This window comes from Pollicipes pollicipes, unplaced genomic scaffold (assembly GCF_011947565.3).
Source record: "Pollicipes pollicipes isolate AB1234 unplaced genomic scaffold, Ppol_2.1 Scaffold_4219;HRSCAF=4965_pilon_pilon_pilon, whole genome shotgun sequence".
In the NCBI taxonomy this organism is placed as follows: domain Eukaryota; kingdom Metazoa; phylum Arthropoda; class Thecostraca; order Pollicipedomorpha; family Pollicipedidae; genus Pollicipes; species Pollicipes pollicipes.
In genome coordinates this window covers 36,537,588-36,680,375 of record NW_023596448.1, presented here as the reverse complement: position 1 = coordinate 36,680,375, position 142,788 = coordinate 36,537,588, and the positions used below count along the sequence as shown (strand labels likewise).

Here is a 142,788-nt window from a genome sequence, read left to right as displayed (position 1 = left end):
GGTGAAGCCCATCTTAGATGGGCTAAGCCAAACGGTAGATTGACCGCGTGCGCACCCCCGCATGAAGAAGTCGGGTAACCTTCCAAAGCGCACCAGATCTGTTTTGAAAGTGAGAGTTTCAATAATAAACCAGCGACGTATCCAACTTTGATAAACTCAGGCAAGTGTGGCATGTCACTCTCTCCTAAGTGCCGATGCTCGTACTCCCTGATCTCACCACCCCTTGTTAGCACCCGTACCTCCGACCTCTCGCGTCTCTTACACGTCTCTTACACCTCTATGTCCACATCCTGGTGTCCGAGGCCAAAGCTTTCTGAAAGGGCGGGAAGTGCTGAAGTCTACTGGACGTGATAGCCTGGCACGGTTCACCTCGGTAGCGCGTCTGTCCCGCATTCCGTCCCTGCAGTCGGTCTGCCGTGCAGTCCGTCCCTGTAGTCGGCCTGTCGTGCAGTCCGTCCCTGCAGTCGGTCTGCCGTGCAGTCCGTCCCTGTATTCGGTCTGCCATGCAGTCCGTCCCTGCAGTCGGCCTGTCGCGCAGTCCGTCACTGCAGTCGGCCTGTCGTGCAGTCCGTCCTGCAGCGGGTCTGCCGTGCAGTCCGTCTGTGTAGTCGGTCCGTCGTGCAGTCCACTCCTGCAGTGGCGGCAAGCCATGCGGAGTCTGCACGGACTGCAGCTGCCGCTGCGGGGCACCGGTCCGATGTTGACGGATCGGGACAGGGCGAGACACGCCGTCGGCGGCTGGGAGGTCTCACGCCCGAGCTAACGCCGTTTGCACAGCGCAGTGGCGCGCCCAGGGCCACGAAATGAGGGGCCGACACCGTTGGCGTGGAAAAATGTGTTCAGCGGGTCCGTTTTGCTACGGTTTTTCTTTGCATGATATCGCTAAACTATGTTGAAAGGCGCAAAATGAACAAGTAAATTGCAATTCCGACAACATTTTGTTTAGCTTCGTAACTTACTGCATGATTTCAGGGCAGCTTATGCTGCCACTGACTAAAGCATGCATGCAACGGCCCAATACGCCGTTTGCCTTAATACGGCTTTATGGCCCTGCAGTCCTGAAAGGTTCATGGGTGGGATCACACTTGCCTGCGTGCGCCACTGTTCGATCCGGTGCGCTCCAAACAGAAGCGGGCCTTTGTTCCCACTGAGACATGGATGGGAAGAGCACGCGCCCTGCCACGTGCGCGTGGTCGCCATCTGGTCACGCGAACGTCACGCAGACCGTGTCAGACGGCGTCAGAGCCGGCACTGCCCCGACACGCATCGGGCAGCGACATCGCTGTTGCCGTTCGCTGACAGAGCTGGAGCTGGCGTCAGCTGACTGGCTCAGTATGATCGGGTGACGGGCGGCTTTTAGACAAACTGACTACATTTTGCTGGATCAGCTGGTTAGGATCTTCTTGAGCATCTGACTGCGCTCTGACCGATCAGCTGATCGCGTCCTGCTAAATGCATGACTGGTCTATTTCGCGCCAGCTGCATGGCTTCCTCAGACCAGGCGATCGGCCGGCTCTGGGCCCGCTGATTGACCTCCCGCAGACGAGCTCACCGACTGCGTCGCGTCATCCACTCTCCAGACCAGCCGATCCCAGACTCTGACGTCACGCTTGAGTCAGCTGACCGTCTCGATTCCCGTTGTCAGCTGACGAGCCGCGTTGTGAAGTGCTGGAGACCGGGCAGCACTGGCGAGCAACCTTGCGCTCGGAGCAGCCGCGACTCTGCCGCTCTCTCCGAGGTCGGCCATGTTTAAGGGGATCCGATCACGTGCCCGACGGCGCGCGATCGGCGTGAGTCACATGCCTCGCCGCGGCCAGTCGGCCTGTTTTGGGCCTTCCCGGCGTGTGCGCCTGCCGGTATTGATGTTCCGCCTGAGGAGGTGGCCTATAAGGTGATGTGGCCAGTGCGCCGGCGTGGAACGTTTTCCGCGTTTGGATTTCAAACTCGCTGCACGGACGATCCAGTAAAATGCGGTGCCGTTGGAATCAAACCAATGCGATTCATCGTATGCTGCGGGCGTTGTTTGGTCGCGCCCATGCGCTTTCAACAGCGGGCTGCCCGCTAATCTATTGTCTGCTCTCCCGGTCCTTTTCTTCGAGCTCGTTGTTCTGCGTCGTGGCTGATGACGCTGGTCTTGCAACTGGCGCAGGTGGTGGCGTTTGGCGCCTGTTTGGCTGGTGGCGTCTCTTCTATGCACAACCAGGGCTCTGTCTGGTACACACGCTTGCTACCTACATGCTTGATGGCGCTGTTCACACCGCCCTGAACCGCCACCGGTCGTGACGGACGTTCTTTGATCACGACCCGAGCACAGTGGTGCGTTGATCTCCCAGCGCTGTGGGCTGGTGATCTGTCGGTAACAGTGTGCTAGATGAGACACTGGCTACGGTCAGCTCGCCACATCTGTAGGTCTGACCCAGAATAGCGATGACAGTCATACGCCGTCCATGGCCACAGAGGCCCGTCACCCGACCGCACCATACCCACGGCCACAGAGGCCCGTCACCCGACCGCACCATACCCATGGCCGGAGAGCCCGCCACCCGACCGCACCATACCCATGGCCAGAGAGCCCGCCAGCCGACCGCACCATACCCATGGTCACAGAGGCCCGTCACCCGACCGCACCATACCCATGGCCAAAGAGCCCGCCACCCGACAGCACCATACCCATGGCCAGAGAGGCCCGCCACCCGACCGCACAATACCCATGGCCAGAGAGCCCGCCACCCAACCGTACCATACCCATGGCCAGAGAGGCCCGCCACCCGACCGCACCACACCCATGGCCAGAGAGCCCGCCACCCGACCGAACCATACCCATGGCCAGAGAGCCCGCCACCCGACCGCACCATACCCATGGCCACAGAGGTCCGCCAGCCGACCGCACCATACCCATGGCCAGAGAGCCCGCCAGCCGACCGCACCATACCCATGGCCACAGAGGTCCACCAGCCGACCGCACCATACCCATGGCCAGAGAGCCCGCCACCCGACCGCACCATACCCATGGTCACAGAGGCCCGCCAGCCGACCGCACCATACCCATGGCCAGAGAGCCCGCCACCCGACCGTACCGTACCCATGGCCGGAGAGCCTGCCACCCGACCGCACCATACCCATGACCACAGAGGTCCGCCAGCCGATCGCACCATACCCATGGCCACAGAGGCCCGCCAGCCGACCGCACCATACCCATGGCCACAGAGGCCCGCCAGCCGACCGCACCATACCCATGGCCACAGAGGCCCGCCAGCTGACCACACCATACCCTTGACTAAGAATAATGGACCGCCGGGAGCGACCACACCATTTTCGCGAATGCCGGGGCCCGTAGACTTCCCAAAATGCCTGCGAGAAGTAAATCTACCTTGCGAATGGTCGCCTTCCATACGTCTCCATTGGTTTAACGTTAATCTTGCGCGAGAAGCGCGGCATGACACCCTCGTCCCTCGTTCTGACGCCTGTAAGTGGACGTGTATCAACTGAATCATAAATAGTCTGCACTATTCGAGTCATTTCAGCATTCGTGTCCATGTCACCGAACATTACTACTAGCACATACTGTATGTTGAAGTTGATATAACTCCTGCCCTGCTTTGTCACCTAGATTATATCACCTTGGTGCCTTCGAGAAGATTAAACAAATAACGGCGTAGCCGCTGGATGTTAACACTGGCAGTTCTAGGAAAATCATTGTGTTGACTTTTCACGTCTGAGCTCACCGCAGTTTCTCAGACCAGCCGGCGTGGGGGGACCCTTTGTGACCTCAGCAGCAGGTGATTGTGCGTGGTTTCGATTGGCTGCACCGATCCGTGGCAGACACGCGGAGTATGGTCGCACTCGTAGACTCAATCAGCTTGCAAAATGCAACTCCCCGCCCTTTCACCTCCCCCCCCCCTCCCCCCCCCCCCCCGCCGCCCCTGTCTATCTGGGCGTCCGTCGACACTAACCTCGGCTGATCCCGGCTGATCTCGACTAACCTCTGACCTCCGTCGGCAGATCAGAGGCAGCTGGAGACAGCGCGGAAGGCGGGCAATCTGACCGAGACGTTTGTCCACCTGGGGCTGTATGATTGGTCCACACTGGTGCATCACCACCTGGGCTACGCCATCTTGGCTGGCGTCGGCATCGTGCTGGCGCTTCTCACTCCCTTCATCGGTGAGTGTGCCGGCACTGTCACTTCACCAGCCCCGTGTCGGTGTTGTGCTGGTACTGCTCACGTCCCTTCTTGTTGGATTGTAACGTCAGTGAACTTGAGCCTTGCACGGCTGAACTCTTCAAGGACCGCCGAATGCGTGCACGCCTGGCCTGGAACGCGTTTTGCGTTCATACTTGGACTTTGCTGACCACTGTGTGACCCCAGTTTGTGATACCATCGTCATCTCATCGTTGTTAGTTTAAACTTTTGATAACGATTTTAAGAAATGCGTAAACTGAGATGCAAGTTATGCTGCGGATCTCATCGCTAGCCTTTGCCGCTGCTCAGGTTACAATTTTGTGTGGATTACCGTGACCTTGTGTAACCTCCACTGCGGGTCTGGTCATCTGTTGTCGTCGCTGTTCACAATTGTGTCGGCTGCCGTGACCTTTCGTGACTTTTGTCGCAGGCCTCATTGTCTGCTGCTGCCGCTGCTCCGGGAAGTGTGGGGGCCGGGTGGAGCCTTATGATAAGAGAAAAGACACGTGCAGGCGCTGGTGCAACGGCATCTTCCTCAGTCTTTTAGTCCTGCTGATTTTGTGAGTCGTGAAAATGATCGTCGCCAGTCTACTTTGGCCTTTTACTTGCCCCTTTTAGGAGTTGCCTGTTGGACGAGTCGTTCTGTTTACGATAATTTTTTTTCTTCAAAAACGAGCACAACTGTATTGATGCTTCCAAACTAGGATAGTTTCATAGTGTTTCGATATTGCATGACAAGCGTGTCGACAAGCCGCACTCACATTATAAAGAATGGTTCTTTCCAGCCTGCTTGTAAGTCAAGGTGTGGGAACATGCCGTTATAAATCACGACGCCTTTTATTTTCTGACCCTGGAGCGTCCGGACTCCCGGGATTTGTTTACTCATCTCCAGCTTAGCCTCTTTCCATACATCTCATACATCACCTCATTGTCCGTCGTGCACCTTTTGGATCGCATGTCAAATGCAACAGTTACTTGATATTGTGTCGGTATCAGTGCCAAGGTGTAGCTTTCTATTCAGTTGCTAAAGGGATGCTCCAACCCCCCCCCCCCCCCCAACTGTGAAAAAATTGGTCAGATCCTGGGAAAACACGCTTTTCCGGCGTAGTCAGGGACAAGTCCAGCCATTTCTCCTGCTCAACTCCTCTTGCTCCCCGCCCCCTTCCACCCCCCCCCCCCCGCCCCCCCCACCCCCAGCTGGAATCGCATTGCTACGCCTCTTTTCAAGGCAATCTATGGCACGTTTGACGATGTTTCCGGTACGGCTAGCCGCGTGACGCTGATGTCCGGCGACAGGTTCGGCGTGGTCGGCTCGTTCGTGGTTAACGAGTACGTAGAGCGAGGCGTGACCGAGGTACCGCCGCGTCTGCACGTGGCCGTCAACGACTCCCAGCTCTACGTGCAGAACACCAAACTGGTGCGCGCAACCGCGGCCGGCTCGGTGCTGTGTCTGGGCCGTGGGAGTGGTGGCCAGGGGAGGCTGCACGCTTCCACCCGGCCGATGCTTACATTAGCCGTTTTATGGTGGTGGGTGGCGAGGAAAATTGTTACTGTCCACGCCCCAACACCTGGTCTTCGTGGAGCCTCTATATCGTGGGATCAAATAAGTATGCTGATACACATTATGTGCAAACCTTATGGTTATCTCTAGGCCTCTTCCATCACCTAATTATGCGAGTTCATATCATCTTGGGTATCGCAGGCCGAGCGAAGGACCATCTTGAAGTGGACGGATGCTTGCCTGGTCGGGTTCTCCCGTCCTTTATTGCTGAATGTGCCTGAGGGTGTGTGCCAATGTTCCATTTGAACCAGCAGCTGCCATGGGAATGTCTGTCCGTATGGCCACAGCAAACAAAGGTGGAGTTCAGTTAAAGAACCGGGACGCCTTGAGTAGTCAATGCTGCTTCCTTCAGTATCCTGAGTGTACTAAAAGGCCATTTGCATTTGCAAGGTCCTTGCACGCGAAGTACCACATTTGTCGCGAACATGTTGGTCGGTTTCACTAGCGTCAGGAGACGTTCCGAAAAGCGGCGCTGCGTAGTTTCTGGAAACAGCGACGGGAAGGTTCTTGATAAGTGCTTCGGCTCGTGCCACTTTTGCTCTTAACACGGAGGCAGGACGCCGTGGGATGGCGTTAGACTGCATAACGCTTTTGACGGCTGACCCTCAAAATAGAATGGCATCGGCGATGTACATCTTGCAGCAGCATAGACGCCACTGGGGATCATTTTCGAAAAAAAGTTTGATGCCAGGTCTCTACGATGTTTCTGTTAACATGCGCAACGTTTATGTGGGAGCCACGCCCTGTATCATCGACGATACACCATGAGGTCAGCTTATGTCGCTGCCAACTAAGCATACCTTCGTGTGTGCTCACCACTCCGTCTTTAGCGTCCCGTGAAATACCGCCATTTGTGCCAGCTCGCGAACGACGCCGTGCTCGGGTGTGAACTCCTTGGATCGGTCCAAGAACGGCGCTGGTACCGGTTATGGTGATGATGCGTAGTGCAGTGTTCGTGCCACAAACGGTGTCGGACATTGTTAAGAGCCTTCGCCTCTCTGTATGCCTTAAGTGTCGTAAAGGAAGACTGATGCTTGTAGGTGTCACATCGTACTTTACTGCATACGTAGTCAAGCGAATTCTTGATATGGCCTACTGGCCGGTCTCTGAGCTCAGTGGGAGTTCTCCGGCTCCATACGCTGTAACCGAATCAATTTTTGAGGCCCGTGAACGAGGACCTTGTGAGACTCTCTTGATGCCTGTTTTCGTTTGCTTGAGCGCGAGACCCAATGGAACTAATGTGCCCAATGCACGGCACGAGAGCGAGTCACGCAAGCCCTTCTTATAAGCCTTCGTGTCGAGTCAACTATCGGATCGTGAAAATAGTTGCAGGCTGGCAGCCCCGGTTTGACTGAACTTGGACGCGTTGATAGGCTCGATAGCGCCGAGCAGTTGTATATTGTTCCTGGTCGGTGGGCGGCGCCGGCGGCCGCGTTTGTTTAGCGGGTATACACGAGCTGCCTGGCGGGGTTTAATTGTTGTTCTTGCGCCTCTGACAGGAGGTCAACCACCTGCTGAAAAACAACTACATGGAGTTGACGGAGGTGCTGGACGAGTCTTTAGAGGGTGAGTGTCGACGGCGAGACAGCGGTCGTCCATCCCCTGGGATGCCCGGCACCGGGTGTGGATCGCACTGAGCTGTGGACAGAGATTGACAACTGCCAGACTCTATCGCGGCCGCGTCTGGTTCCATCATGATAATTGGTATGTTTATGGTGTTGCAATGGCTGTGACGCTTCTGCATGTTCATGTGTCGCTTGCTTGGGATATTTTATGATAAGCCTGTCTCACAAGAGGACGAAAGTCTTCGGATCATCTATTCAAGCCCATCCGTTATTGTCTTACGTTACTAGCATGTCGATTCTGGGTCATGACGAAACCAGCTTGACAGGCGTCTCAATGTATGTGTCCGGATATTAGGCTGCTGCGTGCAAACATATACTCCAAGAGAAATCAGAGCAAAGAAAAGGATGACCTTGACCTGATGGGATTTTACCTAACCAAATCCAAACTGAGCACTCGTCCAACTCATCAGTTCCTTACCATTCCATTCATCATTCTCACAATCTAACTCAACGGCGAATAGTCAAACCAGCGAAGACTGTCTCCATTATGCTGGCCCTTATCTACACAGCATAATCAAGGCGATCCTTATCTTTTTTGACGGCTGCCCGGCGTGGAAGTAGCCCGTTATCGACGCCCTTGAACCTGCTGATGCGTGTATTGTTGTGTTCGCGGCGCGCGGTGGGCGTTAAACGGCGCGCCTGCACGACAAGCACAAGTCATGACCGGTTGACGTGCGGCCCCACCGTCCGCTTCTCGGGACGGCTGATTCATGACGCGCCGGATGAACTTGGGCGAAGCGCTATCGGCCGCACGCGTACCTGAGGAGTGCTAAGGGGGGGGGGGGGGGAGGGAATGTTGCCACAGATGCCGTGTGTATGTGTGCCTGCTGGAGTGTTTGAGTTGTGTGTATAATCCCATTTCCTCTTATTCCCGAATGCTATCAAGTTGAAGCCGAGCCGGTGCTAAATGAAATATTGTTGCCATCAGCGTGACGGCCTGTGCATCTGTCCCTGTACCTGACACATGTTATGGTGATCCATGTGACAGCCTGTGCATCTGTCCCTGTACCTGACACATGTTATGGTGATCCATGTGACAGCCTGTGCATCTGTCCCTGTGCCTGACACATGTTATGGGATCCATGTGACAGCCTGTGCATCTGTCCCTGTACCTGACACATGTTATGGTGATCCATGTGACAGCCTGTGCATCTGTCCCTGTACCTGACACATGTTATGGGATCCATGTGATTGCCAAGATGTTTGAGGCATGCAAAGAGGCGTGCATATATCCATGCATGCTTTTCCTGCATGGCGACCAGTCCGCTACCTACGAAGACAGCGGTGTCAGCTCGACGTAACGTTGCTACGGTCCTTACCCCACTCACAAAGGTACCAATGATTAACGTCTTGAGCACGGTTTCCAGCGCCTCCTCCCTCCCCTTTATGTAACAAAACATCCCCAAGGTCGGAGCGCCTCGGCACCCAGCTTGACCTCCCCTTCCCCAATCGACAGGGTGTGGAGACCGGATCAAGACCCAGCTGGCCACCATCTCCCGCGCCGTGGCCGTAGAGAACTTGACAGCGATCGCCGAGGGGCTCGGTGACATTCGACGTGACCTGACGGTAAGACTGACTCCTGGAGGGGGAACTCCGTCCTGGAGGGAGGGGTCGCTGTCATGGAGGGCGCTGAGGGGCTCGGTGACATTCGACGTGACCTGACGGTAAGACTGACTCCTGGAGAGGGAACTCCGTCCTGGAGGGAGGGGACGCCGTCCTGGAGGGCGCTGAGGGGCTCGGTGACATTCGACGTGACCTGACGGCAGGACTGACTCCTGGAGAGGGAACTCCGTCCTGGAGGGAGGGGACGCCGTCCTGGAGGGAGGGACGCCGTCCTGGAGGGAGGGGACGCCGTCCTGGAGGGAGGGGACGCTGTCCTGGAGGGAGGGGACGCCGTCCTGGAGGAAATGGGTGCGGTCCTGGAGGGAGTGGATGCCGTCATGGAGGAAATGGGTGCGGTCCTGGAGGGAGTGAATGCCGTCATGGAGAGAGCAGGAGGAGAGAGCAGGAGCCCCCCCCCCGTCATGGGTGGGGGGGGGGGGCATCCTGGAGGGAGGGATGCTGTCTTGGAGGGAGTTGATGCCGTCGTGAAAGGATAGAGTGCCGACCTGGACGGTGGGGATGCCGTCGTCTGGAGGTTCGGCCTCGTGCTCGTATGTATGTGGAAGGGGCAGATCACGTCATTGGAAATGTTTGGGCGTTACAGAGCAGACAATTTGTGTGCTGAAAGTGTCGATCATTGTGAAAGCTTGTGTATTCCTGAGGGGATGTTTATGACTGTAAAGTCGTGCAGCCTGATGGACTTACATGACTGGGATGCGTTAACGTGAAAGGAAAAATACATGATTTATTGCATTTTGCAACCTAATAAATTGTGATAGCCCACGACCACGGGCCCAATTACATAGAACAAGACTCACTATCAGTGGCATTCATAATAGCCCAATATGATCACGACACCAATTGCAGTAGCAATGACGAGCACTGGCAAAATTTCAACGATTTACTGCCAATCACATTCCCCAACAGGGGATTTGCGAGCGTGCCCAGCCTTCGCCGCCTTCCACGAGCCGTCAGCTGAGTGCGCTCATGCGCCTGACCTGACCTGACCTGAACTCGCCCGGCCCGGCCTCAGGCGATCGCCGACCAGTCCCAGCTGCTGCAGAACAAGGCGGACCAGCTGGGGGTGGGCCTTCAGGACGCGCGTGCCGAGCTGACCGTGCTGCTGCGCTCCTGCGAGGCGCCGCGCTGCCGACAATTGGGAGCACGGTTTAACCTTTCGCAACTCAGCGTCGACAACTCGTTTAAACAGGTGATTCCCCCTCTTCCTCGCTGTTGCCACCTCCGCCGATTACGTCATTCCTCGATTCATCACAATGACGTGGTCAATAGGGCATAACCATATATATATATATATATATATATATATATATATATATATATATATATATATATATGTATAGCGTTCGATTGGATTTGGTTGCGAGAGGTGACATTGGGCATCCCTCGGTCGCGATGTGCGAATCATTGCGATGGATTGGGTGCTCTTGTCTCTGTCATAAACCTGGACGGGTTCTGCCTTTGTGCATGCTTGCATGCTTCTCATATCGTTCTTCGAGCATGTTATAAAAAAGTGATGTGACAAGATGACATTCATTGTACATGACATATCCCTAAAATTTCATGTTGTCATCGTCCGTTTTCTGTCAAAACCTCCACTGATAGCCTTTTGACCTGATTTGACACCCTCTCCAACTATCGCCACCCCGTCACCTGGTCGTGCAAGCCTTCAGAATCTGCTGTGGTCCGTCTCGCTGATCAGTATCGTGACCTCCAGCTGCCCGACGTGTCGAGGACGGCCCGCGAGATCTCCGCCCTCATCGAGAACGGCATCGAGAGCGAAGTTCGCTCCGGCAAACAGGCGCTCGACCAGCTGTCTGAGCGCATCCAGGCAGAGGTGGCGGCCATCGTGCCCGAGGTCCGGCAGAGTATCAGTCGGGAGGGTGAGTTATGTGTAGCTGGTGGTCATGAGCACAGGTGCGACCAAGAGGCATGCTCTCAGGTGAGTTATGAGAGGCTGGTGGACACGGGCGCGTGTGCGACCATGGTGGTTGGCCAGGTGAGTTATGAATAGCTAGTAACCACCAGGTGGGAATTTGTGGACGAGCGTCACCGAAACACCCTCCTCGAAAGTTCACTCACTCGGTGCAGCTTATGAGGAAATACAGAACTGCTATTCAATAAGTAAAAAATCAAACAGCCACAAGTTTTGCATGCCCCTGTGCATCAGTCTGGATTGCCCTTGATCCAAAAGTCTTAACTGAAAATCAATGTCTGTTCCGACCAATTACGAAATGAAAATACTAGTGGCAGCGACCGGTTGTTTGGCTAATAATGTTCTTGGAAGCTATTTAGACCCAGGCCGTGTCATCATGGGAATAGCCAGGCCGTTTTTATTCCATCATGCATAGTGGTCTTGTTTTAGGGGTCAGAGGCCAGGGGCCGCGCGCACCTACCGCCCTTGGGCCGCTGCTGCTGTGCATACCTAGCACCTCACTCATTGCACTCGAAACGCTTACGAACATCCCCTCCCCGATTTGAAACGCAAAACGGACTGTTGGTAACTGGTGTTCACCTCGTTGGCTTGGCAGCAGTGCTGTGGCAGTCGGTTGGAGTTTTTAATTTAGCGAACCAATAAGCTTTCATTTGACGAGCCTTACTGTGGCGTCACACCTTTGTCATACAGAACGTTTCAGCTAGCTGCCCATTTCTGCTGATTGCGTCCGACGGCGCTTCGATTGGCCACCCTGTTCACCGGACGCAGTCGCCACTGCCCTCTGCTAGCCGCATGAGTCACCACGACAGTCTATGGCTCGCATGGCGTGAGCAGGACCGGACGGCCTTGAGCCGGATGTGTTATGTGCAGCTGGTGGATTTAAGGGCAGTTCGGCGCTGACTGCTAACGTTCCGGGGTAAAACGGGCCGGCGCCGCTCTCGTCGGGCCCAGCACGCCCGCCCGTTCGTTGGCTTGCATACATAAGACGTGGCTGCAAATCGGCTGAGCTGTTTTGGGAAAAATGTGTAGATTGGATGCAAGAAGACTTAATTGAATTCGAAATGGAACAGCCGGATTGGTCAGGGATGTAGAGTAGTAGCATAAATAGTAGCATAAAAAATGGTTTGAGTTTATTTTGACTCTAACTTTTTACCCTGATTTAGATCGCTTCGTGCATCATGCACTGGTGGCATCGCCCAAAGGCAAAACCGGGTGTTTGGGCGGGAGAAAGCCAAATTGAATCTACGAAAAGGCCCAGGGCTGCCACTTCCTAAAATCGGTGCCAGGGTGGGGGCTAAACCGAGAAGGCTGACATTCTTAAAACCCCAAAACCTGATTCATTTCCGGGGTTCGGCCACTTGAATTTGTGGCCCCAATGTCAAGAATAGAAAATGTGAAGTATTTTATGAATGCAAATCGTTTTGTGAAGGAATGTTTCCCTATTTCGAGCCCATATGAAGCTGCAATGTTGTGAGGAACTTTGAAATAGGTGAAATTCACAGCAAGCATTTTTTGTCAACTCATTGGTGCTATCCAATCGGGCCTTTCTTGTTCACAGGAAATATCTAAGTAGCCGGCCAGATATGCTCACCGAAACAGGTCTCTCGTTTTTCATTCATGGAAGGTGACCCGGGGCGAAAAACACACCGTTCTGTGCAGAACGGTGCGTCATGACACGTACGGGCTACAGAAGAGTGTGCAAATGATACGTTTTCCGTCGACGCTATGGAAAATGCATCATGGACACTGCCAGGAAGTGTCTATACCTAGAAGTAAACTGAGCTTGCACAACCTAAACAGACATGTCGACAGCTGGATGAACTCAGCAGGTGTAGGCTGGTAATCGGGCGTGTTTCCACCTGGTTGCCAGCCTAGCCTACCACCAGTCAGAATGACCGGTTTAAACAACTTTGGAGATTCGATATGAGCAAGGAAGACCCTGCGCTCGTTATTGTAGTGGGGGGGGGGGGGACATCATGAGTTGCCAGTTCCCTGAAAGATGATTGGCCTTCAGTTTGCAAAGAGGTACTGATTGAACGGCAAGTAAGCATCGTAACTTTTGAGAAGCGACATTTCGAAGCGGTCCTCATGGTAAGATTGATTTATTTGCAATCCCCCCCACCCCCCAGTATTTCTGTCACCCTAGAATACACCGCGTAAAAAAGTTAATTCCGATCGTCGACGCCGTTTTGTGGTGCAATCAGGTGAAAGGTAAACCACCGAACTAGGTTTTACACCCAGGTCCCTCATCATACTGCATAACAATTCAGCACCATATGCGGATCCTGGGGTGGGGGGAGGGGAGCACTGGGCCCTGCCCCCCAAAAAACTCTGAGAGTATGTTTTGGCCCGTCCCCCAAACATTCCCAGAAATTCATAAAAGTTTCGTCTACCCACCTTAAAAGATGTACCTCAAAATAATAGCCTACATAATAGTAAATACGTAATAGCAAAAAATACCTCAAAATGAGGGTTACGAGCTTGGTAAACATGCATACTGGATAAAGAAGATTCAAAAGCATTCCTGTGCTAGAATGGTGTCCCTACTAGGTACTCGCGAGAGGCACCATGCATTGGACCTCGGATCCCATACCAGCGAGCTGGCGACGAACGGTTGCCCCCCCCCCCCAAAAAAAAACAACAACTCCAGTCTAGATCCACCCCTGTTCAGCACTCCCCCATGACTGTTAAGATGGCAGTCCTTAATTACAAATGCGGAGCGAGAAGCGTGGGTTTCTGATCACCCGTCCTGCGAGCATAGTTCTCATAAAATACCAATTATTTTACGCTACTACCGTCTTTGAGCATTATTTCATGGTCGTGTACCTTGTGCTGAAATATGTGACTACTGGCTAAATGCAGTAAAATAGAAGGTACAAGTCACCGTTTATTAAAGGTGAGAAACCGTCGTTTGGGGAGATTAAATTGACGTTAGGGAAGAATGTACCAGGTGGTGGGATGGACGGCTGGACGTGTCCTTAAACGAAGCTGTGTGCCTCTGCCCTTCTGCAAAACTCTTGGCGCAGCTTTTCCGCAACAGTCGTTGTCTCCCCCAGGCATTCAGCTGCAGGGGGTCGCCACTAACATCACCAGCGTGCTAGACGAGGTCCAGCTGCGGCCTGCTCACAGAGCCATTGACGAGGCAAACGACTACCTGCGTCAGTACGGCGCCTTCAGGTAGGCCCTGCCGCCGCCGCCGCCTCGCGCGCGCTGGGCGCGGCGCGACTACCTGCGCCAGAACGCCGCCGTCGCCTCGCACGCGCTGGGCGCGGCGTGGTTCGCTGTGTGCCTTGGAAACACCAGCAGACGCGTGTTCATGAGACTCACCGGGAACGTGTCCCCCCCCCCCTTGCATGTGTTGTGTGTACGCATCGCGTCCATGGGGCCATCCACAATGGGGCGTAGCTATCACAGACCGGTGTAAAAAAGTAGATAAGAACATGGAGGTACAAAACAAAACACGCGACACAGAGACGCCCATTCACCGGTTATCAATAAATAGCACTAGTACTCCAACAAGTGCGCTCTCACTGTGCGTACGAAACGCTCCCCCTTGGAGACACCAGCAAGGGTATATTCAAGAGGGACACCGGTGAACGTGCCCCTCCGCTGTTCCCAAGCTTTGATTTGCATTATTATGCAAGTGAATAAATGCCGGCAATTAAGACATCAGGATACCGCTTCGACAAGGATTGTCATGTACGGCATTGTTAAACGACATGCCAGAAAGGTGCTTGCCTGCGCTGTGCAAAAACTATTTATTTTCCTCAAATATTTGTAGCTAACATCCCCATTGTGTAATCCTGCATGCTTTCCTATGCACGAGTGCTGCCGAGGTCAAGTGATGCAAGCGCGCCGTACGGTGTAATGTACATTTCCGTGAGCCAGCTCTGCCCGCCGTGCAAGGTTACACATGTTCCTGATTGTCTTGTTACAATTTACCGTTCATAATTGCATCAACAGCTCGCCATCTTTCCACGCCAGATACTGCACTGCACATGCCTTGTTCATCATCTTAGCGCACAATTCCCCCACGTGACGTCACTAATCAGTGTTGCTCCTCCGCGCACCAGATACTACGTGTTCCTGATCATCTCGGGCCTGGTGCTGATCATCACGTTTTGTCTGACGGTCGGGATCTTCTGCGGCTTCTGCGGACGCCGGCCGGGCAATGTCTACGGGGACGGCACGTGCAACAAGGGCACCGGTGCCAACTTCCTCATCAGGTAACGGGGAAAGCGCGACAGAACTTTGGGAGAGGACTGTGCGAGAACCTGGCCACTTATCCACTGGTCTGGTGACGAATTCGTGCTACTGCAGGGTTTTTTTTTTAGGATCGCTAGGCATGCTTTTAGAGCGCCGTCAGTGTTGCCTGTTCGTGAAAATTAACTTGGATATATTTCACATTCTAGAGCGCTGGTCTGGGTGTGTTTGGATGATCAGTCACCAATTGATAGATCACATCGTCTACGTGTGACCATGTTTTGTCACCATTTTGACGTTTTGTTTTGAACCATATAGTCTTTGTCACATCATGCGCATTACAATGGACTATGTCACAACAACGCAGTCAAATGAGCGTGGCGTCACTATCACTCCCCCCCTCTCTCTCTTACGCGCTCGGCGTCATTTCCAGCGGCACGTTCTTCTACTTTCTGTTCGGCTGGCTGCTGCTGCTGCTCATCACGTGTATGTTCCTGCTGGGCGGTCTGGCCCAGTTCTACCTGTGCGACGGCCTGGCCAACCCCTCGGCGCCCGGCAGCGGCCTCGCTATCCTGCAGGCCGTCTATCCGCTGGAGAAGCTGCTCCCTCAGCTCGAGCCCACAGGCTTCGATGTAGCGGAGGTGGTCAGGTGTGTGAACTGCTAATCAATGGGTCAGGTGTGATCCATGTCATGTGAACTGCTAATGTGAACATGGTGTGTGAACTGCTAATTAATGGGTCAGTCCGGTGTGTGAACTGCCCAGTCAATTGTAGATGGTGGTATTGCTTAAGGTAGGTGGATGGCAGTGGCGGCGCTGGCAACCGGGAAATCGTATATGCGTTTTTTTATTATGTGCGGTTTGGTGGAAGCCTGATGAATAAAAACCTGCTTGCAAAAAAAAAAAATAGATGAGTATCGCGCATTCCGACTTCAAGCAACAAGACTGCTCGTGCGTGACTTAGCCAAGGTCTTGGGCGACGAGAATGCGGTCACATTCATCTTTATCAGGTGAAAGCATTCTACTGGGCAGCGGACTGTTTCGGGCCTCTTCGCGACAAAAGCAGAGCCATAATAGTACTTTATGTTTGCAGCCGATGCCATCGCAACCAGTCAATCTACAAGGTGCTCAACCTGGAACCCGTGTTCGATATTTCTCAGATCAGCACCTACAAACGGAACCTGGGTCTGGATGACCAGCTGGACAGGCTACGAGATGAGATCAGGGTAGGTAGATGCTCATAACCTAGACGGACTGCTTGTGATGGTTCGTCCGGGAGAAGGATATAACTGCCGGGTTATGTCTGTCTAATGCTCCACATAATCGGCAATAACATAATGCTTTCAGTGGAGAGCACCTCTTGGAATCAGTAGGTGGGCACAGTCGAGCAGTTGGCATGACATGGAAACACGGCCAAAGATTTGTTCTCAGCCGTTGAACAAACACCTGAGTTCTTGCAGTGGTGGGCGTAAGCCGACCTTTGTCAACATAAGAACAGAGATGATATTTGAAAGTCTCATATCTTCATTTGCGCACCATGTATGTGTGCTGATCAAAAAATTCAACGACTGCACTTCCGCCCATGTGCGCGCCACCACATGTCTTACGTTTGTCCTCACGATAACCGCGCCGCGCGCCTTTCAGGTGGACACGGACATAGAAATTCTGACGCCGCGAGCCCGGCAGCAGCTGATAGATTTAGCCGAGACGGACTTAGCGCAGGTCAACTACACGGCCTTTGCTGTCGCGGTACGTATCAAACTGTCTGTGCCCCAGCGTGCGCCGGCGTCGCTCTGGCTGCTGGAATTATTTCATTCGCAAATTGTAGCATTTCATTTTCACTTCAAAATGTGTAAGTCGAAGTTTTCGTTTGCATCACCGAGTATGTCCAGTTTTGAACCAAGCCTATCTGTGCTACAAATGAACGATTGGATTGTGAAATTAATCTAGTCTTGCCACCTGTTTGTCATGATAGATATTTTGACTCCATAGAGCAAGCATGTCGCCTCCAAATTAAAACCCCAAAACGGTTTGGGCATTTTCTATTCCTGTTACATTTGTTTTTTACAGCTTTTCCAGTACGTAGTACATCACGAAATGAATATATAGACGTTGCGTGTACGCAGGCAAATATAAGGTACAACTGGTTTCACACAGGTCGAGGTCTTGCTGCGTCAACAATCCAAAAACTTCTGCATAGTTGCTTAAAAGTTAGCTGCAAAACAGACATTACAGCTCAGTTGGTGCGAGATCGGACCTCCACTTGAAAGCCGGATTCGATAACTGGCCTCAGCTGTTGCTATTTGGCGCTCGTGTGACAAACGCGAACGCAGCGTTCCTCACAGTGAAAGCACTACTGTCAAAGCCATCAGCACATGCCGACTGTCCACCAGCTGAAGGAGCGCGTGCTCTCGATCGACCTGCGCAACATGGGGCGCGAGCTGGAGTCAGCCGCCCAGGAGCTACCCAACACACAGCGCAGCGTGGCCACCAAGCTGAGGAACCAGGCCATCATCCTGATGGCGCACCAGCGCGTGGCTGAGGGCATGGCCGAGATCGTCGACGGCGTCTTGGTGAGCTTCCTCACCAGCTGGCGGATGTGGTGGTTTAGTCGGACGCCTCTGGCCGGGCCCGGAATTGGCCGTTTCGGTGTGCGTTTGTTCGGCCTCAGGAAGGACTATAGTAGCTAATGAGCAGCATTATTAGATGCTCGCATTTATATTCACCGTCCGCGCATTGACTCATTAAGCGCATGCTATTTTTACGAGTACAACGGATCAGCCTGTCTTGTCCTCATCAGCTGCACTTTTTCACGGAATCTACGTGGTGGGTCATCATTACGGATGTGCTTAGGAGCATAAGCCTATATCGGCTTATCCATCGTCTGGCAGGAGACATGCTCAAGTCGTATGTCAAACATCCAGCTTCAGGACTGCCATTGCGTCCTCTGTATGCTTCCCATTATTCCCGAGCCGCAGCCACGGTGCGATCAGGCGGGCCATGTTGCCATCCCGCCCTGATGACGTACCATGCCTCCGCACCACCCGGACATCGGGCCATGCCACCATGCTGTCTCGGTCTCGTGCCATGTCGCCACCTGCCCTAACCCCTCACCATGTCACCATCCCGCCCTGACCCCCCCATCATGTCACCATCCCGCTCTGACTCCTTCACCATGTCATCATCCCGCCCTCACCCCCCACCATGTCACCATCCCGCTCTGACTCCTTCACCATGTCATCATCCCGCCCTCACCCCCCACCATGTCACCATCCCGCTCTGACTCCTTCACCATGTCACCATCCCGCCCTCACCCCCCACCATGTCACCATCCCGCTCTTACTCCTTCACCATGTCAATATCCCGCCCTCACCCCTCACCATGTCACCATCCTGCCCTGACCCCTCACCATGTCACCATCCCGCTCTGACCCTCATCATGCCACCATTCCGCCCTGATTCCGTACCATACTGCCGTCCCACCAGCACGTCGAATCATGCCACCATGCTGTCCTGGTCTCGTGTCATGTCGCCACTCGCCCTGACCCCTCACTACGCCAACGCCCCACCCTAACCCCTCACCATGCCACCATCCTGCTCTGACTCCCCCACCATGTCACCATCCCGCTCTGACCCCTCACCATGTGACCACCCCGTTTTGACCCCTCACCATGTCACCATCCCGCTCTGACCCCTCACCATGTCACCATCCCGCTCTGACCCCTCACCATGTTACCACCCCTCCCTGACCTCGCTACACGTTACCTGCGCAGAACTCCACGGCTGCCTTGCGGGAGCACGTCAAGTTCAACCACACGGACGTGACTGAGGCGGTGCAGGCGCTAACCTCCCAGGCGGAGGCGGCTCAGCAGTACCTTCGCACGCGAGGTCGCGCCGAGGTCATCCAGGTCAGAGACAGAGGTCGGACGAGTCGGCGCTAGAGGTCGCTTGGGTCAGCGTGATCCCTGTGGGAGAGGCAGAGGCATACGTGGAGGAAGTCGGGGGGGGGGGGGGAGTCGGTTTCAAGAACACTCCCGATGTTAATGAGCTGATCAAGAGATGATAATTGGGACTCGCACGACGATAGGAATATAATCATCTTCTCATGTTAGGTTGGTATGGGGCTGCGCCAGCCACTAGACGGGTGTTGAGTGGTGGCTGTCCATGGCTTAAGCCCCTGGGTTCTTACGTCCCTCGCGTTCGAATACCGAGCACATCATGGTCCCTGATACTTATAACCATCGCGGTCGTTGGTGTTACATCAGAGGGTCCGTAATGGCGTGCGGTGCACCTTCCCAAAAAGGCGAAGACGCCAAATCGTCCCCTGACCTTCTCACACCGGTGCCACCAGCTGGCGGAGGACTTCACGTCTGAATTCATCTCGCACGTGAACGGCTACTCGGAGCGCGTGGAGCGAGCCTTCGGGCGAACGGTGGGGCGGTGCGGCCCCCTTAGCACCGTGTACAACTCCACGGCCATCACGCTCTGCAGCAACGTCATCTACCCTTTCGTGAGTGTGGAGGCAGACTCTCTCATCCCTGTAATGGGATGTTGACGTGGGCAAGGAGGGTAGCTCATCTGTGCCTTCTCACCCAGATGGAGATGTGGTCATTGAAGGCTTTTGGAGGAGGATTCTGGCCTGGGTCTGTTGATTCGGAGGCACAAACGCTAGCCTGCCGTTCGCTTAATGAAGTGGTAGCTATAGTGAAATAATATTGCATTCTACCGTATTCAAATGGCGCGGGTAAAATGACTCTCTCTCTCTCTCTCTCTCTCTCTCTCTTCTCGCTCATTCCTCTCTCTCTCTCTCTCTCTCTCTCCTCCTCTCTCTCCTCTCGCTCTCTCTCTCCTCGTCTCTCCCGCTCCTCTCTCTCTCTCTCTCCTCCTCTCTCTCTCGTGCTCTCTCTCTCCTCTCTCTCTCTCTCCTCTCTCTCTCTCTCTCTCTCTCGCCCTCTCGTGCTGTGGCTCTCCGGCCTCTGGCTCTCTGGTCCTGGGTCTTGCTTTGCTTTGCTTTGCTTGCTTTTCTCTTGCTCTTGCTCTTGCTCTTGCTCTTGCTTTGCTCTTGCTCTTGTTTTCGCTCTCGCTCTCATGCATGCTATCCAAACCACTAAAAGCTATCGAACAGTCGTCAATACCCTCCATCATGCCTGACCGCCATATCCGCGTTGGCTCGCCGTCACCCCCCGCCTGACGGCGCCGGCTGGCCGACAGAACGCCTTCTGGGCGGCAGTCGGCTGGTGCCTGCTGCTCTTCATCCCGTGCGTCATCATCAGCCTGGCCTTGACGCCCCTCTACCCGCAAGTCGGAGCCCTTCTCCGAGGGCCTGATGGACACGTGAGTGGCGAGGCGACCCCTGGACTCCGCCTGATTGCTTGTGTTTGGTGGGCCGTGCACGAGGGAGCGAATACAGCGGCGTGTGTTGACGGTTTTTGCCTGTGGCCTGTGGGATCTAAGTGATCTGTGGTCTTTATGGTACACAGATACTCGGGACAGGCTTAGTCAAGCGTGCCGCGCGCCGCTGGTGATCCATGATGGTACCCTCCACTAAACGATTTCTGGTATGTCGCTGCCTGTCTTTATTGAGAATTCACTCAACCAGTTTTTGACTGATGTGATCAACATGTGTCGCTCCAGTACCATGACGTCAACCTCCGAGAATACTGTTATTCTGTCAGCTGATTTCCGTTGTGCTGACCTGGCATCAGCGCATGCCGTGGGTTGTCTTCGGTCTGACTTTGTTTGTCTGATATCCAAACTGTTCTTGCAGCGATCTGTACGACGCCTACGGTGATCATGACCACATTCCCCTGGCAAAGTAAGCACTGGATGTCGGGACTGAAAATGTATCCTTCATGGCCAATTGCCCACTAACCTCCTAAGATCCAAACAGTGAGCAACGAATATTTTCCGTAGACCGTTGTTTCAGAAAAAAGCTTGAAGACGGCATATGTTTAAGCTTCAGAGTACCGTTGCTTACCGCCAAACAGTTTTGGCTTGGTTTGGGCGCAAGGAATAGTTGTGTGGCAAGACAGATCGTTGACTAATGTGGTTGGCCATGCGGGCTACAACGGTAATGTTGCAGCGCTTTAAACGATCTGAGTATTCCGCGATGATAACCGCGCGTTGTCCAGCCTCCGCTAGGTGTCAGCCGCGTCTCTGACGGCCCCTCCGTCCGCAGCGTGCGAGATCAGCGCGGCGACCGGCGGCGCAGTCGCTCGCACGACAACAGCCGTTACCATGGTTACAGCCCCGAGTCGCCGTCGTACTCGGCCATTCCGCCGCGCGGCCAGCACTTCAGGCCACTGGGAGCTACGGCCGAGCTGGGGGACACCGAGCCTAAGGCACCGCCGCTGTGAGTCGTGTAGCGTGCGTGTGGGGAGGGGGAGCGGGGAGGGGCGTGTTTGAGAGTGATGTTCAGCTTTCTGGCGTGCCTGGTGAAGGTTTCCCAGCACTGATTGTTGTGTTTGCTTAACGACATTAATTTATTATCACAGCTGTTTGGTACGTTGAAGTCAAATTTTAGCTCCGTCAGCCATAGCGAACTTAACCGCGCGCTGCAAAGCAGTGACGAACACAGGACACAGGGCATACGCACAGTCTCCTCCAAGATACTCCATTTCGTCCATCAAATATCCATCCCTCTCGACAGACCACTAACTAACCCCGGAAACACTGCTACCCCAACCCAGCGGTGGCGGCGCCTCCGCAGCCGCCCGCCGCCCGCATCACTAACCGAGCCGTCCGTTGGCTAGGTGGGAGGAGATGCACGAGGGTCCGCCCGGCTACCCGGACAGCCCGCAGGCCACCCGCGAACGGCCGCCGCCGTACTTCCCGTCTGAAGCCGCGTGAGTGCCTCTCCTCGAGTCGGTGCGAGTGTCCCATCGAGGCCGCGTGAGTGCACGCCTTCGAGCCGGTACGAGTGGCCCATCAAGGCCGCGTGAGTGTCTGGCTTCGAGCCGGCGCGAACGTCCCATCGAGGCCGCGCGAACGGCTCTCGAACCCTGCGTTAAAGACTCTCCGAGCTAGCGTGAGTGTCCCACACCTTCAAGCTAGCGTGAGTGCCTGCTGCGAGTCGGCTTGAGTGCCTCCCGAGCCAACCCAAGCTTGCACGAGTGCTTCCCCGAGGCTGTGAGTGCCCACTCAAGTCCCCCTTGCCGCCGTTGTAAATCATCCTCAAAGTCGGTATGGGTCAATTTCATAGCCTGCGTAACCACCCTCCGAGCCTATTGTGTGCCTATCCCAAGACCTCATGTATGCTCCAGTGAACCTGGGTGAGTGACCCCAAAGTGCAGTGCGATCTTTCTGCCCCCTGTACGGCTTAATCAGTAAATATAAGTCGGTACTGTAAATGTTTGATATCCTGAGGGCAGATGGCTGACACCGACCCATCCCACGTTACTCCGGCAGGATCCGCCACGCGTAAGCCGAAGCCCTTCAGCACCAGCCCTGGAGGCTCCCACTGCCAGCCGCGCCCCCCCCCCCCCCCCGGAAACGGACCCCCAACCTGCACTCTGAAGCGGCCCGCGGCGGCGGTCGGTCGGTGATACGCTGGTGTCGTCATGGGGGTTCCGTTGGTCGGGCGGAGAGTGGGGCGCGCCCTTCTGCGCGACACGACACTCGGGTGTGGGGTTTCGTTACACAGCGATCTTGGCCGGATGTCTGGTGGGGACACGCGTGTCTGCGGGATGTCTCGCGAGACACTGATCTCGGTCGGCTCTCTGATGGGGCGTCTCTGTCGGATTTTGCTTTTTGCGAGCCGCCGACACCCGCCAGGCATCTCTTAAGGCACCGGGCTCCGTTGGAGGTCTCTTGAGACGCCCGTCTCCGCAGTGTCTCACTGAATGCCCGTCCCTGTCTGATGTCTTGTCTGACAATGGATGTGGAACGCCGTGTGAGACACCGCGTTCTGCTGGATGCCACACGTGAGACGGACTTTCTTCTCCATTTCCCCGCGTGTGTAAGCGGGCTGTGATATTTTGTGTGTTCGCCAGTCAGCGTGATGGTGCGTGGTGTGTGTTTCGTGTATAGGCGTCACGCATGCACGACTATACGGTCGGTGCGCGACCTCTCACGTGACACCGAGGATCACTGAACCGAGGTTCGGTCTTCCAAGCCGCCTGCCACTGTGGCGGCTTGCATGCATACCTTAATCAAAACGCGTGGTGATTGGCGGATGTGGACGCGGTGGTTCTCATTGAGCTGACTCCATATGCACATGCCTATGTACAGAGTTCCGTATCAAGTTCATGCCATGCTTATTGTGTGGAGTTCCGTGTGGAGTTCATGTCATGCCTATGTATGGAGTTCCGTATGGAGTTCATGCCATGCCTATGTATGGAGTTCCGTGATGGCGGGAGGCGTGGGGCGCTCTTCCCGCGTCTGTGAGTCAGCCGGAGTTTCAGTACTTGTGTGTTAGTGATGGTGCTTGATGCCTTATGGGAACACGTCGCGATTCCCTGGTGGCAAACTTACTGAGGCAGAGCGTGACGCCGGACCCTCGTTTGTCTGCTTCATAGTTATGCCATTGACAGTGTTTCTCTTGTTTCGACGAGTGTAACCGTCATTTGAACGATTGTAAATAGGTATGTGCCACCTGTGCGTGTAACATCGCTTTTGTACATACAGCTGGGAACGGTTAGATCGTATGTTACGCTGCAATCTTACGTCGTTCTGTAATTGGTGGAATTATTTCAGACGATGAGGCCAGCCGCCGCTCGTGATACAGGTCACGTGTGCTCACAAAGTGACTGCCAGGAACTGGGTCGGGACATCATCTTGTCCATGAGTTAGGCGCACGTGGGGTTGATATGCGGTAAGAATTATCGTCCTGTCGCAGCATGGATGGATGTTGGGTTGCAGTGCTGGAAGGCCACACCGTCCAGTCGGCTCGTTGTGAGACTCGGACCCTTCCCGCGCTGTATACAGGAGCTGACGTGACAGGTGAGCTGATGTCAAACTTATGTCAGCGTGGCTTCTACACATGCAAGTGATGTAATCTGGTGATATCCGACAAAGTGGGGAAATGTGTCATCGCGATGTAAATACACCATGCCCCTGGATTCGTTTTAAACCCCTGCGTGTCTCGCAGTTCAGATTCCAACCGCACTAGCCCTTGAGAGTGATACAACCCTGCGATGAAGCGCGGGAGTGCCCGTGGTGATCCAGGTCAAACTGTTAATCAAAGGTTTCCAAAACTAGTCTCGCAGGAGCAAGAAACCGGTAGACTGAACACATTAGGGCTGGCACTCACCCCGCCAAGTCTTCCTGAGATGGTCTGCCTTTTCTGCCCGCTATGGTTGGTTGGCAAGACCTACACGTTACTCAAGCAACAACCCAATGTGTGAGGTAGCTCAGGTGTCACGCGGCTGCCATGCGCGCGTACCCAACACTGCTAGCACGTCAGCTGGAGGACTCACGTGCCGGTCAAATTCGTGGGTCCTCGCATGGAAGCACCCACGAAGTTGCGAGTACTTCCATGTGAGCAACTCAACCCGGGTAGCGGGTTGGGTTGGGTAAAGATGCGAGTGAAAGTTACCGGTATAGTTACAGGTATGGATAAGGCATTTACAAAATGTCTGACAGGTAGTGCAAGTGGAACGCTCCACAAAATTACTGATGGTGCTTGTTTTTGCCACAATTAGCTCCACTCACGCTGCTTTTGCAATTATAAACCAAAGAAGTGTTAGATTGGGCGTAGACTTCCCCAACTCTTCCTTGACACGCGCTCGGGTGGGAGGAGGTCAATTTGCCCCGCCCCCCCCCCCCCGGCGGTTTTCCCCGGAAAAGTTTTTGAGCGGGGCGGCGTAGCCACGCTAAATTTCACATAGCTTTATAACAGTGAATAGCGTATCGTTTGATATAAAAATTTAGATGTAGCTCATAAGGTCGCTGACCTACGGCAGGACGAAGTCAGGCCATGGATTCAGCGAAGACAATTTCTATGGGATCGTTCAATCTGATGCAACAACGGAGTGTTGACTAAACTCTTACACATCTGCGGTAGCTTCTTAGGCAGCACAACAGCTGAATGAACAAATTCCATTGACCTAGCATCAGATATGAATGCCAGGACAAGGTTGAAGCCAACCTGTCTTATCGCTCTGGAGTTTTTCTGCATGGGTTTGATTCTGGTGCTCATTTTGCATCTATTGATAACAGGAAACGTAAGTTATCCAGTGCGTTAGCGAGGAACATTATTCACATAACTTCGGAAGTAGTATAAGCCTTATTCCTTGGAGAAAAACCAGGAGAATGGATCTATAGTTGGGTCGATTTTCGATAAGGGTATGTTGTCGAAATATCAAGTGACTATATCTTCATTCTCCTGGTTTTTCTCCGAGGAATAAGGCTATTACTACTTTCTTAAAACAGGAAACGCATTCAGCATCTTCCAATGACTTCTTAAAGGTCATAATAGATCACTGACTTACAATAACCAAGGTCAACATTTTGCTTTTTAGGAACATACTGCCTGGCGTCATCTTTGACTCTCACTCAAATGCAAAAATCAAAGCAGTCTTGTATGGCTTTGGTCACCATGACCTTAAAAGGTCACCGCCTTTAAGCAAAAAGTCAGTGGCAACGACGTCACTGACCAAAATGAGCACCAGTGACCTTTTGCTTAGAACAGATATCTAGGCTCACGGTGGTCCCTTAAAATGCTCTGAGGGCGCTTTGGACAGCAATCTGAGGATTGACCTTGTTTGACCTTATTTGATCCGGAGGTCATGACTCAGGAACCTCAAATTTTGACACAAGTGAATTCACGCATATGCCAACACATCCTGTGAATCTGGTGTCAGCTCTCTTAGTGTCTAAGATTCCAGGATGGGGGGTTAAATAGGCCCCCGCCCACCCCAGCGAAGGGTATCTTTAACCGGCCACCCGGGGCGTTTTGATTTAAACCAAACAGCTGAACAAATGTCGCTGGGTGAGTAACATGTGGGTGGAACCAGGGACGGCAACACCATGGGGAACGTGGGAGATGCGTCAACCACAACTTTTAGAACGTGGGAGACTCCTCTACAACCCATGAGACCCAAAATTGCCGAACACGCGCACACACGTTCCGGTAAAAAGAGTAAAGGAACAAAGAATCTCACGCAGAACGCCAAACGTGCAAACTTGACGTGATTTTTACAACGCAGTGGACAGCAAACGGAAGACCCGACGCGCGTAACCTTTCAACAGGGAGCTCATCGCACTATAAACCAGTTCTTGGCATGCGTGATACGGTAAAAACTGCCGACAGGAATGCTTCATTATTACTTTTTTTGTCAATTTGTACGATTAATCCTACGACGTTATTTCTGCTGTCTGTGTTCGTTTCATGCGGCATTAGTGATATGACATCTGATGTCATTGGAAGTGGTTCACTTCCAATGCAAGTGCTTATGCGGTGTTAGTACTACATGGCAGAACGTATGCCTTTGAAAGCTTATGCCCGTCAGAACTTCCTATAAAAACGTATCCATGGTTCACTTGCACACGCCATTCCTTCAATTGGAATATTTCGATGCTGCACGACAAAACTTTTAATATAAAAAGATATATCATCCTTACGTCTACCGCAAAACACTTGTAGTCCTTACCTGTACGCGACATGACTTTCACTGGCATTACATAGACGCAAAATTGTTGTTGCACCATAAACCCCATGCTTTAGAAACTTATACAGTTGTCGCTTCTACTGAAAAATGTGTCAAACACTAATGACGCATCATGGCAGGACATCACGGCACCCAATGTCATTCCACGGCCAAGTTTTATGTTAAAATAATCAGTCATTTCTTCTACCACAAAAATCTATGCTTTCCCTATTTATACGCGACGATGCTTGCACAACAGCATTTAGTGTACAACACGAGGCGGAACGGAAAAGACGGAACAAAACAGCACAAAACAGCACATAACGGAACGGAATGGAACGGGACGAGACAGGACGGGACTGGACGGGACGAGGTGGAGCAGGGAAGAGCGGGACAGGGCAGGCCAGGGCACGACCGGTCTCAAGATAAAACAAGACGAAGCTGGCCTTGTTTTGCTGGGTCCTTTGTCTTTTCCTCGGTGCTGCCTGCCTGTCCCCTGTACCAATACTCTTTCTGTGTCCTAAGTCATTATCTCTGCCTCCGAACTACCTTCTTCTCTGCTATACTATGCCCTCCATCCTACATCGTTGCTTTCGTACCCTGTTCCCTGTCCTGCGTTGCCCCTGGTTGTGATATATTCTCTACCCTACTCTGTTCTCGGACCCGTCCTGTCCGATGTTGGGCTCTGTGTCATGTGCTGCCCTGTCCTGCCCCGCCTTGATCTGTGCTGCCATCAGCCCTACAATATGGTGGAACAGTGGTCAGAGAGCTCTCTCTCATATCAAACTCTACTGCTTTTCAGCACTGCGTTGACCTCCGCTCCCTTTTTGTTCACAGTCATCTTTACTGTACTCGGCCTCAATGCTGTGCAATCCTCTGCATGGTCCTTTGGTCTGTCCCCTTTGTTGCTGTTTTTTTTTGGGGGGGGGGATCGCACCAATTATTGCAAGGGGGCCTGTCAGCCCATTCGTGACTGGTGCTTTTGACCTGCCCCAGACAAGCGGGCTTCACGAGGATTCAGATAAAAGCGAGAAAGATGATAGGGTCGTATGAGCCTCGGTACATCCTCGAGCATATCCCATTTCTTTCTTCACTTTATTTGGTTTGAGGCGTTTTGACCTGTTCGCACCATTTCACACCTTTGGGGGGGTTATTTCAAATCAAGCCTACATATGCGATTGAAGAAAGAAATGACAACAATAAACTGATAAGCCTTCACAGTGCTTGAAACATATCAGTACGTCTAAGCAAATTAAACAAAAGATGAAGAAGCTGTGGATAGTCGTTATTTAGCAGAACTTTTAATGACAGCGCAGCGTTGTGATGACGACAATCTGCCTCCGATGCTTTTCGCTGCCGTTGAAACTCACCACATTCAAACAAAATATGTTTAAATGAAAGGGGACAATGACGCGTTGGCGTAGGAAACGAGGATGCTTTGAATAGAAATAATTATGCATACGCTTTGTGTGTCCAATTCAAAGGACGTACTAATACCCTTGCTTTCAAACGGTCTGGGCGGTTTACTTATGGCCAAGGTGTAATTTCTGTTTTACGTCATGAAGCTGGGTCCTAGCAGCTTCCGTCCGCCGTTGTTACCAAACTTGCTTTGCCAAATTGTACATGACAATCGAAAGGGATTGGCATTACCAATCCCTTTCGTGTCATTTCGGGGGGAGGGGGCGTGACATGACGTCACGCCCCTCCCCAAATTGGTGTCAGGGGACGTCAATGCTTCTTTAGCCCATTGGTCAGCGCCTCCAATTCTAGCGATACTCCGATGGCCTGGCACCCACACAATTCAATGTTTATGCCTTGTGTACGTAAATAATGATAAAGGTCTATGGTATTGACAAGGAGGAGGAGAGTAAAGTCGGGGTTACAAAGTAACGACAGGGTTGCCATGGAATCCGAGAAGATCACCATGGTTTGATCCCGTGATTTCTTCGTTCGATATGCTGCAGAGGAAGAAATAAGGCGAACAGTTATGTAAGATGAAAAGGTGTTCCACCGGGTCATCTGAATTCTTATGAGTAATTGTGTTACAGAGTACCACACGTCCGGTGTGGTTTCCGGTGCGGGTGGATCAGGTCATGGAAATACTACCCGTGAAGGCCCGTGATGACCCTTCGCGAGCCTTCACGACATGAGCTCCGTCGTCACCACAACAAGGTCTAAAGGCTCGAACCTCTGCGAGCCAAACCAGACCAGTTCGACCAATGCGCCTTCGTCTGGCCCAAAATGAATCATTCAAACCACCGGTCTCGCTCGACGTTGGCATCACCAGCACGGCACTGACGCCGAGCTAGGGCTTGCGTAACGCTGCACGGACGCCACGCAAACATGTTGTGACGTCCGTCCGTCACGCCCCCCCCCCCCCTGCCACTCTCACCTGTCTCGTCGCCACGTCCCCCTCCCCTTGCACCGAATGGCTTCACCCCGTCCGTACGCTCAGTCTCGGACGGCGCCACCGCTAACGTAGACGCGTCCTGAGGCTTCCCTTCGCGCCCTTCCGCTCGATCTCGAAGGCATTCTGAAGGTTTTTTACTCGTCTGTTTGGCAGCAGCTGGTAGTGATGCGCGTCTCGTGCCAGCCGCTCCAGGCGGCTCTGGCTGTTCTCCTGCTCATCCTATTCATGCAGGAACTAGATGCGGCGCCGGTGCCAGGTGGGTCAGCTGAACTGGGGCAGCGTCCAGGTCGAGTTTATCCCGTTATACCGTTTCACGGTCTTTGTTCCGGTGATCGGTCAACCTTTTGAACATTCGCCTGCTCTACGCTGGTTTGCACTACCACTGCATCTTGGTCAGGTTGTTTTTTACTACAGCGTTATTTCCACCGGCGTAATGGATGTCAGGGCAGACACGACCGGGGTACAGTGCTAAAGATTTTTTACTCAAAATTCCTTAATTTTTTAGAGTTAACAATTTAAATTTACGTGATTTTAATGTACCGTAATAAAACAGCAGGTCAGGGTGTACTTTCCTACCTAACGTTAGAAAAAATCATTGTACACCATTCGTCGTGTTTAAGGCATGACATATCGTAAATAATCTCAAAACGGGTAGAATCATGCTCCTACCTTCGAATTTCAATAACTTCGATGGCGGGCCCCCGAGCGCCGCGCGCACCGCACCGCATGGACTCCCCAGCGCCGTTTCCGCGTTGCCGTTGCGTAAATACAATATTTCTGCGTACCAAGAACTGTACAAAATGTACGGGACCAAAGTAAACCATTCGTCATGTTTAAGGCAGGACAACCATAACCTAACTGCGAACCATAAAAATATTTACTAAACATAAACCATATTTACCATAACCATATTTACCATACAAACCATATTAACCGCGAACCATACTATAAACCGGAACTATAACTATAAACTATACTATATAAACCATACTATAACTATAAACCATATTTACTGCGAACCATAAAAATGTACCGGGACAAGGTAGCAAGAATCCATGAAATTTGATCCTCGACGCCAACGGGACCATGGGTTGCAGGGGGATTGGGTGGGGAATGTAAAGCAAAATGAGAACATGGCAGCTAAATAAAAGCTCACTATATGGCACCTATATATGGCATGGAACATGGACGCCAATGAGATGCTGGGTTGAAGGGGATATAGGGTGGGGAGGTTAGGTTAGGTTAGGTTAGGTTAGGTTGGGTTAGGTTAGGTTAGGTTAGGTTAGGTTAGGTTAGGTTAGGTTAGGTTAGGTTAGGTTAGGTTAGGTTAGGTTAGGTTAGGTTAGGTTAGGTTAGGTTAGGTTAGGTTAGGTTAGGTTAGGTTAGGTTAGGTTAGGTTAGGTTAGGTTAGGTTAGGTTAGGTTAGGATATGTTCTGGACTATTCTGGCCTGCGTGTTTCATAGATGTACCTAAACTCGATAAGAAACGATTTTGGTTGCTTTATTATTGTTACCTTGGTCCCGTACATGTTTTATGGTTCTTGATGAGCAGAAATATTGTGCTTTCGCAACAACGTAGAAACGGCGCTTGGAAGTCGAGGCAGTGCGGTGCGGGGCGTACGGCGCTCGGGAGCTCGCTATCGTATTTATTAAAATTCGAGGGTAGGAGCATGATTCTATCTGTTTGAAATTATTTACGATATGTTCCGCCTTAAACACGACGAATGGTTTACCTTGGTCCCGTACATTTTGTAGAGTTCTTGGTAAGCAGAAATATTGTATTTACGCAACGGCAACGCAGAAACGGCGCTGGGGAGTCCAGGCGGTGCGGTGCGCGCGGCGCTCGGGAGCTCGCCATCGAAGTTATTGAAATTCGAAGGTAGGAGCATGATTCTACCTGTTTTGAGATGATTTACGATATGTGCCGCCTTGAACACGACGGATGGTGTGCAATGATTTTTTCTAACGTTAGGTAGGAAAGTACACCTACACCGAACAGCACAATTATATCAAAGAAATTAGAAAATATACTAAAAACACAATGACGCTTGAGGTCATGGAGGTTTGGCTATTAGCGTCGGCTTTAAACCGGTCCCATACAAAAACTGTAGGTCGCCAGCCACGTGAATCTGGAACGACTACCAGAGTCAGCATTTCTTGCACCGCTACCTGGCGAAGATCCATCGTGTTTCCTCTCTTCCCTTCCGCCGTCGCCAGCCCGCCGACCTCGCCAGTGACCCCTGACCTCTGATTTCCAGCGGTGGCGAAGCCGTCCATCCCCGAGATCCGAACGGGCATGGAAATAAAGAGCGGGCCACCGCCCTTCCTCGGCTGAACCGCGCTGCAAGCCAGGCTTTTCATGGGCTGGGCGGCGGTTCAAAAGCACGCCTTTACGCCCAGTTTTGTCCTGGAGGCCCGCATGGAACAGCCTGGAGTTCTGCTGCGAGGATGCGATGCTGGGAAAGCCATTCATCGTATGGTGGTCGTTCAAAGTGCGCTCTTGTTGTCAGCAGGTCTGTGGTAAGATGCTGTAACGGTTTGTGACTGACGTCACTGGAGTACACTGAACCGTCGTCACTTTAGTACCGCCGGCTTAGGGGGCGAGGGGGGGATCTTGTAGCATATCTGGCTGCGCGTGAAACGATAACTGCAGTCGATGGCTTCCAGCAAACATGGTGTTTCACTTGAAATGTCAATTTTAAGTGCAGGTATGGATATTAAACATTTCCCAAGTACATGCTTTCAAGCAAGCCTTGTTCAAATTGCCAGACACTTAATGTGGAGCCTCACACACAATCATTAGGCCCCCGTCTCCGCGCTGAGCGGCGAAACACGCTATTTGCAAGACGTTCGCAGGCGCGGGTCATTCCGGACGTTGGAGTAGCGCGTTCGCGTTCAGAGGCTGTTGTGGAGACATCTTGCAAGGCGGATGGAGCACCGGCTATAAAAAAACAGGGATGTCCAAACGTTCAAACATTGGTAAGGTAAGGAGGTGTGCTAATAAATGTTTTTATACATGTCACAGCGTTTTTGAAACAGACGTTTGAAATAAAACACCTTGTAGCACGACTTAGTGCTTGTCTCTAGATCAATTTATGGGCGCGGGAGGCAGATCGGTACGGTGGACAAAATGACCACTGCGTGGAGCCCGGGCCGGATGATGCGATACGGCAGGCCCGGGAGCGACCGCATCAGCTCTTGTATGCAAACATCCGCAGCATGTTGTCATTCCGCCATTGAAATAAACCCCCTCTGACAGCCTTTCCACACCGTTCCTCCTCGCTTCACACGTGCTTCACGATTGGCGCTGCCTGTGTCCCAGCGCAACTTGTGACGTACTTGGGTCCCTATTCGGCACTAACGCGCTGCGCACTCACACCAGCTCATTCTGCTCGGACTTCCCCTGTTTGCACTTCCATGCAGTACTGCTCTTTTACGAGAAAAAATGTAACCCAAGTTGTCCGGTGCATTAGCGAGGAACATCATTTACATGGATAAGACAGTAGCATTAGCCTTAGCCCTTGGAAAAAAAAACAGGAGAATAGGAGATATAGTTGGGTTGATATTTTGACATGCGTTCATCGAAACGATACAAAGGCACAAGTGAATATTCACTTGTGCTATTGTTTCGATGAAGGCATGTTGCCGAAATAATGTAGCTATGTAATAACGTAATTTGTATAGAAACGACACAAAGGCGCAAGTGAATATTCACTTGTGCTATTGTTTCGATGAAGGGATGTTGCCAAAATATCAACCCAACTTTATCTCCATTCTCCTGTTTTTTTTCCACGGGCTAAGGCTAATACTACTGTCTTATCCATGAGAAGTCATGTAACCGCAACGACTGTAAATTGTTCTACGAACACAGCGAAGGTGAGCATGGAGAAGAAAACGGCCTGTAACCGCATCAACTGTACATTGTTCTACGAACACAGCGAAGGCGATAAGACAAATATGCAATGACTACAACAACCACAACTGGCGACCCCCCAACGAACATCCCTGAGGCATGACTAGTGCTGGGCGGTCGCAGCAGAGGGGACGAGGTCGCTGAGCGGCAGTAATGGATGTCTTACACGATCCGTTGTCTGTGGTGGCGGATCTCCCATTTCCGACACTGAAAACACGGTATCACATCAGCCGTCCAGCATCGCCGATATCACTACCAGCGTGATAATATTAAGATGACTACTCCGAGCCAGACGGATTCTACCCACTAAGGGCTTACTGCCACTTCATCGTCGACTGAAGACATGGTCCAGCATTCCGGTACCATGGTTTCTTAAGCATCTCATAATGAAGTATGAGGACTACATCGCCAGGGTGATAAAATTTAGGGCGCTACAAAGAGTAAAGCTGATTCGACCCACTACACGCTTAAATCCCACTACGTCGCCCACAGAAAATATTGTTCCCGGATAAAACCCTGCGGTTTCCTAAGTAACTCGCAAAAACGTTGAACCCAAGTCCAAAGATGATCAAGTGAGATCTTTAGCCCGATGAAAACTGTGAGCAAATCCCGTTCTATTCACAACGCCGTCCTGCAATGTCCATGATGCCAGTGCCAGTACCACACCAGCCATATTAGGAACACTGTGAAAGGGAGCACCCGACACTATTAATACATTAATAATCACAACGCGTAAACTACCACAGGGCGAGCGCGGGCAACTAGAACAACTCTAAGCTCAGGCTAAGCTCTAAGCTAAGCTGAGCTAGAACAAGAACTCTGAGCTCAGGCATTACGCTGACGGTTCGTTAAATCTAGGGCCCACTCGAGCCTTGGTGGATATGCTTGCTGCGATCAACTTGAAGGTATTTTGCCAAGTTATCGATATTTGCTAACAGGTATTGAGAGTGTTGGGATCGACGCTCAGGTGTTGCGAGTGTTGAGATCAACACTCATGTGTTGGGAGTGTTGGGACGTCCTGGCCAGAAGGGTTGACGCTACAGCAAATGGTCTAATATTTTTTGCGCTTGTGTTGCACATCCTTGCCAGCAAGTACATCAAGCTTTGATGCATAGATGTTAAGGGTGCACAACCCTCACATATACTTCTTACGGGGCACAGATACTGTGTGCGGAGCGTTCCGTATCGTAACCGCCCTGCCGTATCGTAACCGCCGTAAGTAATTAACAGCTTTACAACACGCGGGCCGGCAAAGCAAAGGTCCTGCTCGCCCAACGCAAAGCTATCCACAACAAACAAACGACAGCGGGTGGGCCGGTGCCGGAGGCACGCGGTCACCAATGCACACGACGGAAATGGTCAGGATACAATAGACGAGGGGCTGGAACACGCACAACTGGGGTGGAAAGGTCAGGCCCACACTGAAGCGGGGGACGGCGCCGTGCCAGTTCGCGGGTCGTGGCTACGTGCACCGCGGCTCGCGCTCTCTGGTGCAAACGGAGCTTATACAAGCGTCACGACAGCCAACAGCGAGGAGTCTGGAGACACTCCGGCAGTCTAGAAAAAACTACCGAGAAAGGCAGGCTTTCTAGAAAGGAAGTCTGAAGGCCAAGTCCGGGTCGAGAGCCGCCCACTCGGTCAAGTTTGGGATTGGCACATGCTGCTAATATCGGCATGACTTCAACTGACAGCCACTGAGTTAACAGGACCGACAGCACAGCTATAAGCAAAAGCAGCCACCAAACCCCTGTTGGGTTAGCGGTTAGTAGCGGTTATCTGCAAGCCTCAATTCCCGAGTCCGTTTGATAAAGAGTTTTTGCCGCCTTAAATGACGCAACGCCATCTTCGTTAGACCAACTACTGTTTACGCCTGCATTACACAACGACCAACTTATTGACTAACAATATGGCGTTGCACACAATGAACGCAAATCGCGACAATCAAACTGAAAACCGCTGCAAACGAGCAGATGGCAACCGTAACGAGCCCGCCTGCAAAGAAACACCGAAATGAATGCAGGATCGGGCTGAAGCGGAAGCGAAACTGAAGCTGCTTTAGACACACCATACGGCTGAAGCGTTACTCCCGCCAGCGAGCCCATTGGACATGCAGCAACCCAGTACTCGGAGCACACTCCTCCCCCCCCCCCCCCCCCACCACCAGCCGTGCACAACCGTGACACCTGCGCACAAAACTGCTCACACCATCTGGCAGACAGACGGGGAGCAACAGAAGAGGGGGTCTCACCCCCAGTCGCCCTTCAGCATGTCACAATACACAGACCACGCCAACTACGTTGTTTCGGGGGCGATCTTCGGCAGGTGCCGGTTCCAAACGAGGCGAGACGTGTCAAGGCTGGCAGTGTGGCGTCACGCACGCGCGGGCCGATCAAGACATCCCACAGCGGTGCCAGGTCGCAGCAGGTGATGAGCACGAGGCGCACGGGCGCGACGCAGCCTCCGAGTGAGCCCGTCCACGCACCGTTCGGCGTTGCGAGCACTAACCATGGTTTGCGAGCTAGACACTACGCCGCAGCCCCGGTGAATTGACGTGCTGATGTGAAGTGACGGACCGTCACAGATCACAGTAAGGTGACGCGTGACGTGACGTGTCGATGGCACATAGTAATGCGATCCCGTGAGGTATTCTAACACCATGCTGTGATGAGGTGTGTCACTTTGTGACGTGGCAAGGAGACGTGGAGACCTACACACGCCGTGCAGTCCTACAGTGATACGGAAGTCTAGCGCTGGGACTGGGAGTGATAACCGAGTCCCCCAACCAACAGCGAAGAGTGCAGCCTGCTATGGAGCCCTCGCGAGACAGATCACGTGACAAACACTCCCACCGAGTGCAGTTCACCCGGGGCATCCGGCTCTCGTTCCCGCTCCAGCCGACACAGCCGCGTACTGCCTGTCGCCAGGCACGGACAAGAATACCACCACCCTCACCGCTAGCCAACAACCACAGTCATTCCGCGCTCAACACAGCCAAGTACAGCCACAACACCACCAGAAGGCGCACCTAGGGGTACAAAACGGGAGAGGGTTTGTTATCGACTGAACACCATTCGCCGACGTCTCAGTGAATGCACCATTCTTACACCAGCGACGCACTCCACGCCCTCTGTGAATGCACCCCTCCCCCACAACAGTCAGGTTCTGTGACTTGTTCCCCGCCTTTCACCGACGTCCAGCCACATCGTTCAGCAATGCGAGCTAGTAACAACGCGCACGGCGAGCACAACACACGATTAGAACGGTCACATTAGCTTTAATGCTAGTCGAACAATGACTATGATATAACGGCGCTCTATTGCCACAGTGATAGAATGAAGTCACACAGCTATCGCCGATGTTCGAGAATCTAGACATATCAATATGGCCGGCAGATGGTGCAATGGTAAAGTATGGAAGATGTGACGGGACCAGGATGCGAGATCATAAAGATGTGCGAGCGGGCGAGGAAAGATGAGGTATGTCTAGTCCGGCAGGGGGACCGGCGCCACGCGCCGACCGCACTGACGCAACTCGACGACGGCGGTGAGGTAGAGTGAGGCGAGGTGAGGTAGCAGCAGCCTTCGCCGCGGAACACGGACCTCTTACGTACTCCGGCATTTGCATGAGGTTCCCTACCCCACCCAGCCACCTCGATAAAACGAGCAGCGACGCAACGAACACGCGAGAAAGTCTAGCTCTGACGTCCGTCGCGCGACGTCACGACACGTCACGGTACGACACTGAACGACATGGTACGACACGGAACGGCACGACACGCAGGAGCCTCTGACGCGTGAGTCCGCTACAGCGGGCCCGGAGTATTGCACGGCGGCAGTAAGCCCTCAGACGGCGGGCGGAGCCACCGGGAGGCGACGCTACAGCTCCGATGGCACCGGCTTCGGCGGGTGCGCCTCCAACAGGTACGTCATCACCTGACCTGTGGAGCACGGGGCGAGCTCTTCGATGGAGATCTGGCTGGGAAATTTGTGGTATTGGCCGTCTTCATGAAACATTACTGCGTAAAACGTTTATGGCCGCGTAGCACGCCCCAGTGATTTGTGTGGAACTTTGCGGAACTCAGCGAAGCTCAAAGCAAATACGGCCAGTTCAAAGTTTCTCTAGTTTGCGAGTTGTTTTGTTTCCACCAGGTTCACCTGCTGGACGTTGGCGCAAAAACACCATCACGTCCAGACAACTATAATCATGCGCGTTCAAGGAAGCTACCTCGAAAAACAAGCAATTCCTTTTAAAATGAGTTATCACAAACATTAGAGAAACACAACAACGAGAAACCCTTTCGCAGAGGCATTAGCTACTGGGCTACTGGCGACCCTGAACCAGTACAAATCCACCAAGACAGTAACGCCTTGCAAACGTGTGGATAGCTGGGCTGATAAACAGAAAGCCAGTAGGTACGCGTTTCTGGTTTCCCCAGACTACTTCCCTGTCACCCTCATGAAACAGACCATTTTACCCTCCCCAGTCACCAGGGCGTTCTCCTCCTGCCCCCACGAACTTTCCAGCGCCCCTCCCCTACCACTAGCAAACAGCCTGCCGGTGTTGCGCATCAGTGCCGCTCGGCGTCTATCCCTGGTCCCCACCGGCAGTTTCCGGCGCCCCTGAGCTACTCACTGGTAGTGTATGGTAGCCCCGACGACGACAAACAGGTGCCAGACGGCGTGCGCCAGCGGCAGCCGGCCGTCCAGCTTGAAAAACACCAGGCCGAGCACGTACACGGCGCCGCCGTACTTGAGCTCCGTCACACCGCTCACGTCCGTCTGGGGAGGTGGATGGGGGGGGGGGGGGGCAGTCAGGTGGGCAAGCAGGGACATGCCACTCACGTCCGTCTGGGGACGCACGGGGCGACGATCAGGTGGAGAGGCAGGGACACGCCGCTTACGTCCGTCTGGGGAGGCACGGGGCGACGATCAGGTGGAGAGGCAGGGACACGCCGCTCACGTCCGTCTGGGGAGGCACGGGGCGACGATCAGGCGGAGAGGCAGGGACACGCCGCTTACGTCCGTCTGGGGAGGCACGGGGCGACGATCAGGAGGAGAGGCAGGGACACGTCGCTTACGTCCGTCTGGGAAGGCACAGAGCGACGACCAGGCGGAGAGGCAGGGACACGCCGCTCACGTCCGTCTGGGAAGGCACGGGGTGACGACCATGGGGAGAGGCAGGGACACGCCGCTCACGTCCGTCTGGGAAGGCACAGGGCGACGATCAGGTGGAGAGGCAGGGGCACGCCGCTCACGTCCGTTTGGGGAGGCACGGGGTGACGACCATGGGGAGAGGCAGGGACACGCCGCTCACGTCCGTCAGGGGACGGACGAAGCGACGTCTGCAGAGGGACAGAAAAAGGGTGAGAGTGGGGAGGCCGTAAAACCGAGCCGGACCTTCACAGTGGCATACAACGAACAATTGCATCCAATAACAGTGCAAACGCCATTTGCAATAATATTGCGTGTAAAAAGCGGCATCTAAAATAAGCGCATACCGATTTGTGCTCACTGCTTTCATTTGAGCCAAATGGTCCCATTGCTAGAAGCATGGGCAGATATACATAACACATGGCTTAACCTTGAAGGGATCGCGCGCACCAAAAGTAAGCCCAACAGTCTCCTTCAGAACCGGCCAGAACAGATTCCACAAGGCCGCTGGCAATGCATCAGATGACTCTAGCTCTCAGGACTGTGAGCGCCACGCCCGCGTGACCCGCCGCGCGTGACCGCCGACGGTGCGGTCACGGACAGCCGACACTGACCATCTCGTAGATGCAGACAGACGGGCCGATCCCGATGGCCAGATAGATGAGCGTGCCCAGAAGTTTGTAGCGCTCGTGGAACAGCTGCTGGTACAGGATGCCCAGGCCGGCCAGGATCCACACGGCCCACCTGCGGCGAGGGCCGGGTCAGCAAGTCGCTGCGGGCTGGCTGCGCACTAGAGAAGACTGCGTTTACTAGCTGCGCGTGTGGAATTATGTGCATATGTACACACACACACACACACACACACACACACACACACACACACACACACACACACACACACACACACACACACACACGCACGCACGCACGCACGCACGCACGCACGCACGCACGCACGCACACATGCACGCACGCACGCACGCACGCACACACACACACACACACACACACACACACACACACACACACACACACACACACACACACACACACACACACACACACACACACACACACACATATATATATATATATATATATATATATATATATATATATATATATACATATACACACAGATAGATATGTATATATGGCATAACTGTGTACAGGGGACATTAGCAATGATGCCGAGTGGTCTTCCGATCTACTGCGCCTGAAACCCTACAAGACACTGCATTCAACCAATGACGTACCTACAGCATGGACGAAACATGCATCCAAATTTCTAACCCAGCTGTTTGTTATGACATGGAATGGAGTCGCAGGCAACAAAATATCCCACAAGTGTTTTTTTGGCCTCCTATATCGCGCCCTACAGCAGTGCCTGTTTGAAACCGGCACTGCTGTTGAAAGCAGCGCTCTGTGCGAGCTTGCCACTGGTGATCTTGCCGCTTATTGCGAGGCACGAAAACATTCTCTATCAGTACGTTTTCGGTAGAGTAGATGTTTAAAGTTTTTTCCACGCCCACTTTGGTGGGCGCTGGAAATGTTAAGGTTTAAGCACGCGTTTAGAAGGTTTAGGTGTGAGCACGCGTGCACCCACCCAGCCGACTCCGTTTCGTATACCCGCTCAACTACATTTGTAATGAAAGCCGCATTGTTGTTTAAGAGGACGCCTCGTGACGTCACAAGTACACAGGAGAGTAAAGACCGCCGCCGTACACACAATAACATCAGACCATGGCTGTACCGAGGGAGCATAACGAACGAGTCTTCCTCCGAGTCCAGCGCGGTGCCAGAAGACGCAACGCGTGCTGACCTGAGGTGGATGACCCAGCCAGAGTCCGGCACCTCCTTCAGCACCAGCCAGGGCGTGTAGGAGGAGGCGATGAAGATGTAGATGACGCCGCGGTCCATCCGGTGCAGCACTTCCCGCCAGACGCTGATGACGTCATGTCGCACATCACACAACGCAGATCGAAAAACGCAAACGAATACAAAAGACGGAGAAGAACACAGGTAGGCGAAAGCACGGTCGCCGCAACTCTGAGACTCAACTTCTGTAAGTGGGCTGAGCCTTGGCCGTTGTCGTAATCCTTCCTGGCGGCAACACGTTCTGTTGTTGTTCTGGGGCGACACGTTCACGTTCGACAAGTTGGATTGGTCGAGTTGGATGAGTCGCGATGCAATGGATGTGCTCACAGTTTGCACGCCGCAAGACAGGTTAAGGGCTGCACCGCGCTGTACTATGCGGCGCATATGGAAGCGCACGCCGTTCCAATGCCCGCAAAACATGACGTAGTTCCAGGAGGGACCTCGGCTGAGAGGGGCGTCCGGTGCGGCGGGCTCCGTGTGGTGTACAATATATTAAGTCCTGCTCTGGACCCAGTATTACATCAATACGGATCCCTCAATATTCTTTCACAATCCACGGGAGCGAGAGGAGGGTCATAAACTAGTGGAAGCTAATGGAAGACTGGTCAAAAGCAGTGGGCGCCCTTGACAAGATGTTCAAGATCTATGAGGGACCTGATTTAACTTCCGATGTAGCACTAATCCAAATAGAGGAGCAAGCTTGAAAGACGATGTCAAGCCAAGCTCTGCCTGGCTTTGCATCTGATGTAAACCTGCCCACATTTAATAACCGAAATAGACTCGGTCTCTGATGTATTCCCGTCCCCCTGAAAACCAGCCTCTGATATAATCCTGTCAACACCAAAAGCGGTAACAAGTACAAAGCGGTAGCTATCATGCAGACACGAAAAACTGCTGATTCCACACGCTCAAAGGCAACACAGAATAAGACAGTTCGATGATGAGACACAATCCGACTCACTAGGGCGTGTCGAAGACAGAAAACGACGCGGTGTGCACAGGCATTTTGGATATCGGGTAGAATGACATCCATTCGGACATTGTCGTCCGTTTTTAAAGTGGACGGGATGTGGGCAGGGTAGTCTAGATAGCCAAATACCCTTTGTCATCACAGTAGCGTTTGGCTGGTTAAGACAAAGTCCCCAAGTTATATGCCAAATGTTTCATTTAATAAATTGATTGCTTCAAAATCACGAAACATCTGTACAATGCTGTTTCACATAAGGGCATTGGCAGAAAACCCGAAAAGATGCTTAGGTGTCATGTAGCGCATAGAAAATGAGCGAAATGAGCTCCCACAAAAAAATACCGCACAGAATATATAGGCAAACTTGAGTGTCATGCATTGAAGTCTGCCTACGTGCAGCTTAGCATCTCGAAGCGATGTGAGAAGATCAGTGAGTAACCCACAAATATACCTAGCCAGCAAACGCAACTTACGGCCCTTTTATATTTCTACAAGAAATTAATTTTTATATAAGAATCAAGGAACCCACAGCACATGTCATCACACCAAACAGATTTAAACAGCAGAAGGAGCCCCGATCAGCACTGCTGTCAGTTGTCACGCGGTATAAAACGGCCAGATCAATAATGCTAGCAAAAACCTTCTCACAAGCCACCAGCCGGTGTTGCAATGAGGAGTTCGTGCAAAGCCATGCGGTGAGCGTTCAGAGAAGATAGTTACCAACAAGACAGGATCACAGTACACTGAAATATCACGCACAATCAGGCATCATTGCTGACGATACTTCACAACAAGCACTACGAAACAGAGCTGAATTACCAATACTTCGTTTTAAATGACTTTCGATTCCCGGGAGTCATTTTAGTCTTACCTTAAAATTGGCCATGAACAACTGCAGCAACCAATGCTAAAACATCAATTTCAACACCATGCCTATAATGGTTCTGACATTTGCCATAAAATATCATAGATATTACAAGCACAAACACATAAAACACACATGGAATCGATACCAATGACAACACACAATATCTGACCAAATTTACCTGTCTTTGTAGGCAAACGAGACCAGGTGAAACACGGTTGATACAGAAAATAGAAGTACCAAGGCGGTTCCATAGATGACGCTAGCATAAGCCTCGTAGTAGACATCCGATTCTCGGTATAGACTTGTCGCGCAAAACACGCTCGGCAAAATCCAGACCTGCAAATGGAGAAAGCTTCAAATAATTTGTCATTTCGAAACGAAACTGTTCTCACTACATCAGTAAACAACTCAGAACACAATTCTAAGTTTTAACACAAACTAAAGACCAGTCCCGAATATGCATCACATTTTCCCAGCCCCCGGGGTAGGATCATGTGTTTCACCACTGCTGGAGAGGGTGGCAGGCGGGGGAGAGATATTATAACGCAAAGATTGTGTGACAAAAGATCGCATTGAAAATGACGTAAGCCATGAATTGTGCGACAAATGCTGTATAGCAAAATGTGCGTGACAAAGGTCGGGCAAAATGATCGCTGAAAAAGATCGCCGCCCAAAAGATCACATAAGATAGCAATCGTTACAAGTCAGTCTTACTCTTCCTTTGAAAAGTACGCAATGCCTACGGCATTGTAGAAGCCTGTGTGGTACTCATTTAATTCCGTCCAACTGGTGAGGAGAATGGGCTACAGACGACGTCGTTTGTCGGGCCGGCGCCAGCTAAACACAACGAGCATGTTACGTCTACGTTGCGTAAATCTACAAGGTCGTGCACAAGAAAGGAGGACGCTCGCGCGACCTTTGTCACATTCGACCATTATTCCGTATGAACTAGCCATTCTGATCTTTACCTCCCGCGCCTGTGCAGTGTCGTGTCCCGTTTGCCCCGCGTCTGACGCGGCGGCTCGCGGTAGGCCGTGGCGATCGGCCCGGCCGGGATCACAAAGTTATAGCCTGCGGCGCCACACGAATGGCCGCTGGACGGGCGCGGTGCGAGCGGCGGTGTGTTTGGACTGGAGACACGTGTTGAGAACGCACGATTCACTTGAGTTCTGTTCGTAAAAGCAATATAAGTTTATTGCCAACGGACTATGTGGAGTAGCGACAACGGAGCGAGATGAAATGCTAGCCTCCTACTCCATGCAATTTTAGACATGCGATCTTCAGCCCATGTTTCCATTACGACTGATCATGTAACGTTATTGAGCTGGTACTTCCATTTATGCGATTTATATTTCGTATTATCCTTCGCATCGCGCCGCATATTAAGAAATCATGCTCGCTATTTTTGGCACACAATCTCTCGCTTGCGATTTTTCATAACACGATATCTTAGCCACTTACCCTGTCCCTCGGCGGGAAGGGCGGGGGGGGGGGGGGGGGCGAGAGACCCGGGAAATCATTCTCGTCCATTTTTCACCAATACCTTTACGATACCTCACGTCAACACGTCAATGGCGTTAAATGAAAAGAAACTCACACAACAACCTTTATTCTGAAGACGCATGCCCCGTCGCCCAGCGACCAACCCGTGTCCACCCGCTTAAACGCTCGCCCCATCAAACACCTCAGAAAATTGATCAAAGTCGTATTACCCCGTGGGTGAGGATGTTCGCCACGTGCTCGACATCCGTCGGTACGTATGCCTCGTTTCCGCGCACACGGTCATTCTTCCACTTGATTCTGTTGGGGATGAAGAACAGCGTCACGAAAAATATGACGATGCTCGAGCACTGAAACGAACTGCATTGTGAGTGACTCTTGTCCAATCATGGTTCTGTTGGGGATGAAGAACAGCGTCACCAAAATATGACGATGCTCGAGCATGAAACGAACTGCGTTGTGAGCGACTCTTGTCCAATCATGGTTATCACATTAGGAACACTCACAGTTCAAAAGATTCAGGATGTGTGCTTTATAGGCAGCCAGCTGTGCTAACGCACATCGCCAACATACGTTGCTTGCAGATTCATAATATTTCTGTAATTCTACGTCATGGATGCGGATCCCAGAAATTTGGCGACGTTAAAATGGCAGCATCACACTTCTAATTCTGGCCAAAACACGAATCTGGTCACAAATGAGACAAAGAAGCAACCACATTTCACCACTGTACTTTCACTTTATCAATCTACACTGGACTACTCACTGTTTAAAGATGCGGGTGTATTCCAACACCCAGTATAAAAGGCTGCGGCTCTGGGGCTTGTCCATTGACTGCAGTTATGGCCTGCAACATAACATCCAGGGAAATCAAATCTGCTTTTACATAGCTGGCACACCCAAATATGTGTTTCTGGTTGTGACAACAATGCATTCTGAGCCCAAAGGAGTCTTCAAACACAAAATCAAGTATGCAGGATGCTTGAGCACCATTTTATAGCATTTAAGTCTGGGTCTCACAAGATTTATTGTTTTGCAGCAAACTGAGCTCTGAAATAAAATCAAACACTTATTACACAAATTGTTCAATCAATGCAGGCAATGGAATGCACTTCAGGGATTGTACAATGCAATTACAGTCAATACACACTTATTCAATCTTACTAAAATGTGATTAATGAAGAACAAGAACATTTTCAACCATTACACAATGAAAGGCCGCTGTGATGTTAAAGCATCTGCGATCTGTCTGCAGACTATCTGAAGCAACAACAACAGACTGTATGCATCCTGAAGGAACAAAAAGCTACCCTCCCAAACTCTTCACAATGCAAAGCTGTTCAGGCTCTGCAGACTGTCATGATGCATAGACTGATGGCATACTACCTTATCTCATTGGGCCTGATTGTCTGGGTTGTTGAAATTCATGGGCCCTTGATAGAGCATCAAGGAAAGCATCTGAACAGTTACTAGTACTCAGGGCTATTGCCAGGGCTTTGGAGACATTGATACTTTGCACACAGACAATACATAACTGCAGTTGTCGTAGTCAATGATGGTCCCAATTTTAAGTGGCTGCTGTGTTCTCTGGAGCAGACTGGTGGCTTAAATATAGTATAAACACAATGCTTTGCATATAAATAACAAACCTGCTGTGTGGCACATGATAATACTGACAAGAGTCAATGCTGCCCAACATGAGGCTAGTCCAATTTTTGCACATGCATCATCTTATACCAGCAACTCCAGTACCCATGGTGACACACATACAACAATGTGTGGGCATTACCATACCACCACATTGGACCTAATCTCTCCCGCGAGTTGAATCACAGGTTGTTCTTGTGCTGTGCTTTGCATCACCACAATGCACCACAGATCTCTTGGGGCCAGCAGTGCAGAGTGACCAACTCCCAGGTTCATTGGTGCAGTCACCAGCTCCTAAGTTCAGTTTTATCAGGTTCAAGGGTGCAGAGTTACCAGCTCCAATCAACTGTACATGGCTGAGAAGATCCTGAGCCCAGGGAACACATGCCTTACACTTTATAGCTTATTCTTCCACATCCTTGACTGCCAATTATCACAGAAGTGGCTGCATTAATGTCCATGAAGGCTAACTCACCTTTCCAGTAATAGCAGCCATCTCACAGAGAACCTTTTTTCTATGTCATACTCTTATCATACTTTTGTATGAAATTCATAGGCAGTCACTCCAAACCATAGCTTGACATGTCTGTTGCTCCCAAAGCTTTGTGGGTATGTTGTTGCATGCTTAAAATATATCACCTATCAATTGTGTTAACACTGAAATCCATACCTGGTCCTGGTATCTTCCAAAGAAAGCTGCAAGTGGTAGGTGCTGGCAAAGATGACAGGTCATTGCCAAAGGCCATGTTTGGTATTCTGAGCTCACCATCAATGAGTTGTGATGTCACAGCAATTGATGACCTGATTAGTAGCCCACAGAGGTGGTTAATACTGATAGTTGGTAAAATGCTTGCATCTAACATCCTAATGGCTCATCAGTGATATCTTGACTCCCTTGCAGGTTGAATGTGTGACTGTACTTCAGTGGCACAAAGTTGTTAAATATCTTATTTTCAGAAACATTGATCATGTTTGAGGCAGACATGCCAAAATATGCCTCTAGTTAATATAAATTATAAGAACATTGAGCTCTTGTGCTAGTCATTATTGCACTTGCCCAAGGTAAGGAAATCTTGTCAACATGTACAGTTGGTCCATGTACAGATGTCAGTAGCATGGAAGCATCATCACAGTTTAATGCTAAAGAAAACAAGGACACTGACACAATACATCATTAAGTACCACCACAAATACAGTGAAGATGGGCTGCAACATAACTAACTCACCAGAAGACTTCAAACACATACACTTTACACTTCACATATTCAAAGTAGCAGGCATATCATGAAAACAATCTCAGCATTTCAGCACATGTACATTATAGATACCAGTGCTTAGAGCTCAAAATTTGGGACAGGACTGGCACCAAATTCAGGGCACAAAGTGATTATGCTTTACTGACTTGTGACACTGCAAAAATAATTTCAGGCAAAAATAATCACAGCACATTTTTGTCGAGAACATTCCGTCAATGGTCAGAGCAACTTGACCAGACCAGAGTTTGGCACAAGCATGCCTGAGGTTTGGTACACTGATATTGCATACGGCATCCAGCACAGTGAATGGATTTCTGCAGATTGAGCTGACAACACATGTTATCACTGCAGTTACCTTTGGAAGTGCACCTCAATAGAAAGATTGGCGGGGATGTTGAAATGTCTCAAAATGCCATGTTTCAGCATGCAAATGGCAGATCTTCACGAAAATGTGAACTCTAGTAGCCCCTAAATCCTGCTTCTCTGCCCATCAGTACAACTCTGGGTTTCCAGAAAAACCCGTTAGATAATGTAATGTAATCCACACAGCTACAACGCCGCAGCCCCTCCCGCAGCTACGGGCGGACGGCCCATAAAGCAACCAGAACCATGATCAGGAAAGTAAAGCCATACGATATTACGAAACCTCATGTTTGTCAACAGTGCGCCATACTTCACTAGCAGATATTTTTCACGCATCAAAAATATGCCAGCAATTTAAGCTACCAAATTGCATGTTCATGACGCACCAAATACAAAAGTGGGGGGTTGGGTCCAATGCTAAAGTTGTTACTTACGCTTGGGGTTTCCTCGGGCTTCAAGTCCGTGGGCTGGAGGTGTCTGTCCGTGTGGTAACTGCATCCACAAAGTTGGAACGTTACCTGTCCAAAGTCCCAAACAGGACAGGTATGAACGTTCAGGGACAGTGTAGTTCAGCCAGGATATTGTCGGCTTTGAGTCTGTCAGCATTCCGTCAATCTGCAGGCTGGATTCAGTCGTAACTCTGTATCCCAGGTGACCAGGCCAAAGGCCAGTTCAGGAACGGGTGACTGCCTTCTCATTCATGCCGATAAACCTAAAACATGGTTAGCAGGAGTTAAAACTGAAAATCACGGTCTTTCATGCATTTCCATTGAAAGCTTGGTAATCATCACTAGAACAATTGGTGAGACCAGCATTGGGAAACTGCTGGCAGAGCATAAAGCCTGGTCTGAGTGATGGCACACTGAAGACAGGAACTGTAGCCAGGTTTGTGTTAATGAGATAGCCTGTAATCAAAATAATTCAAGTCTTTGCTTACTTTTAAATTATGTATCCTCTAATTTAGTACCTTCTGTTAGGTTAAACAACACAGATTTTGACACATGCCACACAGTCAGCATACCATAGCGAACATGCTGACAAGATGTTTGAGGCAGGCATAATTATTTCCCAACAAGAATGATAAACTGTCCCATCTGGGGAAAATTGGACTAACCTTCTTGCTCCCCAAAACCTGATGTACTCATGTGTGCTGTCAATTTTTATGATCTAGCTACTTTTCACAGTGCAAGTTATCTGTATCACAGTGCAAGTTATGCTGCTCTCATTAGTCCAATTCAACAGTCTTTGTCACAGTTTTAATAAGACATCCCAAATTAGACATTACACCCCACCTCTCCCCAACAAGGTCTTGTGAAAGCCTACCATGGTTTGCTTGCAGACAGGCATGTAAATACTGTGTAGGCTTTTACATATGCTGTTCACATATCCTTAAATGATGCCTAAGACTAATTTCATGAAATGGGTTAGGAGGAGAAAACCTTCAAAGCCAATTGGCATGGTTGTGGGAAAAGTCATGTAATGTTCGCCACTCTTGCCAGGACTAATGCTATGTTACAGTATAGCTTAGTATTAGTCTTAGTATTTAGTATTATTTTATGTCTTCTATTATTAGTATTAGTCCTTGTTGCTTTAAAATATAGGCTTATGCTTTCCAGGACTTCTGAGCTTATAGCAGTTATGATGTAGTCTGAGGACAACACTTTCATGCTCCAACTCAATTCATTCATTCATTCATTTACCATTCAGGGCTCCAACTCCATTCAGGTCTCCAGGGCAGATTCAGGGCTCCGATAGTACTTTGAGGTTTGCCATGGTTCTCTCCATTTAGTGCCTCAAACCTAATGTAGAAGTCTAAAAAAAAATTGGGAAGGTTTTTTGTTTTTTTCAAAAAAATTGGGAACATTTTTTTTGTTTGCAACACTGCCATTGACTACTGCACCACAATGACCTAACCAACAGCTTGTTCACTACCTGAGATAGACACGCATGCCACTCAAGTGATCAGGCTGAGAGGATTTGTCATGCCTGTTTCTTTCTTACAGTATTTCTTTTGCTGTTAATATTTTGACCAAATCACCACACAGGTATTTGTTTATAGGTCATATGATCTGGTGTGATGTATTCAGTGGTGACATACCTCCCCTGCAAGCATCTATCTTACAGGGAAATGGATATAGCAGAAAATATCATTGTTACTTAGAGTTGCAAAGTTATGTCTGTTTTGCAACATGTCATCATGTTTGGGATGCATCTGCCACCAGCCAGCAGGATATGATAGAGATGTTTCTGATGCTACAGTAGCAGTATGCTTACTCAAATTGGCTTTCCAAGCTTGGATTTAGGTAAAAAAAAAACATCATGCATGCATTTAGTAACTCCAGTTTGATATGTGGTGTAGGCCCTAAATTAACTTCAGTTACTGCTTGGCATTTCCCAATGATGAACAGGTCTCTGACAGAAACAGCAAAGCCCTGCCAATTTCCTCCTTCCATCTGCTACACGTCGGTGTAGTCCTGACATAGTACTTCCCGCTTTGCCCGCCAGATGTCAGCAGCGAAGCAGCGACCTGGTCGCGTGTGCGTGGTCGTGCTGGGCGACGTGGGCCGCAGCCCGCGTATGTGCTACCACGCCCAGTCGCTGGCGCAGCGTGGTCACCACGTGGACGTGGTCGGCTACCTGCGCGACGAGGGCAGTGAGCTCAGTGTGGCACGCGTAGCTTCCGTCTACCCCCTGCGTCCCGTGCCGAGCTGGGTCAGCGGTGAGACTCGGGTTGGGGTTCGGGCTCGTTGTTCGGGCTCGGGTTCGGATTCGGGTTCGGGTTAGGGTTCGGGTTCAGGCTCAGTCTCAGGTTCAGGCTCGGCTTGGGTTCGGGTTCGGGTTAGGGCTGGCGTTCAGGCTCGAGCTCGGGTTCGGACTCGGATTCGGGCTTGGATTCGGGTTCAGGTTTGGGCTTGGGTTCGGGTACGGACTCGGGCTCAGGCTCAGGTTTGGGCTCGGCTCGGGTTCAGGTTCGGGTTGGGGTTCAGGTTCGGGTTCACCCGCGCCAGGTGGAGGTTCATGTCGAACGGTTTGCGGCTCGCGGCGCTTCGTTTGACGGGATTGCGTGGTACAGACGCAGGGAGGAGGCAGTAAAGAAAGAAAAGGGCGTAAAAGGGGTAAAGAAATGCCGCGGTCGGTGCCGCCGGAAAGGTCCAGCTGTCGCTCCAGGACAGTGCGAGACGGCGCTTCCAACCGCCCTTATAGCCCGCACCCAGCTGGGAGAAGGGGTGGGGAGGGGTAGGCAAGGTCTGCCACGCGTCACGCTCCGGCGACTGCGGAGTTACCGTCCACCGTATGTTCACCACTGACCTGATGTGCGGGCTCCTCTGTCATTGTGCAAGCGATCGTGCGAGGTCGCCTCCCGGTCCCAGCGGGTCCGGCGTGTCATCCCTCCTCCCATGTGTCGCGTCAGGCTGTCTTCGCCTGCCTCTTCCCCTGCGGCGATCGCTGAGGCTGCGCTCCTGTGCGCCGGCAGGCTGTCCGCGGCTGCTGGCCTACCTGCTGAAGGCCCTGTGGCAGGCGGCGGTGCTGTTCGCGTTTCTGATGACGTTGCCTCGCTTCAACAGCCTGCTGCTGCAGAATCCGCCGGGCGTGCCCACGCTGCCGGTCAGCTGGGGCGGGAGACCCTGATGTTAAGGGCAGGCCCTGATTTTTAGTGGAAGTCCCTGGTGTTTGTGGGGAGGGGGGGGCGACCCCGATGTAAATAGGGAGACCCCGGTATTTGGGAGAGATCTGATATGAAGGGTGACACCCTAATACCAAGGGTCACTTTATGTAGGGAGAGATCATGATGTTTAGCAGGAACCATGTTTTGGGAAGACCGGTATTTCAGGGGAGACCATGATATTAAGGGCGATACCGTGATGTTAAGGAGGCTACGATATTTAGGGGGAGAGACCATAATGTTTAGTGGGAAACCGTGACGTTCAGGGGAGACCACGGCGTTTAGGGAGATGTCATAATGTTTACGGAAGCATGATATGTAGGAGACAATTATGTTTAGGGAGAGAGACCGTGATGTTTGAGGGGAGGCCTTGATGTGTAAGGGAGACCTGGATGTTTAGGCGAGACCATGATGTTTTGGGGAAACCATGATGTTTTCAGTGGGAGACCGTGGCGTGTAGTGGGAGACCATGATGTTTTCAGTGGGAGGTCGTGGCGTTTAGTGGGAGACCATGCTATTCAGGGGAAGACCGTGATGATCAGGGGAGACTGTGGTGTTTAAGGCGAGACCGTACTGACCCGTTGCGCCGGGTCGGCGCGCTATCCTAACGTTGCCGTGTCTGCTAGGTGAGCTGGCTAGCCTGCCGGCTGCGGCGCGCCAGGCTCATCATCGACTGGCACAACTACTCCTACACCATCATGGCGCTGAGCGTGGGCCGACAGAACCTCCTCGTCAAGCTGACCAAGTGCGTGCCGCCGACGCCGTTGTGGGCTCTTCGAAGCATGCGCTTATTTCTTAAACAACAAAAAACTGAAACGGATGGAATGTGGTGCGTGTTTTACGATGCACTGTGATGTGGTTGGGTATGATATGACGCATATGATGTGTAATGTTTGCAACAGTGGATGTGGTACACGCCTACAGAGAACGATTGGTGTCCATAACGATCTTCTGCAGAGAAAGAGTCTGTGCGTACTGCAACAGACTGCAGTATACAGCTGTTGATAACCTCTCATAGAACCGTGACGTAGCTTCAGGCGGACTGCCGCCCGTGGCAGCGATTGCGGTCACCGGCGGGCCAGACCCCGTTCCCAGCCGCGCCTCGTGACGTTCCCTGTCCCCCAGATGGCTGGAGTCGGCGTTCGGCCGCAGGGCGGACGCGAACCTCTGCGTTACGGCCGCCATGCAGGAGGACCTGGCCAAACACTGGGGCATCGTGTGAGTACCCATATGCAGATGCAGATGTGCTGCAGGTACCTTGTATGAAGGCTGATGCTTAGTTCGCATTTAACGCATGCTGTGGAGATTTAGTTTTGCGCTGCTACCCCTGCCCCTGCCCCTGCTCCGGCCCCGGCCCCGGCCCCGGCCCCGGCCCCGGCCCCGGCCCCGGCCCCGGCCCCGGCCCCGACTATCATCGCTGCTGGCGCCACTGTCGGCAGGGCGTCGCCGCTGCACGACCGTCCGGCAGCCCGGTTCCGGCCAGTGCCACCCGAGGAGACGCACGAGCTGTTCGTGCGTCTCGGCAAGCTGTACCAGGCGTTCAGCACGACGGTGCCCGACCGGACCGCCTTCACTGAACGGTCAGTGGTGCCGCGACGGCCGACCGACGGCGTGTGATGACGTCATGGTCAGCGTGTGTCCCGTGCAGTGTCCAGGTCAGGGCGTCTCGTGGCAAGTGTTCATATACCTTGGATTGCATGTGAAAGTTTCATTACGACGAACATCGAGAAAGGAACTGTTGTGCGGAGGCCTTTTTTGATCTGTAAATCAGAAATGTCATGACAAATTTCCAAAACGGATATCGGTGTAAGTTTTCGGGTATGAGCCATTCGGAAAGAAATCAACCAAAACACTGCCCAGAATGTTTTGTATCCAATACCATACTTGTTTTTTTATATAATAACATGTTTTTGGTTAAAGGACCTTTGGCTACAGTGTAGTGCCTATCTAATCTGTTCTGCAGCCTAGCATCGATGGCATAACCTAGCGGGCTTCATCTGACTCGTCGCCGTGTGGCTTCGCTGTGCGATGGCAGGCGGTCATGCCTCACGCCTATGTCAGAGCGCTGCTTGTTCGAATTGGACCGGCCGCGGTGTGTAGTGTTTGTGTCGTTGTTATGTTGCCCCTGTCTCTCCATAGTCCTACGGGCGGTCAGTCCTCACCCGTGTCTGTCCCCGCCTCTCCACAGTCCCACGGATGGTCAGTCGTCACCCGTGTCTGTCCCCGCCTCTCCACAGTCCCACGGATGGTCAGTCCTCACCCGTGTCTGTCCCCGCCTCTCCACAGTCCCACGGATGGTCAGTCCTCACCCGTGTCTGTCCCCGCCTCTCCACAGTCCCACGGATGGTCAGTCGTCACCCGTGTCTGTCCCCGCCTCTCCGCAGTCCCACGGATGGTCAGTCCTCACCCGTGTCTGTCCCCGCCTCTCCGCAGTCCCACGGATGGTCAGTCCTCACCCGTGTCTGTCCCCGCCTCTCCACAGTCCCACGGACGGTCAGTCCTCATCTGTGTCTGTCCCCGCCTCTCCACAGTCCCACGGATGGTCAGTCCTCACCCGTGTCTGTCCCCGCCTCTCCACAGTCCCACGGATGGTCAGTCCTCACCCGTGTCTGTCCCCGCCTCTCCACAGTCCCACGGATGGTCAGTCCTCACCCGTGTCTGTCCCGCCTCTCCTGCAGTCCCACGGATGGTCAGTCCTCATCTGCGTCTGTCCTCGCCTCTCCACAGTCCCACGGACTGGTCAGTCCTCACCCGTGTCTGTCCCGCCTCTCCATAGTCCCACGGATAGTCAGTCCTCACCCGTGTCTGTCCCCGCCTCTCCACAGTCCCACAGATGGTCAGTCCTCACCCGTGTCTGTCCCCGCCTCTCCACAGTCACGCGGACGGTAGCGTACGCCTGTTTGATGATCGGCCCGGCTTGCTGGTCTCGGGGACCAGCTGGACGGAGGACGAGGACTTCTCCGTCCTCCTGCACGCTCTGCAAGGTAGGTCACGTGGCAGGTGGAGTTGCTGTGTGTATGAAAAAAACGCCGTCCTACACGGCCAGTCGATGATGTTGTTATTGGTGGTGGAGGAACTTGCCTTGTCGACTTCGGTTTTGACGGTGGGAGGCATTCCTGTGCCACCCAGGTCGCGCTCTTCTGTGTCAGTTGATATTTGTAAGTGGTTGATGGCAACATAATTTCCATTGTGAACACGTAAATGTTGTGGACGTGGACTCAGACGTAAACGTGGACGTGCCCGTGGTCGTAGACGGAAACGGGGACGGGTAGGCCGGTAAGCTGGGGACCCGTTGCGCTGCGCCAGGCAATGCACTAGTGTTACTGCAAGCCGGCCATGGACCATGTTCGGGTTTCACCCAGGAAGATACCCTGCAGGGCATCTTGATACCCAGCAGGGCATCTTGATACCCAGCAGGGCATCAAGATACCCTGCTGCTCACGCAGCCCGCTGTCCTTAATCGGTGTGTCACGATGAAAGCACCTGGTTGGCTTGCGGCAAACTAGACGAGCATTGTTAGTCCGCACGCATGGTGGACATCTTCTGTGTCTAGTCTTGCCAGGCGGAGTAGCTGGGGAGAACGAATTGCTGCGTTTGTGAGTGCTGAGTCGGTTCACTATCAAGAGTGGAGGTTCCTTTACAGCGGTGTCCTGAAAGGCTGCCGCTTCTTCCACATTCCCCTCACGTTCTTTCCTCCTGTGTGCCTGCCTTTGCATGCTTCGCTATACACATCCGGGTTTCCGTACTGTCTCATCTCCCGCCTCCGCCCTGCCCCCGTCCCCGTCCCCGTCCCCGTCCCCGTCCCCGTCCCCGTCCCCGTCCCCGTCCCCGTCCCCGTCCCCGTCCCCGTCCCTGTCCCCGTCCCGTCCCCGTCCCCGTCCCCGTCCCCATCCCCGTCCCCGTCCCCGGATGGGCATCCTTCCGCTCTGTTTCCTCGGCCGACCAGCTGTGTCCGTTGCCTGACCGGTGTTCTTACCTTCCAGAGTACGAGACGACGCGGGAGGAGCGGCCGCACGAGCTCCCCCGCCTGCTCTGCGTCATCACCGGTCGGGGACCGCTGAAGCAGTTCTACTGCCAGCTCATGGAGCGCAAGAACTGGAACCACGTGGAGGTGCTGACCCCCTGGCTGGCCGAGGACGATTACCCGCGGCTGCTCGGTAAGGCTAACCTGCCCGCGTTGACGACTGCCGTAGTGGTAAACCGTCTTCAGCCTGCAGGAAGACGTTGTGCGTAGTTCCGTGAACTGCCACGGTGGGATCAAGCTTCCGCTTTAGATGTTGAGGGTGGGAGCGCCTGCTGCTGCTGTGCGTTCTGTAGTTTCGGGTCCTAAGCTCAGAGCCCAAGGAGCGAATGCGCCATTGCGCATGAGTTGTACCTTTGATCTGCGGGGTTATTGTGGCAGCCTGCTTAGCACAAACTCACCATTTTCTGAAGCATGCTCAAGAGCGATTTTAACTCAAAGCCGCACTCTGACTTAATTTTAAAATGGCACCAGTAGAGAGGGCCGTGCACATTTACTATGCTGCTTACTTGGCAGCTGTAGAGACTTGCGTCAGGGACCAGCATTTGATAGATATGCACTACGGAACGTGTCAACGCCCACCTTCTATGGTGATGTGTGCAGACTCGGTGACTGGTTATGGAGTGAGCTGCACTCCCACTTCTTTTTCGGTGCACGTATCATCCGATGATTTGGCTGTGAGTGCTTGGCAGTGCTGCAAATTATCTGCTCGCGTAGGGTTTGCGAATTGCCTTTGTTCAGAGACCGTTCCTTTACAAACAGCACGTCTTTCGTCCCGTTACGTCGTCAAGCTTTGAGGCTGTGCTGCCAGCTGACGTTTTATACCGTCACCTGCACAAGTTACCCTCCCGGTGGATGTGCTGTGTGTGGTGACGACCAGTACAGTGACGCTAGTGTAGTGGCGCCGCGTACGGTAACACGGGTACTTTAACAACGTCTTGGCTGTACTCAGCAAGTGCTGTCTTGTACAATACACGCTGTTCTGATCCGCTTTCACCGTAGCCGTCACACTCGCTGGACAAACCAGAGGGCTCAACGAACTTGCGGTTAGCCCAAAATACATTCAGGCGATCATCCGTCCCAGTACGGGCTTCGTAGTACAGGATCAGTGTAAAGCAAAACTGAGGTGAGCGAAACGAAAATGACATCACGTGCAAAGAGGACGCGGGCCACGTGCTCGGCGTGAGCGGCCGTGGCGACCGACCGTGCGCGACGCCGTGGCCCTCCGACGGCCGCCGTTGGTGGCCTGCGTCGCCGCTCGCGGCTGCCCCACCGGCGTCCGAGTAACCCTGCTGTGGTCCGAGTGACCCCGCTGTGGTCCGAGTGACCCCGCTGTGGTCCGAGTGACCCCGCTGTGGTCCGACTGACCCCGCTGTGGTCCGACTGACCCCGCTGTGGTCCGACTGACCCCGCTGTGGTCCGAGTGACCCCGCCGTAGTCCGAGTGACCCCGCTGTGGTCCGAGTGACCCCGCTGTGGTCCGACTGACCCCGCTGTGGTCCGACTGACACCGCTGTGGTCCGACTGACCCCGCCGTGGTCCGAGTGACCCCGCCGTGGTCCGAGTGACCCCGCTGTGGTCCGACTGACCCCGCTGTGGTCCGACTGACCCAGCGTGTCAGGCCCAGACGGGAGCGGTCACAAGAGCCGGGGAGGGAACGGGACGTGGGTTAAATGTGACGGGAGAATTAAACCCCTAGGTGGTACACTGTTTGACTGTTGGGAGCGGGCTGGTACATGCGAGTAGGTTAACTGAATTTGGTCCTGATGGCGCATGCACGCTCGCGGCCAATCCCGTCATGTGTGAGGTTTCTCTGACGTCATAGTTTGGTTCCTGATGGCGTATGTCCGTCCGCAGCCCGCAGCCAACGCCGTCGTGTGTGAGGCTTCTCTGACGTCATACGTTGGTCCCTGGTGACGTATGTCTGTCCACAGCCAGTGCTGACCTGGGAGTGAGCCTGCACACCTCCTCCAGCGGGCTGGACCTGCCGATGAAGGTGGTGGACATGTTCGGCGCTGGCCTGCCCGTCTGCGCCTACAACTTCAAGTGGTAAAGCAGCAGCGGGTCGGTGCTGTGGGTCTGAAGGATGATCGCGTTCCGGAGGCGCAAGGGTCAGAATTGTTCGGTTGTTTTTCGACGGCCGACAGGGTCTTTAGCGACGACACCCTGGGTGGAAACGGGGCACGTGAGTTGTTGCGGTGCCCACTGCGGTTACTGCGGACACTGCGGTTTAGATCTAAACCTATACCTAAACGGTCTAAACCTTCTTTCCATCACAAGTCGACCGCATTTGGCCACTTGACCACGTGGTCTTTATAGTTTGAGACGTGCAAGGGGATGTTTCACTTTTGGCTTCGTCGGCGTTGAGCACTGACTTGGGGAATTGAGCTGACCTGACCTTATCGGGGGCATGGAAACTGGTCAGTAGAAGTGCAGCTATTTGCTCGGCGTTTAGAAATGGCTACATGCCGCCTAGAGCCATATTCAGCCTACAATCAGGCAGTTCTTTTCAACATGATGCTGTTTCGTAAAGTGATGTTTCGGCTTGCAGCTTATGGGGCATCAATTCAGCTAGGAAGAATTGGGGCCAGTCAAGTCGAAAGCCCATTTGGTTTTGTTATGGATCGTTGTGTCTCTTCGGAAGTCGGCAGCTACATGGTTTGATTCACAACTGCAACCTTTGTAGCCCTATCTCCCAATAGCGAGCGAAAGGACATAACACAAAGACCAAATGGATGGTTTCCCGCTCGGTACGATGAGTGCAGCTGATTTCGAGGAGGGGGCGGGAGTCTTCGATCGCAACTAGGACGTGGCCCGCGATCGGTGGAGCGCGCCGCCGTCTCCGTGAAAGTAAAGCGCTCGGCGCCGCCCCGAACCGTGGCCGGTCACGCGGCCGTCCGTCCAGCCGCGCTCGCCGCCGTCCGTCGGCGGCCATCGCTGCCGGCGCCGGGCTCGGATGATCATCAGATCTCGGGGGGGGGGGGGGGGGGGGCAGCGCCGGGGGCCACCGGCGGAGCCAGGGTGACAGTGGGCGGCGGGTTCTGCCCCGACGTGGCGCCGACGCCCGGGGTCTGTTTCGCCGGGGCGCCGACGCGCCGGAGTCACTGGTCTCGACGTTACAATGGCCGCGCGACGCCAGCCGGGCCGTGACGGTCGCGCCGCGTGACGCGTGACGGCCGAGCGCGTGACAGGGTGCGGGGCGCGACCGTGGCACACTGACCGCCCCGTGACGCTTCAGGTGCGGAGAGACGTGGCTTTAAAATTGTGTTGACTCGAAGTTAATTGGGTGCGGTGGTGGTGGCAATACTCCGCAGTGGGCCAGTTGTGCGACGTGTTGGGCTGCCCGCTGTCCCCAGCCGTCTTGCTGCCGTGAGTGCAGTGCGCACCACAATATTTTTCGCACACTAATACGAAGTCATTCTTGTAGGTGTAGCAATGCACTTTCAGTCATATATTTCTCGTGTGTAGTGTCAAGTTATGCAAGTAAAACCGGTCATGCGAGTTCGTTATGCGACCCGTGTGCTAGTTGATTGTATCACGTGAAGCCTATTTAATGTGTCGTCAATGTCGTAAAGCCTATTTAATCGTGTTGCATGAAGCACCGTCTGAAGCGGCGGACAGGCAGCTTTGTCAGACGCGTTGATGGCGCCGCGTGCAGATAGCGTCTGTATTTGACGTCGCCGGCCCACGAGGTTCGTCGTTTGACGTCATTAGTCCGCCGCCGTGACGTCACCTCCGCCGGATTCAGCCCGACGTAGTGTACTAGCCGTGCTCTTATGATGTCATCGTGACGTCATCCCGCGTTCCAGCCTTTCGGAGCTGGTGCGGCACGGCGAAAACGGCTTCGTCTTCAGCTCGTCCAGCCAGCTGGCGGAGCAGCTGATCGCGTGGTTCCGAGGTTTCCCGCACAGCCAAGCAGATGGCGGGTCTGCGCCGCCGCTTCCGAGAGCAGATCGCCGCCTTCCGCCGTCAGGGCTGGGACGAGAACTGGGGCCAGCGCGCTGGTCACCTATTCGAAGTGTGACCTCTCTTAGGGCGGGGCTGGGGGCGTGGCATTCTGTAGGGGTCATCGGGCCAGGCACTGAGGGGGGGGGGGAACGTGACCTCATCGACAGGGGCTGAGCTGTGGGGCGTAACATGCGGGGGGGGGGGAGGACCTCCGATAACTGACAGATTTGAGCAGAGCTAGCTGACACAGCTCGGGAACAGGCCGAAGGACTTCCGTGTGAGGCATCAGAGCTGGGGCCAATGGCAACGGCGGAGGGATGTGGTTATAAACAGCATGAGGAGCTTCGCGCCAGGCCACTACGTAACGTCATTGTGATGTATTTGGACGTGGCGTTGTCGTGACGCTATTGGACGTGACGTTATCGTGACGCTATTGGACGTGACGTTACGCACGGCTGTATCGACAGCGGAGTTGTTGAGTCCATGTCCGGAGACGGTCGTACGTTCCGCTGTGCGGAGGCGCGGCTGGCCCACGGACAGGCCTGCTGTACCTTGTGAGGAGGAGGGGGTGGATGGGTCACCCGGGGCACCGATCTGAGGCGTGACGTCGGACCGCTCGAGGAGTCCGGCGGCCACGGGAAAGGTGCAGACGTCCGGCGGTGGTCCGCGTCTCGAGGGGACCACTGGTCCAGCGTTGGAAACGCGGGTTAGCCCCGGGGGGAGGGGGGGGGGGGGGCACTGATCCAGCAATGGAACCACTGCTCCAGCGCCGGTACCACTGGCGCACGCTGAGGGTCGCGGTGGTGCTGACGGTGCCCTGAGGAGGAGGGAGTGGAGCGAGGCTTGCGGGTCACAGGCGCGGGTTGCATGCCTCCGCTTGCTAACGGTTTGAGGTGGGGTGGGGTTGTGCGAGTCGTTGGGACGTCAGAGCTCTGTGGCGGACTGACGGCGTGTGGTTCGTTTAGCAAGTGACGTGGTTGTCTAGGGCGTACTTAAACCCGCAGCGGCGTTGGCTGAGATAACAGCGGCTGCGTCAAAATGAAGCTGGAGATGCTCCCTCGCTCATGTGCCTTCCCCAGATGCTTTGTTATAACCAAGAGAATACACATTGTTATTGGTGAGGTTTCAAATTGTCGTGACGATTTTCACCAGGTGTGAGAGGTACTGTGACTGAGTGGACCATGTATATTCCAGGAAATGTAGTGTGCCGTGTGGTTTGCATTCAATGCACGAATTGTGCCGACATCTGTTTGTCGCTTTCATGACCCTTGCCGAAATGGGAGTATCGCACTTCTTGTGGCGTATTCTTGCAGTGTACAGTTTATTGGATTTTTTTCCACAAATGTGATTGGAGCGTTACATTTTGTTTTTCGTTTCCGTGTAGTATGCTTTTTGGTGATATAGTTGAGAGCAAGCTTATCTTTCACCATCGGTGAAGTAACCGCACGCACTATTCTTAACCAGCCACTAGACACAAGCCAGCCTCACGCTTTTCCTAATCAGCCTTTAAGTACAGGCAAGTCACGGAGATTTACTTGTCTGGGCTCGTGAGTTGATCAGAATTACGTTTGTACTTACGTCAGCCACGATTGTCCACATACTGCGTGTTTTTCGTATATCTGGATGTCCTCGCCCAATGCCGTTATAATCTGTTGCTAGTCGCGCGGGGGCACTTCAAAATGTCTCCCACGTTGTAACGTCCTTTCGCTAGGCGTTTCCGTGTGATGCATGGTTGACCCGATTTTTTCACATCCGGAATAACCCAGGATTCCCTTTTTTGACGGATGCGCACAACATCCTGTTATGCCTTTTCCGGGTCTGCAGGCTTTGTTTTCGCTGGGCACTTGGCACGTGGGTTTAATTGCAGCCCGGATCCCTTGGTGACTGTTCGATGCAGGTTTGGGGCAGTCTCACCGACTACTGGTCTTATATTGTTACCGTGACATCGTGATCCTACTGCCCTGTGATAAATACAAACCACTGTACAAGCCGGAACAGATGTGTGTATATCATCAGAATAAAGTCATCCATTCCGCGCGGCATATTCAGCCATGGGGACAGCGTCTACAGATGCAAACATCCCGCTTTGCAACGCGGTGCAACACGTCGCCTTCGATGATGGTGATGATTCGGGGCTTTGGGGTGCATCGACTGCTGTAGGTCATGCAGCGCCCAAATATGTCGCCTTCAGAGTCTGGCCAGGCCGCCGATGTGAATGCAGTGATGTTGGGCGCACGGGCGCGACGCGGGGAAGCGGTAGATAATCTAGTGACTGGACCCGTTGAACTACAGGAGGGATGCGTGCTACGTGTAGAGTGCAGTCTGCTAACACTGCTGCGCCGGACGGCAGAGGACCGTTTATAAAGTGTTCTCTCGCTGCTGTCAGTTTTGGTTATCCGCTGCGTCATACGGCAGCTGATGATCCCCCAGTATATCTGATCAGTGTGCCACTGGGGCGAATAATGGATGATGCGAATGCGTAAGGGTTTTGTGCATTCCCCAAAATGTGTGCTGTTGTTTTTACCCTTTTTTGTTCCAGAAGGCAGTTGTTCAACCAAGCCAAATTCTTGCTGCCTTAGGCAGCAGCTGTTCCTCCTGAAACCGTTGTCGCAGTGAAAATAACAATACTGCGTGCTCATATGCCCTGGTCAGTTCCAAGGATGCGCCTCCATAGGGTTATAAGTACGGCGGAAAGGGCAAACTCTTGGCAAACCAAAACATGCTAAATAAAATAGCGCATCGTGTGACAGTTTTATGTGCGTTTTATTTCAGTAAAATGTTTCGGTAGACTAATGCAATTAACATGCCAGAGTTGCGCCACCAGCCAACAACGGCTGCTGCGTGCTTGCTGAGCGCGGTGATCTCAAGTGCTGGTCACGTGCTTGACGCCAATGCGCTCCCGCCTAATTGTCATCCCGTGGCGCTGCGTGATACCCGTGATCACCTCGTCTTCCGCGGAGGCTTTGGAGCGGGCTGTTTGAAGGCTTAAATTACTTCAAAGGCTGCGCTGCTGTTTGAAATGCCGTGGTAGCGAACTGCTGTTTCAGACATGCCACGCTGACTTCGCTGTGTCGTCTTGAATGTCCTGCTGTGCTTTAAACGTGCAATGCTACTTTGCAGCGTGTCTGTTCAGGGCACGATTTCTCCAAACGTGTCGCGAGGCCTTCACTGCTGTGCTTAACGTAAAGGGGCTCAGCTCATGCTGGTCGTTACTGCAGCCAGCCTGCCAATAGCACCCACTTCCAGCTACCCCTGTTTCCCTCCGCTGTCTTCCCTTCCCTGGCCAGTCCATTCCCCGCATCGTGCTCTCTGCCTGCGCTCAGCATGGCTTGCACGCCGCCATGCCGTCGTTCACCCCCCCCCCCCCCGAAAAAGAAACAGTCGTCAGCACCTGAATATAGCTTGTATTGCAGCACTCACACTCACGTAACAACTCCGCGCGGCTCCTAACACTGCAGGCGGCTACTGCCCGGTACATTGAGCGAGACCTGCCACCTGTCGGCACGATCCAGAACGAGCAGACGCAGCGGCGGGGGCAACTTCACCGCCAAATGCGCACAACTGCCCTAATGTCCCACGTCGGGACCCGCCCACGACAACAAGGATATACTTATATCTGTATAGATCCACACGATGCGCTCGGCGACAAGGCAGAAGCACACGCGCGCGCGCACGTTCACATGGGCGATGCAGGGTGATCCAGCACGGGTGGCGCGATTTGGATAGGGTGATCTGTGGTAGCGAGTGTTGCGGTGACATGGATTTGAAGTGACGCCGAGGTACGTACGGATCTGGTTAGAGTGATGTGTAAGTAATGTCAACAGTCTGAGACTGGGGACAGGAGAGGGGTTGGCTGGCACGGATGGTATATACTTCTGCGGACGTCTGGGCGCAGCACCGTCTTCCTCTGGAAATCCGCTATCGCCTCGGGGATTTAGCTGCGACTCCGGCAGTATTCAACAGGTAGTACCGCCCGCAAGAAGCAAGCTTGCGCACATAAACGCGCACGTTCGTGGAGGCAATACAGCCACCAGCAGCTTAAGGCAACAACACAGCAAGACAAGCATTTTCTCGCACGGCGCGGCGCTGTTTGGCTTGGTCAGGCGAGAGCAGCGCTACCAAGAGCTCATCCGCTACCGACCCGCGTCATTGCGGCAGCAGTTTCCAGTCCTCGACCGTTTGCCGGGGGTGCGGTGACGCTGCCAGCGACCGAGGCTCTGCTGGCGGGGCAGAGGCGAACGTGGAGAGACGGGACCTGACATGCCGACTCCCACCCTGCGTTCGGAGTCAAGGAGCTTGGCTTTTTGGGCGACGACGGCCGTCGCTGTATCGCTCACGGAGCCTGAACACTTCCGCTCACCTGGGGTCGTCGCGCTCCGGCTAGACGCTGTCCTGGCCGGCTCGGCCGTGCTCTTCCCTCGGATCATATTTGTTCGGATCGGATCAGCGCCTCGCGGCCCGCCTCGGCCAGGCTCGACTCGTTCAGACTCGACGCGTCCGGCTCGGCCCTGCTCTTCCCGACTCGGCCCTGCTCTTCCCGGCTCGGCCCTGCTCTTCCCGGCCCTGCTCTTCCCGGCAGGCCTCGCTCCAGCCGGCGCCAGCCTCGCCAGCCCATCCCGCCGCCTAGCCGAGCCGGACTTCCGACGCATTGGGCGCGAGGCCGTTTTCTGGAGCGGAACGCCGCGGTGCGCGGCGTCGGCCGGTGTCCTGACCCCGGGCCGGTAGCCTCAGCGGGACTGCTGGTCCGGCTGTCCGGGACTGGCCTGTGCCGGTCGCGGCTCCGTCCACCCCCGGCCCGCTGAGGTGGGTCACGCCCGCGCCGGCGGGCACGGCCGAGTCGGCCGGCCGCGCGGCGGCACCAGAAGAGAGCCTAGAGGCAGAGTTGTGCCGTGATTCGGACTGGTAAACGGTCGGCGTGGCCTACGCTAGCGTCGCGGCGGAGGCTTTCAGTCGTTGGGCTCAGTGCGTGGTCGCATCTGTCCAAGTCGATAGGAAGCCGCACCCAAGCATCTGGTTACGCCCGGCACACTTGGAGCAAAGCCGTGACGACCTCGGCCACAGGCCAACCGGACATCGGAGTCTCCTGACCGCCATCGCGGGGCGAGGTGAGCCCGCAGTTGTCATGTCAGTGGTGAGACAACGACGGCTGTCCGAGCAGAGAGCGGATATCTGCCCGTGATCGCTCACGTCAGGTCCGGGGCAGAACGGTTCTCCGTCCGCCGTCGTCCGGTCGGAAAAAGGGCGCCGCCCGCCCACGCTCGCGGTCGGCCGGGTCAGGGCAGGGCGCGTCCGGAGCGGTCACGTGACGATCACGTGACGGCCGCGTTGCCGCCGGCCGATCGCGTGAGCGCCGCTGCCGGATGCGCTAACCCAGATCGGCGCGCGCCGCCGCCGTCGGTCCGAGCCGCGGCCGCCGGCCGCAGGCGCGCCCGCCGGCGGCGGCGCGCCACGCCTCTGATCGGGCCCGCGCGCGTCGGAGATGGCCTCGGCGTGACGGGCCCGAGGCTTTCGGCCGGGCGGAATGTCGGGCGGGTGTGTCGGGGCGTGTCGGGAGGTCTGGGCACCGCCGGAGGGCAGTGCCAGAGGCGGGCGTGGGTTGGAGCTGCTGGTCAGAGGCGAGGGAGGAGAGAGCGTGCAATCTGCGTGAATAACGGTGCAATGCGTCGGAAAGCAGACCAGTCGGCGTTTGCGGTCGCAAGGTGCGTGACGTCATAGGATGACGACGTAACGCATGTCCGGCGCGTGGTACCTCCGGCCGGAGAACCGGCAGGTACTTCCGAGTGCGAAGGGCACACGAGTATGGCGCTTGCATTTGGACCGTTGCAAGCACACGCACACACACGCGTACACACAGACTCATGCAAATACACAGTTCAAATGTTCTGCTTGCCCACACCCGATAGCGAATCTCGCCGGCCACAGTGCAAGACAGTGGCGCCGCCCTGGCGGCGCCGTTCACAACTAGCTAGTAGTCCCGTCTGCCCGATCCGGCACCTTAGCCTCTGAGCAGCAGCGTCTGCGCCTCTGACCCTGTCTCGTCAGCAGTCTGTCCACCGTCCAGTGGTCACCAGTCTGTCCGTCTGGTATGCTGCGCGGCGCAGACTCTCGCCTCGCGCTGCGCCGCGGTCGATCCCGCGGTCGCGTTGTCCACGGTCTGTGAGTTCGCGGTGCCGGGACGAGCTCACCGGAGCGCGACACTGTTCGTGGTGAGCACGGCACTGTTCGTGGTGAGCACGACACTGTTCGCGGTGAGCACGACACCGTTCGGGGTGAGCACGACTGGGACCACTGTCGGTACGGCGCTGCTTACTGTGGGCGCGATCCCGCTCGAGTGAGCTCAGCGCCGCTCACCGTGGGCGCCCGGTGAGCTCACTGCGACGTGAGTTCGCGACGCGCCCGGTGAGCTCGACTCCGCTCACCGCCCAGCCGTCTGTCCGTCCACCCAGTCCCGCAGGAAGGCCAGGTTCTCCTGGCCGATGTTCTCGCGCGCCCACTCGATCTCCTCGGCGAAGATCAGCTCGAATGCCGCCGGGTCAAAGGCCGGAGCCTGGCGGCCCATCTCACGAGCGCGCACCACCGTCGTGCCGAAGTTGATGAGGTAGGTGGCGAGCTTGAGGCCGGAGCCGATCACCTTGCCGACGTAGTAGGGCCGGTTGAAGCCGTCGTCGTTTTTCTCGGAGTAGCTGAAGCCCTGCGGCCGCGGCGGCTGCGGCCGGCCGCTGAGCATGCTGGTGAAGGTAGTGACGAGGCCGCCAAGGCCGCCGCCGCCGTCCGCCAGCTGGCCGCTGAAGAGGTCCGACTTCTCCAGCGCTGGTGCCACGGCGTTGATGACGTTCATGATGACGGGCGTGGCCTGTCCGAGCACCGGCATCACCGACTGGATGAAGCCCATGTAGTTGCCCTGCTGCACGTGCGACATCGCGTCGCCCAGGTGACTCATCATGGACGGACCGTCGCTCTTTACCAGCTGCACCACGCTGCCAAACAGCTGGTTGATGTTGATCTTTGGCGGCGGCGGCGCCGTCGACACGTCCGTGTTGTAGTAGTAGGGCACCGGTGGGCGGCCGGGCCGCTGGGGCCCGTCCACCTTGTCCACCGCGTACGGCCGGTTGTAGAAGGGGTACGGCCGTGAGGTGGTGTGGTAGCGAGTGCTGTAGCGGTACGGCGAGGTGGCGTGGTACGCCTCCGTTGTGTGGTATGGTGAGCTTGCGTACGATGGCGGCGGTGACGGCAGCGGCCGCCGCGGCGGGTAGTACGGTCGTGGCGGCGGCGGCGGAGTAGGCGGTGACGGCGGCGGCGGCGGCGGCTTCGTCTGCGCCTGCGGCCGAGACGCGCTCGGCGCCTGATCGGCGCCGGCGCTGGAGCCAGCGCCGGCGCCGATGCCGTTCCCGCTCCCGCTGAACATCTGACTGAAGATGTGGAAGCCGGTGTCGAACTTCTCCACCTCCTCGTCGGCCGGCGTCGTGGGACGCTGCGTCGTCGTAGTTGTGGTCGTCGTAGTCGTGGTCGTCTTGGTCGTCGTCGGCTTCTTCTGACCGGGCGATGGGCGCGGCCGCGGCCTCGCCAAGATGCCCAGCAGGTGCGAGAGGAAGTTGGTGGGCCTGCGCGTGGTCGTCGTCGCGCCTGCCGCCGCTGCTGCCTTCGTCGTCGTCGTCGTCGCGGGCGTCGTCGTCTTCCGCTTGGTCGTCGGCGCCGTAGTGGCCTCGGTGGTGACGGCGGGGCGGCGGGTGGTGCGTCGCCGCAGCAGCGCGGCAAACGGACTGGCGGCCGGCGCGCCGCCCGAGCCCTCCGCCGCGCCGAACAGCGACGCCGGCAGCGACAGGTTGTCGGGGCTGTCGTCGACGGTGGGTGGCGCCATCAGGGCGCCGAGCAGCGCTGAGAAGTCCGGCCGCCGCTGCCCGCCGCCGGACGACGGCCCGCGCAGGATCTGCTGCAGCAGGCTCTTGCTCGGCGACTGCGAGTAAGAGGAGGGGCGTGGCGCGGCGGCAGCCTCTTCACCCTTCGTCGATCCCGTTGTCGTGGTCGTCGACTTCCTCGTCGTCGGTGCTTTCGTCGTCGTGGTCGTCGTGGTCGTCGTTGTCGTCGTCGTAGTGCGCTTGCGTGCGATCTCGTGATAAAAGCTCTCACCGAGCAGCAGCGGCTGCCCGGTCGACGGGCCCGTGGTCGTCACGCGTTCGGTTGTCACCACGCCCGGCGCCCAGAACGGGTACGGCCTGGGCGAGGCCGCTGCGTCGTAGTCGTAGTCGTACTCACTGTAGCCGGCCGGCGCGGCGTAGCCGGCCGCCGGCACGTAGACGCGGCGTGTGGCTGCCGTGGCCACAACGCCGGGCGACCACTTGGCGGCGTCGCGGTGCGCCGCCACCGGCCGCCAGTTGTTGCTCGTGTCGACGTGCTGGTTCCAGGGGAAGACGCTCGCTTCGCGCGCCTGACACCTAGCGGCGGGCAGGAGAACCAGCGCCGCGGCCAGCACCAGCCACTGGCCGCCTGACCTGGAAGCGGGGCAGGCGTGTCAGCACGGCACTACGACTCGCGCCCCCACGCCGGTCGACGAAAGAGAAACTGGTGCCGCGCCGCCTGGGAGTGTCTGGCGACGCGGGAGGAAAGCGGGGGCCGGCAGGCCGCGTCCGCCGCGGGAGCCAAGCATCCGGCGGCTCCCTGACAGTGGACGCCGTTGTGCGGCAGCTGGACGCCGGCTGGGACAGGATCGTGCTGAGCTGTCATGAAAGCTAGCCTGTGTGGTACAGCTACTCGTCGGCGACTTTGACGGCACTATGCGACTCCAGTGACACTTCAACGACAGTGTGGACGGAGAGGCGCTGGGTGGTCTGGCGGTGCGTGCCGCGCTGTCGTACTGTCGCAATGTCGTACTGTCGTGGGACGTCAGCTTGACATGTCGCACACGGTGTGGTGAAGGCATGTGATATTTGTGTAATGCCGTGACACAATAAAAGTATGACAGGTTTGTAGTGCCAAAAATGGCGCATGATACACATGCACATCAAGCGACCTTCAGCATAAAAAACAGCCTGGCATATAAAAGGTCATGCAGTGTCATCGCATATCCATGTGATGAACGCCAAAACACAAGCGGCTCATTGCTTGTTTTGGCAAAATGCTGCAGTCGGGCTGAAAGAAAAGCCTCGTTTTATCGTGCGTTTGCCAAGGAAGCTCCACTTGACACGCTAATTATTCAATTTGTCTTTTGTTTCTCCTGAGCTCATGACTCAATGACGGGCGCTTAACATACAACTACGCGCAAACTCTCTTAATTGTCATGAATACACCACACTGCATAGAGTCGGAACGCATTCGTTGAGTAGCTGTCATCACACATGGAAATTGAGAAGGGCTGTTCCATTCAGAAGCAGGCAGCCTAACCAAACATTGGTTGAACTGTCAACAATGGTTTGTCATCCGATAGCGGTAATGTGCGACGAGACGGACATATCCCTTCCAGAAGTTGCATGTGCTGTTCGTCGAAACCCAGCGTGAAAAGCTTCTAGTAGCGCGTGCGTAAATTTGGGCTGTCTCGTATGATGTGAAGGTGTGGGTGTGTAATGCGTAATACATTAGTTGGCATGTATGCTGTATACTGCAGTTGGCTGTACGCTGCTGAAGAACGAGATGCGAGTGACCACTGTACAAACCATCTGTTTTTTGATTAAATGATCTATTAAATAATAAAACTGCCAAACAGAAAACTTTAAATAAGACAGCTAAAAACTGAGCTAAATTATTACAGCGTGTCATGATCTCAACCCTAGACACGGAAATTTTATTCCGGTTACCACCATTTCATCTAGGGTCTTTCTCACCGTGCACAGCGTGGCTTCCCGCCCTTCTTGCAAACCTATCAAACGGGCATCTCCGGGCGCAAAAGTTGCCAGGTTTTTGCAAACTGGCACGTGCTTTTCCTGAACTATTCGACCTCGCAAAGATACCCATCGTCTTGGCGAGTGTCTAAGTGCTTAACTGTTGACATAAGACGATGTTCACCGGCCCGAAATTCACAGGAGTTTCTTCAGGCTGTCTCCAAGCTCCCACGAAACAAAGCCGCTGTGTTTCATGTGAATATCAGTTGGGCATTAAAAGGCAAATCGGCGTGGGAAAATCGCTCGTAAACATCCACTCACCCTGACGAGGGCTCAGACGACGAAATCACGGCAGCGCACCAGGTGATTGTGATCACCTTTTGAAGCACATCTGGTTTTACGCTCCTCATGGGAGCTACTCAAGGGACTATCAGGGTGGAATTAGCCAAATGATAGATGTGCGTGTGACTCCCATTCACACAAACATCCCACACTTCACCTGCCGGACCTGAGCGCACTCGCTGAGCGCTTCCCTCAAAGGCAGCGGCATGCCAACATAGGAAAGCAAGAAACACGAGCAATCATTAGTGTTACAGATTGTGTGTTTTCTGCATAGGACTTCGTTACATCGTCATTTGAAGCCGGTGACATAATGTAACGACGCTATTATCGCTCGTGACTCCGGCATTAGCTGCACTGCCGGCATTAGCAGCTGCATTAGCTGCGCGCACACGCCTGCCGCGGTGTTCATTGTTAGTCGGCGGCCGGGCCTCGACCGGGAGTGGCGGGCGCTGGGGCGCGTAATGGCCGCGTTATCGCGCACTGCCTCTGACACGCACCCGAGCCGTGAAATGGACGTGCTCACCACGGGAGGACCTCCTCGAGGGGCCGCCGGCCGCGCCGGCCGCGTCGCTCCGACGCGCCGGCCGCGATCCGCCGGGTCTGCTACCTGACTTGTCAAGTGTGGCAGCAGAATGGCCGGCCAAAGCGGCCGCTCGCGGGGAAGCCGATTGTTCTGGAGTTCGCCGCGACGTGGAACGAAGCCATCTCGACGGTGATTGGTGCGGCTCTTCGCGTAAAGAAGCGGTGTTTACAAACTTGGACGTGGAGATCGGCGACTGCCGGAGATTTGGAGTCCGTTTTCACTGTGAGTGGGCCGCTTTTGACTGTGCTGTTTTAGCTGGATGCAAGGCTTTGGAGAACGCTCAGTCATCCGTGACGACTACATTCTAGGGCAGAGTCGTGTCCCAGAACGGTCATCACGGTTACAGTGGTCACTTCACTGGTATTCCCGATGGCAGAGCAGACACTGATAACTACGATTGATAGCACATTAGTGGATGGGAACGCGATCACCGGCATGCACAACTTCTGCCGTCTATAGAATGTTTTATTCAGCTGTGCTGTGGCCTGTTACGCAGCCAATGTAGGCGAAGCACACAGCACGGCTTTATCACAGTGGTTGGAGAGACAGGTGCGGGAAATGCCCGCGCTTCTTCTTAGAAATCATCGTCGGCAAATAACATCATCCGCCCTCCGCCGGCCTAATGAACTGCAGCTTGCAAGGCCCGCATGACTGACTGTCAGCCACGCCGTCTGACATATGACACAGGTCAGGAATGACGACATTCTTGCGTTAGCCTCGCGGCGACACACAGCGGCCAGCGTAGCCATACCCGCGGCCACAGCAGGGTAACGGCGCAGAAAAGGTCATACGCCACGACGACACAGAGGGCGTTCTCATATTAAGCCGCAGCAACCTGGAACCGCCTGCCATCGTGTGTCCGCCATGTCACAACACTGAGCGCGTCTAAGACCGCCACACGCGATGTGGCTTTAACCACTGACAACTGGTTTCATCCGGCCCGTAGTGCGTTGATATGCCTGTTTTGGATATTTGATTATTGTTCCTATCATCATCGTATACGTTTTGTGTGTGCCTTTTCGTACTGCACCTGTGTGGCCTGAAACCGTAACAGCCACGATGTGGATGGTTTCTAATATAGTGATACTGATACTGATACTGATACTGACTGGGGCGGCAGGTGGGACGGCTAGGGGCGCAACTGGGGCCTCACTCTGGGCAGCTGGGGCGGCCTCAACTAGGGAGTAACCGACGCGGCATTCGTGCGCCGATCAGCACGCAGGCACGCCCCTCCCCAGACCGATGTGCCCGGCCGGGACCAGAGCGCCGTCCTGACCGAGGGAAAAGCGGCGAACTGCGTCCAGGCGCGCCGTCGCTTCAGCTGCGAACCACCGGCCGGCCGGCGAAAGTGTTGGCGAGCCGCGGGCCCGCCGGCTGCGGCACGCGCGGCATCCGCCGACGGCGGGGCCTCTCCCGGCAGGGCCTCTCCTGGCCGCGCCTCGCCGTGGTCGGACGGTCCCCGGCGCTGGCGGAGGCCCGGTCGGGGGCTGCACGCGGCGGAAGACCAGGTAGTTCTGGGATCAGAGCGGTGCTCCCAGCCTAAGAGGTGCGAGGGAACGACCCGCGAGCGGTGTGGTGGTGGAGGAAGCAGGGAAGGAGATGGGCGACGGGTCTGAGACGACGGGGAGGGGAGAAATGTCGTAGGCTTGCAAAATAAGTTGCGCGGTGATGAGCAGGTGAAAAATGACGAAACCTGCACTCAAAATGCGACAACAAACGAATTTCTCTCCGGATCTGGCCCACTTTCTTCTCGAAGTTTCGGAGGGGAGGGGGAGGGCTGGAGCCCCCACCTGAATGGAAGCTGCACCCCCGCGGAGGAGACAACAGAAACTTAAGATTTAGCGGCAGCAGATGGCTCGGGAGATGATGGGGACAGGAGGAACAACGGAGACGGGCAAGGCAGCGGAAGCGGCCGCAAATCAAAGGCAGTGGGCGGGGGGACGGGTGTGACGGTCAGCGCAGAGGGCCCTTGCCCCCAGACCCTTGCCTTCACCGCCCCGCCAGTAACGCTCGTCACTGCGCCGAACTGCGCGGCCGTCTGCGTCACGCACCCAGATTTGGCCACTTCCCGGTGGGCAGGAGAGCTCGACTCTGACAGCCTGGCTCGTTAGCGGTGCCGTCCGCGTCGCCTGGGTGCGGGGGAGAGGTGCGCCGCGGCGACCAGCGACCGGCACGGCTAGCTTCTGTTAGCTTGGGTCGGGTCAGGTGCAGTGCAGTGCGTGGAGCAGCCCTGGCGACCCGGCGCGCCATCGCTTGTCCGATGTCGACGATGTGACGACGATGCCCCCCCCCCCGCAACTTAATATAGGGTTTTGTTCAGCGATGAGTGGTATGCCAACTGAGCAAAGTAACTACAGCGCAGCGTGCATTGTTAGACCCGGAGGCTCAGCCAAAAGATTTGCACCTGTGTTTCTCAAGGGTCGTCTACGATAACCCACTGCAATGCAAAACGTCACCGATCAAGTCGTGTGGGCCATTGCTCGTTACACCGTCCCAGGTCATCGACGTTCCTTTCTCACCGTTGATAAGCTGACCCCGGCGTGCAGCTGAGACCGGCCACTCCCAGGCGTCCAGGCCCTCCCACCGCGCGCCTGTCATGTCCGTCCCAGGAACCGCGCTGTCTGGATCCCAGCGCCCCACCGCACGGGTTCGTGCAGTTAATTAAAACCCGCGGAAACATTAGAAGACGCGATGGGCTATCTGGCGCGCGTAACTGGTGGTTACGGGCGATAAAACCCCGGCTCGGCGGGGGCGGCTGATCGTGTCCACATGACAGCTGTCGTCGACGGACTGCCCAGACACGAGCGGTCCGTGGCGCAACGGTAGCTCGTGTGCAGGGCGGTCCCGCCTCCTCTCGCGGCAGCGAGTGCACGCGTGTACATTATAAGACTCTGGAGCGGGTTTCTCCACGAAGGTCTAGAGATGCGTTGTCGTTTATAAGGCGGTGCTGCTGGCTTGTGCTTGAAGTTGGTTGAGGCCTCTTGCATGTTGTCACTCCTGAATTTTGTACCTGCTTCTTGATTGTGAAATGACCAGTACCTATACCTTTGACCTCAATATCCAATTGTCAAACCATTTATAGGGTGGCAACTGAAAGCAGATTAATATTTTTTCGAAAACTTTGAAACCAGTGGAACTTCCACAGGCCAGTGGTCTATAGAGGCCAAAGGCGATTAAAAGTACATCCATCCCTTTTTCTGCAGCGACCAACGCATCATCTCGAATAGTTTCAACAACTTTTCGGGGCCTGCCAAATTACTGATTTGACACATTTCGCATTAATCGTTCTGCTGGGCTGGTTGCAAAGTTATGACCTTATAGTTGAAAACTCGTACAGCCGTCATCACTTCTTTGGGAAGCACTTCGTGGTTTCCGCTCTTCGTCTTAATTGTTTTCATCGCATCCATTGACTAGCTCAACTGACTTGACTGCGTTCCAAGCCACTTATCAAGTCACTAACGCATCAAGCTAGAAGACGTTTCCGCCGCCTATCTGTGACAAATGTAGGATCATATGCCAGCATTACAAGCAACCTGTTTTCTAAGCTACACACTATGTACACGTCATGTGAAACACAAAAAGATACATCCCACAGAAAAATAAACCGACCTTATCTTGGCGCGATTTGAGCTGAAACTAGTCTGACTTCGAACTTTGATCCTTTCTTGAGCCTTGACCTTCGCAACATGATGGCATAATTCTCACTAGGAAGGAGATGTTATTTTGTCTCATGTCAGTCCAGAAGTTTTATGATCTTCATAAAAAACCGAAAGGTACTTTGAACAAAAGAGCTTAAAGGCTAAAAGAAAAAGAGTTCCGAAGTCTTCATATTCATGCTGGGTTGTGATGGCTTTGTGTTGCCTGTAACGTCATCAGTCACGTCTTAAAACTAACGTCGTAAGTTTGAAATTGGCGCAGCATATCAATCGAACTCTTGCAATTTTCAATCCAACTTTTAGTTCCGGAGATAGCAAGACATCGCACTTTCCATAGCCCAGACAGTCGTGTCTGGCAAATACCTCGGAGGACTTCTGGGTAGGTAGTGGGTGCTGTCATCAGCCTTGTAAATTTTTGTATCACGACTCCATTCTTAACATGACATTACGTGTTTTCAAAGGTTGGTTGCAACTAACTTCTGTTACAACAAGCCATGTAGAGATGTAATGCTAAATAATGCCTAAGTCGGTGCAGGTTAAACAGCCTGGATGAAAGTACGTTAAATGTTTAAAATGCCGCACCTGAACTCAACCCTCAGCTTATGCAAATTTCCTTAGCGTCATTTTCGCGGCGAGCACTTACATTTGGACATGAAAGTTGGGCCATTTCGCGCCATGCTATTGGCAATGCTCGCCCGATGAAAACGGCCATAAAAGTTATGTCGAGGACAGATGCCCGTTCCCAATGTCAGTATCGATCAGTTTTGTCGCTCACTGAGAGCCAAATCTGGCGTTTTCATCAAACCTGAACAGGAAACCATCGAAACGCTCTCCCCCACAAAGACCCGGACCACCTCATATCGGTTTCCAATGCGCTGTAACCGAGCCAATTCGCTTCGCTTGCGTTGCCCGGTTGCGTTTCTCCCCGGAGCTGGCCGGAAAAGCCGGGGCTCCTACCGCCCGACGTGTCCAGTCTGAGCCGCGGTCTTCCTCCGGAGTTGGAGTGTCATTCTGCCGCCCATATCTACGCTGAGAGTGCGTAATGGTGACGCTCCATTAATAATGGGATGTATAGAGCCAGTATCGTGGATGGTTTGCATACTTGGCCGATAAGTACTGCTTCTTTCAAGCAAATGTCAACGCCAGAACTCCCACAAACAAGATGTAGGGCAGATGCGGATACTTCTGGTTTTAATCTAATGGTGTGGAATTCGTGTGAAACCGTTCCATATCACTGGCATCTTACAGGTGCTATCTTACAAGCAGCACGTTTCAAAATCTCACTATTCGCTTAGCTGACGAAGTAAAATATATTGTCTTAAACATTTAGGAATGATGACATTTCTCCCAGTTTAAATTTGCGGCCCGCACACCTGCACATATTTTTTGTACGCATAAACGACAGAGTTTACATTAGCGTTTGCCTAGCCATGCGCCTCATTACGCGCCATGTCCCGCAATGCGTGCGTACATGAATGGTTCCTCAAAACAAGATTTATTGATAGCCAGGTAGTCGCTTCTCACGAAACCAGGGGGCGAACTGGGCTACGTTTCCCATTTAGACCACGGACAACCATTAGCTGACACATTTCTGGACTTTAAATAAGGTTTGTCCAACTTATTCCCGAGCCTGGGATGTAGTTTCGCAAATTCTGGGGGGCAGGGGAAGAGATCGATGCGGAGGCTCAAGACACGCAAAAAACCGGCTTCTTTCCTCATATGACTCACTTCTCAAAGCTACGGGGCTGAAGCTCAAGTTAGGGAAGCTAACCTCCCATCCCCAACTAAAAGAAAACTGCGCCCCATAAGCGAAAGCGATGATCGCTTTGGAAGTAAACCTGCCTTCGAACTTTGTCGCTCAAGCCGGCGCTGGCATCTTCCTTCAAGCCAGCGCAGCGTCCCCGATGTGACCTTGGTTATACTGCGTTAAGCTGCACTAGATATTTGTCTCATACGCACCGTTATGCAAGTTGCTTGTTTATCACATCCTGGCCCCGCATGCGTGGTTAAAACATTTCAGATGATCGCTAGTCACTCTTGTGCACATGTGATCACTTTGTAACTAGCGGTATGTCACCAGGCAAATCAAGTTCGCCGTGGCCTTTGTTTTTATCCACAATGAGATCGTTGTTATAATGAAGATAAGGCGCAGTAACACCATTCTTATCACCGACAACCGCACCCGCGTTGCAGCAAATGACCGCATTAATTCACAAGCTCCTCTTGAACCACGCCGCCCTCGCCGTGCCGCTGCATACATCGGGCCTGTTCGTAAACAGGTACCTCCGGTTCCGGAGACAGCGACCTTGTTAACCATGCGCCAGGAGCGTGCCAATGTGTGCCGTTTCGCCGGGGCGTACCGTTACGGGCCGCGGGCGCGGCGGCGGCCGGCGCCGGGGTAGCACCGGCGTCGGCTCGTCTTCTAAGAGTACGCGGTGATCGGGCCGCCGACAGGGTAGTCAGCGAGTCAGCGTGTCGGGGAGTCAACGAGCCAGGGAGTCAGCGGCCGCTGTCAGAGTCTGTCGGTGGTCACTTGTGCGGTCGACAGTGCCGGACTTGCGAGGGAAGCTTTCTGAGTAGCGAGGCAACTGCAAGCGTGGCTAATATCAAGTTCGCGAGAGACCGTGAAACTGGTCGTTGCTGGCCGGCTGCTACTTCGGTCCTATGCAGAAGTGGCCCGGGACAAGGCACTGCGAACAGTTTTGCATGGGTTTCCTCGCCCCTTTGTCATCTAGCTGACATACTAAGCTACATTTGCCTGGCAAGCTGCACCACTATAAATACATTTGGGCATGTGTAAACCGTTGTTTTCATTGCTTTAGGCCCGTCTACAGCGGGCGTTAAAAGCATGAAACGCCCACACCACGTCCAGCGGTAGAGACCGCACGTCCGGTTCCATCACCTCCTAAAATTCCACCTCTCCTAATTGAGGTTACACGAGCGCCACATCCTTCCATCTCGGATCCCGGCGGTTGGGCCAGCTCCGAACAAGAACGACCCCGGAGCGGGCACCGTGACTCCTCCACCCCGGTGATTCCTCCACCCCGGCGATTCCCCCGCTCCGGTGACCCCTCCGCCCCGGTGACTCCTCCACCCCAGTGACTCCTCCACCCCGGTGATTCCTCCGCCCCGGCGATTCCCCCGCTCCGGTGACCCCTCCGCCCCGGTGACTCCTCCACCCCAGTGACTCTTCCGCCCGGTGACTCCTCCGCCCCGGTGACTCCTCCACCCCGGTGACTCCTCCACCCCAGTGACTCTTCCGCCCGGTTACTCCTCCGCCCCGGCGATTCCCCCGCTCCGGTGACCCCTCCGCCCCGGTGACTCCTCCACCCCAGTGACTCTTTCCGCCCGGTGACTCCTCTGCCCCGGTGACTCCTCCACCCCAGCGACTCTTCCGCCCGGTGACACCTCCGCCCCGGTGACTCCTCCGCCCCGGTGACTCCTCCACCCCAGTGACTCCCTCCCGCCATCGCGGCGGCCGTCGACGCGCACGAAAGTCGGGTGCTGCACGGGAGCCGGACATGAGCTGGGCAGGAGCCGCGCGGGAGCCGCGCGGGAGCCGGGCGGGAGCACGGTGCGCTTCGGCAGTCGTCTCACGTCGCGCGCGAGGCGACGGCCGGGGCGGGAGTCCGCCGCGCCGCGTCATTAGCGCACCTGTGTGACACGTGTGTCCCCGTTTGTTCGACCACCGACACGGAGGAGGCCATTGTGCCGGCGCACCGGTCCACTGACGGGTCGTTCCCATCGCGGGCCCCGGCGATCTCTGGACAGATAGCGATCGCGTCGGCAGCCTTCGCGGGTCACGACAAGCCTGGGCGGCCTTCTCCGGGCACCCGGCGGCGTGCCAGCCCTTCTGAGACGGCCGCCGCCGCTTTCCCTTTCTGGCGCAGCCGGGGAGCGGCGCCGAGTCTGGCGCGCCAGCGCCGGCCATCAGCGCGCCATCGCTCGCAAACACCTGTTGGCTTGGCTCGACGCTCCGCCGGCCGGCAGGGGGTGGGCGGCGTGATCTGTCGCCTCTCGCTCCCCCGGAGTCGTGCGGGCTGAGCTTGGCCGTGTGGGCCACCGTCTTGGTGAATCCGGTGGCTCGGGCGGAAGGCTCGGTGCGAGAGGGAATCAGATTGGTGGGAGTAACACGAGGTCCGTGTCACAGTCAGGTATGGTCGCGGTGCAAGTCTGTGTCAGTCCCACTGTGCTATTGTCACCGCGACATTATCTGCCAGTGGGACTGTGCCAGCCTGCGTCGGTGTCCCTGTGTCAATCTGTGTCGGTGTCCCTGTATCAGCCTGTGTCGGGGCCAGTTATGTTCGTGCGCATTTTTAACGTGTGGGATGTAAAGGAGACATCGCCGGCTGCGCTTGCCAGTGTCTCCACCCCGCGCACACTACCCATCCAGCCTTCTTCGCACTTCTGCAGATCTCACCCCAGCCACCTTATGACAGAGTATCGCCTAAGAGGCGACCGGGGTCGCCCATAGTGTGCACGGGCGTGTACATTGGACGTTTAACTGGGCCAGCTGAATCATCTACCATTGAATTATTATGTTTATCATTCACCATCATCTAGTTACTACACGTGCAGCCGGTGCAGACGACTGAAGACAGAAGCACAGCCCGTAGGCCACGCCAATTCACAGAAACTAGCCCACTCGGCCGAGTGCACCGCTCTGTTGACCCAGCACACAGACAGACAAACGACCGAGTGGAAGACGGGCGGTCAGTGGTGCGGACTCAAGCAAACATCAGAGCCGCTTCCGGGCCAGCTTGCACCAACAGAGTGCCAACGGCCTCACGTGCATATCATCCAAGGACGCCGGGACGAGGCGGTGAGAGTGGACCGTGGGCTTGCCTCTATCAGGCCGGAGCATCATCCAACTCAATAGAAAGCGGCCGGGCCGCCGGCCGTCGGGTATCTCGTCCATCCCTTGGGTTACGCTGCGCCGGCCTGGATCACAGCCAGGGGAGCACACTGTGTCGGCTTGGAGCACGGCCGGAGCACTGGTGCTCGACGCGGTGCGCACACTAGACGGCGGAGTGGTGTGATGTGTGAACTATAGCGCGGCGGTGGTGTGATGTGTGAACTATAGCGCGGCGAGGCGTGCCTTATGGATAACGGGCTCGCTTCCGAGGCGCGATCCACTAAGGTCGGGTCAGGAGGCGTCGGAGTCTTGACCTCGTTGGCAACACGGTCAGCTTTTGACCTCGGCGGACGAGGAAATGCTGGCCTGAGCTTGCCTTAACACCAACTTAATTAGCATTTCTTTAGGGGCATGAAAGCACTCATCCCTCCGGGTTTCAGGTGCGAGCACATTGGGTCATAGAACTGCGCGATAAACGCAGCGCAGCGTGCCTTTAGCACGCACAACCCGAATCAGACGCAGCTGCGACATGTTCTCATTGGTTGTTTAACTGGCATGACGTAGGTTACGAAAAAAAGCATGCGCCTCCCTCAGTCTTTCCTGCGAGGATATACGCATTGGTGCGAGCCCTGCGCTACCCATGATATAACAGGATCGGTTATCTAATCGTGGACTGGTAACAAGCAACTTACAGGCTATGGCAAACTGGTTTGGTAACGAGGGTAAACTCCGTCGTGTTTGGCGGACGTCCAACCTCTTAACAAATGCGCTGAATTAGTCCCGATGGCTTTTCCCGAAAAACCTTGTACGTGACATCCCCACATCACGCGCCTCATGGCTGCACCATGTGGTTTCCAGCGACCATCCGACGGCGGGCAGCACCATTAGGTACAGCGCCTGAAAACCGCATGTGCATACACGAAGAAAGCCGTTTCTCAAACTTGTTGGACAGCGCTGCGTCGAGGCGTCCGCGTGATCAGTACGATCCATCACACAACCCTCCTCGCCGCGCTTTCACTCGTGCCGGCCGGGGCGCATGACAGTCGCGTCGCACCCAAGTTATGCCCAAGTTATGCCCAAGTTATGCACGAGTGCAGCCGTGCAGGCAGCTGAGATAGGCTGTGACCCGGCCTCTGAGGCGGAGACGGATCGCAGCCGCCCCGGACAGCGGTCACCGTCACCGGGCTGACCCCATTCGCTCGAGCCGCGCCGCCAGTGGGACACGGATACGTCTCATCCGGGCCGGACGGAGGCCCGGCGGCGGCGGCGGCGGTGGCGGTGGCGGAGCTCGACAGAGGCCCGGCGGCGGCGGGGGCGGAGCTCGACAAAGCCCCCCCCCCCCCCCCCGATTGGGCGGGCCCAACTGGCTCCAGCAGGATGGCAGCACCGCCGGACGCGTGCTAGGTCTGGAGTGAGTGGTGTTTGGGCGAGTGTGACATGTAAATGCGCTGACCGTTGTTGGTTCACTTCGCGGTCCGCTGTTTCTGAAACACGGGCTGCCGGAACATGTTCAGAAACAGCCTGCATGTGTACGTGTCTGTTCGGTACAGCAAAAAATCTCTTCGTGAGACGCTTTGATGCAAACGATTCTGTAGCTTGGAATGCGCAGCCTCTGCTTGTTGTGTTCTAGGCGGCTGTCATGGCAAGTCGCTCTCCTTCCCATTATTCTTGCCACACATCATTGCATCGGGTTGCATTGTGTCTACTCCATAAGTAAAATACCTACCACCCACAAAGGCTAGTCTAAGCCGCCTATCTGATCGACCGTCCTGAGCTTTGCCGACTCCCGGGCCTCCGCCAGCCCGCAGCCCTCGGCTTCTTACACACCAGGCATTCCTCTGCAACTAGGGCATCACACCGCACATGCCGGCCCGCCCTCGCCGCGCTTCATGCCGCCTTCTCACACACCTGCCCACCGCCTGAGGGTTCGCCATTAGCGCCGTCGGCGCGGCGGCGGCGGCGTTCGCACGCGTCGCCCGCGCGCGAGCCGCCGTCATTAACAGTTCCTGGCGGCGCGTGCGGACCGCCTGACCCCGGACGCCGCCGGAGGGAGAGGGGGCTGCCGCCCTGATGCGGCGGCTCGTGGCCCGCTGGGCGCGAGCAGGCGGCGCGGCCGACCGGGCGACTGAGCAGGAGGCAGCGGTACCGGCGGCGTCCTCGCCGCTGTGCGGGCAGGCCTACTTTCAAAAGGGGACACGCACCGACGCTGGACGGCCGGGGTCGGCGGCGGAGCAGCGTGCATCGGCGCCGATATCGCCGGCTCGGAGGACAGGGGCGTGCCACAGCGACAGCGGCGGCGGCGGCGGCTGGGGCGGTGGCCGTGGGAGCCGGCCCTTCCCAGGCCATTACCACCAGCCGAGCCGGCTTCCCACGCGGCGCCGCGGCCGGTATTAGCCTGAATTCGGTTGCTTGCCGTGGATCTGTATTGCCGGGTCCCTAACGGTCGCAGCTGACGGGAGCCACGCGCCGCGCTCGGGCCGGGCTCGTGGCAGACGGTCCACTTTGCCGCACGCGGCCCACGCGCGGCCCACGCCCGGCAGATGGCCCGCCACGCCGGTAATGGGGTAATGGCTGTCATGCGGCCGTCGCTGGCACACGCCGGCACACGGCCATGCGGCGCGTGCTGCGTGCGCCGCATGCGGCGCGACAGCGCAAAAACGTAGCGACTTGCCAGCGAGGGTCGGGTGCGAGATGACGGAGATTTGTTTTTCCGTCCGTGGTCAATGCATGTCTAGGGACTGACAGCCGCCTGGCCTCGCATCCGTCGTCGCCGTAGATTGGTCCATCGGTTCAGACCGCCGAAAGCGTCGGCCAATCCGACGACAGCGCAGAGTCGGCTTGCCGGTGCTGACCTCTCTTGGCGTGGTTTGGCGCCACGCGCTTGTCCGTCGGCCATCATGCCCAGGTACTGAACTGTCCGAGCCCATCGGTAGGGGGGGGGGGGGGGGGGAGAGTGGGAGATTGCAGACACATGACTGCTAGCCTGGCTGCGCGCAGCAGTGCCTCTGAAGCTGCAGGGTTTGCCTGCATCACCGTACCACCTTCGACGCCAAACTGGGACGACCGCTGCTCCGGGCAGAACAGTCAGCACAAACTGCGCAAAAGTGGCTGGCGCATGCCGCCGACAGCTAATTGCAAGTTCTCGCTATGTGCCCATTTGGTCGGAAAGTTGAAGAGAGACAGGCGAGCTGACGGCCAGAGACTGAGATCCCATGGGATCTCAGTGCACCCGTTCTTGAGGTGTTCCCACCCACTAGCTATTTCTGAAAGGAAAACTGCGACTTCACCCTTTGCAAATGGTACCGTGTAAGCATTCGGTGGGAGCCAAGTGCAGGTGACAAATTACTCCATTCATCAATTATCTTAAAATTACAATCTCCAACGAAGCCGTCGAGCTGTTGGCAGTCCTTATGGCTACCGGTGAGAGAAAAAAGCAGGTGAATTATCGCTTCCCTTTACGAATCTGGCTACACCTCGCAGCCGGCATGCCTCAGCTGACCATCAGGTCGGGTCGTCAGGTCAAGCCGTTGAGCAGCCGCTTAGCGGGGTCCAGCGAGACCTCCGGTGACAGGCAGCACCGCAGGCGTCATCACGACAATCTGAGATGAAGCTCAAGATGTTGGTTAAGTTCATGCCGTCTCCATGGTTATTGCGCTGACCACTTGCGGTCAGGTTCTCAGCCGTTTGGTCTTTCGTAGAACATATAATGGAAAGAGTAGTGTCACAGTTCCGAGACGAAGTCCGACGTAAAGGGCCAGGGGCGGAAGAAAACGAAACCTAAAGCTGTCAGTTTGAAATATGTATTTCAGTGGCCCGAAATAGTTTTACTGATAGTCAAGCAACCGTGTGAGGCCCTGTATTCCGGGGGTTTAGGCGTCGCAATCAGCAAATCAGAAATCTGCTTCAGAAACGTGGCGTTCTGGACGCGTGCAGGCAGAGCTCAGGGCTGCTGACTGATTGAGGGACGGAGTTTCTCGTCTATCTGCTTGACTGGGACACCGCACTCCCAGGAGACGAATTCCTCATAGGGTGCACCTTTGGGGGTGGATGCGATAGGTATACAATCTTAAGTAAGTTTGTCGTTGAATGATGCGATTTGAAAACGTGATCAGGGGATGGTTTCTGCAAAGCATTTAGCACCCAGCAACGGGGTCCAAGCACTCAGCTCAAACAGTTTTGTCACTTTGTTGTTTTGAGGGCTTCCATCTCTGAACTGGTATTGTAGGGCTTCTGTTCTAATATCAATGGTCGGCGTGCTGTCCTAGGCTGTTCCTTTTCCGAGGGGAACGCGCTAGGACTTTTAATTATTATTGTTGTATCATTGGACTAAAATTCTTCGAAATGACGCTGGGAACGGATGGGAGAGTTTCGTTTCCGTCGTGCAGTCAAAACTGCTCTTTCTGAGGTGACCATCGTCAAAAGACTCATATATTCAGAGCACAGCAGATCCATCAGTGTCTTTGATGCTCGACAAACCAGCATCTGAGGGCTAGGACTTGAGCGCTTTTTCAGCAGAAAAGCTCCTCAGACAAGCGCCTGGATCCGAACAACTCGTATCCCGGATCCACGGCACCCTAAATGCACGATTCTGACGCCGGATCATTAGCTCCGTTTTTGTGTTACCTAACCGCTCGTCCGGGCCGACGTCCGGGGACTGGTCCCTGCTGCTCTGCGCCGCACTCCAGTCGCCCGTCGGGGGAGGGCCGGCGCCACCCGGTATGTAAAACGCCGGCGCAGTTTCGGTTTGACCCAGTTGGTGGTCGCCTCGGGCGGCAGGCGCACATTCCTGCCAGACGCAGCCGCGTCACCGCACGCCCGACGTGCGAGCGCTGACGTGTCGGCACGCGCTGACGTGCAGCGCGTGCAGAGTAGGGGGCGCACCTGTCAACGGAACGACGTCCCACAGGCTCGCGCTAATGCAAGAGATTTTGGAATCGTCCCGGTCATAGCGCCTGCGGTCCTCGTTCTGTATCCCGCGAAACATGGACAGAAAAACACAAACATGGATCCGTCAAGTCTTCGACATCACGGAAGCTCCCTCCAGCCGGACGCGCTGCAGAGCCCGGACGCGGCAGCCCAGCACCGGTGCGCGGCCGGCATTAGCCCAGATCGCTTCGCGGATGGCGCGTTCCGCGGCCCCAGCGGCAGTTTGTGAACCGCTGGTGGCAGTGGGTGGCCGCTTGTGTTCATTCTGTAGGAGATTTGGAGCCGCGGGGCCGCGAAACAAGCGTACACGGCCATTGAGATTTCATTCACAAAGTGCTAGCGCGGCACGCATAAAGATGAGGCGCTGTTTGCATAAAGTCATGCTGAAGTGTGTCTGCAGAAAGAACCGCAGTGCTGCAGGCACCATGCGCGCAGCTTCTTGCACGCAGTGTTCTTTGGCTCGTAGCGTGCGGGAGGGCATTAGCGCTGATGATAGCTTCTCTGCAGGCGCTGCAGGATGAAGGAGAAGATAACTGAAAGGACAGAGGTAGGAGAAGAGATGAGGCGTAAGGGGAGGAAGATCGGGAGAGGAGGAAGAATATGAAGAGCAGGGAAAGAGGGAGAAGATAGAAGAAGAAAAACATGGCGCAGGAGGTAGGTGGCAGAGAAGCTGACACAAGTGGCAATTGTATATCGCAGGAAAAATACGTGAGGGCAAAATAGAGGAATGTGCAGAGCAAAAGAGGAGAGGGAGCAGCTCAAATGGAGATCAGCCAACATGCGAGGGCAGGCGAACAGATAATGACTGGGAAGCGAGGCCACTACGAGTGGAAGACTAAGTCCAAGGGGGAGACCTCATCGCGGCGCGGATGTACTCGTGAGATCCGATGCATTTCGCCGATAACCACGTTACCCACTGCCTTCGCCTGTGGCACGGCCGACGCCAGAACGCTAATTGGCTCTGTTCTGGGCCAGCGTATCCAGGCAATTCCCGATATTGGGTCATGCGTTCGATAGCGTCGTGCTCAGCATCTATGGCAGGAACGGTGCCCGCCGAAGTAGGCCGAAGTCGCCAACCGGAGGCGGCTGGAGTGTTCGCCACCGGGAGTGTGTGCTCGGGTTGAGTCGCCAACTAGCCGTTGGCGGTGTGTGGTTGGTGTCGCGTTTCAAATCGAGCTCCGCGGCTGTGTTGCTGGTAGAGCGCTGTCGTCGTTGTGTTCTCGGCGAGGCGCTTGTGATCGTGTTCAGGTTTGTGTTGCAGATCTGCCGCTGCCGGCGTGTGTTCAGAGCTGTGCAACGTAACAACAGACAAGTCAGCGGTAATTTGCGACGTAACTCCTTGCAAATGCATGATACCATCAGCGGGATGAAGTGATTAAAGGCGATGACATATTCAATGAGCCCGGTTTACATTGATCTGCTAGCACGTTGCGATGTCCCTGAATAATTGCCTTAGACCATGTACTGTGTAGGACCCAAATCAATTCCTTGTCATTCTGCTCTGATGCACTCGTGTATCTGATGTATCTGCAATGCCCATTAGAGCGAAGGTGACGAAGTGTATGATGAAGGCTTCTACCGTTGCACTGCATGTGGCTTTTATACAGACCTTTCGGCCTCGCAAGTCATCTGATTTTTTGCAATTTGTAGATAGTCTACCATCGGATTATTGCCGGCTGGTTTTGATAGGAATGCCTGTGGGATGACTGTCTTTGCAGTACGACGCATGAGACCTTGATGCCTCTTGTCAAAGCACATGCTGGCCCGAAACTTATGATACTGTACAGACTGCCTGCATTTCATATTTCATGGATGAAGCACATCGCATACAGGTTTCACTATCCATTGCATTACCATGTTAACAGTTGGCGCGTGTGCGAATTACACCAACTTGTGTCGGCACCTTTTGTTTTACTACATGTCAACATACCTCAAACGTATCCTGATTACATATGTGTTCAGCTTTATGCACAAAAGAAGGATGCGAGGGAATCTTTACGATTACGGCGAAAGAAACAGAAATTAACAGAGCACTTGGGCATTGTACTACCTCGGGGTACGTAATAAGAGCATGCCTTGAAACCCTTTGACTGGCGAAACGTGCACGAGCAACTCATGAAACCAATATAAAATCTGGCCCGAAGCCAGCGCTTGCCGTTAATTGGAAGCATAATTACGTTGAAGTTTGCCGCATGGGCCCTGGCCGGTGTCTTCCAATATCAGCCACGAAAGACCAGGGGAGGTACCTACGCTGTGAACGCTTGAAGAATCTCATACGGCGGCACACAATCTGCATGTTCGTAGTAGGTGAGAGCCATACAGAGCTCCACTACCGCCCGGCGTATTAGGATGCAGACCTCTACTGTCGCTGCTAGGGAACGTGTCTGCAACCCTTTTACATCATTAACACACGTCGATGAAGGGCTCTATGAGAAGGCATCTGAGACAAGCTTGACAAGAAATTCTAATGGTTCTGCTACAGGCAACTGTGCTCGTTTATGTCTGGTGCAACCATTACATACCTCGCCATGCATGATTCATGAAGGGGAAGTGGGTTATGCTATGGTAGAACGAGGAGTAAACGGTCTTCTCGCCAGCTCCACGCGTCGCAAGTCAGTCCTAGCGGGCTTGGCAGGTCACACAACGAGCCCCGGCACGCCTGGGTCACAGTCCTCCCCCCCCCCCCTCCCCATCCCCATCTCCATCCGCTCCGTCGTTGCGTAGTAGCCGACGCCACGCCGCAGTCGCAGCCGCAGCCTGAGCCGGAGCCAAAGCAGGGCAGAAGCAGGGCCAGAGCCGGAGCCGGAGCCGGAGCTGGAGCCGGAACCGGAGCCGGAGCGGCAGCCGGGGTCGGGGCCGGGGGCGAGCTCGTTTCCAGACAGTTCCGGTGGCGCCGCCCCGAGTCAGGGGTCACCGGAGGGCGGGGCCGGCTCCACACCTCCGGCAGGAAACGGCTGGAATGTGTCGGCCGTGACGGCGCCGAGTCCGCGACCGCCCACCGAGACGGAGAGGCCGCACCGCTCAGTGCTGCGCCATAGCTCAGCGGCCGGGACCGCATGTGGGCAATTGGAGGCTGGGCCGCGTCCAGGGCTGGGCCGGCCAGTAATGCTCTACTCGAGATGGTTGCTAAAGGAGACATGCAACCATAAGTCATTCAACTCAGACCATTCAGGCTTGTTCTGCCCTACCGAATGCAGTCATCCATGCGGCGGACGAAGGCGGATAGGCCTTAAGCCATTGACTGGCTAAAGGTAAGCGCATGACTGGTTTGTCGTTGCGATTATCGGCACAGGAGTCATCAAGACTCTCGACTCAAGTCATCAAGACTCAAGACTCTCCTGACGGAAAGCATTGGTTTACAAGACGACAGGGGATGGGTCGGAGATAAATACTCAGCTGAGAGAGCCAAGGACAGAAAGGCGACCTTTTCAGCGCTGAACAGCTTTTCTGGCAATAGCGAGCGCGAAGGCGGAACAGGATAGAATACAATCAACCGCATTTAAGCATACCTGTATAGACAGTCATTGACAGGCAACTGTCTGAAAAGCAATGACGACGATAGGCAAGTCTGATACCATTGTAGCGGTTGGTATGAGCTGTGCTTATCGGACATTAGCTCTACATGATTAGGTCCGAGATTGCCCAATGGTTGTTATCTAGACTGGTGACCCAGCATCGGCATACCGAGGCATGGACTGAAGGGCAGAGGGCACTGGCGGCGTCCGACTGAGTTTGCATACCACGGGCGATTACAGCGCGGTGGGTAATCACCCATGGGTCATTCCAGATCAAATTTAGTGGGTCCGTTAGCGTTGAAAGACGCCGACGCCCTCTTCCTCATACCATTGCTCACATTTGCACCCAACATAGTTGCTTCAGCTGAGGCATTATGCAATGTTGCTTTCTCGCATGTGCCATCGGTGGTGACCGTTGCCGGCCGGTGACCTGACGTGTACAGTTAGGTCATCTCGTTGACCTCTCGGACCGCAAGATGTCCAGCAGATGGCGCCAGGAAGGTCATCAGTTGGAGTCCGGACAGAGTGACGCCGAAGACGCGTTTGCAGCAGGCGACTGCGAGCAGCCCCAGTCACATGACCCACAACGCCTCCATTTAAGCACTTTGCCAATGTGGGGTGAAAACCGCGTGAAGTTTTATCCCAAACAAATGATATTGCTATTTTCATATAACACAACTTGGTGCCACATTTTTACACCTAAATATACCTATCAGCAATTGACCCTCACAGAGCCAATAACCTTATTGAGTAGAGTGTTCGCCCGCCCTCCAAGGACCTAGAGCAAAACACCGGCCGATTTAGTAGTGTCAGTAGTGTGCAGTAGACCAGCCAATGCCTGGTTGCAAATTTACCGTTCAAAGGCACATAAATGTACACAGTTTAAGGTAAGGACGGGAACAAACCCTAAAGATCCAGCGAGGCACAACGTCAAACGTTTTATATAATTGCGTGACGTACAAATGTTTTATATAATGACATGATGCAATGGAAATCTCCAAGCGCAGATGTATTCTGCAAAGCCCTCGGGTTTCATTCTCCCTAGCATTCTCAGTGCCGAATGCCATGCCGAAAACATCGCATTCCCCTCCCGCGGCCACACGGCCAATCACCATTCATTACCTGCACGCGCGGCCGTGTCCATCCATCAAAGTTCAGACTCCCATGCACGAGCGCACTCGACGACGGGGCGCGCCGTTAGGCAATCGCCGCTGCATCTCCAGGCGACCCATCAGCGCCTCGACCAGCCGTCCAGCCTCGGCAGACCCCGCTGGACACAGACTCGCCGTCAGCTCACGTCCACGCCGAAGCGTCTCCCGCGGGCCGTCGGACACTCCCGCTGCCACGCTGCCATTCATGGGACGGAGCGCCGGTTTGAGAGCCGTAATGGAGGCCATTACGGGCGGCGGTGGTGCCGGTAAACGGCGGCCGAGTCCAAAGGCTACGACCCGTTAATGGGTCAGTGCATTCTGCGCGCTTTATGCGGGCGGGTCCGGTTCGCACGGAGCTCATTTCCTGCCGGCCGCCGGTGCGGATGCGGGCGGGAGGACGGGAGGCGGGTGGGAGGACGGGAGGCGGGTGGAAGGAAGGGAGGCGGGTGGGAGGACGGGAGGCGGGCGAGGATGGCGGGAGGCGGGCGGGCACGGAAGAGCGCGGGCCTGCGGTCCACTGCTGGTGCTGGAGGGAAGGCAGTATTCTGCCGGATGACGTCTGGACAAGCTGTCGAACTGTGATGCCCATTGGTGGTCGTGGTGGTGAGCTGGGGCTATCCGCTGGGAGAGAGGGTGGGTTCTTGCTGGGGCCTCTCAGTCTCTTTTGTGTGAGGTCTTGGCGAGCTGCAGTGCTCAGATGGTGGTGTTGACAAACTGCGGTTGTCTACTGGAATAACTTTAACGGACAGTGATTGTCTGGTGTTATAGGCTAAAGTGAGCACACTGGTGGAGATATTAGGGCGGAACACCGTGGTGAGCCCTGATGGCTGCTTGCTGTCACTGGTCGTCACCGACGTCATCGCCTGCACGTCCTGTCTCACAGCGACAGTCCTATACACCATCACCATCCCCTAGCTTGATCAAACTCGTACCGTGTTCCATTCACAGACAGGAATTCACGAGAGGCCTCGGGGAAATAAATGCAAAATTGGCACGCGGCACGCGCGTTACCAAACACCCAATATCACCATTATCATCGGGACAATGAGTGCTGCGTGTGACGTTCAGCAGTGTAATAAGAAATGCCTTGATCGCCCTGTCTGGGAGACCGGATGTGCCGGGCTCAATTCCCCGCAGTGCCCGTCCCTCCTGCCAGGGTGGGAGGCAGCCGACAGCGCACAGCATCAGCAGCTGAGTGCGTCTTAAAGATCTTATGACGACGACTAAAATGGTATATTTGAATTGTGGAAGGGCAACATTCCACAAAACTATCCGTGAAGTTGGTAACACAAGCACATGAGAATGACACCTCGCATAGGTCCCTGAGGAGAAATGAAAGAACAAAGCCTGGAAGACTAAAACTAGGCGTACAGAGTGCAATAAATGTACAAACAAACACCGTGGAGCACTGGCGCAGGCAGATGCGGCAATGATAGCCACAGATATCCCGGTGCGCGTCAGTCCGGCGCGAGAACGGACCGAGACAGTGGAGCCGGTCAGCCTCGGCAGCCGGACCTACGCAGAGCCGACCGATTTCTCCGTTGTAAAGTGCCGCTGGCGCGGCGGTCGGAACAGTCCGGCGGGTGAGGCGCCTGTGACACCGATATCGGCGCCCGCACGCGTCCCCCGCCCGTCACGCCCCGCGCCGTCTGCTGGCCCCCGTGACGGAGGCGTCACGCCGCTGGAGCCGCGCACTGGGCCGTGACGGCGGCAACGCGCCGAAGCCGGTCAAGACGCCATCACCTTACCCATGGTCACGTCCGAGGACTGGACGCCTGATCGGACGCCGAACTGGACGCCTAACTGGACGCCGGACCGGACACCGAACAGGACGCCGGACCGGACACCGAACTGGACGCCTGACCGGACACCGGACTGGACACCGAACTGGACGCTTGACCGGACACCGGATCGGACACCGAACAGGACGCCGGACTGGACACCGAACTGGAGGCCGGATTAGACACCGAATTGGAGGCCGGATTAGACACCGAACTGGACGCCGGACCGGACGCCGGACTGGACGCCGAGATGGACGCGGACGAGTTGTTGGTCACTCGGGCTGTGGTGTGGAGCAGGAAGGAAATTTGGTAAAACTGTGGCTAGTGGTTTGAACCCTGGACGAGTCTTCATAGTGCGCAATTTTACTTGGCTTTCCAATGGTAGGGTTTTGTGTCCGCGAAGCGTCTCGTCAGTTCCATGCTATACTCGGGTATGCGTCATTTAATAAACATGAATTGTCCGCCTGTGAAACTGCCATGCGAGGTCCACGAAGCCGACGGCCGCTATTATTACAAAAGTGAGCCATCAACATTGCACTCTCTGTTCACCGCCCACGTTGCTTGTTAGCATGGTTATCAAATGTGCGGAACGGAAAACTGACGACATCGTGCACTAGCAGAATATGCCCGTTCTCATGCTGTGGCATGTTCCGCGTTGCAAATACAATCGTGTCACGGAATTCAGAAGAGAGAAAACCGAGTGGCGCACGACATCTGCGTTTCGCAATTGCGTAACAGGTGATATCCTAGTAAGATATTCGACCGAAGCGGACTAATGTCTTGTCGAGCAAGGCGAAGGGAGAGAAAAGGATGCAAAAATGAGGAGACAACTGGACGACACATTCCTGATCAAAGGTAATCGATAAATTTACCGATCTAAATGAAGCCAAGCGTGTAACTTTACTACCACAGGTTTGGACATGGGAACTAATGAGCTGCACGGTGATGATGCTTCAGCATGAGTGACTCACCAGAAGAGAGGCTGATGAAAAGGTACAAATAGCTTTTTTGACCGTGCTAGCTACTTAGCTCCTAACCCGTTGGCAAAAACAGATCGCCGAACCAGTCCATCCAGTTGGCAGCTCGTGGACAGATTCACGGACCACTTCCATCAAAACACAACAGAGAGCAGCGAGCCTGCGTGTCGCACCGTGGCGGCAAAAGGCGAGCGTCTCCGCCCATCCCTGGCGAGAGTCGGCGGCGCGGCGAGAGTCGGCGGAGCGTCTCCGACCCATCCCTGGCGAAGTCGCGCGGCGCGTCTCCGCCCATCCCTGGCGAGAGTCGGCGGCGAGTCTCCGCCCATCCCTGGCGAGAGGCGGCGGAGCGTCTCCGCCCATCCCTGGCGAGAGGCGGCGGAGCGTCTCCGCCCATCCCTGGCGAGAGTCGGCGGAGCGTCTCCGCCCATCCCTGGCGAGAGTCGGCGGAGCGTCTCCGCCCATCCCTGGCAGAGTCGGCGGAGAGTCTCCCGCCCATCCCTGGCGAGAGTCGGCGGAGCGTTCCGCCCTATCCCGGGCGAGAGTCGGCGGAGCGTCTCCGCCCATCCCTGGCGAGAGTCGGCGGAGAGTCTCCGCCCATCCTGGAGAGAGTCGGGGAGAGGTCTCCGCCCATCCCTGGCGAGAGTCGGCGGAGCGTCTCCGCCCATCCCTGGCGAGAGTCGGCGGAGCGTCTCGCCCATCCCTGGCGAAGAGTCGGCGGAGAGTCTCCGCCCATCCCTGGCGAGGAGGAGTCGGCGGAGAGTCTCCGCCCATCCCTGGCGAGAGTCGGCGGAGAGTCTCCGCCCATCCCTGGCGAGTCGGCGGAGAGTCTCCGCCCATCCCTGGCGAGAGTCGGCGGAGAGTCTCCGCCCATCCTGGGCGAGAGTCGGCGGCGAGTCTCCGCCCATCCCTGGCGAGAGTCGGCGGAGTCTCCGCCCATCCCTGGCGAGAGTCGGGAGAGTCTCCGCCCATCCTGGCGAGAGTCGGCGAGAGTCTCCGCCCATCCCATGGCGAGAGTCGGCGGCGAGTGCGGCGCCTCTTGCGCCGCACCTGTCGACAGCTGCTGTCACCGGAGACGCTCCACCGCGCGGCGGCGCCGAACTCGGCGCACGCCTCTGACGCAAGCGGCCGAGAAATCGGCAGCGGTCGGAGGCGCGCCAGTTCTGCCGCCGCAGCGCGCGCGGTGCCGCCGCGACCGCCGCCAGTTCCGGTGACAGCGCGGCGGATGCCGACGCGCGGCGGCGGCGGCGCGGCAGGTTTCACTGCGCTGGACCCCTCGTAACGCCACCGCCAGCTGCTGTGCCGGTGGCGAGCGCCGCCTCGACCACCGGCTAACGACGAGGTAGACGGGTTGTGTGTTTACGTGCGCGGCGTGAGGCGGCTGGCTCCGCCGTTAGCGGTGGCTGCACGGTCTTGGTCTGGCGGCTGAGGTTTCCAGCGTGCCTCCTCTGGTAGACTGCGTGGCAACCGACGGCAGCTTCGTAGTAATCACGGCTGTATCGGCTGAGTAACCGATGCTCAAACTGTACACCCCCGGGCACGTTGATGCCGGCCACGGGGTGGCATTGCAACCGGATGGGTCACCCCATTAACGCTTTGGTCGCCGAAAGCCATTAGTTTCCGGCTGCAGTTCGGTTAGATACCAGGTAAGAGCCAAACGACGAAGGTATGCAATTTGGCTACGTTGTAGCAGCTGCCATACAGAATACTGGGCGCCGCCTACTGAGCGCATTTGTCAGCTAGCGGGGCAAGCTGCACTCCACCAACTACATACCCACTGTGCTTGCTCGGACAGGCCGCGCCGGTTTCAGCGCCGGTTACGTGACTCGGTAAAAACCAGCCGGGGAGAGAGTGGCTAGCTTGTAAACCGCCGCCGGTCGGGAATGACCCGCGTCCGCGGGCGCCCTGTGTATCCACAGCTGGCCCCGTCTCCCAGAACCACCGTCGCGCCGCTCGGCAGGGAGCGTCCTGGCGGGGCGAGCGGTTCCGCCTGGCGACAGCGCAGTCCGGTTCGCGTCTGCCGCCCGTGAGGATTCGTGACATGCTCATCAGATGCAGGGCGGCTCACTTTCGCTTCAATCAAGCCCATGCCGCCGTCACGATGCTAAGGCGATCGGTTTCGCTTGGAGGCTCTCGCTTTTATGGAATGCAAATTTTTAGCGGATGTTTCCGGGTATCACGACCGGAGAAATACGACTTCCTACATTTTCCAGTGGAGAAATTATAAAAAAGAATGCGTGGGTGACGTCGGTGGAAGAAACACGCGCTTGCACGTCTAAGAACGAATAAAATTACCAAAAAACCGACACATCTGGTACAAAAGGCCAGCAGAAAGCCGTCGAGCTTAAACCCAGGTATGATGACGCCACCGTTAGCCATCGCCTCAGCGAGGCCTTCAGATCAGCACGAGGGCGATTCCAGTGATGTGCTTTGGTAAGCAATCCAAGCTCCCTGCAGCCAGCCGTCAGCAAAGCTCTCCTCCCCAGCCTCAGATTACGCAAGACGCCAACAGAGGTGGTCGGTTCCTGGTGTACTTCGACCGAGGCCTCCGCGCTTGAGGATAGGCGGGCTGACAAGCGGAGCTGATCGTAGGGGGTGGGGGGGGGGGGGGTGGGCGAGGTCGGCATATATGCATGGAGAGGATTGCACATGAGAAGATGAAGCATTTTATTTTCACTCCTTGTTCATCTAGCATGTGCATTTTCATGTGATCTTTAACACGGAGGGTGAAAGTATTGACAGCATTTGAAGCAAACAACGGATAAGCTGCGCAAATGGCCGCAATCTTTTCAAGTGTAAGAAAACTTTAGCACTTAAAAAACTTTAGCACTTAAAAAACTTAAGCACTTAAAAAACTTTAGCACTTAAAAAACTTTAGCACTTAAAAAACTTTAGCACTTAAAAAACTTTACCACTTGATTAGACAGCCGCGGTTACACAAACGTAAATGGCTGTGACTATATCGGAGACGCAATCCCCAATGTTTCTGCTGTTAGAACATGTGAGCTAGTGTAACATAATTGATTTATCACAGTTATCAATATGTTCCTAATTGTACTGAAAACTTCCTTTTTTAAGTACTAAAATTGTACAAAATTACAGCAGTACGCTTATATATTATATATATATATTATATATATATTTATATATATATATATATATAGATCTCTCTCTCCTCTCTCTCTCTCTCTCTCTCTCTCTCTCTCTCTCTCTCTCTCTCTCTCTCTCTCCTCTCGCTCTCTCTCTCTCTCTCTCTCTCTCTCTCTCTCTCTCTCTCTCTCTCTCTCTGTAATACGTACTGTTTGGCTACTGCTTGGCATGATCATATATCAGCGAGCATCACTGTTGACTCTACCGGCACAGATGCTACTTTCTTGTGATACATGACCTCCCCAGCGGACCCGTCCACGATGTGGTGCTACGTTCCGATGCGTATCACAGTCTCCTCTGCTATCTTGCTTCCCGTATCGAGGTCTTGAACGTTATACACTGGTGCCTTCATCCTCGCGATGTGCCCCAATGAGCCAGGAACAACGGGATCAAAACGGGACTGAGTGGAATAAAGATATGTGGAACGATGCAAGTTCTAAGTCTAAAAGACTATGCACTAATGGACGTCACGCTTTTTGTCGTGTCTAGAGGCTGTCTTTCGTGAATGGGAGGTTGGCGTAACCGATAAAGAACCTCCGTGCCACATCGACGCATGATGCTTCCAAACGGGGAGCTTTTACTTCCAAATGAGAAGCCTGCGTCTCCAAATGAAGGGGTTGTGCTTCCATATGGGAAGCTTACGCTTCCCCAACAGTTGGCCTTTCGGAACAGACATGCTAATCTTTATCGGCGTCTAAACGCGGCGTCTAAACGGCGTTTCAAAGGCAGCTATCGATACAAGAATATCCCACAGACGCTGCACGCCTCTACCATCGGTACGTCAGAAATTGCGCAAAATCTTCGTTGCCTTGACTGCACTTTTAATGAAGACCGCACAGCCACTGCTCGGGTTCAATGACTGCGTCCCTTCCATTTTGCCGCCCCGGAGGATTCGCTGAACGTGACGGTCAAGAAACCTGCCCTGCTAAGCTTTGCTTTTACTCAAACGATTTCGCTGTAATATCTAACTGGGGAGCTATATGAGCAGTAAGTGCTCATAGACATTACGAAGCGTTCTACTGTAGTTTTACCAGCTGTGGCCACAGATGTAATTGTGATGGTGACTATAATACCTATTCTAGAAACCGTAACCACTTACGCTCAATTACCTTCATTACAGAACTAGACCATTTTGTGAGCTAATGTATCTTCATAAGTGTGCTCAATTCCGTTTACCCCAGAGGCCATTTCAGTATTTATCTTGCCAGACCATTACACCGGCTGCTCTTCCATCAAGCCTCGGAGGCGTGCACGAGCCATTCCACCACAGTTTGAATGCTAAAGACGCTGAAATATTTCGCTCACGAGCGCAGGATCACAAGCTTTTTTCGTCGCCAACGGCACCTTTCTGAGGAACACGTCGCGCGAATAAAAATGACCTATGACATTAGCGCAAAACAAGCCTACGCGAGGATATACATAAAAAACGAGAGAGTTAATTTACCGGGTCAATGCCAATCAGTCCAGACATTACGTGGAAGTGAGTGAGCCTTTCCACTGGGACATATCTTACAGATCAGATGGATTGGAAGTACCTTATCAAAGGCAGGGTGACCTGCTGATAAAAGGCAATTGTATCCCTCGGTCATAAGTGCTGAGGCGATAGCTGATGGCCGTGAGTGAAGACGAGGGGGTCGTTGAAACAAGCCGTGCGAAATAGGAGAGCCATCAGGCAGGCCGGCCCGTGATGCACATCACCCCCAGCCCGTGACGCACGCGGCAGAGGCTACAATATGCAGCTGCCCCCCTCCCCTGGTAGAGGCTGTAGCGCTCGACATTAGCCCGGTGGGAGCTGTCGTGGGTAGCTGTAAATATTTCCCGGTAGAGGCTATAGCTCTCGACATTGGCCAGCGCTCCCGGTGGGCGTTGTCGTGGGTAGCTGTAAACATCCTTGCGGACAAATTGACAGGCCCCGGCCCCTGCACTGGGGCTGGGGTTACCCGTTGCAGCACCCGTCTGTAGTGGAGGCCCCCCTCATCTACGCGTGGCGATTCTGTTAATGATGTACACTAACGGCTTTGTTTCCTCCAGAAGCTAGGTATCGTTGTCCACGCTCCAAACTGCTTCATCTAACAGCTGGGCATAATTGCTCGAAAAATGTGCGCAGATAACAATAGCCACGAAAACTTGCCTTTCTTCTTAGAGGGCATGTCTACATATTTTTGTGAGTCCCTGGCAGGATGCACGACATTTCAAAGAAAGAAAAAAAGGCGCTTGGCGATGGCGCCCCGATAAAAAACCGTTCGGCTGTGTTTGGAGCGAACTTATAAAAGAGCACGTAAGTTTCAAGAGGTCACCCGTAGTTTTCTTTAGACCTGGATACTAAAACAGACCTCATCAACGTCACTAATTGAAGACGCAGCATTTTTGCAGCGTCTGCTTTCCACCCCACGCTCCAAACCGAGCCCCTGCGCGGCACCGGACCCGCCAGACTCATGCTCCCAGTGCGGGCTCTGCGGCCGGCCGTCGGCCCGCGAGCCAGCTCCGCCTCCCATTGAGAGCGGCGTACGGAGCGCGGCGTTCGCCCGAGCCGCCGTGAGCCAGCCGTGAATGGGAGGCGCGGGCCGGCCGCTGACCTGCCCCACCGCGCGCCAAACTCCACCCGCGCCGTGTTTGGAAACCAGTTCAGTCATGCGCCGCACACCCATGTCGGTGCAATAAAGCGTGGTCACGGAGCGCTGAAGGTCACCGTCGTGCTGAATTAACGCAGCCGCTGCTCGGCTGCTTCTTTCAGCCACAAGGAAACAGACGGCAGTCATGACGCAAGCATCGTCAATGGCAGTGCGTCATTGAGCGGCGCCCGTTTAATCGCAATATCGGCGTCGGCTTTCACAAACGCCCCGCGGCGTGTCAGTCACCGCGTAGCAACACGGATTTGCGAGCCCTCCGAGCGCCGCCGCCTTGTTAACACCGGACGCACACAGCCTCCCCGGCGTCAAAGCGACACGTCAAGCGCCGCGACATGCACTGAAGTCATAACACAGCGCACCCGCCACATAAGTGCCGACGGCCCATAAACGCGCGCCAGTAGCGCATGGTGCGACACGAGGGTCGGCGGCCGGGGGTCACGACCCACTGACCCACGGGTCAGCGGGTCGGCGGCGGCGCGCGGGCTAGACGGCCGGGCGGCGCTGCTTGGAGGGCGGCGCTCCGCGAACGTGGCTACGGCTGCCCCAGTGCTCGGCAGGTCTGGTTCAGAGCCACACGATTTTCAAAACAGAGGAACATGGTTTTTAGGAGTGAAAAAACACACCTAACAAGAACACACATCAAAGTGACCAGCTTATTGGTGTTATTGGCTAGGTCTACCACAAAGCGTAAGCTATAGTACGCCATGTTTTTGCTGTTGTTACTTGGCAATGCCATGGTGCCGCCAGTCACGCGAGGCATGCACTCCTACACCCGTCGGCATCGAGGTGAGCAGGAATGAATGGCATGGAAGGAGAATGTGGGTGTGTAAGGAATGATAGAGGGATGTGAGGGGTGCGAGGGATGATACCCAGAATGCATACACCAACCGCAGTTGCTTTGCCGGGTGTGACCGCAGTAACCACGTCAGCGGACAAGGTTTGAGTGTATATTCTAGATTGCACTGCGCCGACCGAAAGCTGTTTGACGCCGTCACTCGTCTACTGACCAATCAGGTTTCTAGCTGAACAGCAGCCAGATCGCAGGCATTGTCAATATCAAGACGATGGTTGTAAAAGCGACAGATATCAAATGAAAGCACTCGGGCGACATTTCTGAACGATGATGGCATTCAGTTAATCTCACATAACTGTCGTTGACTAATTATTACAAGGATCAATCAAATTTAATTACAAAAGTGTTGACAGCTTAATGATCAGATCCATTCGTACACTGCAGTTGTAAAGTACACCGGAAGGAAAAGCAGACGAAAGCAAACGGACATGAGCCCCTCGCATATGCCGTTCAACCAAAACTTGTTCATGTATTTCTTTTATCTTTTCGAAAGCCCATATGCATCGTCTGATCATGGCTCATGTGGACAAGAAACGTGTAGCCTGTAAACGAACACAGGTCAAAAGAGACGATCAGAGAAGACGTCCATTCGGACACACGCCGACATCTATGGCGTCATTCAGCTCTGACGTCATGTGTGAATCGAGGACCGACGAGGCAGACTGCTTGCTACAAGCGGCATGTAGTTGCCCTCAAGCCGACGCCACGGGCTCGTCCATCTCACAGGTCAACTACGCCCACAGAGAACGAACTACCGATGACGTCACACGTGGCTCTCGCCGGCGTTTGCCCCATGAGAGCTGGCTTCTGGCGTTGTTCCAGCGCCCTCCACCGGTGAGTGTCTTTGATCGGCGGAAGCAGTTGCGTGTCGTCTAACGCTGCGCAGGCCACCACGGCGATCGCGACGCCGCCGGAGCGGCGAAACTGGCGCAGTGGTCGTCGTTCTCTGCGCCGGCGGCGACGCGGCCGAGTTTCACTTTCGGCCGGCTGTGACGTCACCAGCCGATCGCCACGTGACCGGGCCGATAAGTGTGTCACGTGAGCGGCGCGCCGATCGGCCGCGTCATGACGTCACCAGTCGACGGCGGCGAGCAGTGGCGCGTCGCACCGCCAGCGTCGCACGGGCAGAAACCGCGCGCCGCGCTCGGCCTGGCGCGACTCACGCGAGAAAGTGATTGTGAAGAGGCGTAGATTATGGCATAGCGCCGCTAGGGTCGGAGGAAGCGGAAACCATGCATAATCGATTTGGCCCCGCACTTAGTTGCACGCGCAGCAGATGGCGTGGTGCCTGGATCCTGAGACATTTGACGTCTGAAGTGAAATGGTGATCCGTTCCTCCGCATCTGGAGCTCCTTTGCAACTGCCAGCGATCGATTTGTCCAGTGCACGAGATTTGACCGGAGAAAGGGCTCAGCGAACCGGCTCCAAAACATGACAAACAATGCACTATTTAGAAGACAAGTGGACAGCACGTCAGCAGAGTGGGGGCACGACGCTGGCATGATTGCTTGCGGTCACGAAAGTGGGAAGGTGGGTTACGTGATGTTGGCAAACATCGGAGTCAGCCATGGTATGTGCATACGGGCACATTAGGCGTCACCGATATTTTCGCATGTTATGATCTGCATTTCCTGCATGCATACCAGCATCTATTTTACTGGACTAAAACATTTTCATTGCTATGGAAGAAAAGTAATTACCGCAGCCTCTTGGCCCACTCATCATTATTTGTTGCAATAAGACGCCTCATTTAGAGACGTCTTCATTCAAGTCACGAGATATCAGTGTTGGAAAATGAGCCACCCTTACTTGGCACCATCAAATATCACCGTCATCCTGACGTATTAATGACACCTAGTGAGCAAATTTTGCGAAATATGCTTGACTGCAATTGAGCAGGCAGACATAATATGGATGTTGTGCCACGGTATTTTATCAATATTTGTAAGTGAAAGCAGCACATGGCAGAAAGCTTTTATTTCAACATCTTTACAATATATATGAGCTTTTACAACACGGGGCTCCGCACGAATGCGGGCGAAGGCAGGTTTGTTGTGTTGAATTGTGCTTTTGACATTGAGCTGTAGTCTCGATGACTTGACAAAGTTGTATAAATGAGGGATAAGTGGGCTACGCCTCACTAACTTTCCCTGTGAATTGACTGCTAGGCTTTGTGTAATAGCAAGCTTAAGATATTTTTTGATTTATTTGCTTTTTTAATGACTGTATGCTACCGTCAGTCCCCCTTCGTGGCGTTTTTACGCATTTTTCGTCACGACCTTCCAATGAAGCGAGCGTTTTTTTGAATAAGCAATATGATTTCCAGATGTTCCGCGAGGCTTTACGTTGTTGCGAGCCAATGCATGCCTGCTTGATTTAAGATTCTGCATCATGGGCATTGCACGAACTTTGCCAAAAAACTTATTCCGCAACGCCCAGCTCGTCTGACATTTGGTTTCTGAAGTTGAACGCATAGCCTGACCAGTTATCGAGCGGAACGGATGCAGGGCTCCTTCGGCAGAGCTTCTTCTGGTCCTGCTCACTCGATCAGTCGTTATCCAGTTATCCAGTTACCAGTTATCGAGCAGAACGGATGTAAGGCTCCTTCGGCAGAGCTTCTTCTGGTCCTGCCCACACGATTAGTCAGGAACCCGCGGCTGCGTTTGCGCGAAGACAAGATCGAGAATATGCAGTGTCACAGCAGTTCTCATCGGTCGGCATCACTTGTGGCGTCCAAACATGCCCACAGTGTTGATTGAACGAAAGAGGTTATCATCGACCCACCGCTCGCCGCATCACTGAGCGTCGCAGAGCTGCAGAATTGGGCTATACATCACCTCCTTACCCAGTGTCTATACAAGCATGCAGACCAGGAACTGCAGCTGGCTTAGCTGGCGATGCCTGCAGCGGCACAAACGTTATGAGCGGTATATGAGACATATCTGAGCTGAATATCTATATTGGGGAGGCATACTAAAGCTGAAGTTTGGGTGCATGTACACAATATTTTGGGTACGCATTAGAGCTGAGGAATATAATTTCACCAATTAATGCGATTATGTAGGCGCATCCGTCCTAACGACTCAGTTGGTTAGAGCGTCAGCCTTTGGATCCACCAACCCTTGGCGAGTTGAGTTCGAGGCGTTTTAGATGCTCACCGCTTGTCCCCAGCTGGGATGGTCTGGGGCCGGTGCCAGCGGCCACGCTTAAGGTCAGGTAAGGTCAGAGGTCAGGGTTGACTGTGCCGAGCATTGCGGCACGTTAAGCTTGTGCCGCAAACGTGTACCGTCGACCCGGAAGTTAGCATGCTGCAGTGCTGGCGCCCGTAACAAACGCTGTTTGCAGGGTGCTGACCCCAGAAATCCATCCAATCTGAATCTTAATCCTTTAAAAAATCGAGGCTGGGCAGATAAAGATGGTAGGCAGATTCTTCAGTCACAAGGCTTCTGGAACACAGCGATTTGCTTTGCACAAATGTGCGTATAAACTCGACTACTCAACACGCTTGGTAATTTTGAGGGCATCAAGCCTCGCTGAGAAAATATAAACATTGAGAACAGGCAGCCACAAACAAATAAGACTGCTCATGAAAATCTCACAAAAAGCAGCCAACCACTTCCAAGCGTTAAAAAATCGTTCAGGCTTGTATTGATATAGCTCCCATAATTTCAGTGTCCAGTTGGAAATGTGTCTCATCGTATTGCCTAACCCGGCTTTTCTTGCTGCAATGATCCTACAATTTTACTCGAAGCAAAACAAGAAAAGCCCCTTGGTTCAGGGCCCGTGACACCCCATTCAACAGCTAAACCAGAGAACGTTTTTCAGCTCAAGTGTGTGAGAGGGAGCGAGAGAGCTTCTGAGACAACGCTTTAGCTCTACCCTCCCCTGCCCCACCTCCTCCCGCATTCCCACCTCCTCAGTCGTTTCGGATGCAGCAGGCTCAGCCACCAGCAGCGCTGTGTTGTCGACCAGCCGAACGGAGGACGGCGGCGGCGGCGGCGACGTCTCTAGTCCCCGGGCTGCGGCGGTGAAACCGGTGCCGCTCCTAGCCAGGCCGTCGCCACCACCACCGCCGCCGCCGCCGCTGCCGCCGCTGCCCGCTCGGTCGGAGCCTCTAATAACCCTGGCCCCGCGTCCCAGCGCTTCGCGGCCGAAAATCCGGGAAAGTCGTCGAGGCACGGCTGGCTAGCGCTGCACGACCGCCGGGCTTTCGTCGGACCGGACGCGTGGCCAGCACCTCGGCACGGCAGCCAGAGGACGGGCGGCTGGTGCAGGATCGTTTGATCTTGCGGGGTGGGAGGCGGGTGACGCAAGGAGTCGCTGTCCTCGCAGGTAGCCCCACGGGTCCGTCGGCAGTGGCGGAAGGCCGAGTGTGACCATGGTGCTTGGTAACATGGAAGCCCTAAGGATTTCGTCGAGGGTAAGAGGTGTGGGTGACATTGCCGGTGCGGGAGGGGTTCTTTGCCGGGCTCCCAGTAAGAAACAGCCACGCTGGGACCTCGAGATGCCTGGGAAAAGGAGGTCCCAGTAACTCCCGCAGCGTACCCTTCCTCCTGCACTAGGATAAGGAAATGTCATGTTGGTCTCGTCCCAAGAGGGACATCCAAAGAAGTCGCGACGCAGTCTGGGGTGAGCGTCTGACTCACTGCTGCGCAGTTGTCTGCAGAAGTGGCGCCTCGTTAGCCCCGGCAGGCAAGGGTTCGAGTCTGAAATCCCAATTTCGAGTTCGTTATGTGGTACGCTGCGCCTGAATACGAGTCATGAGTCCCACTCTTTGAGCATAGCATGATGTCAAGCCCTGTTCCGAGTCTCAGAAGCCAAGGTTTGGTCCCTGGCACGAATCTGAGTCTGCATTTTCGTGAAAAATGAGTCTGAGAAAGAAGCTGCGCTTGAGCATAAAGTTAGGAGTCGAGTCTTTATTCACAAATCTTAAGTTCGCTGTCATTATATTATTCATTGAATCGAACGGAAAATGAGCATCAAGCTGTCGGGATTCAAGACCACCGATCATAAATCACAAAACTTTGCAAGTTGCAAACGTAGCCCGGTTAACCTCACCGAAGTCCAGTGACATCGATATTGGACGTCTTGCCGCGCCAGCATTTGGAGAGATGTTAATTACAGGTATTACAATTAAACCCTTATCCATCGAATCGTTTGGTTTGTTGAAATGTACCCGACAATCCTACGGCTTATTATAATGGGTAAAGGTCACATCTAATCCAAGTCTGCCCCCTCTATACCTGGTGACACGGGACGTAACAATGAATACAAGGAAGACCAATTCAAGATAAGTCTCGTCTGAGATTAGCTTTCATGAAAGTAGCTTAAGCTCGAATCAAAGAGCAACTCAGGTTATTATTGACTGAGTTTGGTTTTGTCACAAATAAAAAAAAACACTGGCCTTTTTTATTGATGAGTGCAAATACGGCATCGAGTATGCTGTTGTTTTAACAAATCAGTAACCCAGGGGCCCAGTTTCAGTATTCAATAAATCAATGTGCTCAAAAGGTCCCGAGTCAGACCAAGTCCAGCTGAGTTCAGTTCCGCACACGATCCGAGAGGCAACGGCAGCAGTGGTAACATGATAAAAGGATGTCTAAAGCCTTTTGCGGTCCTCATGCCGAGGGAAGAATTTCGAACATTCCGAAAGCTTCCGTCCAAATTGTCAGAAGTGGTTAGAAGCAGCTACTGGAGCTCTCCATCTTTTTTTAAAGATTATTCGAGAGCTCACCTGGTTGTGGCGCCTCTCCCCCAGACGCGGAACTGTACGGAAAGGAGCCTTTTGATTTCTGTCGCCAGTCGGCCCCCACTGAAATTTGGTACTGCGCTCCTCTTGGAGCTGTATTAGCAACGCAATTTGTAGTGGGGCAACCAATTTGTAGTAAAGATGGCTGCGTACGAGAGCAAAATGTAGTGTTCCATATTGCAAACAGAGCATGTCAGAGCACGTGAAATGGCCGGACCACTATCTCAGCACAGACCCAGATCCCTGCCCCCATCCATCGCCGTTCCAGTCGCTCTGCGCTGCACACATCCCTGCCGCGCCGACGAGCCCTTTAAATCCTCACACGCACTCAAGCAGCGCAGCGTTCACAGCTGCCGTTAATGGCGCAAGCACGCCCTAACCCGGCTATAACCGGCGCTCGAGGAGCTCGCCGCCGGCGCGCGAGGCAGCGAGAGTCCAGCGGCGGAGGAGCCGGCGCCGCCCGCTGCCGCTGCCGGAATTTGCTCTTTAATCGGAATGTGAAAGTGGCGATGCCCGGGCAGGCCCGCCAGCTCACGGAGGATAATACACAAGAAGTGGACGTGGACAGTTTCCCCCTATTAAACGTAATTGCTCCTAACGCGCTGGTCTGCGCGCGTTGACTACAGCGTTTGAGGTGCGTGCACGGGGGTGCTAGGCGTGACCTTCCGCTGCTCAGGCTGGGCCCCGCAGAGCTGGCGGTCAAGATGTTCAAGCAGCCCAGCCAGGCGAGGCTGATTTGAAACACTTTGATTTATCACAGTTTGCAGGTCTGTGGGCCCCATGTACGTTGTGATCCACACCAAAATTAGCGTGAGATCAACACAAATGGATAGCAAGCTTTTCCAACGCATTGCCGTGCGTTGATATGAATGTCCCCACGCAGGCCACACAACTGGTGTGGGAAGCTGCGGAAGCATGATTAGTGCTATGTTTAGCACATCTGTACGTGGGCGCATGAGGATGAGCAGTGTCCACTCCGCGGAGGCTGTGAAGCTGTAAGGTTTTATTTCGAGCAGTCATGCCAGCAGTCATCATGTATCTGAACCAAGTCCACCGGGCTGCGCCACAATCTCCGAACACCACGCGCCTAAGGACTGCAGGTCTGAAAGGACACTGGCACCTACACTGCCGAAACATACTGTCCATTATTGCAAACGGATTGTGGTCGCCTGTCTGAAGTGCTTACTCCCGACAACCTGCAAATAGCTACACATAACCCCCGCGTTGCATCGGCCTGACCTGCGAACGCCTGATCTGGTCGCCGGTGACCGATGACCGGGTCCGGACAGGACCGGCCCGGGACCGTAGCCGGGACCGGTCTGGTCGCGGCCGGGTCTGCTGCTCCCCTCAGCGGGACGTGACCCGTTACGTGTGCCCCGCCATTAGGCTGGGCTTGACGCCCAAAAAACGCCCTTTAAGTGCTGACGGGGGCGGTCGCGGAGGGCGTCCGGCGGACAGCACTCTCCGCTCGCCACGGGGTAATGGTGTAATTATTGGGCAGCTCCGGCACCCCGTCCTGGACCAGTGCAGAGTTGGGCGCATAATGAGGGGTGTGACGAGTCGGCCGGGTCGGCTGACGAGCTCGCGACGAGGCATCTGGGGAGGTGATCCCTCATCAAACATCGAGCAGAACACCTCGCTTTAAAGCTGGCGGTCATCCAGCGATGTCGCGTCACAGAACGGCCCGCGCGATCCCGCTCGTTCGGCGAGGGAGGCGAATGGGTTGTAAAGCAAGGTTCCTTATGGTCCCGTTGCCAATGTCCAGGATTGGGGGACCCCCCCGGAACAACTCATCGCAGGCATCGGGACATCGCAGGCAACTCACCGCCCAATGATGGACGACTATCTGCCAAACGGCCCCGCACGCCATGCGGGGGATCTAGACACTGATCAGGTTGTACAGCGAAACGTGCCGTAGCAATTTTGGCCAGGTGGTTCCAAAGCCCACACACCGTCGAATGGACGAGTAACTATTCAAAGTCGGACAGATCGCAGCAGTACAATCTGCATTCCCAGCATTGCGAGCTCCCACGACATGGATGCCCGACTTCTTCGGAGATATATGAGCGTCGTGCACGCCCAATTAGACACGTAATGTGCCTTTTAGGTCTGCGGTTTCGCATGACTAAAAGCTTTCTTCCGATGCTGCGACACGCGGCGCTAGGAACGTGCGCTCTGCCTGCATCTGATGCTCTAGTGCGGATGTCAGGGAGATCTCATCCTTCTGGCTGCGATCTGTGCACTCGTCCGTCTGCACGCTCCACAGCTCTTGAAACTCGGCCTGCTTAACAACGTGCAAAATATGTGTCAAGTGAAATGAATTTACTCTGTATACGCGAAGCCCGTTTGGCGGGAGATCGGCCACTTTCCAACGCCACCTGTACGGGCCGAGAACGCTGCATGCAGGTCGAGGTAACGTCGCCGGGTAAGAATGTTCGGAGCGGTCATTCCAGTTGAGAGGTTTCACGTGTGGGAGCTGAATGAACCGGAATTGGGTTCTTGGGAATTTACTCCAGGTTTCACTGTGGAATGCTTGGTTGGGTATGCAGACTACCGGTCCAGCGACGGCAGTGAAGAGGGCGGGGATGGTATACGGCCCTCGGTGTTTCCATTCATTCTCTGCTGGATTTAGGGCAAATGTTTATGGAAGTGATACAGCATCGCAAACGCTCAGAATCAACCATGGATAGTGGAAAGACCTTTAGGCCCTTGAATTGGTACTGGTGCCATACTTAGCCAATTTATACGTACGGAACGTAGGAAGGAGCATTCAGATTTATTGCGCTTAGGTCTTGGCTGAATCGAAACACGCATTTCGCGGTGTTAAGCACACGCACTGGGTGCGCTAAGTTCGCCGGGGTTTTCGTCTCGCGGAGGACAGCGCACACCACGCACTGACATTGTGACCAACTGATCCTCCACCAGCCACCTACCTGGAGAATCTCATGCTGCGCCTCTGCAGTCCTCTGCGTGCCTGCGTCACTCTCCGGCGGCACCGCGCCAACAAATCCACCACCGAGTTCGGGTACACCACGCCCAGGAAGCGCGCCAGTCCGTCGGTCATGGCGCCAATCCGGCTCGCTCACTGGGCCCAGGCCGTCGCGGGCATCACTCGCTCCGTGCGTGCGCTTCGATGCACCTGCCCGTCGCAACGCCGACCCCAGAGTGAGCCGTCGGTGACACACTTCGCCCGGGCTGTGGTTCCTTCGCCGGCCGCCGGGCGGCGCGCGGGTACCGTCGCTGCGAGAGCGAGCGAGCGAGTGACGGTTTCTCCGGATGTTTGGTCGCCAGATCACATCGCGTTATCCGCGGACTTTTTAGTGAACTCGGTCGGGTTCACACGGCCGCTTTGTGGAGAAGCCGGCGCAGCGGTGTCCGAGAGGCGCCGCACGCGCTCCGTGCGAGGAAAGGAGATCAGACATCGCTGGTACGTGATACCGCTGACGGGGCCTCCAGTCACGTGACACGGAGACCATGCGTGTCGTTTGACATCGGTGTCCACAATGAGATGTCGTTGTACATCCGGATGCTTGCTAAAAAGGCTTGTTTGCGTTTCGGGCACAGCTAAAGCAGACGATGGGAAGTCTCAGATATAGACAATTAGAACCGAATTAAAACGCTCGACTGGATGTAGCATAAATGAAGATAGCGTGTATATCAGCACTGATGTGCTCAGACAAAATCCTTACATTCTTTTACCTTTCTCCACTTTGTGACAATGGCGTAACGCTAGTAGCATATCACAGGCGATTATCATTGACTTGGACAGCTGTGCACGCTTGTAATTTGCTTTTGAGCATCTGCAAACCAGGTATTGTCGCGCGCACATTAGGGACACTTTTTCATAACATTTCGCGCGTCGAGGCAGAACTTCCGCATGCTTGGTGGAGTTTCAGTCCCCTCCCCATCACTCTCCAGCATGCCTGGACCACAGCATCGAGCCCGCGAGAGTTGTGCGGAAATAGCTGCAGCCCCAGTACCACCAGTCATTTGTTGGCTTACCCTCCGGAGGTGCTTCGGCTTACCTGACGACCCTGCCCTGCGCGTTCGTTGTCAGCAGGAATCCGAATGTTTTTTTGTGTTCTACTTCGGCTCGGCGCGGCCGGCCGGTGCCCTGGTGACCCTCTTCGGCCCCTTCCCAGCTGACCTTCCCGTGCCGGCCACACCAAACACGCGAGGGGCTGCCGCCCTGCGCCGCTGGCTTACATCAGTTAAGATAAGTCTAAACGAGCCCCGCGTCATGAGGTGTTGTGCTGAAAAAACTCCTGACCTTCAAGGCGTCAGGAGTTAAGTAAAGGTGCCAAGCAATCCTTTCAATATATAATTACAGCACTCCACCTACGATTTTGAATGTTAATTTTTGCTCGGTCTTGGCTACTGGTGACGATGAATACTACCTTTGCACGTTACGTATTATCACATTGCGTCCTTTTGATGGATGCCTTCGTTGAACCATCGCTAGCTGCTACATCGAAGCCCGGCTATCCTGACATCAGAGCTCATAATGGCGAAGACCAGAAGCTTCAGCGCCTCTTACTGAAATCGAGTCCCGCGTCTCTACCTAAAATACGAGGCCGACACCTGCTTGTTTCAAATCGGCAATGACAGCAGTTCACTTCAGTGGACGGCTCCGCAGGCGCAAGAACAGGAGGCCGAGGGGTCTATGAACATCGCTACTTCTCATAAATATCAAACATCGACCCTAAGGTCACGCCTGGAAGGGATCAACTTAGAACCTTGAGTCGTTGGAAAGACTTGCATTGCTAACTTGTTTCTCGATCCAGACCCATCTTCTACTTTAAGTGCGACGTTCAAACGGCTCTTCACATCAGATTTGCCTCTCATTAATCAGGCAAACTTCGACACCAATATGCCACTTAAACAACAGCTCCGGGTAACCATTTGGTGCTACTACTTGCTGCTAGCCGTATGACACATGTAAGATGTAGACCTCATGATTGTCCATGGGCGGTTCCAGGCTGGATGTGTGGCAAGTTTGTCACGACAAAGCGCAGTCTTTTCAGGCACCTGCTTTGGCAGACTACTTTCTTGCGCTAAAAATTTAGGCAAACGCCGCCTTTTCAGACGCCTGCTTTGGCAGACTTCTTCCTTCCCCTAACGATCGAAATTTGGTTGAAAAAGCTGTTACATAATCAGCCATGTAACGCGTAGACGCGCCCCAATTTCATCAGAGGCTTTTTATTACAGCAAGCAGATGTGGAGACTACGCCAAGCAATGAAACGCCGGTTCAGCACCTGAAATAAATTTTCTGTTTGTCCACGCGGCGATCGTTAGCCTGGTGCTGACCATTTATTCAACTTTAAATGCGCAATGTTCCAGAAGCGAATAAAGGAAAAGGTTGCTTACCGATAACAAGAAGGTTACGGGCACGCCCCTTTTGGGTCCAAACGGTGCAGAGGCGGTTGCATTAGGCCGCTGGGGCGATGGCAGACACAGACACATGGATTAAAAATGGCGGTTGTTGTGACAGTACGCATTTCAACACTGCTCTGTGGGAGACCCCCTCCCCCTTCATCACCGGTATGAGGTGTTTCCAAGAGCAGCTAGGGGTATTGAAATGGGAGGAAGACAAACAACACGTTTTGCATGGCAACACTGCATAATATGGCATGCCTGTATTTACCGCCATCCTTATAATCGAATATCCACCACTGATTCAAAAAATTGTTTTCTTTTGCCTCTTGGCTCAATATAACCTCGATCTAAGAATTTGGAGAGATTTATGAGACTGAAATATGGTAACAACGCGAGGCAAACAGTTCATATTTGCCCTCATCGTTCCCCTTCCTGATGCGACGGTTCGTTTTGCGAGTAGTGTGTTTGGACGATAAGTCTAGCACGGGTCACAACCCTCAGTTAAGAGCAAGCCCATCAAGACTGGTGCCCAACGGTGCCACCAACGGCTCTAAGTCTTAATGGGCCCAGTAATTGCAGACGGCCGGCACCGCACTCATTCCGGAGCTCCGACTGATTGGATAATTGCTCCATCGAGCCACCGCGAGGCGGACCCTGCGCGGTGCACTGTCATCGTCGGCCGGCGGCTGCCGCTGCCCGGCTGACCTCACACGGGCTGCCGCTGCCGGGCCGCGATACCGCTGCCGGGACGTGATGCCGCTGCCGGGCCGTGGTACCGCTGCCGGGCCGTGCTGCCGCTGCCGGGCCGTGATGCCGCTGCCGGCCGTGCTGCTGTTGCTGGGCCGTGATGCCGCTGCCGGACTCGACAGCGGCGCGCTCCGCCCGAGGGTCGGCGCAGTAGACTCGGTCTGACCAAGCACGCGCCAACTGACCGCCTTATCTGACCAGAGGGACATCACATGCAGGTGACTGTGATCTGACCAAAGCGTTCCCGTCCATTGTTTTGCGTTAACTGATGTTGGTGGAATGAGGAATGCTAAATGTGTGTGACCAGTGTCAGACTTTAACGTTCCACTCAGCCCAACACGCCACAGGCGATTAGATCTGACTAGACACACACCGGTGACATCTTACGCATCTGAACACATGCGTATATATTTATTTTATATATATATATACACACATATATATATATATATATATATATATATATATATATATATATATATATATATATATATATATATATATATAGTTTCTGCAGCCCTGGATATAGTGATCTCTCCATGTGACCACACGAAGCGAAAACAGGCCATGAAAATCGGTTTATTCACGTGCATGCCCTCTGATCACTACCTCTGGCCATTCATAACTCGCAGATCGCGCAAACCCTTCGGTTCACAAGCAGGCATATCATCAGCCAATACTACATCTCGAAAGCTAATCTCTATACTCTGACAGTTTCCGACTCATGACTCAGGGACTCAGGCTTCGACTATGCTGGCTTTATGACCGCAAGACGGCTTCTAGACTAACTACCACCGTGCTTCGACCCTCCCCCCCCCCCCCCGCTCCCACCGCTGGCAATCGGCGTGAAGGATCTAGACGTTCGTGGCCGCGGCAGCTAGATGCCTCGTAAAATAATGGAGTGCTTGGCTCCACGGCTACGACGTGTGACAGCCACACTACACGTTTGAGAACAGCTGTCTGCGACAACGGCTGTCCACTGCAGAAGTCATTCTGTGCACATTGTAACGTCTTTCGAAGTGCATGACATTGATCTCGGTCTCGTTAATTTTCCTATGTGCCTTCGGTAAGTGAACCAATATGATACTGCCTGGGATCGGCTCACACTTTTGGAGGAAATCGTTAAACGTTGGTGAGATCTGGGAAGTCATCCTCCACCCGCTGGAGAAAGGCTGTAGCAGATATTAGCGTTGACGATAAAGTTCCATCCGCCTGAAATCACCACGTAGGTAAAATGCGAATTACACATGTCGGCGAAACCATGAGAACCTCTGTTGTATCATCATTCGGAGCATGGATCCACCATCCGGATAAGAAGCTTGTCGCAACGAAGCTACGATTTAAAGAACAATAAAAACGTGCCACCGAAACACATGTGAAGGAAGATCCATTACAAACCGCACCTGTTAACAACCCGGCGATTTCATCCACGTGTAAGTACACAATCGAAATAAATTCCACGCCGGCAAAAACAGTCACGTTCCGCCCATCGACGTGCCGACACAAGACGTCCGTCCAGCCTGCTGACCGTCCGGTCGGCGTCGGCGCCAGCTGGAGCGGCGACGGCTCGTGCGGACTTCTGCTGTCGACCACTGGCCAGCCAGACTGGCCTGGTTACCATGTCAACCGAGCCGCCGAGCGCCGCTGGCATGCCAGATGGTGATGACGTCACGGGGAACCCGCTGGGATAGTGCCGACTGCAGGATGTCTGCTTGGTCTTGGCTTGTTCGAGCTGCAGTTTGTCTGTCTGTAATTCCGAGCGTAGCATGATATGCTCGACAGGATGTTTGGGTCGATGACGAGATGTTTTGAACCACATCAATTAAGGGCCCTTTAGATGCCGTGGAAGTGGCGGATGCCCAAGCCACAGATGCATCATCTCCTGAGAGTCATGAGGGCGTGCACTGACCGATCCTGGCGATGACGTCATCGCGTCGGCGACAGCGCCGCCCTCTCCCCTGTCATCTTCACAGCTGGTAGTCCCACAAAGCACCCTGAGCTAGAAACGAGCATCTCTCAACGCGGCCAAGGCTGTGCGAATGACATCGATAACGCTTCGATCTCTTCCCCAACGGGAAACTATCTGTCTGGCAGCCAGTTATCTTCCCATCACCGCTCCCGGAACGCCTCTTTTAAGTGCATTTCCTGGTGTCGCGCCGGGCACCTCGGCCCATCACGGCCACGCCGAAATGACCGCGTCGTGGGCCGCGTCGGAGCGGCGTGGGTTCGCACGCCGCACGGCCGTCGGCACTGCTTTTTCTTGCAGACCTTTCACTGATGGGCGGCGGTCGGAATGCGCCGACGGCGGCTCACGTGCGCGGCCGCCCGGTGAAACTGGCACTGCTGGTGGCCAGGAGTGCGCCGCACGCCGACACTGGCCGCCGGTGCCGAGCCGGGCGCGTCGGCCGGGAGTCGGGGCACGAGCCGGGGCCGGCCGCGGACACAGACTGGGCTGGCCGTGGGCACACACTGGGCCTGACCGCGACCTCAGACTGGGGATGGCCACGGGCACATGCTGGGGCTGGCCGTGAAAACACTGGGGATGACCGTGGGCCAAAGCTGGAGGTAGCCGTGGGCACACTGGCTGGCCGTGGGCACATGCTGGGCTGGCCACGGGTACACTGCGCATGGTCGTGAGCCAAAGCTGGGGATTGCCGCGGGCACAGACTGCAGATGGCTGCGGGCACAGGCTGCAGATGGCCGCGGGCACAGAATGGGAATGGCCGTGGGCACAGTCTGAGTGTGACCGTGGGCACACTGGGGCTGGCCATGGGCACAGACTGCAGACAGCTGCAGGCGGAGACTGGAGCTGACCGTGGTCACAACGTGGCAGGGCTGTGATGACGCCATGGACCAGGCCATAACTCGGGGAGGCCGGGCAACATTGCTGGAGCCGGGAAAGATCTCGCAGGAGTCGGACCACCACCGGACTTAATCGAGCTATGTGCACCAGGGGGACGCTCGGACTGAAGGAGGACACATCAGGGGCCGCAGCAAAAGTGTTTGGGGGGCGTGGCGTGGTTGGAACGGCCGGGTTATCGGCTGGAGTGGTGAGGCTGATTTGCGGCAACTGAAAGGACAGAGGCGGTTGTTGATGCTCTTGGGGGCCAGATTTTATCGATGAGGTTGATAAGAGCAATCAGACTGGCAAAATTGTACTCACACAGAGTTACTTATAAAGACGGATCTTTTTTATCCCAATCAGTAAATTTGCCGGCACAAAGCGCTGATATCTTAATCATTTTGTACTACATTTCACACACAACCACCAGACAAAATAGAAGCACGAGAAAAAAGGCAAGCCGATAGACATGAAAAGACAGAATCTTTGGACACCCTCATGCGCTTGACCTTAATAAAAGGAGTTTGTGTGGTTGTTTTATACTGCATGTTCGTTCCAAAAACATTAGCCATATCAAAGAGTGAGATTAGAAGTGAGTCACGTCTTCATGCAGGAAGTATGGATAGTGATCTATATGGTGACCGACTCGGCACCCAAACGCGAAGGTCTAGAAACAAATCAGACAGACTTTGACGGGTGAGGTCTTCAAACAAAAGTTTGTGGAAGGAAATTGTATGTTTTCATTGCTCACAAAATAGCAAAGAAATGAGGACTAAGTGCAGGAGAGATACTTTAGGGCCTTCAGGAAACCATGCAGGTCTCAGCTTGGTCTCTGCAAAGAAATAACTTTTATGATACTTTAAGAGCGGGCATTATGGTCTGCAACCGGTCTTTCTTTGCATGCTTCTAAGCGTCAGCGATAATCTCAGCAGATTATCCCGCCTGAGAATGCTGAACTGTGTCCACGATCGAATGGATCTATCATGGAGAGCATTCTCGAGCGAGATAATTTGCGTTGACGGCCAGAAGCTTGCAAAAAAAAACAAAACAAACAGAAATGCAGTATCAAAGAGCCACTCTGAAGTTCTCGTAAAAGGTGACCCTCTGCCGAGAGTAAATCTACGCCTGCATGATCTCTGAGCGTCTTCGAAAGTATCACCTGCTTTTCCATGCAAGTTTGTGCCCTTTTTATAAATGGCGTCTGACTCCTTAAGGTATGTGATCAACAATGTTACAAGTGTTCTATGCAAACAATGCATGCAAGTAAGCAGATGGTGTCAAGGACCCTGGATTCGGCTCTGAAATTAGGCAGATTCGGCCTTTGTGCCTGAGCAAAAGCCAGTACCCAATCCCATTTGCATTGATATGTTTGCAGCCAGGGTGGAGCTGGCTCAAGTTTGTAAGTCATATAGAGTCAAAGTCGAAATCAGCTCTGCACCAGATGAGTCAGAGTTAGAGTCGGAGTCGGCCTCGCTCAGCTGAAATTGACAGCAATTTTTGCGACGACCTGGGGCCCGGCCAGCGCCTTGCTAATGTAGGGGAGGGGGGGGGGCATAAGGTTGACAAAGGGCCCCAGATGGTGAAAGACCCCCATCACCCCCCCCCCCAAAAAAAACACCGAATATTGCCCTCATGATTTCAAACGGGCGCCACTTTTGTCTTTACATTTTTAATTTACTTTTAACATGCGCTCGGGTGGGGGGGGGGGGGGGTCAATTCTGTGTAGCTATAGACAATTGAATAGCAGATCGTCTGGCATCAGATCTTTAGATGTACCTTGTAAGGTAGCTGACCTATGGCAGGTCAAAGTCAGCCCATGGTTTCAGCGAAGGCAATTTCTAGGGAATCGTTCAATCTGATCCAACAACGGAGTGTTGAACAAAGCCATACAGCTCTGAGATTCTTCCTTAGGCAACACAACAATTAAATGAACAAATTAAATTGACCTGTGGTCAAGTATGAAGGTCAGAGCAAGGTCAAGACCAACCTGTTTTATTACTCTAGCGCCTGCTGTATGAGATGGTTCCTAGTGCCCATTCCGAATGTATTGATAACGAGAACCACATAATATACCTTCTATAGACTTCTTAAAGGTAAGAATAGGTCCCAGACCTAGAATGACGCGGGCCAACATTTTTCTTTAGGAGCATACTACCTAGCGTAATATTTATCGCTTATCCAAATGCGAAGCTCAAGGCGGTCTTGTATAGATTTTGGTCACCATGACCTTTAAACGGTCATACAAGGTCACTGACCGTGGATGAGCATGCGACCTTTTGCTTAGAACAGTTATCTAGGTTCTGCGGGCACTTTGGAGACCAGCCTGGAGTTTGACCTTGTTTGACCTTATTTGACCCTAACATGACCTAGGATCCTTGAACTTTGAATTAAGCGAGTTCAAGTACAGGTCAACACACCCTGTGAGTTTGGCATATCTAGCTCTCTTAGCTCCTGAGATCTTAGGGGGTCAAATTGACCCTCACCCGAGCGAAAGGTATCCAACCGGCCACCCGGGGGGCGTGTCAAAGGTGGAGGAAAACCCAGGTAAGTCACACGCAAGAGGCCCTCTGACTGACGTTTGAGGTAACGGCCTTTTCGGGCTGGGAGCCTTAATGTGACCTGCAGTCACCCCTTCGGGCCTTTCTGGTCGTTCAGCCTTCCGGTCGGGCCCTTCAGTCCCTTCGGCCTTCCAAATGGTCCCTTCATCGTCGGTCCTAAAGGGCCCACCGGGCCCCTCTTCGGTTTCCCTCAAACTCTGCCTCTGGCCGACTAGGGGTCTTTTACCAACACAGGGTCCCTTGTCAGGCACTGTGGGCCCCTGGCCAATACAGAGGGCCATCAATGACTTAGGTGCCCGACCAATGTGACTTGCGGGCCCTAACCTTGTCCCTATTTGGGAAATGGACCCTCAGGCCCAAACTGATGCGGGACCGATTGTTTGCTACCGGTGGTACCTGACCGACATAAAGGCCCTCATCGGTTCACGGGGTCCTACTCGGCGCCATGGGCCCTCTGAATGGCATCTGAGGGCTGGGAACCCTTATACGACATCCGGCCAGGTCTTCGGGCTCTTAATTGTCGATCCGGAGGGGTCGTTAGTGATCCCTCGCGACCTAACGGAGGGAGGACACGTGGCCCACCATCCTGCCAGTGCCACGGTTGACGACAGACCGGAGGGAGGGTTTCTTTACCCTCGCTGTTATCATTAGATTTTCACTCATACCCCGCGTACCAGGCGCGGATGTTTTTAAGACTTCACTGATACTCCGTCATCCTTTTCTAATATTTGTTTTCAACACGCCGACCACGGGCCGAGTCTCCGTCTTTGACTCCATAGAGAAAAAGTAATTGCATTTGTAATAAGTTATGTATATATACATATACATATACATATATATATATATATATATATATACATATATATACATATATATATATATATATATATATATATATATATATATATATATATATATATATATATATATTCGATTAAAAATAACTGCTGACTCAGCATAAACGAGCTTTTTGATGCATCGTTCTAGTTTCCGGGCCTTTGACTTTGCGTCATCGCTTAGATTAAAGATGGTTCGCACAAAATTACTCATATATTCATCACTCCTTCCATTCTATCGTTTCGAGATCTTATCTCATCTCCGGAGAAGACTAAATTACACAAGAAATAAGCTTTGAGTTTTAAAGGATGAAAAAATTGTGCACTACTGTTGGAAAACATCTTTTAGTACGGAGAACATAAATGAAGCACAACTAATTGAAGTAAGATGGATTGCTATTTTCATCTTCATACATGTAAGAAACACTCATAATGGGAACATCACAAAGACACAATGGGAACACTATTGTCACAATCACATCGGAAGTGCTCACCGCCCACCACCTAGTAGCTCAAGAGTTCTGCAAGAATTTGTCTGTCTGTTTAAGGCCGGAGAGAGTTCGTTAATGAATATGCTTTCCCAAATTTGAAGGCGTCTTCTGTCACTGCACGTCCGTAAAATGTCAGTGCTGTCTGTCAGTTGTTGTCGTGTCAATGTCATGTCGTGTTCCTGTCGCAGGTGGTCCAGGGGTGCCCCGTCACGTAAGTGCATTGTCAGGCGTCGTGAGAGTGTCGTTGTGGTCACACCAATGTAGTGTGTGGGACGAGGTTTGCAGCCTTCGATGTTGTATTGGAATTGATACACTACATTGGTGCATTTCAGTTTGTCGTGTTTGTCTGGGCTGTTTCTCATAAGAAAGTTCGATATCTTCTTATTACAATATTAAATGACAATGTCTATTTTGTGGTCGTTTTTGCCTTTAACATGTTGAGAGATAATTTCCCGTAAAGCTTTTTCATCCTGTTTGTGAGCAGATGTCATTTGATTTTGATAGCACAGTTTGACGGTCGGTTGGATGTCTTGCCTTGGTTTGCTGTCAAAGTGTCTTGTCATATGTCGTTGTGTCTCGTTTTCAATGTCAGAATTTGAAGAACCGTTGTTCACCAGGATCTGTTTGATTCGTGTTAATTCTGAATGCAGTCCTGTCCAATCAGAGCAGTGCTTAAATGCTCGTCGAAGAAAGGACCTTATGACGCTAATTTTGTAGCGTCGAGGACACTCACTGTCAGCATTTAAGCACCGTCCGTCGTTAGCCTGTTTTCGGTATACAGTCGTTTTGAATTGTTGTCCTTGTCCATCAACAGCTACGTCAAGAAAGGGTATTACGTTTTGCACACTTTGCTCTGTTGTGAATTTTAAGCCAGATCGTTCTTCAAAGATGTTTTTGAGATGTCCTAGTTGGTCAATGTCCCTAACTTCTACAAATATATCGTCTACGTAGCGGCAGTAAATGTCCGGTCTTATGTCGTCATTTTGTAGTATGTCGGTTTCTACGTGTCCCATAAAGAAATTAGCGAATAGGGGTCCTAGAGGTGAGCCCATCGCAACACCCTCAATTTGGCAATATGTTCGGCCATCAGGCCCGCGGAAAGGAACTTCCAACGTGCAGGCTTTTAGTAATTGTTCAAGGAGGCGCCTTGATATTGTGAGAGGAGGAATTTCAGGATGATTGTAGACGCGGTCAAGGATGATGGATATGGTTCTTTCAATAGGCACGCTTGTAAATAGATTTTCAACATCTAGAGAGGCTAGTAGGCCCTTAGGTTGACGAGATCGCACTATATCAATAAACTCATCCGTTGATGACAAGCTGTAAGACATGGGAAGATATGGGGACAGAAGACCATTAAGACGTTTTGCAATTCTATAGGTTAATGAAGGGATCTGTGAGATTATTGGACGGAGGGGGTTGCCGTTTTTGTGAGTTTTCACAGACCCATGAGCAATAGTTTCCGGGCCTTTGACTTTGCGTCATCGCTTAGATTAAAGATGGTTCGCACAAAATTACTCATATATTCATCACTCACATCACCAACTGCAGCAAAAGAAGACGGCCTGTGAAATCCTGAAGAAAAAGAGGAAAGTTTTAGAACAAGAGCTACAGGCACGTTGCTCTGGACATGAACTTAAACAAAAAGTACTTGACGAACTCGACGTGATTGAATGTGACGCTAGGCGTCTTACTAGAATCAGAATCGTTAAAAAGCTCTCAAGGCTCCATGGTGGACATATAGTATTACCGGAAACTGCCGACGGTTACATCAATTTATCTCAACATGATCTTACTGAGGAACAAAAAGAGGTGCTTAATCTTGGACTCAATTGCCATGTGTTGTCGAAATATGACAAACTTAAGAAGGAAGTAGAACTAGAAATTCTTTACCAGGATATCTTGAATTTGGAAAAAGAGAACAAGGTTACCGTGGACAAGGATCTAAAGAACAGCTTACTAGGAGAGAGCACGAAAAAGCGTGGAAATGATAGAAGCAAGATATTCACGCAAGAACTCAGGACGGCAGCAAGGGAACTTCGAGAAAAAGACGACATCATCATTCGGCGAGCGGACAAATCATCACTCTACATAATACTTGACAAAAAGGAATATCATATGAAACTAAACTGCATCTTTAACGACGACAAGAAGTTCCGGCACATCAAAAAAGATCCAACAGACAAACTCAAGACCAAGCTTAACAAACTAATCACTGCTGCCAATGCCGCTGTTGATGGCATACACTTTTCCAAGATAACGGGTGAATTTGCGCCTGGCTATGCTTATGGGTCTGTGAAAACTCACAAAAACGGCAACCCCCTCCGTCAATAATCTCACAGATCCCTTCACCAACCTATAGAATTGCAAAACGTCTTAATGGTCTTCTGTCCCAATATCTTCCCATGTCTTACAGCTTGTCATCAACGGATGAGTTTATTGATATAGTGCGATCTCGTCAACCTAAAGGCCTACTATCCTCTCTAGATGTTGAAAATCTATTTACAAGCGTGCCTATTGAAAGAACCATATCCATCATCCTTGACCGCGTCTACAATCATCCTGAAATTCCTCCTCTCACAATATCAAGGCGCCTCCTTGAACAATTACTAAAAGCCTGCACGTTGGAAGTTCCTTTCCGCGGGCCTGATGGCCGAACATATTGCCAAATTGAGGGTGTTGCGATGGGCTCACCTCTAGGACCCCTATTCGCTAATTTCTTTATGGGACACGTAGAAACCGACATACTACAAAATGACGACATAAGACCGGACATTTACTGCCGCTACGTAGACGATATGTTTGCAGAAGTTAGGGACATTGACCAACTAGGACATCTCAAAAACACCTTTGAAGAACGATCTGGCTTAAAATTCACAACAGAGCAAAGTGTGCAAAACGTAATACCCTTTCTTGACGTAGCTGTTGATGGACAAGGACAACAATTCAAAACGACTGTATACCGAAAACAGCCTAACAACGGACGGTGCTTAAATGCTGACAGTGAGTGTCCTCGACGCTACAAAATTAGCGTCATAAGGTCCTTTCTTCGACGAGCATTTAAGCACTGCTCTGATTGGACAGGACTGCATTCAGAATTAACACGAATCAAACAGATCCTGGTGAACAACGGTTCTTCAAATTCTGACATTGAAAACGAGACACAACGACATATGACAAGACACTTTGACAGCAAACCAAGGCAAGACATCCAACCGACCGTCAAACTGTGCTATCAAAATCAAATGACATCTGCTCACAAACAGGATGAAAAAGCTTTACGGGAAATTATCTCTCAACATGTTAAAGGCAAAAACGACCACAAAATAGACATTGTCATTTAATATTGTAATAAGAAGATATCGAACTTTCTTATGAGAAACAACCCAGACAAACACGACAAACTGAAATGCACCAATGTAGTGTATCAATTCCAATACAACATCGAAGGCTGCAAACGTCGTCCCACACACTACATTGGTGTGACCACAACGACACTCTCACGACGCCTGACAATGCACTTACGTGACGGGGCACCCCTGGACCACCTGCGACAGGAACACGACATGACATTGACACGACAACAACTGACAGACAGCACTGACATTTTACGGACGTGCAGTGACAGAAGACGCCTTCAAATTTGGGAAAGCATATTCATTAACGAACTCTCTCCGGCCTTAAACAGACAGACAAATTCTTGCAGAACTCTTGAGCTACTAGGTGGTGGGCGGTGAGCACTTCCGATGTGATTGTGACAATAGTGTTCCCATTGTGTCTTTGTGATGTTCCCATTATGAGTGTTTCTTACATGTATGAAGATGAAAATAGCAATCCGTCTTACTTCAATTAGTTGTGCTTCATTTATTTTCTCCGTACTAAAAGATGTTTTCCAACAGAAGTGCACAATTTGTTCATCCTTTAAAACTCAAAGCTTATTTCTTGTGTAATTTAGTCTTCTCCGGAGATGAGATAAGATCTCGAAACGATAGAATGGAAGGAGTGATGAATATATGAGTAATTTTGTGCGAACCATCTTTAATCTAAGCGATGACGCAAAGTCAAAGGCCCGGAAACTATTGCTCATGGGTCTGTGAAAACTCACAAAAACGGCAACCCCCTCCGTCCAATAATCTCACAGATCCCTTCATTAACCTATAGAATTGCAAAACGTCTTAATGGTCTTCTGTCCCCATATCTTCCCATGTCTTACAGCTTGTCATCAACGGATGAGTTTATTGATATAGTGCGATCTCGTCAACCTAAAGGCCTACTATCCTCTCTAGATGTTGAAAATCTATTTACAAGCGTGCCTATTGAAAGAACCATATCCATCATCCTTGACCGCGTCTACAATCATCCTGAAATTCCTCCTCTCACAATATCAAGGCGCCTCCTTGAACAATTACTAAAAGCCTGCACGTTGGAAGTTCCTTTCCGCGGGCCTGATGGCCGAACATATTGCCAAATTGAGGGTGTTGCGATGGGCTCACCTCTAGGACCCCTATTCGCTAATTTCTTTATGGGACACGTAGAAACCGACATACTACAAAATGACGACATAAGACCGGACATTTACTGCCGCTACGTAGACGATATATTTGTAGAAGTTAGGGACATTGACCAACTAGGACATCTCAAAAACATCTTTGAAGAACGATCTGGCTTAAAATTCACAACAGAGCAAAGTGTGCAAAACGTAATACCCTTTCTTGACGTAGCTGTTGATGGACAAGGACAACAATTCAAAACGACTGTATACCGAAAACAGGCTAACGACGGACGGTGCTTAAATGCTGACAGTGAGTGTCCTCGACGCTACAAAATTAGCGTCATAAGGTCCTTTCTTCGACGAGCATTTAAGCACTGCTCTGATTGGACAGGACTGCATTCAGAATTAACACGAATCAAACAGATCCTGGTGAACAACGGTTCTTCAAATTCTGACATTGAAAACGAGACACAACGACATATGACAAGACACTTTGACAGCAAACCAAGGCAAGACATCCAACCGACCGTCAAACTGTGCTATCAAAATCAAATGACATCTGCTCACAAACAGGATGAAAAAGCTTTACGGGAAATTATCTCTCAACATGTTAAAGGCAAAAACGACCACAAAATAGACATTGTCATTTAATATTGTAATAAGAAGATATCGAACTTTCTTATGAGAAACAACCCAGACAAACACGACAAACTGAAATGCACCAATGTAGTGTATCAATTCCAATACAACATCGAAGGCTGCAAACCTCGTCCCACACACTACATTGGTGTGACCACAACGACACTCTCACGACGCCTGACAATGCACTTACGTGACGGGGCACCCCTGGACCACCTGCGACAGGAACACGACATGACATTGACACGACAACAACTGACAGACAGCACTGACATTTTACGGACGTGCAGTGACAGAAGACGCCTTCAAATTTGGGAAAGCATATTCATTAACGAACTCTCTCCGGCCTTAAACAGACAGACAAATTCTTGCAGAACTCTTGAGCTACTAGGTGGTGGGTGGTGAGCACTTCCGATGTGATTGTGACAATAGTGTTCCCATTGTGTCTTTGTGATGTTCCCATTATGAGTGTTTCTTACATGTATGAAGATGAAAATAGCAATCCGTCTTACTTCAATTAGTTGTGCTTCATTTATTTTCTCCGTACTAAAAGATGTTTTCCAACAGAAGTGCACAATTTGTTCATCCTTTAAAACTCAAAGCTTATTTCTTGTGTAATTTAGTCTTCTCCGGAGATGAGATAAGATCTCGAAACGATAGAATGGAAGGAGTGATGAATATATGAGTAATTTTGTGCGAACCATCTTTAATCTAAGCGATGACGCAAAGTCAAAGGCCCGGAAACTAGAACGATGCATCAAAAAGCTCGTTAATGCGGAGTCAGCAGTTATTTTTAATCAAACATGTATCAAAAAAAGAATTCTGCCAAAAATATTCCAATATATATATATATATATATATATATATATATATTATCCGCTGATTTGGGCTTGTATATTGTAATAGACTAATTGCACCAAAATTATACTAAGATCAATTACATTCGACAAGTGCAGTCGTGCGTCACACATAACTTGGGCCCAGCCTATCCATTCACACTTTTGCCTGGGCGCGGGTCGGGCTGGGGCCCTCTCGGCCAGCATGAATATCTCAGAGACACGTGGGTGATGGGGAAAGAGGCGGCCATTTGGGAGCCCTTCACCTCTACCCCGCCACTTGCCTTACCACGCAAGGGAGCCTTCTCTGGGCTACGTGCGGATACTCGGGAGGAGCTCCCTCCACGGCATTTGAGCCCGCTCGTAACAAATGCTCCTTACCGCGACGGAGGGGGCGATGCGTGGACTCAGGATTAAACGATGCATGAGGTGAAAATTTGTCGATGAGGGATTAGAGTAATTGTTTTAAAAAGGCGCAATGGTTATCCAAGCAGGCGTGATAACGGGTCAAGGTGCATGTTGACGATATATCCTGACGATGGCTTATAATGACTATGGCTTGGAACTGTCCCTCTAGCGCCATATAAATTTCAAGAAATTATGAATGTCGTATGAAAACTAAGGTCTTATCAATACAAATTGCATACATGATAACGCTACGTAATGAAATGGAAAGCTGCCCGGTATCTTGAAAAGCGAGTAGGTAGACATTTGTCAGCTGAATAAAGGTACGCAAAAGGTCACCCCCAGACATGCCGTTAAGTAACAAACGGAGACCGTGTGTGACTTTTAGCACATGAAAATCGCACACTTACCTGTGAGAACTCGCAAAGGAATGGTAAAAGCGATCGTAGCGCCACCTAAGAGCCTGAATGAGAAGCAACGGTGGCGCTTTCTATGCTGCCGCCAGCTGGCAGTGGCAATCCGCTGACAAGGTGTGCTCGACATGTAAAGCTACCTATTCGCGGCTTTGAGTCCTGAGCTATTTCTGCTGTTTTACTTTGAAGGTGCGTACCTGGTACGGTGTATGACAGTCATGGCTAATGCGCGCCGCGTAATCTTCCCCCGCCTGTCGTCACATTGCAGGAGTTGGCATTGTCGCACCACCCAGTATGGCCAAAGCAGCTGATGAGCGCGTTAGGATCACCATCGTGAGAACGGCCCGCGAGCCGAGAGGGCGATGCGCCGCGCTGCAGAATCTACCATTCCATCAGGAGCATCATGCAAAGAACATACCTGGATTCTTGCCGAAGCCAGGCGGCAAGGCACATGGTGCCAAAATGAGCTGACCAAGGAGATGATGCAGCTGGCTGAATGTTTTATCGCTTGGGAAAGGCACAAACAGCTCGCAAAGGCAATTGAGAGGAAAACCCACGATTGTAAAAGGGTGCTGAACATCTTAGGCTCATTCATGTCATACAGCACTATAAGCGGCACGTAGGATTTTAGAATGATTGGGCTTACACTAATTGGGATGAGTAGACCCTGTCCAACTATCCCCAACCCCCATCCGGTGTCCGGTCGCTGAGCTACGAGGGATCAACATTAACACAGAGAATCTAAATTAAGAAAGAGATTAAACAAAGAGGTTACGATGGGCTCCGAGAGATAAACCTCAGTATAAGCATCCATAGATAGAGTAGATTTTTGAAAATGTTCCAGCGCATGTAGCCAACATAAAACAATTGAGTTTCCTATTAAGATATCGGTAACACCCGCTGTGAAGGGCCATGAAACGGAAAACTCCTCCGAGGCCCGCGCCACAGAAACGACATGACCGTGGCATACTTACCTTGCCTCGAAAGGGGAAAAGTGTTCATGACATCCAGTTTTTTTCTGATTCGTGCAAAAATCGATGCAACCTCCTGCCATTTTCGGATAAAGAATGATGAAGCTTTGTTGGATTACACAGGACTGGCCTCGGCGGACAAGCGCGAGTGGCCATGGGTTTGATGTTGCGAGGTCAGCAATCAACCCCGACAGGCCAGGTCAAATGTCATTTTTCCCAAAACATTTGGCCATTTAAACTCAGCGTGCCAATAGCTACGACTCCATACAGTGCAACAACAGCACACAAACATATTTTTAGTTTGATTTGAAGTGTAATGATAAATAGTCTCATGTCCTTCGAAGATATATAGCAGTTCTAGGTTAGGGCTCCGTTAATTTAGTGGTGTACCCTCAGTCCAGCACCGACGGATTCGTCGGTTGTCCAGCGCAGCACGCACCGGCTGTAGATCGCCGTACAGTGCTCCAAGAAATCGTGTCTAGTCGAAAACCAGGAAGTAAAGAGCCGCGTTTCGGATGTGAAAGCATGTGCTTGTGCAATGAATGTCCGGATGCCACTGGAAAAAATGAGTGGCCCTCTAACCGCTCGTCGGAGCAAGCGTTTATTGAAATGAAGAAACTTGGCTCACTCTCAAAATAAATGGACCAAACCAATTGCTCAGGGTGGATTGCCGCCAGGAGCGTGTTTTACCGGCATCGCGCTCTGATCTCCTCCCCCCCCCCCCCCCATCCCAGAACCCTTGCCAAGACTCTGCCTACGCCATTGATATGAACTGAGCTCTTCGGATGCTTCGTGGACATAGCACCGTTAGTTCTCCCACATTCACATTTCTTCCTATTAAGGGGCACGCCTCTTCGATGACATTCTCTGAAGGCTCCATCAGCGACGCCGTTACTTCATGAACCGCGCACAGGTGGCAGCACTGGTGCACGCTGGGCCGGCTGCCCGCGCACCACGTCAGTGCACCTGCTCCATGGCGGGCCACTCCCGGCCTGGGGCGAGCCTGACGTCGGTCTGCCCCGGGGGACCGATATCAGATGGCATACCGATGGGTGGCCGCCTGTCGTCCGGGGAAACCGATGTCGTCGCGTCATGCTGCGAGAGGGCCTTCCGTCGTATGACGGTGGCCAAGCGGTCCCCTTCCAGTGGCAGACAGCACTACTGCAAGGATCGCTAACTCTGACGCTGCACTGCAAAAAAAAAAAAAAAAAAATACGGAAGGTCTGCAGTCAATTATTTGGCTGATTGATCTGTACCCAAATATTTCAGGTCTCCGCCGCAATTGTTTATAATAAACTCCTTCAAAAGTGATGTGTGATAGAGAAGAGTTTATGCGTAGATTGTCCTGCTGAGCAGATGTTTTGTGGGCTGCCTATGATAGATAGATATATTTATGAGGAATTCGCTTACCACAACATATTTTCTGATAAATCGCTTGCCACAACATATTTTCAACTTGATGTATCTTAGAAGAACAATTCACGCTGAAAAGCTGCTTTGCTGGATGTTTATGATAGCGAGGGATTTGATCATGAGAGAGCATATGCTTTTGCCGACGTTGCTTGGGATTAGAGTAATAAGCTGAGGTCATTTTTGCATTTTGGGTGAAAAGTATTCATTTTCAGCCGACTAGTTCATATATTTCCAGCTAATTAGCCCAGCAATCGAAACCGAATGAGTCGTGATTTTGGTAAGATAGACGTTATGCAGTTGTATTGTACTTCCGCACATACCGGTAAGAATCTCACTGAGCGAATAACACACACCTAGCTTTAATCTTTGGGCCCGTTACTGGCCGACGTAAAAGGCACACTAAAATGTATATTTAACTGTGGTAGCGTGAGGTTGTTAAGGTAAGAGAGCCCTTGGAACTCATACCGCATGTATGGGTGACGGCATCACTTGTACTCTGGCATATATAGACCACTACTTGTCCGCCCGTATTCGATATAAATCGATAGATTGCCGCAGTTTCCGCATGCTCCAAATGTACTACACGTGCTGGCATGGTGACAGCAATGGAACTTCCCGGGCGCTTCTGAAAAGAAGGACCATCAGCTCCATATTAGCCCAGTGTCGCATGATTCGACAGGCGTCCACCTCAAATCACCATTCATTTTGTGTGTAAGGCGCCTCCATGGAAAGCCCAGCTCCAGCACATGCTGCAGGGTTGGTTATCGGTTCTCCGGACTAGGCTTCGCAAACGTCACATAGTTCTTCACAATTAGGCTGGCATAGGATGATCGCAAACAGAGGATCGGTGGAAAGACCGGGTGCCGGTCTTTGGCGGCATGACATGACATGCTGCAGATATGGCGGGCGGCACGCCCGCCATATCTGCAGCATGTCATGTATAAAATACAGCCGTGCTTGCCATCAGCATACAGTCGTCCGCCTCGCTCCACAACAAAAGGTGAGTGTCTAGAGTTGTGCTGCTACCCGCCCTGGGCTACCCATACCAATTGGTTTAAGTAAGTTTCGGACGATGTATGTCTCTGGTGTAAAGCGTAACGCATTTGAGCATCTCATCGTACAGAAGTAGCCTCGAAGACGGGTTTTCGAAGGCATGTCATTACGACCCAGCGAATGTTTGGTTCAAACGTTCCGTCCACAATTCCTTAGTCACAACCGGCTGATGTTGAATTAGAGTAAGTTATATCGAAGTATAATGCTACACTACTGAACACCGTTATGCTAGCTATGATGACATAGGAGATAATAAGAAAGAACTGCCTGGAGCAATTCAACGAGACATATAATTTCTTTGCATTAATATCATCCAAGCTATGTAATCAAAGGGAATACGTGATCTCATTAGGCCATATGGTCAAAAGCCTCAAAACTTGAAATATTAGTAGATGACACAAATTACAAAGACAAATGCCAAAATTTCATGCGCAGTGGATATAAAGTAAGAACGACAATATCTGAGAAGTCATTAAGGGAAGTGATCCCAATCACACATTCCATTAGTCAAGTTCAAAATTTCACCCTTCTATCTCAGCGTTTTCAACTCATCCCCCGCTGATGGTAATGTTTGCCGATTGCTGTAGCAAAGACGACTGACTTGCCCGTCCAGCTGACGCCTCGCCTGTCCTGCCCCTCAGGTTACCATGAAGCGGTTCGTCATCCTGCTGAGCGTCGTCTGCGCCGTCAGCTGCGGCAGGAACTATGGCAACAGCGGCAGTATCGGCGGCGGCAGGGTCTCCGGCAGCGGGACGGGCTTCGGCTTCGGCAGTGACAGCGGCAGCGACGGCGACGGCGATGGCGGCGGCGGTGGTGGCAGTCTCGGAGGGAGAAGCATCGGAGGTGGACACCTGGGAGGAGGAATCTTTGGTGGAGGTGTATCTGTTGGAGGATGAAGCTTGTAAGGCGGCCCTATTGGAGGAGGAAGCACATGAGGTGGCCATATTGGAGGAGGGAGCCTCGGAGGAAGACCTGTTGGAGGAGGAAGCGTATGAGGTGGCATCCGGTAGGGGGCGGTATTGGAGGCAGACACCTAGGTGGGGGAGACCTTGGAGGAGGTACAATCGTCGGAGGAGGTCATCTTGGCGGAGGTGGCTCCTTCGGGAGCGCGGGCGGCAACGGGGAGGTCTCCTCGGCGGGGCAGGATCACTCAGCGGCGGCTCTACGCTGGGTGGAACGGGAACCATCAGCCATCAGTTCGGAGGGTTTGGAGGCCACAGTACAGCCACGGGATCTGCCGGCGGCAACGTCGCCTCAGGTCAAACTCTAGGCCCGGCTGGCTCAACATCAGTCACCAGCACTGACGCCCGTGCGGAGGTGAGTCTTCGCCGGGGTGCCCTGATGGTAAATGCCCAAACATGGCTACTTATTTTATATCGAAAGCATATAAGGCTTTTCCAATAGCTGGCAGTAAAAATGCTTCAGCGTATATTAGAAATAGTTGTTCATCAAAGGGAGTAAATCGCTCAATCCAGACATAACGTGATGCAATCCCTCACGGTCGCCCGCTCAATATTGATTCACGGCTCAGAGTGTTACGCACGTGTGTTCTGTTTGCAGGGCTCCGCCTCGGGCGGCGGCAGCAGTACTAACGCGGGACATACCAGCAAGGCCCAGTTTAGTGGCATTCTGGGCCAGGGCTCGACCTCCAACGCTGGAGCTGTCTCCCAGGAGAGCGGTGGGGGAGGCTACTACTGAACAGCTGGCAATCACAACCGATACCGGAGTGGAGACGGTGCTCCTAACCAGCGACCAATCAGGGGCAGTGTCATACCGGTGCAGCTACTGTTAAAGATAAACGGAAACATTCTAAACACCATCATTCCGTTGATATGACGTATCAATGAGCACGTTTCTACCTCCATTCAGTGTTGCATCACATCGGACAACTGACGAATACAAATCAGACGACGGGAGTGACGGGAGTGGTGATGTCTGAAGGACGTTGACTTTACCGGTTTGTGACGCCCCGCGCACTGGCTCAGCGGCGTCCGAGATCAAGTCTTGTAACACGCATAATGACGGGTTGTGTCAAAAATTCCCGTTTCGTTGCAGAAAAACACAATACGTGAGCGAATTGGTTTAACATAGCTTGTTTCTCAGCAACATTTTATGGGATGTATATCAATTAAATCCGACTTTGGCTTTAAAATCACACAGACTTTATTAGTACTGCTGTGTCTGCATGCAGTATTTAGAGCCAATCGAACCACTGCAGCACTTTAGAAGCTTATCCGTTACACCACAAACGCAAAACTGATGCGAGGAAAACTAACCTTATGGTCCAGCATACATCAGCCCGTAAAACTGTGGCTCGCTTTTGGGATGATGACTGATGAGTGGCACGTACATGTTTAGCTAGTCTAGAGCGCTTTTTCATACAGTACCTCCTCTCGTGCGAAATGCCCGTCATCCCCGTAGGGCTGCACCGAATATGTTGCAGACGATGTGCAGCCCAAACTACGTACGGCTGGGTCGTGATCTTCATTAGGTTTGTAGTCCCATCTCTCTCCAGAACACTCTCTCAGCCTGTCGTCGCCGTCACAACAGTTGGTCACTTGGCCCTGTGTCGGTACGGTTTCACCTTTTTCTCCCACTTCACATATTTTTGCTTCTTTTGGGACGGACACTTTTTCCGGGAACTCGCCACCGTTTCAGTGATGCTGGACACTGCCCACAGCGTTGAGCGAAATAGCTGCTGTGACACCAGCAGCCGAACAATCTTGCACGCAATCGCGACATTAAGCTCACATTAGTGCATGCTGCGCACATTGTCCTGTTATGCACTGAAACAGAGACCTGCTTTGGATCATGAACGACAAGTGGGTACACATTTATGGATTAAAAGAGGGAGCCGGATGATCACCACACCTTAATCCCTACTGGCTATTTCCTGGGAGCGAGACTGAGATCCAGCGGTGGTTTCCCATATTGTCGCCAGGTAGCAGTGGCTGTTCCCATACCTGTTGCACTCAAAGTGCAAAGCTACCCGTTCAGGGCTTTGAATCCTAAACTGTTGATTCTTTGATGTCTTCGACTTTTGCCCTTGGTAATGGTATAATGCATTGCTGATAGATATCGCCGGCATAATTATCCCACCGTCTGCGGTGACATGGTAGACCGGAGCACTGTTACACCATATGGGAAGAGCGCCCGCATGCCAAGAGAAGAACACAACACTGCACAGCCACCTAATCAGGACCCACGTGTGAGGTAGTACTGTGAAGTAGCTAGTAGCAAACGATTATTTATTTAAAATTCGGACCTGGGAATGGCCCTTTAGGTAGAATCATCGTTCAGGCAGTTTCAAAGTCATATATCGAAGAGACTGAATTGTGTCATTTGTCTAAGCCCATCGACATACCAATCTACTTCAACTTGGCAACCCACTGACGTACGCTTGGAATGACACGAAAGATTTAAAAGTAGTGCACACACTATGAAGAGCGCGCTAACCACGACTCTTGCATACAACTGTTTTCAACCAGCAATGTGTTGATCACTTCAAATTTTACTCTACTTGTCAATACCTAGGTGTTTAACTCTACCCCTTCAACCAGTGGTCTACGCCACACCTACTACAGTACACACCTACTATGGGGCCCAGGTTGTTGCATGGCGACTTTTACCGCCGTTGTAGTGGACGATTTGGTAACATATTTCCAGCTTTGTAGGCACCCCTGACTATGACGTCCTGAAGTGGTGGTCAACATTCCGTTGATGACAGGAAGTGCTGGTCTGCAAACCCCTTGCAACAGACCGCCGAGCTCCGACCATGAACCAAGCTGCAGAGCCGCCCGGTGTGGTAAAACAAATGGCATAGTTTGACAGCAGGGATCGTCTCCTATTTGCATCCGTAAAAACCGCCGGCTCACCCAGCGTTAACCTCGACCATGATTTGTACTCTGCAGCCGCCACCAAGCTCCGGCCGTGGATGCATGGTAATGCATGCATGGTACCTAACTTCTTGGGGCATCTAGATAAGCCCGGAGGTCCCGTTTACATATCGCCAGAATAATAGTCTGTAGGTAAATTTCTTTTAACCCATAATGAGGACAGGTATTGAGCCCCAGTGTTATGACCACAGGGCGCTGGCTGCAAAAGGTCAGATATGAGTGTTTAATCCATGATAATCATTAGTTAATGAGCACGTCGGCATGACGAGGCCAACCCTCAACCTAGTTCTTCGTTTTTGTCAGACAAATTGTTATGTGGGAAGGGGGGGGGGGGGTGAAACGGTGTCCCTGCTTTTTCCAGGTTACTAATGACGTGACATTGGTTAGAAAAAAGGCTGGCATCAGCGAGCAATCGCGAGATGCCACACATTTTGCGTTGTGAGGTCAGTGATTAACCGCAACATATCAGGTGAAATGCCATTTTCAACGAGGGGTTTTTACCAGCATTTTTCCTGATTTCCCAAAACCCTTACCAAGACCCTGCCAGCGCAATGGCCCTGAACTAAGCTCTTCGGATGCTCCACAGACTCTGCACCGGAATTTCTCTCGCGATAACATTTCTAGCTATCGCAGGGCGTGCCGCCTCGATATTATTCTCTGAAGGCTTATCCCACGACGCCGTTATTTCATGAACCGCGCACAGGTGGCAGCACTGGTGCACGCCGGGCTGGCTGCCCGTACACCACGACGCCAGAGCACCCGTTCCATGGCGGGTCACTCCCGGCCTGGGGCGAGCCTGACGTCGGTCTGCCCCGGGGGACCGATGTCAGATGGCATACCGATGGGTGGCCGCCCGTCGTCCGGGGAAACCGATGTCGTCGCGTCATGCTGCGAGAGGGCCTTTCGTCGTATGACAGTGACCAAGCGGTCCCCTTCCAGTGGCAGGCAAAACTACCGCAAGGATCGCTAGCTCTGACACTGCATGGATAAATGAATACCTGAAGTCTGCCGTGAACATTGCACTAATAGATCCGTACCTAAATATTTCATATCTTGGCCACATAACAAGTTTGTTGTATTATTATCGGTAAGTAATATGATATACTATCACTCCTATTAATAATTCCTTATGATAAGCTACTTTGAGCGATGTATCGCAAAATTTACTTGAAGCATGGTGGCCCCGCTAAATGGTTGTTTTGTCAGTTGTTTAGTTGTTTTTGTCAGTTGTCAGTTGTTTAGCAAGTGATTTGATCTCAAGACATTAAACACCATCACCGATAATGTCCGTTTCCGAAGAAAATAAACAGGTTGGGGTGATTAGCTATAATCGTGCGTTTGGTGAAGGCGAAATGTGTTAACTTGCAGCTAATTTAAACATTTCAGTGTCATGAAATTAACGATTGAAGTCCAAATGAGTTTCCATCGCTGGCACGATAAATACTACACAACGGTAAGGTTTGTGCCACCCAATCCAGAGGGTTTTTGCTCACTAGGGGATGACTTGCATCGAACTTTGACGTTTGGGTTCGTAAATGGATGATGTGAAAACGAGATCAGCTACCTAAAATATATACGCCACCTTTGGTCGTGTGAGATAATTATGACCACTTTAATCACTTGAATTCACATCGCACATATCCTCGCACATAACAACACTCCTCCTATCCTGTCATGCCCAGACCGACGGGAATACAATAATGCGCACACATTTTATACAAATCGATGAACTGCTGCGAAGCCTGCATGGGCCGAACACACTACACATGCAGACTGGGTGCAAGCTTGTGACCCTACGACAGCCCATACAAAAGAGGAGCTATCAACTCCATATTAGCTCAGCGTCGCATGTTTCGCCAGTTGTCACCGGTAACTCACGACTTGCCTTTTGAGTGTGTGAAGCCTCCGTGGAAAGCCCAGTACATGGCGCAGTGTAAGTTATGTGTTATCTGTACTTGGCCATACAAACGTGACACAAGTATTCACAGTTAAGCTGGCAAGGATGAACGCGAACCGAGGATCTGTGGAAAGACCGGCACGCCCGCCATGTTTTCAACAGGTCATGCATAAAATACGGCCGTGCTTGCCATTAGCATGCAGTCAAGGTGAGTGTCTGGAGCGGTGCTGCCAGCCGGCCTGGGCTGCCCATGCCAACTGGTGTAACTGAAATAAGCAGGTAATTGTAATACGTTGGTTTTTTCAGCATCCAGTGTGTTAAAACTTCCACCTCTTTTTCTTGTCTGATTCTTAGTTAACGATAACATTATCTTTGTTAAGTCATTACGAGGGTGATCACAATAAGATAGTCCATGAGTAAAGTTCAAAGTTTCGCCCTTCTATCTCAGCGTTTTCAACTCATCTCCGCTGATGATAATGTTTGCCGATTGGTGTAGCAGATACGACTGACCTGCCCCCGTCCAGCTGACGCCTCGCCTGTCCCGCCCCTCAGGTCACAGCAGTCACCAGCACTGGCGCCCGTGCGGGAGCGAGTCTTCGCTGGAGTGTTCTTCAAACAGGCGTCAAGTGTACAGAACTTGCTATCTTTTATAGACCAATCTCATAGAAATCCAAATCCAATCCCACGGAATCATTAGCCGCAATGTGGGAATCGTGCAACAAAATAGTAAAGAGATCTTTCCGTCGCAGGTGATAACTTGTATAATTCGTAAATAATGCGACGCAGTACCTCAGGGTCGCCTGTCCAGCCCTATTCCACTGCTCAGAGTGTTACGCACCTGTCTTCTGTTTGCAGGGTTCCGCCTCGGGCGGCGGCGACAGTACTAACGCGGGACATGCCAGCAATGCCCAGTTCATTGGTGTCCTGGGCCAGGGCTCGACCTCCAACGCTGGAGCTGTCTCCCAGCAGAGCGGTGGGGGAGGCTACAACTGAACAGCTGGCGACCATAACCGATACCGGAGTGGAGACGGTGCTCCTAACCAGCGACCAATCAAGACCAGGTTCATAGCGGTGCAGGATGCTGTTAAAGATAAGCGGATGAATTGTGAACACCATCCTGCCGTGGATACCACATATCATGTATCATATCATACCACATCTGAACATGCTTAAATTTCCTGTCAATGTGGCATGATATCGGACAACTGAGTAAAGCAAACCAGACGACGGGCATGGCGATGTCTGAAGTACGCTGACTTGACCGGTTTGCGACGCACCTGTGGCACTGGGTCAGCGGCGTTCAGTATCAAGTCTCGCGATACGAATAATGATGGGTTGTGCCAACGTTCCGTAGAAAGCTGTACGTGCGCCAAGAGGTTTGAAACAAGCTTGCTTTTTGGGAAGATTTTAGGACATGTATGCCAATAAGAGCCAAAACTTGGTTCTCTCTCAAGAAAGAGCAGACCATTTTAGGGTTCCTTTTAGGCTTCATTTTAGTTCTGAAAGGTCATTTTAGGCCTAAAAGAAACGGGTCCTCCGCCTTTAGCCCAAGACCTTCTGCTTCCCTGCAGTGCTCGTGACATCATTTTGGTTTTTTTCCATGCTTAGCGGATATTCGTCCTTCTGTACCCCACCTTCATAGCGGATATTCGTCCTTCTGTACCCCACCTTCATAGCGGATATTCGTCCTTCTGTACCCCACCTTCATAGCGGATATTCGTCCTTCTGTACCCCACCTTCATAGCGGATATTCGTCCTTCTGTACCCACCTCATAGCGGATATTCGTCCTTCTGTACCCCACCTTCATAGCGGATATTCGTCCTTCTGTACCCCACCTTCATAGCGGATATTCGTCCTTCTGTACCCCACCTTCATAGCGGATATTCGTTCTTCTGTACCCCACCTTCATAGCGGATATTCGTCCTTCTGTACCCCACCTGCATCCAGCACCCGCAAGCTAGGTACCTATCTAACTCAAAATATACCGGTTCCTTCAACAATGGCCCATTGCATGCGTCAAATACCGAACACCTTTGGTTTTAAGCTGTCATCATATAAAGGAAGCACCGTCCTGCAAAATCCCAGAAATTGCGGGCTGTTCAAGCTCCTGGGCCACTTTCGTAACAGTGCTATACAGAGCATTTAGTATTTTTTACTCCTTCACATCCTTAATTACCTTCACGTACTTCACTTCACTTACCAGCATGAGCGCGCTATCCGCGACTTTGGTATATTTCGCTGCTAAGCGGACGTATTTATCGCTGATAATTTTTGCTACACTAGCGGATATTTGGGCTATTAATTCTAACCATGTTCAACGGGAGGCATACCTACAATGTACGGAGGGATTTGGCATCATATTTCCAGCTGTGTGTGTACCCATGCCTATGACGTTACGTCTTGAAATGACGTAACCGATGACCAGATTCCGACGCGACTACAGCTCACGTAAGAAGCCGTTCCCACTCAAGTTGTGGTCAAAATTCCGCTGATGACAGGAATTCCTGGTCTGCAAACCCCTTGCAACAGACCGCCGAGCTCCGACCATGAACATGAGCTGCAGAGCCGCCCGATGTGGTAAAACTAATGGGATGATTTGGCAACAGCGAGGGATCGTCTCTGATTTTAATCCTTGAAAACTGCCGGCTCACCCAGCGTTAACCACGACCATGGTTTGCTCTCTGCAGCCGCCACCAAGCTCCGGCCGTGCCAGAGTCGAGGATGGAAAGGGCCTGGTTTAGGGCTAGGCCCACCTAAAATAAGAGAGCTAGACACACCAAATTCACAGAATGGTTGTGCCAATATGTGAACATATGAGGTTACTAGGTCGCGACCTTCGGGGCAAGCACTATTCTTTTCTGAGTAAACGGTTTTCTGGTTTTTGCTTAATTTGGGTGATATTTTTACCTTAAGCATGTCAAGTGACCCAAAAGCTAGAAGATTACCGCTATGTTTTATTCTGATAAACGTCAGGTGTTATACGCTAGGTGGTTCTTTGCTTAAGCAAAACGCTGACCCGGGTCATTTAAGGCTAGTAAAACACTCTATTACCAGAGGCCCATGTAGCATGCCGCTAAAATGACATGGAGCATGCCATTTTAAATTGGATTATTTCATTGACTGCGAAGCTATCTCAGAGTTGCATGGCTTCGTCCAACTCTTCGCCGCCTCATGTGATTGAACGATTCCCTAGAAGCGCCCTTCGCTGGCGGCCACGACCGGGCTTGCACCTGCCATTCGTTAGCAGCCTTACAAGGTATATCTCATTTTTTACATACAAAGATAAGCTATTCAATCTTCTAAGGCTACGCAAACTTTGACATGGCTATGCTGTGCCTTCGAAAATCCCTTTGGAAAAACCTTCACGGGGTCAAATTGTTCATGTAGTGTTAATGTAGCGTGCTAATGTAGCAGCGTCGTCCCCGCCGGCCGCAACAGCGGATTCATTGGCTGCCGCAGGCCACGCGGGCAGATCGTAGGTCACCGTGCAACGTTCCAACCAAGACTACTAGAGATAGATACGCAGGCGTGACGTCACAATAGGACTAAGGTTTGGTAGCCCGCAGTATGGTGTTTGGTTGAAACTACGAAGAGGTTGGTGAATACTAGTCAGGTGATTAAGAACGAAGATTTCGCGATTGAACTGGATATCAACCATGTTCTACATCTTTATTTTGACGTTACGTGGAAAAATATTGTAGCTTTGCACTTCAAACATTCGAAACACTAATAGGTACTAGCATCTCATTCGAAAATATATCTTATTAAACCAAATATTTTAGCTCGAGCGCCCACGCCAGACTCGTAAGGGCCAGCACGCGAAAAACATCTAAACGTAGCTCATTTTTGTAAAAGGAAGAGTTATGTGTGAACAAACAAACATAATATGGAACGTTTACATTACATTAAATAATGGGCGATGATTACGCATATACATTTGTACTGCAGTACCCTATATGGAGCGAAATGTAAAAATAAAGCAATGTGAGGAGGGTAGGTACCAAAAATTCGCTGCTGCTGTACTATGATACTCTTAGGTGTTGAATAACTTGCAGATCTATACTGTTGGATGAGTTACATACAGATGGTGTGCGGAGAATAATACCCCCACCGCCCTTAAATGTCCCTATTAGACTACTTCGGAGCTGAGATATGGGCGTTAACTCTTTGACTGGAAAACATTGCAAAACTTGCCCGAAATCGGTCCATTTTACAGGAATGTTCTGCTATTTGAGCTGAAATAGCGCGCGCCATATTCATTCCGCCAGGGCTTACCACTCATTATTCCCATAAGGGCAGGCCAACCATGCATCCACTTACTCCCCCTACGGCTATAGGATGTGCGTTCCAACTTCTCAGTGCGCGTCCCAGGGTGCTGCGAGCCCGTCTAGCCCTCCGTATCTCATTCCCATCCTACGTTGCTGTTGTTGTTGCATGTTGTACTCTTATACACAGACTGTTTCTAAGCACTTCTGGGTAGATATCTTCGGATAAATCACTGGTGAACGGGTAACCCCACCTGTCCATCGGGGGTAGGCTGGAAGCATATTTCAGCAACAATTTTGTGGCTCTGGTGCAAACCAATGCCATTTCTCAGATGAAAATGTTGCATTGGATTCGATAGACCAAAAAAACCGGCTTATGTAAATATGCATGTTTAAGCCAGCTCGCTAAAAAACGTTTTCACGCCGCCATAACATTGGCGCCAAATGGCTTAGTCCCAGAATGACGTCGCAGCATCGCTACTCAGAATGTAGTAATGCGGAGGCTTAGGTCCGGCAATTCTCCTCTACTAGGGAACGATAAATTACAGAGTCACGCTTTTGGCACGAAGGCACATGCAATAATCCTCGGATGCTACTAGAGACCTGAGTGTGATTACACGATACGCTAGAACGACACCACCAACATGAGATTAAGGAACTTACTTTCCTTGGTGTGTGCACCTCCCGTAAGTGCGAATGTCAACAAAGAGGAGAAAATTCGCTCCCCCCTCCCCCCTCCCACAAAACCACAGCCCGTGCCAAGACAGGCTGCTCCCTTGATCTGATGTGCATTCATCGAATGCTCCATGCGTTTTGCATTCGTTCTCCCACACTCGCATTTCTAGCCATCTCAGGGCGTGCCGCTTATGCGCCATACTTTGAAGGCTCGACCCACGACTCCGTTATTTCGTGAACCGCGCACAGGTGGCAGCACTGGTGCACGCCGGGCCGGCTGCCCGTACAACACGTCAGAGCACCTGTTCCATGACGGGTCACTCCCGGCCTGGGGCGAGCCTGACGCACAGACTTGCAGCCGTCTTCAACCTGATGCAACAGCAACAGGTCAGCAGGTCAGCAGCAGCCCAGCAGGATCTTGCCGGCTGCGCCATGTTGTGCCTTCGAGGGACAGCAGCCCTGCAGAGATGTGTCTTCAGAGTCGATGAGGGCAACTCCCCCTTGCAGTTAGGCACGCACGCAACACAGCCTCGCTCACCGGTCCCTAGCCAATAGGAGAGTTTCACCGGGCCCTGGTTCCCCTGGCGCGGTTGTTCGACCGATGACGGGCCTCACGGCGCCGGGCGGCGGCCCGGCGGCCCGGCGACTGTCGGCGCGTCCCGACAGACCAGCCGGGCAGGACCACGTCACACAGAACCTACACAAACGGCAAAAGCCGGAGGTGTTCGTGCCATTTGCCTGTGTTAAATGCATCTATCAGTATCCTCATTGGTTTTCGAAAAAGAAGACACCATCGTGTAGCGTCGTGCTGTTCATTACGTCACATCAAACCAACAAGAAAGGAAGAAAGGGTGGCGGTCATGCCCACTGCCGCTGGTGAAGCCACTCCAGGTCACGTGACACATCCCGGCCACGTGACAGGATCGGTATGACATAGTCCGTGATTTCTTGCATTTGAAGTCGGTAGCCAGACTGGCTTGGGGCTTAAGGTCATTCGGGCTGCCTTTAGTTGACTACGAACAAGCTAGCACAATTTATCATATATGCCTATATGCCGTTTATATATGCCTTGCACGGTATCGTGCGCTATGGTGGCGTGCATGTGGCAGTTTTCTTTCTCCACTTCTGCTTCCACGAGAATCCCGTTCTGACCGGGGATTCTCGCTCCTAAGAATCAGGTTATTCACTTATCCCTCAATTCACCTCAACGGGCGGCACGTTTCTCACCTAAAATTTGGACTAGGATGGGAGGAGATTACATGGAAGTAAAGCATCAAAGATGGATGCTCTTTTGATCAGCTACTGGTACAATGATTTTAGCCCGATGTTTGTCCAGGCGATCTTGTGTAGCAAAGGTTTGCGTGGGGACCAAAGTGACTCCCCAAATAATCTGCTTTCAGAATAACTTGCAAACGGCCCGACGCAGCCTTTTCAGACTTAATTTAGTTGCTGAAAACAATGCAGTCGATTTTTGTATACATAAATCAAATGCACCTCGCCCGGCGGCTCATCTACTACGCGTCAAATTCAGGTCATGGCTGTCAGTGAATGCAATTTCTAGGGTATGGTGCAATATGAAGGGACAACGTATTGTTAGAAAAAGCCATATAATTTTGGAATCTTTTCTAGACAATTGGACTGTTGCAAATACAATCTATCCCTTTACCTTGTAAGTGGTATGGAGGTCAGATCAAGGTGAAAGCCAAACCATCTGATTTCTGGAAATGTGTCTAATGAGCTGTCGGTTACGCTCATTTATAATTCCTGAAGCACAACGACTTACGTTGACGACATGACGATCAGAGGAGACAAGTGACCCAAAATGACCTCAATCAACATTTTGCTTTGAAAAGCATTCCACCTGGAGTAGTACTTGGCACCGAATGTAAATTCAAATGCAAAAACCATATCAAAGTTTTTTTGTCAGTTCTACGCTCTTATGGTCAAATAAACTCACTGATCTCTTATGAACGCCGTGCATATTTTACTTTAAATGGTATCTAAGTTATCAACAATTTGTAAATAGTGTGCGTAAAGGAGATATTTGGAGATGCATATGCACAAGTATTGGTGACATCATGAGAGCGAAGAAGAGGCAATGCTACGGAATGAGGTCGACATCCAACTAATTTTATGCAAATGACCGGACTGCAAAATTTGTTTGATGATTTGGTCCGCCAGACTGGTGCAACAGCAGATTTGGAAATCATTCGCCAACACCTTGATCTGGGCCCACCATGATGCTACGTTAGGCGTGGGGATTTTCACGTCCTCGTACTTGATGTACTTAAAAAAGGTCTTGAACTCCCGTTGTTTCGGCATTGTGTGTTCGCCCTTTTTAAGCCACGATCGGGCTTCCAATAAACCAAATGTCGACGTTTCAATGTACGCACACAGTCACTGGTGAACAAGGTTAAGCAAAACAACGACATTTAAAAACTAAGGCACGTGAATACGGAAAACGCTCCAGATTAGACCAGCGGGCACCAGTGTTCACCACGACAAATAAGGAACTGGTTCCAAGCTTGCATTGCCTAAACAGCGTGGCTTAAACCAGATCCCAAAGGACATTTGCATATTCGTCCTCGACGAGGATTGCCAGTTACCTGTGATTCAGAAATCTCGAGATTCGCGTTGTGTATGGTTGTTGCTCAATCCTACTTCCAAATATAAGTTGTTTACGCTTTGCTCCATCGCTGCGTGTCGGACTACTGTGGTCTCTCCGTGAACAGGCATCTCCAAAGTGTTGAAGAAAAGAGGTGTTGAAAGTGCTCATAATCAACCATTACTGTCAAATATGTTGCAACTTGGTCGGTGACGATACCTCCGTGTGAAGCGATTGACTTACAATGTTGCACATGTGCTCATCATGTGCAAGCCGTCTGCAATTAGTTAAGAGCCGTTTCGACCAGAAATAGCCATTTCAAAAAGTATAGTGTGAAGGTCAGTGAATAATTTTCCTACAAAACTATGCACCCGCCCGAGGGTTCTTAGCAGGCCTTTATAGGGCACAGGGGGCCTAGTTACACCCCGTCCCGGTGACTAAGTTTGTTAGAACGTTGGCTTGCGATCCGATCCACCCACCCGTGGCGGGGGGGGGGGGGGGCTTCAGTCGCATCAGGCGCTCGTTATTTGTCCTTGACAGATATTTCATGCGGCCGGTGGCAGCGGTCGCGCTAGAGGTCACTGGACGTCAGAGGGAGCATGTAGCCTGCCTGGAATAAAGACGGCGTCATGAAAATATCAGATGGAGCGAGAAAGAAGAAAGAGGGGCTTAAGCCATCCCAGCGCCAGCGCTCACGTCTTGCAGTCACTCTTGCCTCGTTACCCGCATCACAACAGGGTCGCGTGCTCACGTGGTCACCGACAGACGATGGTAGGCCGGATTGACATATGGCGCCGCCGTGTCGGTTTTTCCCGCGACCGTCTACCGCGGAGCCGGCGCCGTTCCCTGTCCGAGCGAAGGGCGCTCCGTATGGCACCAGGCACTCTGGTCTTGCGGAGACATTGGCGACTCGCCAGCCCAGCACCAGTGCTGCCACCTATGCGCCGGTCACGGCGTGCGGTGGCGTCGGCTGAGCCGAGGATTTCACAGAAGCAACGTGTCCTCCAACTACCAAAACATGTCACGATCTCAGGAAAATCGGTAAAATAAGCCAATGTGGCCATCGGCTTACGGTCAACATTGAAACCTAACTTCTAATGACTATTTAAACTGACTATGTGCACAAGCTTGCCCGACTGTCAACGGCCAGATGACGTCATTGCAGCGAAGCAAACCATTGCAGTCCACATGCCATGCCTGAGAGACAACACCCCGCCATGTCATTATTCTACCACTTTTAGGCCGCTAGGTTTCTAGGCCAGCAGGCTTTATTTTTATCTCTCAGTGCTCTATACTTTTTACCTACGCACCTTACCATCTCATTTACCGACACACGTTTGGTAAAAAAGTGTCGATCGCTACAGCTCCATTATGACTGCTACACACCTCACGTGCTGGCACGGTGATGCATTTGGATTCTGCCACAGCCCTTGTCAAAAAGGCGACACACCTGTGCAATCTCGGTTCAGTTCTGCATGATTGGGGACGAAGCGCTACAGCTCTTCTTACATGTCCTGAGTGCAGAACGCCTACGTGGAAATTCCAGCTTCAGCAAACGCTGCGGTGCTATTTCTTTGCTCGCCATACTTACATTCGCCGTCATAACTGCAGTCAAGCTGATACGGATGCACGTGAAAAGAAGATTAGTGGAAAGGCCCGGACGCCTACCGTATCTTCATCACGAGTATGTATAAAACCCAGTCGTGTTTTCCACTAGCTACCAGTTTTCTCTCCACCTCCACAACACAAGGTAAGCGTCTGGAGCAGTGTGGCTCTGCCTGGCTTCGACTCTCTGTACCATACTGAGTAGCTGAGATAAGCAGTAAGGTAATAAAGTATAAGTCTAAGACAGTTTGGTTTCAACATCATCTGGCATCTATATTTTGTTACCTTTTTGACGGGACTTTTTGCTGAATCTTGATTTTATGGCAGATTTCAGAAATACAAGTTTTGGCGGTACGTTTCAGTAGTGTAAAGCAAAGCCATAAAAAGCAAAGCAATGGTAAGCTTTGTTATATCTCTGTCGTAGAGGAAATAAATCCATTATCCTTAGCTACATATGAGATTCCTGCGCGTACAGTTCACGAGTCAGCTGTAACTCAGGACCACGCCTTGCCAAGCCTGGAGGATGATATGGGTGGGGACCACTAGATCGCACTGAAAGATGACCAAAATGATATCGCGTGTTAATGCTACCAGCAGCCATTAGTATTTTTCTGTGTGTAGGACACAAATAGCACCCGTCCTCAACTTACCCAAATACTACGTCGATTGTGACCTTTTGTATGTAAATAAAACCTCACATGAGACTTGCATGACTTCTCTGACATGTGCGAAAGTTAACGACTTTATTAACTTGAGGCTCAAAATTGATACGGTAGCGTTGGATATGTTTTTTTCCAAATATCAGTCAACCTAAAACGCAAAGTAAGGGGAATACGTCATTCCAATAGTAAAGGTCAATGAAAGCCTCCTATAACAAAGCTACAAAAAGGTGACACATTTCACACAGACCAATAACGCCATTACACCCACAGGGGACCTTTCAGGCAGTCAGACAAAGGGGGTAGAGTCTTACGATGTTTTTCTTACTTCATCAGTCATTGAGCAACACAGCTATGGCTCTTGTATTTGGGATATTACAGGTATTCACATGAGGTATATTACATCTTTTTTAAAAAAAATCTTCTTGTCTTTGACCTGACAATCAACTTCAACCTTGTGCCTGAAACTGAACAGGCAGCGCTAGACTGTCAGTACAAGTTCTTTACTGTCGTTTTTGAGCCACCGAATTATGACGGGTTTTTATAACTTGCATAGAAAAAAATCCTGCATTGAAGGCCTGAGAAGCAATCTTACAGCATATACATCTCTCCTCGTCCACAGTCTGGGGAGTAAAATATTTAAAAACTACGCCCAATCACCCGTTGTATCGATTTCCAACATGAATGCATTCACTCGTTATTTCCACCTTTTCGTTCTTCGCTTCATTTTTTCGTTTGCCACCTGTGTGTTCTCTAAACCAATGTGAACGTAAGATGCTTTTGGTCTTAGCGTCTGGATCCATCACATAATGATAATGATGCTTTCGCCCATTACATTCACAAAGACGACTGACTTGCCCGTCCAGCTGACGTCTCGCCTGTCCTGCCATTTAGGTCACCATGAAACGGTTCGTCATCCTGCTGAGCGTCGTCTGCGCCGTCAGCTGTAGCACAGGCTACGGCAGCGGCAGCGGTTTCGGCAGCGGCAGCGGCTTCGGCAGCGGCGGCGGAGGTGGCGGCGGCGGAGGAGGCGGCGGTAGTATTGGTGGTGGTGGTGGTGGCGGCGGCGGCGGCGGCGGCGGCGGCAGCGGTATCGGCAGTGGGGGCGGAGGTGGAGGTGGAGGTGGAGGTGGAGGTAGCACTTCCGGAGGGGCGTGCTGCGGAGGTGGACCCCTGGGAGGAGGAAGCTTCGTAGGCAAACCCGTTGGAGGAGGAGGAAGCTTCGTAGGTAGACCTATTGGAGGAGGAGGCGTAGTAGGTGGACCTATTGGAGGAGGAGGCTTCGTAGGCAAACCTGTTGGAGGAGGAGGAGGAGGCTTCGTAGGGAGACCTGTTGGAGGAGGAGGCTTCGTAGGTAGACCTGTTGGAGGAGGACTTGTGGGAGGTGCACATCTTGGAGGAGGTGGAGGTCTTGGAGGAGGCAGTTCCGGAGGCGGAAGGTACGGAAGTGGGATCGTCGGTGGAGGCACTGGTCTCGTGGGCGGAGGAGGTCTCTTCGGAGGCGGCTCGCACGGTGGCTTGGGCGGTTTGGGCGGAGGTGTGCTCGGCGGCGGCTCTTCGCTGGGTGGAACGGGAGCCATCAGTCATCAGCTCGGAGGCTTCAGAATACCCGGCACGGCCACGGGTTCTGCCGGCGGAAACGTCGTCTCGGGTGAAACGATAGGCCCGGGTGGCGTAACTTCAGTCACCAGTACAAGTGCCAAAGCTGAGGTGAGTCTTCGCTGAGCGTGATTGTAAACACTTGTGCTTTGTGTTCTAAACCCACAGCAGGCAGTACGCCAATAGCGGAAATGTACCAATGCTGTAGGAAAATAGCAGGCACACAAGCCATTCTTCGCTG

General features: G+C 52.9%; 5 protein-coding genes and 1 long non-coding RNA gene across 9 annotated transcripts in view; 4 read left to right on the top strand and 2 right to left on the bottom strand.

Annotated features, from left to right (window-relative positions):
* Window positions 1–19,678, top strand: part of LOC119095283 (prominin-like protein) — a 36,754-nt gene extending 17,076 nt beyond the window's left edge. The window contains exons 6-20 of the mRNA XM_037218141.1: window positions 4,003–4,161; window positions 4,611–4,740; window positions 5,477–5,597; window positions 7,241–7,307; window positions 8,823–8,932; window positions 10,002–10,106; window positions 10,704–10,869; window positions 13,979–14,099; window positions 14,996–15,148; window positions 15,559–15,774; window positions 16,218–16,350; window positions 16,769–16,873; window positions 17,518–17,697; window positions 18,897–19,031; window positions 19,475–19,678. Of these exons, the coding sequence (XP_037074036.1) occupies window positions 4,003–4,161; window positions 4,611–4,740; window positions 5,477–5,597; window positions 7,241–7,307; window positions 8,823–8,932; window positions 10,002–10,106; window positions 10,704–10,869; window positions 13,979–14,099; window positions 14,996–15,148; window positions 15,559–15,774; window positions 16,218–16,350; window positions 16,769–16,873; window positions 17,518–17,697; window positions 18,897–19,031; window positions 19,475–19,678 (2,105 nt within the window). The remainder of the gene's footprint in view (window positions 1–4,002; window positions 4,162–4,610; window positions 4,741–5,476; window positions 5,598–7,240; window positions 7,308–8,822; window positions 8,933–10,001; window positions 10,107–10,703; window positions 10,870–13,978; window positions 14,100–14,995; window positions 15,149–15,558; window positions 15,775–16,217; window positions 16,351–16,768; window positions 16,874–17,517; window positions 17,698–18,896; window positions 19,032–19,474) is intronic.
* Window positions 19,679–20,425: 747 nt separating this feature from the next.
* Window positions 20,426–24,182, top strand: LOC119095351 (uncharacterized). 2 transcript variants are annotated; one of them, XM_037218202.1, is made up of 5 exons: window positions 20,426–20,457; window positions 20,891–20,938; window positions 21,302–21,475; window positions 21,876–21,968; window positions 22,531–24,182. In XM_037218202.1, the coding sequence occupies exons 1-5, from the start codon at window positions 20,450–20,452 to the stop codon at window positions 22,544–22,546; spliced, it is 339 nt and encodes a 112-aa protein (XP_037074097.1). In that variant the 5' UTR covers window positions 20,426–20,449; the 3' UTR covers window positions 22,547–24,182. The 2 variants fall into 2 exon arrangements, with proteins under 2 accessions (XP_037074097.1, XP_037074098.1); XM_037218203.1 differs by having other exon boundaries at window positions 20,440–20,457; window positions 21,371–21,475.
* A 5,001-nt stretch (window positions 24,183–29,183) lies between these two features.
* On the top strand, window positions 29,184–32,190 carry LOC119095587 (uncharacterized). The gene is made up of 2 exons (XR_005093922.1): window positions 29,184–29,377; window positions 31,380–32,190. It is a non-coding gene; the product is annotated as an uncharacterized LOC119095587 (long non-coding RNA).
* A 3,011-nt stretch (window positions 32,191–35,201) lies between these two features.
* Window positions 35,202–46,901, bottom strand: LOC119095490 (monocyte to macrophage differentiation factor 2). 3 transcript variants are annotated; one of them, XM_037218326.1, is made up of 8 exons: window positions 46,656–46,901; window positions 44,164–44,244; window positions 43,610–43,697; window positions 42,076–42,233; window positions 40,007–40,129; window positions 38,799–38,928; window positions 37,667–37,812; window positions 35,202–36,971 (listed from the first exon to the last, which is right to left on the bottom strand). In XM_037218326.1, exons 2-8 carry the CDS (start codon window positions 44,226–44,228, stop codon window positions 36,752–36,754), a joined length of 930 nt encoding a protein of 309 aa, XP_037074221.1. In that variant the 5' UTR covers window positions 44,229–44,244; window positions 46,656–46,901; the 3' UTR covers window positions 35,202–36,751. The 3 variants fall into 3 exon arrangements, with proteins under 3 accessions (XP_037074221.1, XP_037074222.1, XP_037074223.1); XM_037218328.1 differs by having other exon boundaries at window positions 36,843–36,966; window positions 37,663–37,812; XM_037218327.1 differs by lacking the exon at window positions 46,656–46,901 and having other exon boundaries at window positions 44,164–46,639.
* Window positions 46,902–47,117: 216 nt separating this feature from the next.
* On the top strand, window positions 47,118–58,379 carry Alg1 (ALG1, chitobiosyldiphosphodolichol beta-mannosyltransferase). The gene is given in 11 exon segments (XM_037218907.1): window positions 47,118–47,206; window positions 49,169–49,382; window positions 50,139–50,269; window positions 50,954–51,072; window positions 51,453–51,545; window positions 51,767–51,907; window positions 53,202–53,311; window positions 54,311–54,484; window positions 56,282–56,396; window positions 58,157–58,262; window positions 58,264–58,379. Coding segments are annotated over 10 exon segments (1,311 nt in total). The 5' UTR covers window positions 47,118–47,206; the 3' UTR covers window positions 58,372–58,379.
* A 5,361-nt stretch (window positions 58,380–63,740) lies between these two features.
* Window positions 63,741–105,426, bottom strand: LOC119095959 (flocculation protein FLO11). The gene is made up of 2 exons (XM_037218822.1): window positions 105,206–105,426; window positions 63,741–66,784 (listed from the first exon to the last, which is right to left on the bottom strand). The coding sequence occupies exons 1-2, from the start codon at window positions 105,334–105,336 to the stop codon at window positions 64,711–64,713; spliced, it is 2,205 nt and encodes a 734-aa protein (XP_037074717.1). The 5' UTR covers window positions 105,337–105,426; the 3' UTR covers window positions 63,741–64,710.
* Window positions 105,427–142,788: the final 37,362 nt, after the last annotated feature.

Bases quoted from the DNA above. Each gene is read 5' to 3' on its own strand.
- LOC119095351 (XM_037218202.1), top strand. The intron at 20,939-21,301 runs GTAAGCACTGGA...CTCCGTCCGCAG, and splicing joins GACCACATTCCCCTGGCAAA to CGTGCGAGATCAGCGCGGCG. The intron at 21,476-21,875 runs GTGAGTCGTGTA...TCCGTTGGCTAG, and splicing joins GAGCCTAAGGCACCGCCGCT to GTGGGAGGAGATGCACGAGG.
- LOC119095490 (XM_037218326.1), bottom strand. From the start codon at position 44,228: ATGGACAAGCCCCAGAGCCGCAGCCTTTTATACTGGGTGTTGGAATAC. The intron at 43,698-44,163 runs GTGAGTAGTCCA...CATCCCCAACAG, and splicing joins TACACCCGCATCTTTAAACA to AATCAAGTGGAAGAATGACC. The intron at 42,234-43,609 runs GTAATACGACTT...CTCCATTTGCAG, and splicing joins CGAACATCCTCACCCACGGG to GTCTGGATTTTGCCGAGCGT.
- LOC119095959 (XM_037218822.1), bottom strand. From the start codon at position 105,336: ATGACCGACGGACTGGCGCGCTTCCTGGGCGTGGTGTACCCGAACTCG. The intron at 66,785-105,205 runs GTAGGTGGCTGG...CCCCGCTTCCAG, and splicing joins CGCAGCATGAGATTCTCCAG to GTCAGGCGGCCAGTGGCTGG.